This window comes from Watersipora subatra, chromosome 3 (assembly GCF_963576615.1).
Source record: "Watersipora subatra chromosome 3, tzWatSuba1.1, whole genome shotgun sequence".
Lineage (NCBI taxonomy): Eukaryota > Metazoa > Bryozoa > Gymnolaemata > Cheilostomatida > Watersiporidae > Watersipora > Watersipora subatra.
In genome coordinates, this window is record NC_088710.1 from 31,155,916 (window position 1) to 31,300,094 (window position 144,179).

A 144,179-nucleotide genomic window follows, 5' to 3' on the forward strand; every position below is an offset into this window, starting at 1 on the left:
CGCTGTATAACTATAGCTATAAACTATAACTATATCCACATATTTTGCAAAACATATATACATGTATATAGACTTATTGAAAAGTTGTACATTTTTAAAATACCTTTTACTATTGTTAAGGTTTTTGACTGTTCTTATAGTTTTACCTGTTGTTCCTATGATACCAACTCATACTAAATCTGTAGTTGAGATGTCTACTCTGCTGGTGTTTGCTGCTTCCAGAGTTAAACTATGGTATGAAGTCTACTACTATAATGTATACACTCTGTTTTGTTATTACTGAGACCTAATCAAAATATTTTTGTTTTTCACACATTTTTATCAGCACCATAATAGGTTTGCCCCTCCATGATCAGTTCACTGATAATACCTTTAATAACAGGAATAAACAAACCTTATATGAACATAGATCACGCAAATACTTAGTGAGGATTTTACCAAGAGAGCTGTACGATAACTAATCAATATAATAATATGTTATAGTATCAGTGTATGGTCTGCACTAGCTGGCTACGATCGACACAATAAAAGGGGGTAATTAATGGAGTCATTCATACATTTATTAAGATGTTTCTACAATAAAAATGTCATGAGTAATCATACTCCAAATACATTACACATTAAATTCTTAGCTCAAAAGCTGCAAAAACTACCAGAATTTTAAAGTTTACTTACACTGGAAACACATCTTTACTGTCACAGTTAATTTTGCGCATGAAGCTAGATGAACCGTTACTGTGTAGAATTAATATCACTTTGTTTGCAATGACCTGAAAACTCCGGTAGGTTGCTATCTCCTGAGTTTTGATAACATAGTAGCTGATCCTGAAGATAAACACGAATTGTTTTTAAGGTTTGGTTTGCTGTTTGATTTGGTTTATAGCTGTTTAATATATTCAAGTTTTTGTTAATAATTTGAACATGTTCTCAAAAAGCCCTTTAAACCCTTTTAGTTTACTATCAGAATCAATGGTTGTCTACAAACTCTTCCTGAAGATGGATGTAGGATGTACTGAGTACTCTGGAATATTTAAACAAACTTGATTTTTTCCCTTTTTTTATTTATTTTTGTATAATTAGTGTTGAGTCCATTTATGAGCTATTTATAGAAAACCTGTGCATTTTTCAAATACATTTCACTATTTTTATGGTATTTGACTGTTTTTCTAGTTTTACCTGTTATTCCTATGATACCAGCTGATACTGAATCTGTAGTTAGGAGGTCTACTGATGTTTGCTGTTTCCAGAGTTAAACTACCGTACGAGGTCAACTACCATAATGTATTCACTGTGTTTTGTTATCATTGAGAACTAAATTAAAATATTTTTGTTTTCTAACTCAGAGAACTTTTTTATCAGCGTCATAATAAGTTTGTCTACTATGTACTAGTCTCAGAGATTGATTTCCTCATTGCGTTTCTTATAGTTTCTAATGCAGCTAATATAATACAGTTAAAAAGTTTATTTTTTTAGCCAATAACATTGCTAATGTAACCATAAAATACTAACCTTAATAAGTACCAGCACTATTTTACTCTTCATAACTAGTAGAGACCATCACCTATAGTAGACTTTTTACCATACAAGTATTGGGGTCTTTTTCTACCTTGAATCTATGTACTTGTTTAAGTTTTCATTTTTGTATCTTAAAATTCTGTTTGTGCTTTCATTATGGAAGCTGCATTTTACTAAATTCTGTAGTATGACTCATTGAGTAAGTATTATTAAAAGATCAAGGTCCTTTCACAATATCTCTATATATTTTATGGTGTTGGTATTATGACTTGTAATAGAGAGTTTAGCAGAACCATTATTTATATATATAACCATAGTCATCATAAAACTGTCTCCTACATAACTAACTTTGCATGTAGATCGTGAATATGGAGTTGGGTTTTGTTACCATATTTTGGTGGCTTTGTTTGCTCAAACTATTCAATCTAATAAATATTTTACTGTTTTCTTTAAGGTAAAATAAGCCTACACATGACTAAAAGTTAATGCTAGCAAAAATATGCGCTGACATTTTAAAACCTTGCTTTTAATTGCAAAGTTTGCAACTGGACAGTTTTGTGAGCCTAAACTCAAGTCCTATTAGCATTTGAAACATACCATTGGTGCAATTGTGTTACAAAATGACTAAAAAAGTTCTAAAAAAATTTCTAATATTTCCGTTTTTTTTTTAAATATCTCAAATTTGACGTCATCACAGATGTCTCACAGGAAATATATATGCACACTGCAGCACACCAGCCAGGCATGTCACTAATGACATTTCACTATCACCTGTGTCTCAACCTGAATCTGCCCTGATTTCTGTCAGCTTCATAGATTTGTAAATATAATAGACTTGGTAATTAATCATGACCAATCCTGTATACATATCTCAGCTATCAGTTGCATCGTGTATACATAGTATACACAGTGTATACATAGTACACATAGTGTGTAACTATAGCTATGTATACATAGTATACATAGTTCATGTATACGATGTATACATGTGTCTACATAGTATACATAGTGTATGTATACTAGGTGTACATATAGTACATATACTATGTATACTATGTATATATAGTGTGTACTATGTATACACTAGGATATCTATAGGATCAGGTAGTGGATGCAAAAATATTTAATTTTGATGCTGCTCTGACAAATCGATCTATAAGGAGTTGCATGTTCTCAGCTGAGTGGGTAACCAGAGCACATCCATTGACAAAATCTCCTTGACAAGGAACTTGGTTGCGCATGGTTTGAGTTTGAACTGAGAGAATCCAAAGAGACGGGCACTGTGTCTTGTTTAGATGTGGGCTCCTTGGCTGTGTTCTTTAAGAGCAACTTCAAGCATATCAGTCTAAACTATGCTATGAGTAAAGTAACTGACTAACTGCAGACTACAAGACTCAATTAGTTCAACCATACTATATATACTAGTACCCTGAGTGTACCATGAGAGATCATAGGGTATGTCGACAAAGCGCAGAGAATAAGTATGTACATAACTATTCTAAAATCTATGAAGATGAATGATTGGGGCAGGTGGTAGTGTGCTGGACAGCAAAGCTGAGAATATTGGGCTCCAATCTTGTAAGATGCAATCTTTTTCCAACAACCTGATGTTGTATCTTCAGAGAGATGGACAAAAATGGCTCTTTTTATAGTAAAGAATGGATGTGATTTTTGACAACCATCGAAAGGTGGAGACCAGGTTTACTATGATCTTTTACGCGTGCTGGTTAAATGCTGAAAATCAAATATTACATTTTGAGATTCATTAAATTTGCACCCTTTTATTGTACTCATTTCCGTTCCAACATTTTAAAACTGGGATAACATCGGACGTGGCATGATCTATAGTTAAATATTAAATGCTCTATGATTGGTCACTTGAATTTTTATTTTTTCTCAAATAATATGATAGATACAATTGCCATATAAACCATAGTAATATATTATTGCATTTTGTTTGCTTTATAGTAAATTATTTAATTTGTTTATTTGAATTTTGTTTTGCTACACAGAACAACATGTGTCTCTATTTAGAATTTTTAATGTATAGAGAAAGATTTTGAGCTAAACTAACTTTATTATATAGTTAAGAATCACATAAAATAGTGAAACAAGCACATCAACACTGAAAATTACATGTTACCATAACGATGTGACAACAAATAAGCAGAGGTTTTTAAACCAACAAACCAACTGAGATAAAAGTACAAACAAAAACATAATCAACAATAGAACCATGAGAGGAAACTCAGTATTGCCTAAAGTGTAGAGCTCATTGTCATTAGAGCTAGCAAAGATCTTCTCTTGAGATTGCCACAGTGAAAGAGTCGTCTTCTCGGTAGAACTAACCTTTTCGAATTTTGTTAGCTTAATGTCTCTCTTCTCTTCTTTTGAAGAGATTTTTTGGAGTTTTTCATTACATTTACTTAGTCCATCAAGATTATTGACATTCTGGAAAATAGTTGCTTTGTGTGCCACAGGAGTTGTTCTCTCAATATACCTTGTTAGAAAGGTGGGTTCCTGAAAACACAAAAACACTGAGACAATAAATTTTATTGGCACAATTCAGTGGGTCAAACCGCAAAAAGTATATTAACAATGTTTAATTTAAAAAACTAGATTGAAACAAAATTTTTGTATTGTTTTATAAAACAAAAATGATTTGTTCAGTTTATTTATTGATAGTACAATTTATATTATACCGTGTTAATTTTTTCTCATATTATAATATAATATATTACCTTATAATATATTCTCATATTTACTGAGCCAATATATTAACAAAATTAATATTTATCAGAGAGCAAATAATTACCTTTGTCACAAGATACCGCTCATAGTCCCTCGCTCTTCTGCTTTTGATTTTGAAAATATCGAAAGTTTTTCTAGGCCAAACCTTTGGTGTTATTTGTTCCTCATCATCAGTTTTATCTTCTTTTGACTCCGTGTTACGGAAGTTGGCAGAAAATTCCTAGCAATAAACCATCACATGTTTCTTCAATACTTATAAAAATACTTGCAACAAAAAGAACCAACTGCTGAGTATAGATAAGCCGCCTACAGGATATAACATCATAAATACAGTTTATTGTTCCCTGTATTAGTTACACTGTAAAGTGACTATAGCCTGTGAACCAAATGACTCTCTCAACTACATTCTCATTCGACTCATTGTGGCAACATGCAACTTGCAAAATAACAATCTGTTCTGCCACATACCTGGCTGCTTGTGGGAATTGTCTTCACCCCACTGAGTCCACTGTTAGATGAGGTAGCATCTTGAACATACGGCAGGCTAAAATTGAAGGTACCCAAAATTATTCATAAAAAAGAGTAAAGAAATGCTCATAACATCCGTTTGTTAGCCCGAGTACAGCATCATCCACACCGAGTGACACACATAATCATACTTTGATCTCTAGAGTATTTCTTATTCCTTCCTTTTCTATTGCATATTTCTTTACAGATTTTACAACTGAGCGTTTATTGTCTTTGATAACTGGAGTTGTTTCTCCTTTGTAACCAACTAATAGTTTTCCTTAAACATCACAATCCTAGCTCTTACCCGTTGTTTGTGTCCTTTGATATCTCTTTAGTACCAGGATCAGCACAAAGTGAGACATCTGGTGGAGAGATCGATGGTGCAGACATGGACACATCTTGAATCTTCTGTTCCAGATTCTGAAGTTTTGTGATACCTGTTAAAATATGATGTAAACCCTGTAAGCTAAGAAGTCATCTGACACTCTTGTACTTCAATATAACATAGTAACTATAGGCTGTTTGTAATTATAGTCAAAAGTTTGACATGGTAACCATACAAGCTGTCTTTACACTCTCTGTTGTAGAGAGAACTTGTACATTCAACACAGGAAAATAAATCCTTCAGTACTTGACATCCATAGAAGCTATCATACAACGTATTCATGAATTGTTCAACTACCAAAGCTATATGTGAACTTACCATATTGATAACATGAATACGGAGTAATATAATGTATACTTACAAAGTGGGACAATCTTTCTACTGTGGCGATTTCCCATTTTAACAACCTCTGTTACAATTTGATACGCGAGACGTGAGAGAATAGTGATACACTGTTTGACAAAGTCAGAGCTAACAATACAGGGCTAAACTAAACATTGCGTATAACAATGGTATTATTACGCAAAGTAACTGTCTGGGCCTTATAGCTTGTGTATGAAATATAGGAAGGTGCAATTGATGAGTATTCGAGTTGGAATGTCATATTTTGATTATTTATTAAAAGATTTATTCAAATTCTTAATTTAATTATAACAAATTGAAATAATTAGTTTTTGTTGGTTTTGAAATAGTGTTTAAGTATTTAGTTAAAGCGTAAACAAAATAAATAAAATGCTTATTTTCATCTCTGAATAAACTGCAAGTATTAATTATAACCTTTCAAAGTCATAATAGATAATACAGCTTTTTGTTACAAAACAATTAAATTATACAAATTATAATACAAATAAAATTATACAATACATCATATTTAATTTTTTTAATAGATTATTATAAATTTATGTTATAAGTAAAATAATCCCAGAATAGAAATAGACTGCTGCCATAATATAAACACTGCTCAGAATATAAAGAATATAAACTGCTGACTTTCCAAAAAGCATGCAGCACTTGGTAACGTTTTCCTTTACAAAATTCATCAATGTCACCTAAAAATCAATGTGAATCAGACATCATCTCATATGAAAGTCAGTTGACATGAGAAGACAATTCTACAAATGTATCGCTTTATAAAGCTTTATTAATAGGAGATAACCACAACTTATACCAATTATACCTCATGTATTCTGAATATACTGTTTATACTAAGTGATGCTCTCACCCAGAGAATTGTACTATAACAAGGAATGATAGACTGGCAGCATGCTGACTAGTCTATATTATAATATATATATATATATATATATATATATATATATATATATATATATATATATATATATATATATATATATATATATATATATATATATATATATATAACTAGCTGTACTACCCGGTGTTGCCCGAGTAATAAAAAGTCTTTGGACAGAAAATTTATTTTTATATAACATACCGTATACAACATTAACCATTCTAACTTTTAAACTTCATATCATGAGAAAATATTTTTAAGCAGTTCAAATGAATGAAGAGAAAAAAAACCACTGTAAAAGTTTTCAAGCTTTTTCAAAGAACTACAACTTTTAAATTTCATATCATGAAAGAAGTTTTATGTTGAAATAAATTAGGAAAAAAAATAAAACTGTAAATGTGTTTAAATGAAAATGTGAAATCATTAGCAAGTAATGGCTAAATATAATATGTTTAGCTATGATCAAAATGAAAAATTATTTAATAAATAAGGTAATAAAAAAGTTTATTTTATTTTTATATACTTATAATTTAGTGTATTTAAGTATAATTTATTTGTATTTAACATATAACAACATTTGCCACTTTAACTTTTAAACTACATATCAAGAGAAAAGTGTTTTGTGTAATTGAAATACATTAAGAGAGAAAATAAAACAACTGTAAAGATTTTGAAACAACTGTAAATTTAAAATTTCATAACTTGAAAGAAGTGTTTCGTTGAAATAAAATAGAAGAAAAAATATAAATGTAAATGTGTTTAAACGTAAATGTGAAGTTATTAGCAAGTAATGGCAAAATATAGTCTATTTTGCTACGATTACAATCCTAAATTATCTGATGTACAATTATATGATTTCAGTTCGTTTCAGCGTTGGCATGCAAAGATTGACATGTAGGCTGATATCGTAGGCTATAGGTACTAATCATCATCATTAATTAAAAATAGTGCCAAAATATTATGTTAACCTTAGTAACTATAGGTACCTACAATTACTTTAATGCATTTTGTGGTTATGATCTGCGTGCCCAAGATAATATAACATTAAAATGTACTACATGGAGAGTTTTTACCTTCGAGACAAACATATAACATAAACGATGAATCTAACTTGAATGAATTTAGGTTACTAAACATACTTGAAGGAAGTTTTAGTATGTATTTTAGTAAACCTTCAACTTCTAACATTAGTTATATCATTGCGAGATGTTTTTATTTTAATGGATACCGGATATACCGCAAAACGGATACAGATAACTTGCAATGGCAAGTTCACAACGTACATGTATATCTTTTAATAGCGTATGTAATCAGTTCACAATTCGCCAAATTTTAAGTTCGAAATCAACTATTGTCGATATCATGGGGCCGAATAAATTAGCCCTAAAGAAAAAAGATGAATAAGAATCCCGTTGCATATACTTAGGTCCCAAAATATTTCTGAACAGAAGTGTTGTAACTCGTGGACCCAAGGCTAAAATAATTAGCATGCGCATGATGTATCCGTTATACGAAACTATGGCGTGCATTGCTAGCACGCCATAGTTAGCACGTACTAGCATTGCTAGCACGTACTAGCACTTATCTGTTATATTAAAACGTCTCTGACCACTGTGGCGTTCTAGCTCAGCGGTAGAGTGTCAAGATTAGAAAGTTGTCATGAAATCGTCATGGATTTAGATATACATTACATGTACAAGAATGCAATAATTAAATATCAAGATTTTAAAATCTATAACCGGAATGCATGCAAGCAACAGACATACTTTGAGAAATATATATAGATAAAGATAACTTATAATATTGTACTAGCAGGCTAAATAGCTTGCCATGAGCTACAGTGGCTCATGGCACGCTATTCAGACTGCTAGTACAAGATAACTGTATGAAACTCGATAATTCATAGAAGTACCAAAACTTATTTTCTGCTCAACTCTCACAGCTTGACTGCAATGGCAACAAATTATTTTTAAATATGGCAGTGCTACTCTCTACCAATAACATTGTACAATGGATAGATAAAACACTCCTCTAGTGGTAATGAGTAGACAACTCATTCAGGACTGCCATCTTGCTTTTGATAACAAAGGAGCTGATTTTGGGAGTATCTATATGTATAATATGTATATGTATATGTATATGTATATGTATATGTATATGCATATGCATATGCATATGTATATGTATATGTATATGTATAGGTATATGTATATGTATATGTAGATGTATATGTATATGTATATGTAGATGTATATGTATATGTATATGTAGATGTAGATGTATATGTAGATGTATATGTATATGTATATGTATATGCATATGCATATGTATATGTATAGGTATATGTATATGTAGATGTATATGTATATGTATATGTATATGTATATGTAGATGTATATGTATATGTATAGGTATATGTATATGTATATGTATATGTAGATGTATATGTATATGTATATGTATATGTATATGTATATGTATATGTAGATGTAGATGTATATGTAGATGTATATGTATATGTATATGTATATATGCGTCTTTCAAGTTCTTCCAATATTTTGCCATAATTTAGTTTATTAATTTTTTTGTAATAATAATTATATAATTATAATGTCTAAAATATTCGAGTTATTTATAAAACTTCAAAAAAATGTAGAGCTTGCAGAGTAAGCAAAATTCTTTAATTTTGTTTCAGAGCTAATTGTTCAAAGAAAACATGGCTTACTGTATGCATTCAAGATGAGTAGGGCATTATGGGTATATTTACATGGCTATGACGAGATTTCTCTTTTCCCTTGCTCTGTAGATTTTTTACGCTTGATGTGAATTTATTTATCAGCGGTATATATAAGAATATGTTATTCTTAATTATCGTTCTTTTGTACATTAGTGTTTACTAGCACAATAATAGTTTTATTTTTTGTATCTTCAATAGCTTTTATCTTACTTGTATTTGATTGGTCAAATTCCTTCCAGTAGTGTACAACTGTAAAAGCATAAATAAGGATTATGTAGAAGGAAACAAACAGTTTAAACTTTAATTACGGGTGTTAAAAATAGTTGTTCAGTGTATTCTGGTCAATATTCTGTCAGTCTAGAGCATAAGTTGAGTATCAAAATAAATAAGAAATCACTTGAAGCAAAGATGAAAACACGGCAAACCATAAGTTTATGTCACATTCCTGTTTTTGTAATAACAGGCTTCATGTGTAACATATATCACAAGTGTAGCACCTGTCATGCGTGTCGAATGGGCTATAGCTATAGCACCGGGCCACACAATGGCAATGTTATACGTGTCACAAATGTCGGGCAGGTCACCTACATAACTCCAGGTATGCCAGCCTCCAAGGCATTCTAAGTTAATATCATCACCTTTTAGCAGATGCGTATGCCTAGACATGTCTTAAATGGAAAAACTACACTATTTATAGAAACCAATCCCGCATTTATGACCTATATTAATTACATGAATGGCTCATGAATTATAACTGCTGCTCTATGCATGATTTTTCTGTATTGTGGTTTACTTCAAAGTCGGTTAGTCAGTCAGTCTTAATTACTTTATGTGACAAGAGTGCTTGGAAAATTGAACCGTGCCTGTTCAGTATATGGTATAAACACTGCATTCGCAGTTGTCTTCTCATGAGCCTGTTCCTTTCTTTATCTCTAGATGTTTATCAATGCAAGGCTTTTGCTGAATCAATATTTTGTCATATAGTTATGCAAGAATATAGATAATGCTACAATCCTTATAAATCATGGTGTTACACGATGCAGTACTAGTCTATGACAGAGATCAGAAGTAGCAGAAGGTTGGGTAAGGTGAGAGAAGGCTATAAGATATTTGCACTGTCGTAGTAATCAAAGTTGAAATACCCTAAAGTATTCCACAACCATGACAAAAAATAGTTTTAGTAACAAAACGGTAAAAGTAACTTATGTTTTATATAACAGTTTGTTTCAACAGTTCTGACACACACTCATCACAGACTGCAACAAAAATTTTATTCTTGTTTAATTTAATTTAATTTTTATTAGAGATGAAAAAAATTAAACTCAAATCTTTGTAACAAATAAAAGCATTTCTTAGGAAAAAAGCAAATTTCGCTTTTGATAAATTAAAAAGGGAGACACTCTTATAGATGAGCTACTAGCATTGGCAGGATTTGGTTGGCTGCTGTCATTTTTCCATAAGCATACATGACCTTTGACCCGCGTGCTGTCATTAGTGTCAGCGCTTTTATTATAGCCCGTATCAGTCTGTAAATATTTGGTACTACAAGCAACTATGTAGATTTTTATTCTCAGGCAAATCCTAAAAAGAGACTTACATTAGTTATACTCCAGAAAGTATACTGTGTGATACACATAGTTATACAAGTATACTGCGTGATACACATAGTTATACAAGTATACTGCGTGATACACATAGTTATACAAGTATACTGCGTGATACACATAGTTATACAAGTATACTGCGTGATACACTTAGTTATACAAGTATACTGTGTGATACACTTAGTTATACAAGTATACTGTGTGATACACTTAGTTATACAAGTATACGGCGTGATACACATAGTTATACAAGTATACTGCGTGATACACATAGTTATATAAGTATACGGCGTGATACACATAGTTATACAAGTATACTGTGTGATACACATAGTTATACAAGTATACTGTGTGATACACATAGTTATACAAGTATACTGCGTGATACACATAGTTATATAAGTATACGACGTGATACACATAGTTATACAAGTGTACTGCGTGATACACATAGTTATACAAGTATACTGCGTGATACACATAGTTATACAAGTATACGGCGTGATACACATAGTTATACAAGTATACTGCGTGATACACATAGTTATACAAGTATACTGCGTGATACACATAGTTATATAAGTATACGGCGTGATACACATAGTTATACAAGTATACTGTGTGATACACATAGTTATACAAGTATACTGCGTGATACACATAGTTATACAAGTATACTGCGTGATACACATAGTTGTACAAGTATACTGCGTGATACACATAGTTATACAAGTATACTGCGTGATACACATAGTTATACAAGTATACTGCGTGGTACACATAGTTATACAAGTGTACTGCGTGATACACATAGTTATACAAGTATACTGCGTGATACACGTACGTAGTTATACAAAACACCTGTGAAGTTTTCCAAAAAGAAATTTGAATGTTTAATTTTTTAGCTTGTAAGGAGTGGCAGCCCTCGTCTGCAGTCAACTTCTGCGACTCTACTTTCCGCGTCTCTACTTAGAAGTGGTCCCTTTTTATGCTGCCATACACCTCTTATAATTTATTGCTGCCTATCGTCTGCTGCGAGTTTACCTCAAGCCTTTGTATGTTATGATGCACCGCAAATTGGCAGGAATACTCCTTGCTAACTCTCAGGCTTAGTGTCAAATCTAACTAGCAGTAATATTTGAGATTAAGATAAAACACTGATATCTGTCTGCAACCTTCTGATCTCTTTAATAGAAGCTCTAGAGCTTAGCTTACATGTATAACAATGTTGGAACAATTTCACTTTCTAGTAGATGAAATAGTTTTATTCGGCAACAAACCCGTATATATATAAAACATGTACATGTATATACATGTATATAAAATATATAGAATATATCTATATTTTATATATATACCCTATATTTTATACATATATTATATATATATATATATATATATATATATTCTGTATATATTCTGTATATATATAAAAGTTTGTTCACTAGTTATGGAAAATAGTCGCACTTATCTCTGCAGCTGGCAGTTTCATGAGTTCTTCTGTCAATCTTCAGCTAAATCTTCAGAAACTGCCAGCTACAGAGATAAGTACGACTATTTTTTATAACTGGTACTATTTGCTCCAAGTTTTTGTCGAGCGCTTTTATTTCAGTATTACTTGACTGTATTAATTTATAATATGGTAGAACCTATTGTTGCAGTTACAAATTTGTTTATCTTTTCATACATATATATAAATATATATGATATGTATATGTATATATAGATATATATATGTATATATATATATACATACATACATACATGTATATATACATACATGTATATATATATATATATATATATATATATATATATATATATATATATATATATATATATATATATATATATAAATCTAATATGGCTTTCAGAAAATAGAGTGGAAACCAATGTTTATTGGTACAAATGGCAGCCAACCGAAAGGTCACACTTTAGACACACGCTTGTGAACATTGTAACTCTGGCAGAGGGAAACAAGATTTCCCTTCCGCTAGTTTGTGTTTTATCTTGAAAGAAAGCCACTAGGTCATCACCCACATTAAAGAATGCTGATTTGGTAGACTGATCTCAAGCCTACCCCGATTGGGTAGACTGATATCAAGTACGTCATACATTGAATCATATTTAAACTTCCGTTATCAGTTCACACACCTCAATGAACAACGTAGACACGATAGAGTAGTGCTGGAATAAAACAGCTGTACAGGTGAACTCTGACCTCAAAGGAAGTGTCTACTCACTTAATAACAAGTGGATTGTTTTTACTAGGCAAGCTGTGCCTGAGTCTGAGTCATTTCTCTGTAGTATTCAACTAACTGTGCGTGGGCTGCGCGTTCAACTGGTTTTTACCTGCATATTAACTCTATCTTCAGGTATGGAAAGACATTAGTCAGTATCTCTTTATACTAGCTTATTATGTATGCATAACTTTCTATTGGCATTAATAAATTATACACAAAATGATGTTTTTTGTTGCATGCCATAAACAAAAATTAAAATTCAGAAATCAGGAATTATGATTGAGTTGAACAAAAGTATTTTAAAAATTAGTAATCTAATAGTATTGCGGAGGAGTTGGGATAATGAATTGGAGGTTGTAGTAGCAGAAAGTTTATAAACTTTAAACATGATGGTGGTTACAGTATGTTGGTGTCATAGAATAGAAAACAATGTTTGTCATATGTGTGGAAAGATGAATCCAAATATTCTGGGCATAGTTTAGTAACTGTATTAACTTTTTGATAGAGAGAAAGTTTTCTCATGCAAGTAGGGGATTCTAAAACCCGTTCAATAACTGTAAAACCAGCATCGTGGTATGTAAAGCAACTTGGTTGTTTTATTTTCTCCTTTATAAAAGTTATAATCAGTTTGCATACATTAAACGGCTTTCCTAAATTTCTTGCAGCTGTAAAATTATACAAGCAATATTAGATATTTAAATGATAGTAGTCTGTCCACCCAAAGTATAGCAAGATCAGCAGATCAGAAAAGAAAGGTTTGAGGTGAATATCTGTAATGGAAATATTGCAACCAAGATAAACTACCCTTACTAGATTTTTTAGATATTGTTCATCTTCTTATCATTTTTTTCTCCTCATACATGAGTAAAAATTTGTTATTTTCTGTAATAAGAGTGTAAACATGTTACTTTCATGTGTGGGTAAAGGCCGCAGCAACAGATAGTATACTGAACTTTTCAAAGGTTGAAGGAAGCATTGGTCTTAAATACTATTTTAATGACAAAAATTGCGGCTTTACATATGATATAAATAAATGTCCCATACATGATTATATGGGACATGTATGACCATGTAGAGGGCCACTGTTTTTTAGGGCCACTTATAATATCTGTTTCAGTAGAGACCTACATAATATCTGTTTCTCTAGGAACACAAGGTATCTGTTTCTTTAGAGACACATTCGATATTTGTCTCAAGAAACACATATGATATATGTTTCTTTAAGGAGCTTTTACCTTCTCCCTTGCAAAGCTAAACCGCAATATTGATTTATGATATTTGGGTTTGCAGACAAAAGATTGTAAGGGAGCCAATGAGGAGCGAGAGGCAGCAGTAGGAAACATAACCAACAGTACTTACTAATACCATATTGATTTACTGTATCTAAAATGAGATGTGGTACAACCTTACAAGACGGCCTGGATAACAGCAACTGTGGCGTATCATAACACATTGTCACTGATGGGAAATGAGATAATTTTGTCTAAACAAGGCACCGATAAGGAAAAACCTAGGCAGCACGCTATGGCACCACAGACATCGAATAAGAGGGGCAGGTTACATGTGCAAAGAAGCAAAAGATATGCAGTTATAGGCCTAACCACTGGCATTCTTTGTGGTTTCCTACTTTGTCTATGGAGCAGACCAATTGTCCAGTGCACCATCCACAGTTGTTGTTTAGACAAACACAGGTCAGCAGAACTTCACGAAGAACCAAAGGAAATGAAGGAGTCAGTAGAAGCAACTGATAAACATAAGAAGAGGGTGAGTTAATTAGAGGCTGCACTGGAACCAGCTGTGGTTCTTGTTCCCTCAATAGATGTGTGGTGCCTCCGACTTGCTGCGACTTGCTGCGCTATGCTGCCAGCAAAGTGTGCTGTACTGGCAGTTAGATGTTTTATTCTGTCAAATAGGTGTTCTGTACTCTTAACTTGATGAGCTATGCTGCCAGCTAGGTATGCTATGCTGCCAGTTAGGTGTGCTGTACTGGCAGTTAGATGTGCTATTCTGTCAGATATGTGTGTTGAACTGGCAGTTCGATGTGCTATTCTGTCAGATAGGTGTGCTGTACTGGCAGTTAGATGTGCTATTCTGCCAGATAGGTGTGCTGTACTGGCAGTTAGATGTGCTATTCTGCCAGATTGGTGTGCTGTACTGGCAGTTAGATGTGCTATTCTGCCAGATAGGTGTGCTGTACTGGCAGTTAGATGTGCTATTCTGCCAGATAGGTGTGCTGTACTGGCAGTTAGATGTGCTATTCTGTCAGATAGGTGTGTTGAACTGGCAGTTCGATGTGCTATTCTGCCAGATAGGTGTGTTGAGCTGACAGTTAGATGTGCTATTCTGCCAGATAGGTGTGCTGTACTGGCAGTTTGATGTGCTATTCTGCCAGATAGGTGTGCTGTACTGGCAGTTAGATGTGCTATGCTGCCAGATAGGTGTGCTGTACTGGCAGTTAGATGTGCTATTCTGCCAGATAGGTGTGCTGTACTGGCAGTTAGATGTGCTATTCTGCCAGATAGGTGTGCTGTACTGGCAGTTAGATGTGCTATTCTGTCAGATAGGTGTGCTGTACTGGCAGTTAGATGTGCTATTCTGCCAGATTGGTGTGCTGTACTGGCAGTTAGATGTGCTATTCTGTCAGATAGGTGTGCTGTACTGGCAGTTAGATGTGCTATTCTGCCAGATAGGTGTGCTGTACTGGCAGTTAGATGTGCTATTCTGCCAGATAGGTGTGCTGTACTGGCAGTTAGATGTGCTATTCTGCCAGATAGGTGTGCTGTACTGGCAGTTAGATGTGCTATTCTGTCAGATAGGTGTGTTGAACTGGCAGTTCGATGTGCTATTCTGCCAGATAGGTGTGCTGTACTGGCAGTTAGATGTGCTATTCTGTCAGATAGGTGTGCTGTACTGGCAGTTAGATGTGCTATTCTGCCAGATTGGTGTGCTGTACTGGCAGTTTGATGTGCTATTCTGCCAGATAGGTGTGCTGTACTGGCAGTTCGATGTGCTATTCTGCCAGATTGGTGTGCTGTACTGGCAGTTAGATGTGCTATTCTGCCAGATAGGTGTGCTGTACTGGCAGTTAGATGTGCTATTCTGCCAGATAGGTGTGCTGTACTGGCAGTTAGATGTGCTATTCTGCCAGATAGGTGTGCTGTACTGGCAGTTAGATGTGCTATTCTGCCAGATAGGTGTGCTGTACTGGCAGTTAGATGTGCTATTCTGCCAGATAGGTGTGCTGTACTGGCAGTTAGATGTGCTATTCTGCCAGATAGGTGTGCTGTACTGGCAGTTAGATGTGCTATTCTGCCAGATAGGTGTGCTGTACTGGCAGTTAGATGTGCTATTCTGCCAGATAGGTTTACTGTACTGGCAGTTAGATGTGCTATTCTGCCAGATAGGTGTGCTGTACTGGCAGTTAGATGTGCTATTCTGTCAGATAGATGTGCTATGCTGCCAGCTAAGTGTGCTTCCGGCATCAAGTTGATGCTGTTCTCCCAATAGTGAATCAATGCTCTACAAATAGCTGAATTAACATTGATTTTAATACCAGCAAAATGTGGGCCTATTTTTAATGCTGTACAGTGATAAGGTAGCCTGAAAATAGTGTAGAGCTTTATTTATAAAAATATGAAGGTTTATGAAGATTATATGCTAATCACTGTCACTTGGAATGGTTGAGCCTTTGCAAATTCCTACATTACTAGAAACTCACAAATCTAAAAAATAATTTATTTGTAGAAGGAGGGTTTCTGATGATCTTCTACGAATGCTGTTTTAATGAAGAGCTATATCAATTTATTACTACTAAATTATTAGACATTAATAACCTCTAACAAGTGTTTATCGAATTAAAAGTCACTCGTCAGAAACCACTGAAATCAGCTAAAAAATATATAAAACATGATCCACAGTTTAATACTAGAGACTAATAATGTTTTCTTTAAATTTTATAACATTATTACCTGTGATTTTTTCTGTAATATGGTAACCTGTCTACAACCATAATTGCAAGAATTCACAAGTTATATTTATGTCTTCAGAACTTGTTGACCCAATGAATGTAATATAACACTCTCATTAATGTTTCTTCTCTTGCCACCAAAGAGTTGTCTGTCACAAAATATAGCCAAAGCTATCAGAGAATTCATTGTTTCAATATTTCAATATTCAGTTCATGCCCTTTCACTTAATAACAGGCCAAATATTAACTGGTCTACAGTGAAGGGGTCAAGTAGAAAAAGTCAAATTGTCAAGGGCTAGCTGACCAGGAAGCTAGTTGATTAGAAACCAACTACTTGTAAACAAACCAGAGCATAAGTGGTTGAGGGCTTACTAACCAGAGGTTACTGGATGCTGTCGGCTCCTCCAAGACTAACTGGTTAAAACAACAAGTGCCCCTATAGCACAAATATATTTAAATGAGTTTTTTTACGATGTTGATCTTCTGACAAACAGGGCTACAAAAAACCCTTTGTATTATTAAATTGATAACTTATTGGTAGCATCCAGATTTGTGATTTTTGTAGTTAATATTGGTTCAGTTTATAGCAATTTGATAATTTAGGTATAGTTGAATTAAATTTTACTTTAGAGCCAAAACTCTCTACTAACAATTACTTTAAAACTTTTTAATTCAAGGGCTGTCAAAAGTGTCCCCCCCCCCAAGGTAAATTGACAACATTATGAAATTGAAATAGCCTTAAAACTATGTAATTAGACCTAGGACCTAGCATAAACTCACTAAGTGTTGGGACAAACAATTGTATCTTATCAAGGGCCTTTATCTGTCAGCATGAGAATGTGTTCCTGAGAGTTTCATTGAAAGAACAGCTATTCCTAAGAAGGATTAAGAAATGTACTCAGTTTTAATTATACAGTTTATATATATAATTTTAATTATTATATTTATTTAAAGAACACCGCATGATTAACTGATCAACTGTGAACAAATTGTAGGCCATTACTTGCCATTACATTAATAAGCTTTTATATTATAGTAAAAGATTAATGGTACTTGTTTATATCTTATGGAAGACAACTCTACTTGACATCTTCTATTCAGCTGCGCACTTGCACAAGTTCTTAGATCGCAGAATAAAATAGTCTCCAAATGATGGAGTACGATAGTATAAATCAGATCTGACATCTCTACTGACTTAGTACCGATCTTGTCATTTTCTAAAAAAGGGGCTTTCCATCATAAAAACTGGCAGATGCCGGCCGATAATGGCAGATACACGTGTATGGCTGACTTGGCCAATATGGCTGATACGGCAGATATTAGAGATTCTAAAATAAAAGTCATAGCACTTGCTGAACATAAAATAACAAATAAAAAGCCTAATCAATACAGTCAAAGATCTGGCTAACTAAAAACTTGGGCAGTGGTTATAAATATGTGCCAAACCAAAAACGAGTGTTATATACATAAACTAGTGTACTACTACTAGTGTGTTTCCCAGGGTAATAAAAAGGTCTTTGGACAGAAAATTGATTTGTATTTAACATATAACAACGTTTGCCATTCTAACTTTCAAACTACATATCATGAGGAAAGTGTTAGTTGAAATAATTTAAGAGAAAATAAAAACAACTGTCAAGGTTTTTAAACTTTGTCAAACAACTGTAACTTTCAAACTTCATATCATGAGGAAAAATGTTTTGTACCGGTCAAATAAATTTTAAAAAATAAAACAGCTATAAAAGTGTTTAGATATAAATGTGAAATAATTAGCAAGTAATAGCTAAATTAAGTCGGTTTTGCTATGATTACATTAAAAGATGATTCGGTAATGATACAATTAATACAAACTGAAAAAAAATCTTGAATATGTTGAATTAATAATAACAATGATTACATAAAAGTGTGTATAAAAAGGTTACTGTTCCAGCAGAAGCTATTCATCAAAACTTTGACTACAACTATACTGGTACCTTTCGATATCGGTACAAATGTAAAAATGGAATAGGGGACTGTCTTCGTCTGACCGATTGGTGAAAGAATGTATAGTCCATTCCTACTCGAAATAATACAATTGTCCGCGTGAAAAGTATTGACCTTTACGGAAAAGCAGAAACACAAAAAAGCATTGTGTTTCATAGAGTGAATAGAATTCGTAGTTTCAATTAATGCATCAATTAACGTGTGCATACGCTATACGGTATATAATAATGTTTCTAATAAATATTCCTTGCATAGCTCAGTGGTAGAGCGAATGGATAAAAACACTTGTGCAATTTCCGGGAGTTCAAATTCATCAAAACTTGGAATTTTAATTTTAAGATATTAATAGCTATAGTTGGACATACGGAAGGACAGACGACAGACGACAGAAGATGACAGATGGCAGACAACAGCCAACAGATGACAGACAACAGACGACAAACTTTGAAAAATATATAAATTTTGAGAGATATAAATTATATAGAAATATAAAACAGATAGTTGGGCACTATAGTATTATATTATAGTATTATTATATTATTATATTATATTATAGTATTATTGGAGAAAACTATGAGTGACAGAGTAATTTGGGAGCTGATAGAATTACAAAATTAAATCGTATACGCAGGCTTTATAGCATTTGATTAGTTAATGAATCACATATTTATCCAATTAGAAAACTTATTAGATTAGAGGCACTTGTTTGAGTGAGAGCCTAGTCAAGTGCTCGAACAACAAGCACTTGAACTTTCTAGTTCTTTTACTAAACCGCTCTGGTTTGGTTCGCCTTCAACTCTCCACTCTCACCATGAGATAATAAAGGGCTTTGCAAACAACGAATTGCTTGTGTAGCTGCTTCTATGTCTATGAAATGCATTATTCTTTTCATAACAATTATCAGATGCTGTTGTTTTACAAAAACAACAATGATAAACCATATGAGGAATTTTTAGCAGGTAATAATAGATATTAATGATATTAACAACATTAATAAAAATAGTAATGTTTATTCTAATAAGAGTAGTGTTCTTCCGTCTTTCCGTTCGTTCAAAGCCGCGGTTAGAGGATCGAAAAAGATTGTGCTCACACAGGATTCGAACTCATGACGTTTTGCTTACAGCACGCCAGTAGTTCATGTTCTGTTACATCAAAATAGTTGTGCACATATTTATTATCTGTGCTTTATCACCATTTCATTATTGTTGCTGCCCTAAAGCATCAATTGCAGCTCTTCTCAATTTCCTCTTCCTTGTTTTACATGTAAAAGCATTGTTTTTATATGCTGAGACTTGTCTATAAAACTCTACATGCCAAGGAGATATTGCAATATTTTACGATACGTAGGATGACATTGTAGAGTGTAAGACAAAATAGTAAGGATAGAATAACTGAGTCTATTATAGTTATAGAGCTCATAGCTGTTCGGTACTTAAATAAATTTCATCTCAATATTCTGTACTTACTGTACAGGCAGTTCAACAACCTAAATTCATTGAGAAATACTTTATTCGTTTGCTCTACAAAATCTTTCCATTGCGAGTTTTCAGTTTTTGCTTTTGAGATGAGTTGCATCAAGTGGAAGGTTCCAAAAATATCCATTGCATAGCCTGAAGTCACTAACTATTACTAGTGTCAGGTCACTCATATATAAAAGATAGTTTCTCCACATATAGCCTGTGATCCAGCACACAGTACGTACAGAGTCTAGCAAAGATGTAGCTAGATTAAAATGTACAGTGATTACACTAAAATTTAAAGATTCTATATAGATAGGTTCATGATTGCAGGTGCTGGTAGGTGTGATGACAGCCTCTCAGTTCCTAGACAACAGAGCCCTCGCTGCCTGGCGAACTTGGGCTCAAACTCTGAATGGAGATATTATTTTCTTCTCTAGTGAGAATTCCAGTTCTAGGTAAGAACTTTCTTGGTAGGGCTCTGTTTGTCTCAACAAACTCCAAATAGATCATTTGCTGTCAGTGTGCTCGCTCATCCGCATGAGAAGAGATGAAGGTCAGGTGCACTTTCTGTCAGCACCAGTGGCTTCTATTAAAAGTTGAACCCAATTATGATATTCACACGCTAAGCGCTTTAAACCTCTATAACATTTTTAATTGAAATAATTGTATCAAATTCAAATTCAAATAAACTAAATTTTACTCTGTTTCCATCGTGCTCTGGTATTGAAAAAATATCGGTCAGATTCACCAATGAATCTGCAGCCATTGGGGCTGCATGGGACTGTGGTCTTGGGCTTCGAGGTTGCTTCATATCTTTGCCTGATGTTTTGTCATGATTGGCTTGTTGATGGCCAATGAGCATGTTTTAAAAGAAAATTTGAAACTTTTAAAAAAATCTGCTGGACTTTTAATAAAAACAGCCTTTTTAACACATTATAACGCTACGCAAAATGGAAACTGTCTACTACTTACTGTTTACTGCTTAATAAAAACAAAAAAAATAAAAAATATGTATATATATAGCTCTAATTATACAAGCCATAATAAAATTTATTTGTATAAAAAGCAAAAAGAATACCCGTGTTTGAGTGTGCTTTGAAAAGTATTTACTTTAAAGGTAGAGCGAGTGCTAGCATTTTGTAATATTTCTTCTGTAACCTTCATCTCAGCTAGGCTGCTTCTATGAATCTCAGCTAGGCTGCTTCTATGAAACAGTGTTATCTGTAGATCAGAGATTTTCCCAAGTATGCAAGGCAAATATTAAAGCAAATCCAGGTTTTTTTTAAACTAAGTTATGCTGATATTATATCCATATGGATTAATTAACCTGACTAAGATCATTATTCACTTATGAGTTCAGTAAAGGAACAACATTATCTGGATATCTTTTATTTGCATAGCTCTTATCTGGATATGTGTTTTTTTGATATGTTTAATATTTAATTGTTATATATTAATAAAAAATAGGCTTAGGGTTGATTAATGATAGAAAGTTTTTACAACTCCTAAAGACCCAGCCTAAGAATACCTGATCAACGATTAAACTTCTTTAGTAGCACAGATAATTCTGCCTTTAATATTGTCTAACTACTAAGATTTTTATTAAAATTTTAAATAATATTGAATGTTACCATCATTTACTTGATGGTATCAAGATATTGATATAAGGATAATGATATCAGGATAGCAATAATTATCAGGATAATCATATTTGACTAACATTTATTCATGACAAAACTATGATAGAGTCAACACTTTCAAGTCGGTGTCAAGTCTTTGTTCCACTTTAATGGGATGATAAAAAACTCAGTTATTCAGATAATCACTGCATTGTTATGCATTTGCGACTGTTCCTTCATAGCTAAGAAACAAGGATTGTAAACCTTAAAAAAGCTTGTTCAATGTTGATCTTTCAAAGCACAGGGCTTACAAGAAACCTTTTATATATGAAATTGATAACTGGTTAGTAGCATCCATGTTAGTTTTTGTAGTTGCTGCTTCAGTTAATAAAAATTTTATATATCAGTTTTATTTGAGCAAAATTTTATATTAAAGCCAAAATTTTAAACAAATAATTACTTCTAAATTTTCAAATATAAACACCTTCAAAAGTATCAATTGTTTATTCTGTAGTTTATTTAGACCTATCATGAACTTACTTTGGTTTTGAACCCGACAATCAATCATATCTTATGAACTATGGTTACTTACTATCAGATGTGAGCATGGAACTGTGTCTTTTGCGAACTTTCATGAACAAAGCAGCTATGGTATAGCTATGAAAGATATCTTTGTGGTATGAAATGAATCGCAAAATATGAGCTCCAGATTAAAATGACCCATCAAAAAGTTAATACGGCTGTTAAGATTTTAAACAGATGGCTGGGGAAGTGGTTAACACAATAATAAAAAATCTGAAATGTTCGTTAACACTCTGGCAACAGAATAGTTCTTGTCAAGATGGTTTGGTCACTGTAGGAGACAGGCAGTGGTCAGTACTGACAATTTATGACCAGGGGTAAACAGTGGTACATACAGCTGTCTGTGATTCTTATAGCATTTATATGCTAGCCAGTGAATCTTATGTTTGTAAACTTACTTGTGTAAACGTTTTTAGCTCAAGCCTTCCATTGGTAGCGCTGCCAGGAGTGACAGATGCGTACCCTCCTCAGAAAAAGTCCTTTATGATGCTTAAATATCTTCATGACTTTGGTGAGTTACATGTTACTACTAGGTTCTAGAACATCATAGAACAATACACAAACACAGACAGAATGTTACAGAGAGTTTACTGGTCTTACTCAGACTCCTACATATGAAGTAATTTTACCTGGTAAAGCCGTGAAAGTTGAATCAAATCTATATATATATAAATCTCAGTGTCTACTTGCTGTCTGTCGTACGTGTGTCCAGTTACAGCGATAAAGTTATGGGAATGAAAAACATCTTCACACTGGAATTAAACTCACAAACCCTGTTACTGTGCAGACAAGTATGCTATCTAATGCGCTACACAGCCTCTTCTCCATACTAAGAAATAATTGTGCACATACTTATAACATCTGCCATTTTTTAAATGGCAGATGTTATAAGTACATTGCTTGTATGCGTCACAAATAACAGTGTGCACTTAACTGTGTACTAGAAGAAAAGATATGTCTACTAAAAGGAAAATACTTGCCCAGACTTCTCCAAAATGCTATAAAATTATGCCGAACATTCGGCAAGTGGTCCCATAGGAGTAGGCTGTGATCTCTTTAATTTCTTTCATAGATCAGAAACATATAATCAATTACCGTAACCGCTGCTCAGTAATCTACAGCGCCTAACCTGATTAGGTGGGTTGGGTTTCAATAACCTGGTCACCGGTGGTGAAAGGATGTCATTCAACCTTGAATCATTCATTCTCTGCAACTGGGCTTGTTACTAATCCATCAAGGCATCCTTGCAACTATGCTCAGATGTGTTTAGCCAAAATGGCAGTCACGTTTGTATGGCGCCTTACAGTGCCTCGCGTTGCATGTTCGCAACTCGAGTTGTACAGCTCGAGTTGCAAACTCGGCACACTATAATTCGCCATTAGCTCTAGTTTTACAGTACATACAGTTTAATTTCTATTAGCTAACGGGTGCCTCTTGATGTACCATTGTTAATATAACCAGATCTACGGTTATGCTACCGTAATACCGATATATTGCACCTTAATTTTACAAAGTCGCGTTGCGTGTTCACAACTCGAGTTGTGCAACTCGAGTTGTACAACTCGAGTTGTGAACACGCAACGCGAGGCACTGTAAGGTGCCATACATTTGTGCATCAAGTCATGTTTGTGCTCTTACAAACCCTTTGCTTGCAACAAGCAAGACAAACAATACTTGGCCTTGAGGTCTACCAATACTATGATACAGTAGTATAATTGTGCTATGATACTTGTAATATGATACAATACAATAATCAATAGCCTACACAATACTGAAAGTAATTACATCTAACAGCAACACAAATATATTACATAATAGGGATGTATAAAAACCAAATAAATAAAGAAGTAATGAATTAAATTGGCTTCATCATTACTTCACCTTAGAGACACAAAAGTGTAGATCAGCAGACAGTGGCAAGGTTAAAGTGCTGATAATGAGTTTTCTATTATATTTTTTATTTTTATGGTTTATTTGTTCAGAGCATCTTAAAGTCTCAAAAAATTTGTCTATTGCATTACTATTAAATTCTATAAACGTTTGTTGTACAACCTGGCTTTGTGTAGAAATATAAAACATGAGTGTTCCCTCACTTATTTAGCATCTTAACAACCTTGACAATTCAATGACCTTGGTAGTTCAATGACTTTGGCTTACAAAACAGCTGCAGCCTTTTCTGGCACAATTATTATTATGCACAATCAAAAAATAAAACAATATTTCATAAAAAAAACATTCAAAATATTTCTCAAACAGGTTGTTGATGGTGTTCTTGAATATACAGCTCTGGCTGCTCTTAGTTTGAGACGTACTCTGACTACCCAACCTAGGTCTGTGATGACTTGGTCTAACACGAGTGTTTCTAAATTCAATTGTGTATGAAAATGTCAGATTGACAAGAAAAAGATTGACGGTAGGCCTATAATTCCATTAAACACCTGTCATTCATCCCAGTGGTTATAAATAGCCAATGATATTCTGTTCTCCAGTCTAGAGCTAGGATTGAGCAGACGTAACAACTAGTTTTCTAATATTTCAAGACACGTGTTTGTCGGGTCGGAACAACCGGCCTGCTACGTGGCCATTAGCCATAACAATGCCTTCATTCACAGGTTTATGATTGCACCCTGCGAATATATGTAGGTATTTACAGCTGACTAGGGCAGCCCTTTTCTCAACAATTGCTGACTTCCTAACAACCAGGCCTGTTGTAAAGTAATTACATGTAGACTGGAGTAACAGCCGCAAGACTAATGACAGAGTGTGAGTTGAGCAGTGCAGAGTGGTCAGCGCTGTCTGCAAATACAACAGACGTGTCTTACGAATGATGGAAACTATTTTATTGAACTTATCAGCGCATAGCTGTAACATAATTCCATATTTATGGCTATATGCCAAATAATTTTTCCGATTGTACCCATGAAATGTGTGTAAGAATGAGGAATGCCCCTTAGGCTGGATACACTATGAAAGTCCATCAACAGCTTTTTAACATTCTGTTTGGACAAATTGTATGATTGTTCAAAGCCCATTCGATAAACTTCCAAAGATAATGTTACCAAACTCGTTAACTCACTTTGTGTGTCCTCTATTCACACCTTGTCAAGAGATGCAGGAGAAAGCCACCCAAGCTTTGTCTGTAATGTAATTGCTTTGTCTAGAAAACAAGCCATGCTGACCACAAATCGGCTAATTGACTAATCACAAGTATCTGACACACAACTGCTTCAAATGCTCCAGTGAGCCAAAAAATTAACTAGATTAACTTTGGGGCAATTTTGCTACAATTTCAGCAAAATATTTTGATAGTTTAATAAAACTTTGAAGCCTAGGCCAGACATAACTCAGAAAATGTTTTTTCTCCAAATCATATGGCTGAGTGAACTTGGATTTGTATTTTTCTTTTTTTTTTTATACTTTCTGTTTACAAAGAATTCCACAATATTGATCTTCTGGTCTTTTTAGTAAAACTTTGAAGTTTGAAATGAATTAAATTATTAGTTTTAAAATATCGCCAAAATGCACCGAGTGCACTTTTAACCGACTGGGAAATAAAAATGGCTTCTGACAGAACATTAGATTCTAATGACATCCTGGTTGAAATTCTTAGTAAGGAAAATCCAAAATAAATAAAACTGGAAAGCCTCTTCTCCTCATCAGCAAAAACTTTACACTAAATCTTTTTGTTTTATATTCATAAAATATATACACACTATCAGACTCCGGTGTACATAACAAATATACACACTCTATCAAACTCAGTGTACATAATAAATATACACACTCTATCAGACTCCGGTGTACATAACAAATATACACACTCTATCAAACTCAGTGTACATAATAAATATACACACTCTATCAGACTCCGGTGTACATAACAAATATACACACTCTATCAGACTCAGTGTACATAACAAATATATACACTCTATCAGACTCAGTGTACATAACAAATATACACACTCTATCAGACTCAGTGTACATAACAAATATACACACTCTATCAGACTCAGTGTACATAACAAATATACACACTCTATCAGACTCAGTGTACATAACAAATATACACACTCTATCAGACTCCGGTGTACATAACAAATATACACACTCTATCAGACTCAGTGTACATAACAAATATATACACTCTATCAGACTCAGTGTACATAACAAATATACACACTCTATCAGACTCAGTGTACATAACAAATATACACACTCTATCAGACTCAGTGTACATAACAAATATACACACTCTATCAGACTCAGTGTACATAACAAATATACACACTCTATCAGACTCCGGTGTACATAACAAATATACACACTCTATCAGACTCAGTGTACATAACAAATATACACACTCTATCAGACTCAGTGTACATAACAAATATACACACTCTATCAGACTCAGTGTACATAACAAATATACACTCTATCAGACTCAGTGTACATAACAAATATATACACTCTATCAAACTCAGTGTACATAACAAATATACACACTCTATCAGACTCAGTGTACATAACAAATATACACACTCTATCAGACTCAGTGTACATAACAAATATACACACTCTATCAGACTCAGTGTACATAACAAATATACACACTCTATCAGACTCAGTGTACATAACAAATATATACACTTTATCAAACTCAGTGTACATAACAAATATACACACTCTATCAGACTCAGTGTACATAACAAATATACACACTCTATCAGACTCAGTGTACATAACAAATATATACACTCTATCAGACTCAGTGTACATAACAAATATACACACTCTATCAGACTCAGTGTACATAACAAATATACACACTCTATCAAACTCAGTGTACATAACAAATATACACACACTATCAAACTCAGTGTACATAACAAATATACACACACTATCAAACTCAGTGTACATAACAAATATACACACACTATCAAACTCAGTGTACATAACAAATATACACACTTTATCAGACTCAGTGTACATAACAAATATACACACACTATCAGACTCAGTGTACGTAACAAATATACACACTCTATCAGACTCAGTGTACATAACAAATATACACACACTATCAGACTCAGTGTACATAACAAATATACACACTCTATCAGACTCAGTGTACATAACAAATATACACACTCTATCAGACTCAGTGTACATAACAAATATACACACTTTATCAGACTCAGTGTACATAACAAATATACACACTCTATCAGACTCAGTGTACATAACAAATATACACTCTATCAGACTCAGTGTACATAACAAATATACACTCTATCAGACTCAGTGTACATAACAAATATACACACTCTATCAGACTCGGTATACATAACAAATATACATACTCTATCAGACTCAGTGTACATAACAAATATACACACTCTATCAGACTCAGTGTACATAACAAATATACACACTCTATCAGACTCGGTGTACATAACAAATATACACACGCTATCAGACTCGGTATACATAACAAATATACATACTCTATCAGACTAAGTGTACATAACAAATATACACACTCTATCAGACTCAGTGTACATAACAAATATACACACTCTATCAGACTCAGTGTACATAACAAATATACACACCCTATCAGACTCGGTGTACATAACAAATATACACACTCTATCAGACTCGGTGTACATAACAAAAATACACACTATCAGACTCAGTGTACATTAACCATGATTTCTTCAGCTACTTTTAAAAAATCACATCTATGAAAGTCTGATAAAAAACTATTTACTATATATAGGTTTCTTTTTCTTTATTACATTCTTCAAGCTTCATAATGATATTCCGTTGAAAAGGGATTGTGCTATTCTAAGTGCCTTTACAGTCAAGTAAAAGATGTTAATATGTTCAAGGGACTTGCTTGTGTATATAAGGTTAGGCTTGTGTATATAAGGTTAGGCTTCAAAGTGTTAAAAGATACAAAAAATCATCGAAATGTCACTGTAGAAGACCAAACATTACATAACAACAAGCATCGGCTGATTGATTTGTGACAGAACCTGAGATTTATGTTTCTTTAATAAATGTTTTTTTTTAGTTTTGCCAATGTTAACTGTTAACACATGGTAACTCTTGTTAAAACATGACTTGGCTTCATGGTGGTTTAATTAGCTTTTAAAATACACAATTCTTTAAATATCAGATATTATAACATTAATTTTTAAACTATATTTGCCACAGTTTGTCATTTTTGTTTATTTTCATTTAAATTAAGAGTTTTTGTGAGAATTAAAGTCTTCATTAAGTTGCGAGGTATGTAAAAACACGGCATAAGCAAGGTAAATATATAAATACAGTTTTACTATAGTTATATAATCGGAGATCACATTTATGCTAAAGTACTACGTGTTTTGGCACTTTTTTCATGGTCAGATAACTCCAAATTTTCATAGGAAAACAGATATACAGTCAAACATGGATAACTCGCCCACGGATAGCTCGAATACATGGTTAACTCGAACGGTTTCTTTGGTCCGTTCCCACATAATGATAAATTGCTATCGATAACTCGACCTCAACTCTGTTAACTCGAAAAACAGTCTTTTGCCCAACGGCTACCGAGACAGTTGTTATCGCTTTAGAAAATCACTTTATTCCAAGTCATAGAGGTAAACCTCAACTTTTCGTAAATCATAGGCGTCGTTATTACCACCGTCGGCAAAATATTTTTGTCAACTACTTTTCTAAAGGTTTGGTGAATTTTGATTTTTACCAAACATCCGCTTAGCCTTTCGGAAGCATGTAAAAGTGAGGTGGCCTTCGCATAAACTTCAAGAAAAATCGGCAAAATTGATCTCAGTTAAAACGCTCAAAAGAAAAAGATGTCTTTTCTTCTGAGCATTTCAACAACGATCAAATTTTGCCAATTTTAATCTAAAAAACGTCCTGGCAATAACATCACCTTAAACAACAAAACAATCTCAAGTGATAGAAAAATCTCTATACTTTTTGATAAAAAAGTTTAAACTTTACATTAGAAGCATTTAATTTGAAACAAGCCATCTATGCTTTTGATTTCTATTATAGTTTGTATATGTGCATGTATTTACTAATAAATAAATAAATACCTGGACTTGTGAGAGTGCTCTGATAACTTGATAACTCTAATAATTCGAACACTTTTGCTCGGTCCCGTGAAGTTCGAGTTATTCATGTTTGACTGTACGTTGAACTCCTTAATCTGATTGGTTTAAAGATGATCAAGTTGAGTTGATTTTAATCTTGAAACATCCTGGCAGTTAGATCACCTTAAACATAAAAACGTTTGCAAATGATAGAAAAATACCGATAATCTCGGATATGATCTACGAAAATTTTGTGCAGGCTCATCTGAATGCTATTTGTTCTCTATCACCATTGTTACTCGGCCCATCCACAGGCTAGCCAGATTAACTTATGCTATTGTGGAAAAATTAGGGGAGAACAATGCTTGTCTGGAATGTTCCAGAAATTATATTTTGGGGTACCTTTGAGCTGGTTTATTCTACTTGAGAAAAGAAAGAGGTGCATATCGCTGCTCTTTTATTTATAAATCTGTTTGTCGTTGACTAGTTGCCCCTTTCGTTAGTAACCACTATCGAAAGATTGAATTTCTAGTAATCGCATGAAATAGTCAAGATAACAATGCTAAATTATTATGAGAATAGAAAAGAGCTAATCCATATTGAATAACTTCACCTAAAGTTATAGTCACCATGTTTCCATGATTCAGTTAATACACAGGTTTGTCTCATCCGCAAGATGGAGACAGCGATAATCGGCAATTCAGACAAGTTTTATTACTCGCAAATTTTCATCGAGTGTTTCAAGTTTGTGTAAGATGGAAATGGCACTCGCGAATTATGCACAAATGCCGTCCAGGCTATTCCATTTTAAACATTTTCCACACTTCAGTCCACAATTTGATAAGACAGGAGTGCATCGCTCTGACCTACGTCACGGAGTTCTTTATCTTTTTAACAAAGCTACTGCGTGTTTCCTAACATTTAAACACATATTAAAACGCATATCACACGGTAACTCAATGTGCGCACAACTCCAAATCTGTATCATTCGCACCAAGGAACCATAGAAAGAGCAGCTATATGTCAATCCTAAAGATTCACTTAAAATTTATTAGTGGCTCACCACACTGAGTAAGATGTTTTTAACCAAAGGAGTGACCAAGCACCAACTAACCCTAAGCGTACTGTGTAACAGAGGTATATCTGTCACTAGGTTGTTACTAGTCTCTAATGATGGTGTAATACTCGGCCTTGTATTTTAGGAGGGAACAACTACGAGTTCTTCATGAGAGTTGACGATGATTTATACATACACGGGGAGAGGTTGGATTCATTCCTCTCTACACTAAACCCATCCGATACTCTCTACATCGGTAAGTATTCTAGACTCACCTTGGAGTGACAGACTTTTTACACTCACCTCAACAGGTAATTGGTTTATATGAAACGTCAGCCAGGATCAGTAAGAGATGTCAAAACTGAACAGTAGTTTATAATGTTGGAATGTTCTGTTGGGAGAACTAGTTGAAGTGGGAAAGCCAGACACAAACAGCTTTAGTTCTGTTCGATAGTCTCCAGTCATGAGCAAGCTCCACACTTACAGTCATTTTTCAATGGACAATTTAGCAAAGGTAGTTGCTGTTTTCATGTTTACTACCGACATATTCAAATTGTTTATTTGCAAGAACCAAAACGAAACAAAAAAACATTAAAAGGGCGGTTTCAAAATGGAAACCTCTATCGGTTAATGGTTACTTTGATTTGAAAATATCTCGTATTTATTAATGCAGTTATTTTTTCAGTAATGCTGAACATCTTCGAGTCTCAGGGAATCATTCAATGCTCTTTATTTCTTAGCAGCTTTCCTTTGTATGTTGCGTAGCGGCCCCATTTATTCCTTTTATTCTCAGACACTTTATTAGTCTAATGAAATTTTATTACTACTTGTAATTTTCAGTTTTTAATTCAAACTTCGTAAGCTTTCTATTAGCTAAAATTTAAATACCTGAGGCAAATACTACCTTAACAGTTTACATGGGTTGTCTTCTTCCGCATTGTACAAAAAGCCATATTTTGAGGATTCTATTATTTTAATGTGATTCTGATTATCATGGCTTCAGGCCATATGTCTATGACATTGGCTGTTAAGATCTGTGTCCATTGCGGTTATCAAACTACTATACACTATTTCTTTTATTAACCTGAAGGTCAAGCTGGGACAGGAAATGCTGAAGAGTTGGGGCGATTGGCATTGGGGCCAGATGAGAACTTCTGTATGGGAGGTCCAGGAGTGATTTTCAGTGGAGTTACATTGAAGAAGGTCATCCCACACATGGGCTACTGCCTTCAAAACCTCCTAACCTCCCACGAGGATGTTGAAGTGGGGAGATGTGTTCACATGTTTGCAGGTACTTCATGTACCTGGAGCTATGAGGTGAGTTTAACTGACATTGACTAAGTTTTCATACATCGATAGTGTAGCGGACACCTGGGTGTGCCAGGACCGAAACGCTTCGCTGGGCCGACAAGGAGATCGGGTTTCCATAGGGCACTATAATAGTGGAGCATTGGTTGTGCGCAGCCTTATGTCAAGGTTGTATTTTAGCCTATGCACACACAGAAGTGCGAGGCTGTTGGTCACTAGGGCTGTTTCCAGGACACAAAGATGCCATGGCGTTTCATATGCCATATGCGTTTATACCATGCATCATGATATAATGAGGGTGACACGGCTGTTTCCATGATGTTATTACAGCGCCATCTGGGGGTGTGTCATGAGGTTATCACTGTATGGAAGATTAGAAATTCACAAACCCTTCAAGCCATCCATCCCTTGTTCATCCTCTCTTACAAGTTGGAAATTGTCACCCCTCGACTTTTATTTCTCACATAAAATATCGTATTAATGCTGGCACTGAGTGTAGAGCATCTGTCGTACAAACTCCAAGAGCAATACCCTCTGGAAGTTCTGTTTAACTTAAGGCTTGTGCTTCCTGTGTCAAATCAAATCTATACCATTTTTACATGAAATGTTCTGGGTGCACCAATTGGCTAACAGATTTCTGGCTAAACCAATTATTTAAAACTTTGCATTTAATAAGAACCACTATTAAATTCAAATCAAGCTTTAAAAAGAATATAAATTATATATAGAAATTGTAAGGTACTTCAAAGTTATAATAAACAGTCAAACATAGATAACTCGTCCACGGATAGCTCGAACACATGGTTAATTCGAACGGTTTCTTTGGTCCATTCCCACGTAATGATAAATTGCTATAGATAACTCGAACTCAACACTGTTAACTCGAACTGTTTTTCCCAACGGCTACCGAAACGGTTGTTATCGTTTTAGAAAATCACTTTATTCCAAGCCATAGAGGTAAACCTCAAATTTTCGTAATTCATAAGCGTCGTTATTACCACCATCGGCAAAATATTTTTGTCAACGACTTTTCTAAAGGTTTGGTGAAATTTGATTTATACCAAACATCCGCTTAGCGATCGCTCTTCGGAAGCAAGGTAAAGTGAGGTAATCTTTGTATAAACTTCAAGAAAAATTGGCAAAATTGATCGTGGGTAAAACACTCAAAAGAAAAAGATGTCTTTTCTTTTGAGCATTTCAACAACGATCAAGTTTTGCCAATGTCAATCTAACAAATGTCCTGGCAATAACATCACCTCAAACAACAAACCAATCTCAAGTGTTAGAAAAATCTCTATACTTTTTGATAAAAACGTTTTAAACGTTACATTAGAAGCATTTAATTTGAAACAAGCTGTTTGTGCTTTTGATGTATATTATAGTTTGTATATGTACATGTATTTACTAATAAATAAGTAAATACATGTACATCGACTTCTGACAGTGCTCTGATTGATAACTTGAACGCTCTGATAATTCGAACACTTTCGCTCGGTCCCATGAAGTTCGAGTTATCCATGTTTGACTGTATATGTAATATACTTCAAAAATTTTTCCTCATCACAATGGTACAGAGCCATCATTTTGCTATTTCTATTGGGGAAGAAATTAATTATTTATTTATATGGTTTTCGTACGGCTGGTGATAAAACCACTTTGGTCAAAAAGAGAGAACAGAGGCATGATTCTTCTCTCATAAGCTGTCCACCCGAGTTACATAACTGCCTCAAGTGCAAAAGTTAAATCTTTGGTTTTCACATAATCCTAATAGATAAAATTGTTGCTGCATAAAAATTATATTATTACTGTTTCACACTTTTTTCAATTGTTTTGGTTAATGGATCCGCTATACATATATATTGGCAGAGCAGAATGTTCTGCTGTATACCATGTGTGTTATCCACATAAAATGATTATCAAATGTTTCACTTTGCTGACACCTGTCAAATTATGCTTCAGTGTCAAGTAAAAATGCGTAGTAGAGGTTTCACTGGGAGTCATCAACAGGAGCAAAGCATGATAGTCTGAGGATACTCATTCATATTATGTCCTTATAACCAGTGAGGTTATCCCTTGCTACTAGCAGGATATAATCAAGGCATACTTGCCAATCTAGAGGAGTTCAGTGAGTGTAAACATACAGTAGAAGAGCTGAGAGTTTCATCTGATCTTTTGTCAAAATCAAGGGGTTAAAACTAACCAGTTCTTAGTGTTTAGGCTTCTTAGAGTTGCCTTCTCCTACTTGGTTGAATAATGCAACTAACTAGCTAAAAAGAGTAGTCGCAATAGAGTGCAATTTCTGCTTTAAAAGAATCGCATTATTTACCATTTCTGGCTGTTAGTCGTTAGCAATATTGACAGTTGGGTCCTGCACAAGCAGTTTTTGTTGAACAACTTTATTTAAATGAACTAGATGGATAAAGACAAAAAAGCTTAAGTTATCCCTTCACGATAAAAGGCTATAACTCCAGTCCTCACTAAGGGAGTATGGCGAAATGCATAGTTGTTCATCCTTAATGATGTAACAGATATATGCAAGCTTGTTCAAAGTTTTCGAGCATAGAACAGCGAGAGGCATCAGTTATACCTGACTACCAGTTCAATGCCCTATGATGTGTAACATCGAACTTATACTAACCCCATATACCAGTTAGTGAGCTGTCCGTGGTACCAATCAATATCATACTTGTGATTTCTATCAAATGATTTCTGTTAAAACTTGATTTTGTGACAAATAATTTGCTTGTCCAATGGTGAAGTAATCAAACCAGTCTGTTTTACCTCTCTGAAGCTCTTTTTAGACGGCCATCGTGCTTAAGGACGCTGCTAAATAACCTAAACAGCTTTTGCTGTACAGTCCTCGTCTTGACATTTGTTTGCTACATATAAATACATTTATAACGGCAGCAATAGACCTTGATGCTTTGTGAACAGTGAAAAATTGATAACTATAAAAGAAATGGCAGCCTCCTGATGAAACAAACATTGTGAGACCTTTTAGAATATAGCATGTCTTTTACTCTGTGTATAGTTTGCATAATGTGTAAGTCGCTTGTACGTTGCCTCTAAGACTAGACAAGCAATCCATTCAGTGATTGCATTTGTTCTTTTAATGAAAATTTAATATTTTTAGTGATAGTGTCTGTTCTATTATAGTAGCATCAGGAGAAATAGTCTAGTCTAGACATGCTATCTGTTGCAGATGCAGAAGTTGTTCTTCCATAGCTACACATACAGAGTAGACAGTCATGTCTTTCCACACATAATGAATGGACCGGAGTTGGACAACTCCATCACGTTGCATCCTGTGAAAGACCCGGCTATCATGTATCAGGTGAGTGCAGTGAGATACCTGATATCTACTGATGTTTTATGACAATGTTGCTTAAAGAGATCTCTTGAATGTTTTCATGCTTAAATACTCAAGCATAATCAGCTAAGTTTCTGTAACAGAAAACACTTGACCTGAATTCTTACTAGCTGCACAGTGGACCATATCAGTAGTAATAATACCTGACCTGAATACTTACTAGCTGTACAGTAGACCATATCAGTAGTAATATTACCTGACCTGAATGCTTACTAGCTGTACAGTAAACTATATCAGTAGTAATAATACCTGACCTGAATACTTACTAGCTGCACAGTAAACTATATCAGTACTAATAATACCTGACCTAAATACTTACTTGCTGTACAGTAGATTATATCAGTACTAATAATACCTGATCTAAATACTTACTAGCTGTACAGTAGATTATATCAGAAGTAATAATACCTGACCTGAATACTTACTAGCTGCACAGTAGACTATATCAGTAGTGGCCAGTAGTAATATTACCTGACCTGAATGCTTACAAGCTGTACAGTAAACTATATCAGTAGTAATAATACCTGACCTGAATACTTACTAGCTGCACAGTAGACTATATCAGTAGTAATATTACCTGACCTGAATGCTTACAAGCTGTACAGTAAACTATATCAGTAGTAATAATACCTGACCTAAATACTTACTAGCTGTACAGTAGATTATATCAGTAGTAATAATACCTGACCTGAATAATTATGAGCTGCACAGTAAACCATATATCAGTAGTAATAATAACTGAACACTTGTTAGCTGCACAACGAGATGGCTAAAAGAAGTAAAGCAAAGCTTGGAATAACGAAGAGGGTGCTAGAAAAGGAGATTGCAGGCATAAATCTATCCAAAGGTAATATAAGCAAATAACTTGACGAACCATTTAGTGACATGAAATGTGTTAAATCTTTATCTTATAACCAATTGCTACATATGTATCCAAAATCTTCTGTAACAGTCCACCTTCTCTTTTCATATATTTGTAGAATTAAATATTTAGTATGTATAATGTGGTAAAAGCTACACCTTTTCTTACAGAAATTTGCTCTTACAGTAAAAAGTTTATATCTTCCTACAAATAGAGCTACTGTCAATATTAATAACAATGATAATAATATATTACTAATCATTATATATCATATTTTTGCTGTGTGTCTCGAAAAGCTTTGTGCAACACACATTTGAAATATTTAGCATCATAACATGTGTTGTACCATCCATACTTTGTTGACTTCTCTATAAGAGTCAGAAGTTGTGGAGATAAGTAGGTGATTAGGTAAGTAGGTGGAAGATTGCATAGCAAGGCAAGGTAGAAAGATCAGCAGAAAAGGTAACATATCAAATGTATGCGCAAGAGTTCAGTTCTTATCGGAGGGACCTGTAGGACAAGTAATTTTACCTTGTTGAGGTCTCCCTAAAAATTGATGAGTAAAGTAGCAGGTAGAAAAAGCGATTTTGATAATTGTATGTAGTAGAAAGCATGCAGACGGAGTATGTTGGAGAGATAATACAGGAAGAGGGTGTATGTTGGAGAGATAATACAAGCAGAGGAAGTATGTAGGGGAGATAATACAGCTGGAGGAGTATGTAGGAGAGGTAATACAAGAAGAGGAAGTATGTAGGAGAGGTAATACTGGAAGGAGAAGTATGTACACACTTCCTCTTCCTATATTACCTCTCTTACATACTTCCTCTTCCTGTATTACCTCTCCTACATACTTCCTCTTCTGGTATTACCTCTCCTACATACAGTACTTCCTTTTTCTGTATTACCTCTTCTACATACTTACTCTTCCTGTATTATCTCTCCTCCATACTTCCTTTTCCTGTATTACCTCTCCTACATACTTCCTCTTCCTGTATTACCTCTCCTACATACTTCCTTTCTCTGTATTACCTCTCCTACATACTTCCTCTTTCTGTATTATTACCTATCCTACATACTTCCTCTTCCTACAGTGTATATTACCTCTCCTACACACTTCCTTTTCCTGTACTACCTCTCCTACATACTTCCTCTTCCTGTATTACATTTCCTACATGTACTTCCTTTCTCTGTATTACCTCTTCTACATATTTCCTTTTCCTGTATTACCTCTTCTACATACTTACTCTTCCTATATTACCTCTCCTACATACTTCCTCTTCCTGTATTACCTCTCCTACATACTTCCTTTTCCAGTATTACCTCTCCAACAGGAAGAGGAGATAATACAGGAAGAGGAACTATGTAGGAGAGCTAATACAAGAAAAGGAAGTATGTAGAAGAAGTAATACATGAAAAGAAAGTATGTATGGTAGCTAAAACAAGAAGAAAAAACATGTGCAGTAAGAGCTGTACTTTCACATATTTTAAAACGCTTTGCTTTGACGTGTTTTACAATGATGTACTTTTAACAGGGAAGCCAGAGGAGGCAAAAGAAAAGAAGGGTGTAAAACGCGTTAGCAAGGATGAGACACCATGGACCTTCCTCACAGCTCGTACTCAGTATGCACACAACATGTTCAGTCTCAAGAGAAATCATGAGGGAGCCTGGAAAGAGTTACTGAACATGTCTTTAAACTATGTGCTAGCACACTATAACAGAGACTCTTTAGCAAAAGGTTGGCTGCTGGGTCACCCGGAGGTCGTTTACGGCTTTCGAAGATTTCATCCTATCGATGGAATTCAACTAAAATTGAAACTAAAACTTAGCCATCAAAAAATTAAAGGGAAACTGTTAAAAACTCAAGTTAGCAAATTTATTCATCTGCAAATCCCGTTGGGGGCCTCCGAGATTCGAGAAAGAACAATTGACAAAGATATGATACATTTTATACTACCTTTGTTTGGAAAATTCTTTGAGTTCATTCGCTTTTTAAAACAATTTGAAAAAATATGCATTTCAAATAGGCAGTGTGATTTAACAATAGTGTTATTTCAGAGCTCCGAATACAACAGAACAATTCATACGATTAAACGATATCAGCATCACAATCTTATTACAGTTGTCGATGGCCAAAGTAACTTTTCACGAGCCATGGCTCTACACCAGGGAGTGCTAACAAAGAAAGACACTGATTTACTGCTGTTTATTGATGTCGATATTTATTTTGATCAAACTGCCCTAGATCGTGTTCGGCAGCACACAGTAATCGGAGCTCAACTCTATTTCCCGATAGTATTTAACCAATATGACAGTCAAATGGTATGCCACGCTGACGCTTGCTCCGTGGAAAACCAAACTCCGGAAGCCGGCTCCTACAGGTTTTTCGGATTTGGTATCGTTTCCTTATATAAAATTGATTATATTACATGCGGCGGTTTTGATCTCGGCATTCATGGCTGGGGTAAGGAAGACGTTGATTTGTACACAAAAGTGTTGAAAAGCACTTTGAAAGCATTTCGAGCAGCTGATCCAGGGCTAACTCATATATACCATGCCAAGGTATGCGACGCCACTCTGGGAGAAGACCAAACAAACATGTGTTTGAACAGCAAAGCAACATCCTTCGCTTCTCAAGCAACTCTGGCCCAGCTGTATTTCAACGACACTTTACGCAAGCATCTTTAGGGTGTCTAAATAGATCTCTCTGTCGCCAGTAGTTATAGTGGCATGAGAAAGCTGCATGTACATAAGCCTGTATAATAGTACTGATCCTTCCAATCCAATGCTCAATTAGATTTTATTCAGTGGTTGGTGTTTATAACTTGTTTAGTTGAAAATGTAAAATTATCAGTCTTGAACAAATTTCTAGCCTGACACAATTTTAATACAGCTACTAAGGGATATGCCATAATGAGTTTCAATTAGTTTATTTGACACATCACTTAACTTCATCTATATTAGCTTTTTATAAAGTTTGGTAGTTGTACTATATTTAGAGTGATTGGACAATTTATGCCAATAAACATGAGTGAAACTCTGTAGTGGCTTACTCTGCCTTTGTTTATAGTGAATCTTCTCTGATGTGCTAAAGGGTAAACCCAATCAAGCGAAAGTTTAAGTAAGCAGTCTATAGAAATAAAGATTAGGTCAGTTGTCAAAAAAACAGGTCACCAGGCCAAGACCAGAGACATGTGACCAGATGAAGACAGCAGAGAACCAGATCATCATGCTAAGACCAGAGAGAACTAGGTCATATTAAGACCAGAGAGAACTAGGTCATATTAAGACCATAGAGAACTAGGTCATATTAAGACCATAGAGAACTAGGTCATATTAAGATTAAAGAGAACTTATTCACCAGGCTAAAACCAGAAAGAGCCAGAGCACCATGCTAAGACTAGAGAGAACCCAGCCAGTAGGTTTTGCACAAAAAGATTGAGGTCAGCTGGCTCATAACAGAGAGCAGAGTAACCAGATAAATGTAAAGATCTAGGTTTGAGGGTATGTGCAGAGAGATCTAGCAGGTCAGAAAGTTAAAAGCACATAGTGCTCATTTAGCTAGACAAAGCCTTAAATCCGCCAGCTGAGCATAAAAAAAACCATGTGAATAGGTTAGGCTCCGAAAAAACTAAAAACGCAGGCTAAGCGCAAAAGAAATTGGGCTGGAAGCTTGGTACAAGAGGATTAACGTCAGCAAATGAATCACAGAAAAAACTAGGGCAGCACGTAAGCGCGGGTAAGATTTTAAAGGTACTATAAAAGACCTACAAAAGATTATTTGTAAGGATTTTAATGCCGAGTAAAAGTGTAGATAACTCCATATAGTAAAAAACATGTAGGTGCATGAGGACAAGGATTCAACTGTTAGTCCATAAGAATATTGTTGCCCCTAACCATCAGGTGAAAAGTGTCAAGCTGCAGCAATCAGTATACCAGCATCCTATTGCTAATTCCAACTTGCGCATGATAAAAATCTAACATCGCGTCAAAGACTCTGCAGCAATGCAAACAATATAATACAGAATTAACATTATCAGCATACACAAATATATCTATGATATACATATATTATGGACCTATGCCACATAACATAGTACTTGGTAAACATGGTACTTACCTATAAGAATAACTGTACAACTTCAGCGAGCATTCCAAACTTGCAATGGTAAATGTACACCTGAGGGTACATTGTACACTTGTAAAGCTAATCGTACAACAACCGCTGTAGTACTAACAGCCTTGGTATATAGAGCTGGGGCCTGCACGGGGCACTAAACACAGTCATGATGAGACAACTACTGATAAGGTCAAAAACACCTAAATCCTAAGACAAGCTGGCCTTCCATCTATAGCAGACATCCTAACACAAGAAGGCCTAAGATGGCTGGGACGTGTGCACAGGATGGGCAGTCAGCGATTACCAGACAACTATTGCTTTTATAACTCTATGAAGGAATGAAGAATCAAGGCAGACCTAAAAAATACAAAGATGTAGCTAGGCGTAACATGAAGTTGAGGGAACTAGACACAAACAAATGGCAAGAGAAGGCAAACAACAGTATTGCATGGAAGTCAGTAATGATGCCTAACCATAAGACAGTCATCGTCGAAAGGAGAGAGAGAGAAACATTGCACATTTTCAAGGGTAACTTGACTACTTCAGTATACGTTGTACGAATAATAGACAACCAAGGGCAGGTTTCAGGTAGTGTTGAGAACTAATTTGTAACTAGGTGGACGCCTTTTTTATTACCCGGCGTTGCACGAGTAATAAAAAAGGCTTTTGTACCGAACATTTACTTTTAATCAACATACTCAATGTCAACATTTACCATTCTAACTTTTAAATGAAGGTGTTTGTTTATTTTTGTGAACTGTGCTAATTATGTTAACTATTTATTATTATGTTTTTCTTTACATATAGGCATGCATTTTTCTTCGTTTAAGGCTTCATGGAGTTTTCTTCTAGTATGGCTTTACACATAAAGCTAGCTGCAGTGTTTAACGTGAAGCCATGAAAGATTGGCATGTATTCCAAGTATGTGCCGAATTTATTCTATGGTATAGCAAGTTGGACAGTATAGTGTATTGGACAAATGGATCTCTGCAAAACTGGAAGTTGTGAGTTCAAATCCAGTTGGCAATGAAATCTTTATTTTTAAAACTTAATCGCTATAGCTGGACAGATGGAAGTACAGACGGACAAACATTGAGATTTATATATATACTAACTGTGCTACCCGGTGTTGCCCAGGTAATAAATAAGTCTTCAATCAGAAAATTTATTTGTATTTAACATATAATTACATTTGCCATTTTAACTTTCAAACTAAATATCATGAGAAAAGAGTTTTGTGTAATTGAAATAAATTAAGAGAAAATAAAAACAGATGTAAAAGTTTTCAAACTTTGTCAAACAAATTTTAAACTTAATGAGAAAAATGTTTCATGCAGTTCAAATGAATTAAAAAAAATAAAACGACTATAAAAAGTTTTAGATGTAAATGTGAAATAATTAGCAAGTAATAGCTAAATTAAGTATGATTAAGTAATGATACAATTAATACGAACTGAGAACACAAAATAAAAATCCTGAATATGTAAAATTAACAATAACAATTCGTGCATAGAAGTGCTTATATAAAAAAGGTTACTGTTCCACCAGAAGCTATCCATCAAAATTTTGAATATGATGATACGGAAACATATAATTATCCGCGCGAGAAGAATTGGCCTTGACTCCAGATATAGTAATCGAACCTTACAAAAAATATTTCTTAACAGGGGCATCATAACGCGTGGCTGCATCGGTAATATAATCAGCGTGCGCTCTAGCTATATCTATAGCCGGAATGACAGATCCACACACATACTTTGAAAATATATATATATAGATAAATTATAGACTAAAAAGGTTTCTACGGTATGTGGAAAAGAGACAAACTTAGTTTCAATAACATGCTCCACTTGTCACAGCAGACACAAATCAACATTAAGGACTGATAGTTGGCAACTTAACAACATAGACATGATGTTATACACTAAGTGTACATTTAAGCTATAAATTAACGTGTTCAACATTTGAAGAATGATATGAGTTGTACAAGAAACATGTACATGTATATATTTGATTAAAAAAGTTATGAAAATGGTGACCAGAAACAAATAAACATGATCTAACATGAAAGATGACAAATACATGTACTATAAAGAACAAAAAATATACAATGAAGACATTAGTTGTGATAAAAATGAGATAGAGAGTAGAAATTAGAGCTGTTCCAATACCTGCAATGGTAAAACCACACATAATCCATAGAATATACACATGAACAGGAAATTAGAATATATTAAAGACTTGCAGCACCAGAATAAATAGCCTGAACATTGGCAGCAGGTAAACTAAACGAGGGATTAATACCGAGTGATAAAGGTGGTAGAGTTTTCTAACACAAAGTTACCTTAATTCAACCATTTATGACTAGAGACTCGCTGCACTGGATGTGTCCCATGCAAGTACAAGAATTTACAAAAATATACTCTAGCGTTATGTCCTATACCAAGCGGCATGTCTAGACCTTTGCATGGCCTGACCAGACGGAACAATCCAAGCAGGATTACAAATAAATGTCAGCATATCCATCTGCTGCGATCAATATCATGGGACAAGTGATCAATATCTTGCAATAGTGATCAATATCGTGGGATAACTGACCAATATCATGGAATAAGTAATCAATATTTTGAGATAAGTGATCAATATTTTGGTATTAGTGATCAACATTTTAAGATAAGTGATCAATATCTCAAGACAAGCTCTATTCAAAAGATCCAGAATGCTTTCTTGATTTCCTATGAAAACTTGCCCTTCGTGACTGTTGACTACCGTGTCTTGACCTGTATGTTGACGAGTCTGGCACAGAGCCTGTTGGACTGCCTAAACTTGATAACGACAAGGAAGCACTGATACCTAAAATTACAGATGTATGGAGAAGTATAATCAAAATTCAATGACGGTTCTTGAGTGTCCCTAAACAGAACTTCTAAACTGTTAAAGAACCTACCTAAATACTCAAAGATTGGAGACATTTATCAAAAATATTTTGGTTTGTAACTCAATATACATGACAACAACATGCTATACCAATGACATACATTGCATACATTGAAGATATTCATCATAGGAGCTGTTATTCTTTCTGAGAAATAATTGCAGAAGTATACAAGTGAACAATACAACAAAATTACAATTACATGTTGTAAGTTACCTATTGTTGTACCAAAACCAAATTAGGCTCCTAAACTAACAACATGCAGAAGACAAATTACACAGTTGTTAACAGATTCCTATTTTTAACGGGTTCCAACTGTTAACAGATTCCTGTCACTTATCACTATGTATTCACCATACCACTAACTTATTAAACAGATGAGCCTTCATGGATTTGTTCCTGTCACTTATCACTATGTATTCACCGTACCACTAACTTATTAAACAGATGAGCCTTCATGGATTTATTCCTGTCAATTATCACTATGTATTCACCGTACCACTAACTTATTAAACAGATGAGCCTTCATGGATTTATTCCTGTCACTTATCACTATGTATTCACCGTACCACTAACTTATTAAACAGATTAGCCTTCATGGATTTATTCCTGTCACTTATCACTATGTATTCACCGTACCACTAACTTATTACACAGATGAGCCTTCATGGATTTATTCCTGTCACTTATCACTATGTATTCACCATACCACTAACTTATTAAACAGATGAGCCTTCATGGATTTGTTCCTGTCACTTATCACTATGTATTCACCGTACCACTAACTTATTAAACAGATGAGCCTTCATGGATTTGTTCCTGTCACTTATCACTATGTATTCACCGTACCACTAACTTATTACACAGAGGAGCCTTCATGGATTTGTTCCTGTCACTTATCACTATGTATTCACCGTACCACTAACTTATTAAACAGATGAGCCTTCATGGATTTGTTCCTGTCACTTATCACTATGTATTCACCATACCACTAACTTATTAAACAGATGAGCCTTCATGGATTTATTCCTGTCATTTATCACTATGTATTCACCGTACCACTAACTTATTACACAGAGGAGCCTTCATGGATTTGTTCCTGTCATTTATCACTATGTATTCACCGTACCACTAACTTATTACACAGATGAGCCTTCATAGATTTGTTCCAGTCACTTATCACTATGTATTCACCGTACCACTAACTTATTAAACAGAGGAGCCTTCATGGATTTATTCCTGTCACTTATCACTATGTATTCACCGTACCACTAACTTATTAAACAGAGGAGCCTTCATGGATTTGTTCCTGTCACTTATCACTATGTATTCACCATACCACTAACTTATTAAACAGATGAGCCTTCATGGATTTGAATGCTTAGAGATGAACTTACACAATATTCTAGTAAATGTTATCAGAAAGCATCTGATAACATTTACTAAAATTTAAAAAACATTTACTAAAAAAATAAAAACATTTACTAGCAGTATATTTCTATCATTTAAGATTGATTTTAATGTTTGAGGTGATCTGACTGCTAGGATGCTTCAAGATCAAAATCAACAAAACTTAATTACCGTTAAAACGGATTAGAATTAGATTAAAAACAGATTAGAAACTAGATTAGAACTGACAAAACTTGATCGCGGTTAAAACGCTCAGAAGAAAAATTCGTGTGAAATGACATCACTAGTTGCTATAGTGATATCAGCTGTTGTGTTCAAGTTGTATCATTACGCGTCTCTATTTTGTCAGTCTCTTTGCAACTATAGACGTCAAACTTTACTTCCGCTTGATCTGAGCATTTTAACCACGATCAAGTTTTGCCAATTTTCATCTTGAAACATCCTGGCAGTCAGATCACCCCAAAGTTACCAAAAACTAATCATCAAAGTGTTAAAGTGGAGTGAATGTAAACGATATAGTAACAAGTAGCCAAGGCTTACCTAAAGAGCGAGGATAAGGGTTGTTCACGTCGAAATCTCTGTCATCGCCAGGCAAATAATTGTCGACCATATCCTCAAGACAAATAGCAAGATTCTCGGCCCCATTGAAGTTTGATTGCTGTAAGATAGAGAGATGGACAGTGAGAGCTGCCTACAGCGCATCAGATTCGTCTCAATGGTAGTCACACATCTAACCACACTTCTCACAAGCTTCAACATGCTCTTGCGATAAACTGCATTGCATAATATGAAGCCTGACAATGCATATGTTTGAAAATGCGCAGTAGACATGAAGTATCATTTCTTCTATAGACAAATTACAAGCACTGAATGACGGATTGGGTTCAACATTTACATGAGAAAAAAAAGGAAGAGGTTGGATTCACACGCTATTCACTATTCTTAGCAAACGTAAATCAGAACAAAAAAAGTCAGACCAGTAATGTCTGTGTTCTGATTCTACTGTTTAGCTCTTGTCAGCAAAAGCAGGCTGGTGCAAAGGCAGCGAGTGAGGTTTCTGTGAACTCCTATTGATATCTTATTCAATTGATGGCTCGGAACAGCAGAGTGTAAATTCTACTAAAGATGGTTAGATGGAAAACATAAATGTAGACGCTCCTCATAAGATGCACTATAACACGGTGTTGACAATATTATCACGAGTTTACTCGCATTGACAACGGTATTAGCAGGGACTTGCTCTAAAGCTATGAGAGATTGCGGAGGTTACATGTCTATGAGAGAAGCCCTTACTAGGCCACAACCACCGCGCACCACACAATTTATGCAAACAACATCTATTGCAGCCAGCGAGACAACATCTATGCCAGAGAACTGGTACCTGAATGGAAGACGGCCACACCCCCGTCTCCAGACCATTATATGATCGGAGATTAGTGGTAATGGCATGATCGTCTTTGATTCGTTTCTCAGGAGCTGCCTTAATCTAGCATAGAAATGAGCAAACATAAATCTTAGTGGTAAAAGGACAGCTTGATGAGTGGGCAGTACAAGAGACAGCGTCACGCTGCCTTCTCCAGAGAGATGCTTATTTAAATATTCTATAAGATCTGTGTAAGAGATGCAAATAGAGAGTGAGCAAGAGACAGAGGGCGAGCTGAGAGAGGAGATTCTGTGAAAGAAGCCATGCGTAATCAAAAGTAAGCCGTAACTGTGTGCAAACAAAGAGTAAATCAATGACTAGGCGGTCTATGGCAAGCTCATGTGAATCCTTGATGGAGTTAACTTACCCTGAATGGACCGGCAAACCGACTTATACCACCGAACCCGGCATCTGAAAGAGAGTAGGCATCAATGAAACAGATGTTCAGTTACTTTGGAAGTCCTACCCAGTTTTGTAGAAAGTAATGAGGAGATCTAAGAAATAAGCTCATGTTTATTAATAAATACAGCGCATGTTTATTAAATGCTGGTAAACGGAACATATTACAACTACCCACATTCAGTGTTTGTGGTGCAAATGGACATATATTACGCATGTCGACCTACAATAGGTCAGTGAGGAAGGCAGATAGGATACCTGATAAGCATATCCCTGAGCACCCGTCTGATGGTTCACATCTTGACAGCAATCCTACAGATCTTACACAATTTATTAGGCGTATTACATGCTGAACAGACATATAACTCACTTTGGAGGAGTAGATATTGTTTTTGCTGTTGCTCCATGTCAATTGTAAGCATATTCTGCATGATTGTCTGAACCGAGCTAAGCATCACCTGGTCATGGCTGAGAAGAAAAAATAGAAATGGTAAGATGTTTTTAGACATTAGCTGCATATATGCTACACAATTATCCTGTGGTGCAGGGAGCAGGAAACCAGTAATTGTTTCCTTGTGACAACAAAACTAGCGGTCTATTAGACAAAGAAGACAGAAAAAAAGTTATTATATGAGATAATCCCTAAAGATATAGCGGGTTACACTAGCAAGGGTGAGTAATAGGTGAGTCATAGGTGAGTAATATGTGGAACTGACCTGATTGACCATGAAAACGTTCTGGTAAGTTCACAGGTAAAAGACTTGTTTGAAGTGAGCAAAACTTAATAAGAACTCACCAAGTCTTCATTGGCAAAAGACTTAACACCAAGTCTTCATTGGCCAAAGACTAAACACCAAGTCTTCATTGGCAAAAGACTTAACACAAAATCTGCATCGGCAAAAGACAACGCCAAATCTGCATTGGCAAGAGACTTAATACCAAATCTGCATTGGCAAGAGACTTAACATCAAGTCTTCATTGGTAGTGAACTTGACTATATGACCAATGACACAGGTTCAAAGATGATGTGTATGACAACATGTGGACAACATAGAATGACAGTTCTCTCATTTGGTATCGTTGTTAATTAACACCAGAAGTAATGCTTAAAGCATACTTGTGGCATAATTACAACTAATGTAAATTACTTACAATTAATGTAAATTACTTACAACTAATGTAAATTACTTACAACTAATGTAAATTACTTACAACTAATGTAAATTACTTACAATTAATGTAAATTACTTACAAATAATGTAAATTACTTACAACTAATGCAAATTAAAGATGGCACATTTAGGCTTAGCAACACCACAGTAACGACCTTGACCTGTTGTAATGTAACAGGCAATGGCACCCTGCAAGAGCGCTTTAGGATTTTCACATGTAGGAGCACGCAGAATCCAACTGTGTGCCACTGCAGTTTTATAAGAACTGTGTTAAACGCCCTTAGCTCAAGATCTTTTTAAACAATTGAATATTTGTAGGCGAGGATAGCTGAAATCTTGCCTCATAACAAAGGCCTTTTACCTATGTTAGGAATCCTATGTTATCAGATTTGTTTCATGGTCATCAATAGAGGAATTACCATATAAATCCCATAACACACAGCTTATGGAAATATGGAGGATCAAACGAATGCTTATCATTCACTCCATTCCACGAAAGATGTTTTGTATTTTATCAACTATTTGATATATAAAATATTTCATATATTTATATATAAAACATCTGTTTAATATATTTCATTTTATATTATGCATTAATTTTGTGAATTTTATCAACATTTATGAATTTTAGCTCCTTCCAAAGTAAAGTTAAAGGATCCAAAAACACTAGCAAAACTAATGGCGACTCTGAGTACAGACGGTTCCCAACCTACGAACGAGTTACGTTCCGAACGATTGTTCGTAAGGTGAATTTGTTCGTAAGTTGCTTCAGTCCTATATTTTGTATTATAATTTATGTTTAAGGCCTATATAAGTATATTGAAGGTTTATATAAGTATGTTTAAGGCTTGTATAAGTAACCTGTATTGGTTTGTACTGAAAAAAATATTTAACAAAATGGAGATAATACTTTGGTGGGCGCCGGGCCATGACACTGCATTTCTTATTTATTGTATGTCTTGTCCTTTTTATTATATTGTTGTTTTAATCGTTATGCTATCACTTATGGTTGTTGTCTTATTTTTTGTATGTGTTGTCCGTTTATTACATCGTTGTTTCCCTCCTTATGCTATTGTTATATCTGATATACTGTCATAACACTATCACTTATCGTCACGTATATTGTTGTCATACCTACGCGCTAGCGGTCCTATTTATTCACCTTGCTAGCCGGTGTTCTTACCGTTTGCCGTTAGCCGGAACGGTTGATATTATTGTATATAAAGGAGTGCGCTCATTTAGTTGAGCAGAGCAGATAGCCGTACGCTCCTCGGCTAGTGAAGTTGCCTTCGCTAATTAAAAGCTGAATGAAACTACACGCACTCTCTTCTCTTTATTTATTAGTAGAGATCGTGCCAAGTAAAGGCCGGCAAATCCCTTTACAATACATATGTAAAGTTCAAACAAGGTTCAAACAAATAACTCTAAAGTTATTCGAGTTACGAACAACGGTACATACGTTCGTATGTACTGTTGTTCGTAACTCGAATGTTTGTAAGTAGGGAACCATCTGTATTGAGAAGTGACAAGACAAGAGGCTATCAATGTAGTGTGTGTAAAAGTAGTGGTTTCTAAATTACGAGTTCAAGGCCATTGCCACTGACCATGAATAATTTCTACTTGTAAGCTTGCCTGAGGAGGCCATACCTAGAGGTCATACCTAGAGGACATACCTAAAGGCCATGCCTAGAGCTCATACCTAGAAGACATACCTAGAGGCCTTACCTAGAGGCCATACCTAGAGGCCATACCTTGAGGTCATACCTAGAAGCCATACCTAAAGGTCTTATCTAGAGGACATACCTAAAGGCCATACTTAGAGGCCATACCTAAAGGTCACGCATAAAGGTCATACCTAGAGGCCATACCTAAAGGCTTTACCTAGAGGACATACCTAGAGGCCATACATAGAGGTCATACCTAGAGGCCACACTTAGAGGTCACACATAAAGGTCATACCTAAAGGCCATACCTAGAGACCATACCTAAAGGCCATACCTAGAGGCCATACCTAGAGGCCATACCTAAAAGTCATACATAAAAGCCATACCTCGAGGCTATACCTAGAGGCCTTACCTAGAGGCCTTACCTAGAGGCCATACCTAGAGGCCGTACCTAGAGGTCATGCCTAGAGGCCATACCTAAAGGTGTTACCTAGAGGACATACCTAAAGGCCATACTTAGAGGCCATACCTAGAGGTCCCGCATAAAGGTCATACCTAGAGGCCATATCTAGAGGCCATACCTAAAGGCTTTACCTAGAGGACATACCTAGAGGCCATACCTAGAGGTCATACCTAGAGGCCATACTTAGAGGTCACACATAAAGGCCATACCTAGAGGCCATACCTAGAGGCCATACCTAAAAGTCATACATAAAAGCCATAGCTCGAGGCCATACCTAGAGGCACTTTATAAAACCGCTAATAGTGTAACTGCTAATTAAGCAGAACACAGAACTAACCTGTATCTGAGATGCTCGATAACCTTCGGTTCCAGCAAGTTGTAAACAACAGGGAAAACTTTTGGAAACTTGATGGATGCCTCAGCGAGGTACTGATAGAGAACTCTCTTTTCAGAGTCATCTGTTGTAAATCCAACCAGAGTTGCCTAAAAAAACAGCAGAAAATGTATGTTAATGGTATACAGGAAATTAGTGACCACACAATTTCAATGCGTTCTTAGCATGCGCAAGTATGTAGATGAATAGGTCATGAATAAGTCGCAAGTGACTGTTTATGATTCGTTAAAAAATTAAGAGTTGTTTCCTTTTTCACTTCTATCAATATTACAACAACAAAGAAGATAAATTCTATATTTCACAACTGCATATCAAGTTATTACTGTTTTTGTCTTTATTTGCACGGCTCTTCAGTCATAACACTAAAAATCACTCTGTTCAAACAGATTGTAAATTCTCTGGCAGAAAACTTTTTGACGTTTTATTAATCAGCAAATACAGCTAGACATGCAGAAGGTAACTAACCATGACAGTAAGCACAAGCGATACAAGCTCATCATCAAGGCTTTCTGGATCAAGCAGGATGTTACTCTCAGCTGAAGCAGATGTCCTTGAACTTCTTTCTCCTCTCGGTGGTGGAGGCCGCGGAGGGGCTACTTCCACTGAAAGTGCAAATACACAGAGCCCATAAGGAAAACTATCATTGCGAATATTAACATTGACAGCTTGCCAGTGACCGCCTGATGCAAAAAAGAACAATTACGACTATCCTATGAATAGTGGGAACTAGCTAACAATTGAGGAGAGATGGGAAAAGTTCTATCATAACTTCACATTGAATAAACTTGGTGCAACTGAAGTAGGATAGAAACGCAACCAAGTCAATTTGAGTCAATCACATGAAGTCGACACAATTGCTAAAATTCTTTTGACAAGTTTTTGTCAGAATGCTCAGCTGTCTTTCATTCATTTTGGCCGGGTGAAATTGGTTGATTTTCATGGGGAAATATTGTCTTGTAATTCTTGTTAGGTCTCCCTAATACTTACGACTAATAAAATTTGCAATAAAACTGCAATAAAAGCTGCTTTACAAGAGCATTAATAATTGACCTATGAGTTCCATAGCTTTGATATTAGCACCATGACAACACTATGGAACAGAGTGTTATATTCGTCATCAGAGCAAGATATGCTAAATTTAATAAGTATAAAATACAAGCACAGTAAACAATAGCACTCGAGCGTTATATGTTTTATCCAATGGCGGTTGAGGTTGTAGATGCTTTTCAGACTAGGGCCAATCATAAATGTGATAAGAAGACTAGGTATTATACGAAGAAGACTCTATGTTCATGGTGTCAGCAGATTGCTTCACATAAACATAGTTTATTATGACTGTTAATAATAACACAAAATGATCTGTAATAAAACTGAGCCAACTTTTCATAAAGTTTTAAATGTTGCCGTAGCAACGGAACATTGCTTCTAAAGAATGCGTCAAGCAAAAGAGGCCTGAACTACCTAGTGTCATGAATTGAGTAGTACGTCAGCTCAATACTACCAGCAGTAGGATTTGTCATAAATTAAAAGTCTGCTACATAGTTAATGCTTGGTAACCATGAGCAGGTGGTTGGTAACCATGAGCAGGTGGTTGGTAACCATGAGCAGGTGGTTGGTAACCATGAGCAGGTGGTTGGTAACCATGAGCAGGTGGTTGGTAACCATGAGCAGGTGCTTGGTAACCATAAGCAGGTGCTTGGTAACCATGAGCAGGTGCTTGGTAACCATGAGCAGGTGCTTGGTAACCATGAGCAGGTGCTTGGTAACCATGAGCAGGTGCTTGGTAACCATGAGCAGATGCTTGGTAACCATGAGCAGGTGCTTGGTAACCATGAGCAGGTGTTTGGTAACCATGAGCAGGTGCTTGGTAACCAGTAAATACTAATAACATTGCTCTAGTGACAAGTACCCAGGGCAAAATAACCACATAATATGTAAAATAACATTTCTACAGTAACAAGTATCCCGGAAAAAACAACTACCTAGTATGTGAAATACACAAAATTAGAATGAATTCATCTGTACACAAATCACTTTGTGAAAGTGCAATCATAGCTAGTATTCTCACTTAAGATGACAATGCTATAGGCCTACACAGAGCCATATAGTTTCACAGAGTCCCGTGACCAAAAGCCGGGAACAAAAACGCTTGATTCCAAACAAACCCGATCGACATACTGATCTCTAATGGAATATTCTTACCTCGCTCTCAACATCTCACTCTTTTGCATTTACTTTATTTTATTACAAAAAATCCTTTGTCGTTTCTTGTAGGAAAATTTGTCTTCTTTCAAATGGTGTATAATACAATAATCAATTTTAAAGCGACTGCCAATGGGAGTAATTTTTGTTGGTTAGTGTTGCGGCATCTCCATTATAACTTATATAAAACAATAGTGGGCGCGGCTTGTTTGTTTGGAGCCATGCGAGCTCCAATATACGCATCCATTAGCAGCGAAACTCTGTGAAGTTAGACAGCTCTGTACTGTCAGAGTCAAATAGCTTTAAAAAGTCTTGGGACCAAAACCGAAAACAAAAATGTCCAATTCCAAACAAACCCGATCGACATACTGATCTCTAATGGAATATTCATACCTCGCTCTCAATACCGCTCTTTTTTGCATTCACTTTACGTTTTTACAAAAACGTTATTAGCAGCTTTTTGTAGGAAATTTTGTTTTCTTTCAAATGGTTCATAATACAACAAACAATTTTAAAGTGACTGCTAATGGGAGTAGTTTTTGTTGATCAATGTTGCGGCTTCTCTATTATAACTTATATAAAAATAGTCGTGGCCTGTTTGTTTGGAATCGAGCGAGCTCCCGTATACGCTTCTGTTGGTCGCGGGACTCTGTGAAACTATACGACGCTGGGCCTACATTGAAAAGTGAAAAACCCAATTCATGTGTACACAACTCCAACAATAAGACGCTGCATCTACAGTATAGTATATACTAGTGCTGGGCACGGGTAGTAATACTCGTTGAACTCGCGGGTTTATCTTCTCTCGAGTATCGGGTAATAGAGATTTAGGGTATTCCGGTCCTTCGGGTTCGGGTTTTGACTTTCAAGTTCGGGTTTTGGTACACGGATCCATCGGGTAGTGTTAACAAAAACCCGGTCTATTGCATCCTGCGCTCTTAGTCTGGGACCACAAGGCATCTCTGTGTCATTTTTGCTAAGGAAGCATGACAATGGAGTTTAACGAGTCTTTAATTTAATAGATAGAATACAATATATCATACCTTATTTACTATGCCTACTAGAAATATTGTAGTCAAGCAGTGATTACTTGTCATTAAAAGATGAGAAGAAATACTTACATCACATTTTATTTGCGCAATTAGCCAAATCGGCTTCGTAAACAAATCTATGCCATTTTTAATACGGCGCGTGTTCGCTATCACCGATAACACATAGGTCCTTAGTCTGTTTCCGCTATCGCATTGTTAGAAACAGCTATCAGCGTTGATAGTAGCTTTGATAGCAGCATTGATAGCAGCGCTGATAGTGAAAATTTAATAACTCTGTTTAAAATGATTACCACAGCTAGCTATGATGGATTACATAATTCATTATAACCAAGTTCTACTAAGCCAACAAGCCTTACTAACGGAAAAAGCCGATAATGTAAAGTTTTTTATGATATTTGGAGCACCGTCTACAAAAAGTCAGAGGTACATAGAACATGCTTAAGTATTAAGCTACCATAGACCCTATCTTCTGCCACCTGTTGACACGAAAATGCCCTGTTGCCCCAAACTATCTTGACTGTTTAACAATCCACCTGTTAACGCTGCGAGTACGAATGTTAGTCAATAAAAACTGTGAAAAATGATAAATAAATTGAAAAGAAATATAATTGCTTTGTAAATTTGAAGATAAATCTGTTTAGAAAATTTAAACATAAAATCCATATCAATAAACCCGATACCCGAAAAACCCGTAGGCAAAGAAATACCCGAGCCTAGCACTACTAGCTACCCGATACTCGAAAAACCCGAACAGAAGGGGACGGGTCTAAACCCGTTGACCAAGAAGTACTCGTGCCCAGCACTAGTATATACACCCTGAATGAAAATCAGATACTATTGGTAGTTGAGCAGAGACAACACTCTTTGACATCTTCTCCACAACCCCAACACCCAGCTCTTTACTTACAGACAGTAGGCCTACTCGAGGCAGGGGATACATTGTAAGAGGCAGATCTGCCTGTGACGACAGCGTGAGTGTTTCTATTGGCAGCTTCATCCAAAGATTTCCACTGCTTGGCCTGTCAGGAGGAGACAAGCCAATGAACCATAATACTGCACACGCAACAGCAACAATCAGTTTCTGCTGGTAAAAGATATAAGAATACTAACAGTTCCTGGTAAGGAGCGAAGTCCAGTAGAAGCGTCTCCAGACAAGCTCAGGTCATGCATGAAATGGCTTGGAGTAGAAAAAACCTCTGAGTAGGAAGGAGGTGAATCAACGGGACTGAGCTGACAACGTGACCTCACTTCCTCCGAGACAGACAGCAATGCTGTAAGCATAAAAAAATTATAAATGCTACTTGTTCTCAGTAGCAAGCATTCAGCAGTGTACTGCCAGTAGTGTGCTATCAGTAGCGTGCTGCCAGTAACGTGCTGCCAGTAGCGTGGCATCGGTAACGTGCGGCCAGTAGCGCGCCATCACCATTGCGTAAGTTCAGTTAATTAGATGCTTCGTGTAGCATTGATAAGCTGGTAGAAAGTGCACCTCACAATTCACAGCGGTATGAAAAGGTTATAAATTGCATGACAATAGATTAAGTCTCCACACTGACTATCTGAAGTAAATAGAAAGAACAAGAATCAAACATAGAATTACACACTGTCTAGGTATAATGTCATCGTCAATACCTAGTGCCTTGATAGTGATCCTGTGGTCTTACTCACAGAAGAGTCAAATATTAAATAGAATAAACAAAAATTAGTTAAAGGTAATTTTGATAAAAGCTTATGATATGAATTCAAATCCTGTACTAGTTTCATTTTAGCAAAACCTACGATAGTGTTTGACATATACCATAAGCGATAAGTAAGGCAAGAGTTGGTATGAGCTACGGCCAATAGCAACATAGAGTTGAGGCTATCTAGAAAAAAACTATCCAATCAATTGAAGCTAAACGCTCTACACGCCCTACAGACACTCTATTGGAAGATTGCTAGAGTAAGACTTATGGAAGCATAAATTCCTACAGTATAGTATGGCTACAGTCACTGTCTTACTATAAAAGTACAGTATAGTACAGTATAGTATGGCTACAGTCACTGTCTTACTATAACAGTATAGTATAGTACAGTATAATATGGATAAAGTCACTGTCTTACTATAAAAGTACAGTATAGTACAGTATGGATACAGTCACTGTCTTACTATAAAAGTACAGTATAGTACAGTATAGTATGGATACAGTCACTGTCTTACTATAACAGTACAGTATAGTACAGTATAGTATGGCTACAGTCACTGTCTTACTATAACAGTATAGTATAGTACAGTATAATATGGATAAAGTCACTGTCTTACTATAAAAGTACAGTATAGTACAGTATGGATACAGTCACTGTCTTACTATAACAGTACAGTATAGTACAGTATAGTATGGATACAGTCACTGTCTTACTATAACAGTACAGTATAGTACAGTATAGTACGGCTACAGTCACTGTCTTACTATAACAGTACAGTATAGTACAGTATAGTATGGCTACAGTCACTGTCTTACTATAACAGTACAGTATAGTACAGTATAGTATGGATAGTCACTGTCTTACTATAACAGTACAGTATAGTACAGTATAGTATGGCTACAGTCACTGTCTTACTATAACAGTACAGTATAGTACAGTATAGTATGGCTACAGTCACTGTCTTACTATAACAGTACAGTACAGTATAGTATGGATACAGTCACTGTCTTACTATAAAAGTACAGTATAGTACAGTATAGTATGGATACAGTCACTGTCTTACTATAAAAGTACAGTATAGTATAGTATGGATACAGTCACTGTCTTACTATAAAAGTACAGTATAGTACAGTATAGTATGGATACAGTCACTGTCTTACTATAACAGTACAGTATAGTACAGTATAGTATGGCTACAGTCACTGTCTTACTATAACAGTACAGTATAGTACAGTATAGTATGGCTACAGTCACTGTCTTACTATAACAGTACAGTACAGTATAGTATGGATACAGTCACTGTCTTACTATAAAAGTACAGTATAGTACAGTATAGTATGGATACAGTCACTGTCTTACTATAAAAGTACAGTATAGTATAGTATGGATACAGTCACTGTCTTACTATAAAAGTACAGTATAGTACAGTATAGTATGGATACAGTCACTGTCTTACTATAACAGTACAGTATAGTACAGTATAGTATGGATACAGTCACTGTCTTACTATAACAGTACAGTATAGTACAGTATAGTGTGGATACAGTCACTGTCTTACTATAAAAGTACAGTATAGTATAGTATGGATACAGTCACTGTCTTACTATAAAAGTACAGTATAGTACAGTATAGTATGGATACAGTCACTGTCTTACTATAACAGTACAGTATAGTACAGTATAGTATGGATACAGTCACTGTCTTACTATAACAGTACAGTATAGTACAGTATAGTGTGGATACAGTCACTGTCTTACTATAACAGTACAGTATAGTACAGTATAGTATGGATACAGTCACTGTCTTACTATAACAGTACAGTATAGTACAGTATGGCTACAGTCACTGTCTTACTATAAAAGTACAGTATAGTACAGTATGGCTACAGTTACAGTCATACTATAAAATAAAATAATCTAGACTTCTACACAAATGTGTTCTCTAAAACCAAATCTCCTGATGAAGATATTTCTATAATAAATAACAGGTTAAGCGTTGTTAAAAAATTGGTGTTCTATAAATAAACTCACAATAAATGTTGAAGAGACTAACTTTATTATTGTCAAGAATCCACAAAATAGAAATACTTTTCATAGAACGATTTCAATAAATAGTGTTAATATAAAAAATGCTGTCAATATCCAACTTCTTGGGAGTAATTATTGATTTTACATTAAATTTGTTCTCTCATATTGCAAAGTTACGGCCTGAGCTAGCATCTATCTCTGGACTGATTTTTTGACTCGTTTCACCTTTCCTTCTCAAAAAAGTGTTAATTCTTCATTATAAACAGTAAACTGGTTTCCATTTTAGTAGTTTGGAGAAACGAGCCAAAGTTTTATCTTAACCAAATTCTTGCTATACGAATGCGTATTTTAACAATTATATACATAAATCCTGTTACTTATCATGCAGCTCCATTATGCAAAAAGCTAAAGTTCTCGCTATACAAAAGCTTTAGTCACAGTGTCTGTATCTCTTAGCTCAGACAGCATATTCTTTAGACAACCCGCACCATACCACCTTACTCGACAGTCTGAACTCTTGTTACTTAAGACTGCCCTATGTCAACTTATGGCCAGAGACAGGTCTCATACCAGATGTCTGACACCTGGGTTAGTCTTCCTGCCAATTGCAGGAAGATAAGATGTAAAGATAAATTCACAGTGGCACAGAAACAGTACATTTGGGATAATCTGTAATTGCCCAACCTGAGGCTGGCTGGTTGCTGACTTTCCAATCCAGCCCCTTGATTAGCCCTGCTATTGTGCATTGGGCCTGCATCACTACTTTCATGGATAAATAATTGATATAATATTTACATATATATTGTTCTTTTCTTCATTATCGCTTATTTAAGATTGTTTATGATCGATGCGAATAAAACAAACAAACTAATGAACATACACAGTCTTTGTCGGTTTGAAAAAATGTGAAGGCAATTTTCAGTTGTACGTGGTATTCCTTGTACGGGTGTTGCTTTTCCGTGCCATGCATAGGCTAGTGATGATGTCAATTGATAAAAATATTTTAAAAGCCAGCATCAGACAGTGTGGGAGGCCTATAATTCAGCATGCAACACACTAAAAATAATAAAACACTAACAGGAGGGGCACGGAAAACAAAGTTGACAGGTAGAGCAATATGTTCTACCTGTCAACTGTCCAAAGCTAATCTTATAAAGCGTATTGCGTAAGTTGATTTGCCTAATTAATCAATAAAGGTTTTGCTGATGGTCATCAAGAATATGAGTAAAAATTGATTGTGGAATGATTAGTCTACAATCAACAACAATATTTTTATTGAAATGTTTTAATCAAATATGATAGATACGAACTTTACTTTAGAGCTCCTAGCCAAACGAATTAAAATAAAATGGTAATAACTGGACTTGCTGTGAGTAATTAGACCATTGGAGTTTACAGTTTCCCAATTCATAAAAGTCAGATGGCACACGTATCCTAGTCTGAGAGTACACGCTGTCATACAGTGAGCACCGGTTTATATAACTTATATAGAGACGAGTGAGCTGAACCTACTGTCATCTATCTGGCATAGAAATAACCACAAGCTAGACATTGAGCTACACAAACACTAGCTATACCAGGAGACATTAATAAGAGAGTTAAACATACGCAACCTAAATGCAGGGTCATCTATGGACTGACTAGACAATACAAGTAGCTCAATACAGTCATATATTATATATAGTATTATATAATATATTACTATATATTATATAATTTATATAGTAATATATTACACAGTAATATAGTAACCATTCACCTGTTAAGTATGGTATTGTTTCAGGTGTGACAGCAAACTTGTCAGGGAGATTCTTAGACACTATACACAGACATGTGTTGATAACTCTCATCGTCCTTGATACTGTTGTGCTTTCTGGGTGTCGGAAGCCCTATAATAAAATTGTTACCCTATCCGCACCTAATCAACTTTTGTAGTGTAAAGCAGGAAATGTAATAGGATCGCTATAATTGTTGTAGACAAACTCTATGTACTATTGCCTTAACATTAAATATTATTAGAAATTCCACTGTCATACAGCCCACGACCAAAGAGATGGCCAGAGATATTGGCAAAAAAATAAAGGGTACTGATGGTTGAGAAATGCAATACTAGCAATCAAATGGCTCTGCAGTGCAATAGGATAACTGCAATGGTAGCTGTAATGTACTGGGTGTGGGTGTTATTATATACAACAATAAGCAATAATGAATGGAAAAGATGTTTATATTTTCCCCCTGCAATAGGAGAAATGCAATATTGGCCAATATTAGAAGTAAAATGCACTGATATTCTTAGAATAATCAATTTTATTAATATAGTAATAATAGAAAAACAATACACAATTTTGATTACATTTCAAAACGTAATAGGTAGCAATATCGAGAAGTGGTATTTATATAGGTTTTTAAAAAATTTATTTAAAAAGTGTTTGGTCATGACAAACAACAACAATGAAAGGAAAATATTACTCGTTTATATCTCTCCCTTGCAATAGGAGAAATGCAATGTTGGCCAATATTATAAGTAAAATGCACTGATATTATTAAAATAACCAATATTGTTAATATAGTAATACAGCAATAATAGAAAACCTATGAGCGTTCATGCGTCTCAAAGATTTCTGCAAACTGCAGCAAAATAAAAGCTGTTATTAAAGTGTTATAAAGCTGTAGGCCTAATTTACTGTAATGTATGTAATTCAACAACAATAAAGAAATATGTTTATTATAACTCTGAAATGCAAAATTAGAAGTAAAATGGCAAGCTACTGTGTACTATACACAGTTTGAAAGTTGGTTGCGTTGAATGTAGAATGGTTTTGATAAGCGATCTTTAACAGAAAGCGAATAAGAGTATTCACGCGTATAAAACTGTAGCAAAATAAAAAATGTTCTCGTCATGAAGGGGCGTTGTAGTTCGGCCCTAGCTTGTACATAAGTTGTAAAGAATTTCGGTTAACGTTTCAAATAATGAAACCTTCGGTGATTGGACAAAAAACACAGGCTGATAAACTGTGTACCACAATTTCGTACCTGTAAATCGGTCTACGCCTCAAACGGTCTACGTTTATTACAGAAACCTTCGAATAAATTCGATTACAAGTGAAAAATGCCATAGACTGATGAAATGAGCACGGTTTTCTCGTGAAATGCGCACTGCTAAATAGTTCTACAATCGGTCGCACGGCTTTATTGGCGTTTCAATTTTCGGTCTTAACTTTTATTAAACCTAGCTTTTCAAGCTTTTTGTGGCAATTTTCGTTCAAATTAATCTGTCTATTTGTGTATAATCCGATCAGATGGGTAAGTTTTAAGATATTATCGTTGGTTTACAAAGACTTGGTAACATATTTAAATAGGTTTAAATGTGTTTTGTATCGTTATTATACTTTAACGACTTTAAATTCCGATGCTTAAATTTTTTGATGAAATTTCTTGACGAGGGTTCGTCTCATTGTTGATGAATAATTTTCGTAAATTGTGTGCGCATGCATTTATCATAAAACTCCCACACTTCCGCTCCGCTCGTGTGGTCGTGGGACAATTTACAGTGAAGATGAAATAATTTTTACCTTATGACATCACAAGTGTCACAAGGCATTGCAGTTTGAATAACTGTAAAATTACTTAACGTGGTTACACTAACGAAAGCATATAAATGAGTGTGTAGCATATAAAGCAGGTGAATGTCGTACAAACCACTCTATGGCTACTCTAGAGTTAGCTGAACAGCATCAGGATGCCAGAGCAGACTACCCTGCACTATACTCTGCACCAATCCTTGCAAGCTACCCTGCACCATTCCTTGCAGGCTACCTTGCATCATACCCTGCAGGCTGCCCTGCATTATACTCTGCACCAATCCTTGCAGGCTACCCTGCACCATTCCTTGCAGGCTACCCTGCACCATTCCTTGCAGGCTACCCTGCACCATTCCCTGCACAAACCTTTATGAGATGAGCAATGAGGGCAAAGTGGAAGTTGTAGTCGAAGTTTAATTCTAGTGTGTGGTCTATCATCCTGAAATGGAAGTTGAGCTGCTGTCTGGTGCTCATCATGCAGTCTCGCAGACTCTGTAAGACAACACGCTCACTAGGGCTATGTAGAGCAACATATTGTTTATGAGTTCTATTCTATTAGTTCTATTATTAATTCTATTCATAACAATTAAATTCATTTATAGTCAATCAGGAATCTAGAGCAGAGAACAGTGTAGCAGAGTGGCCAGAGACAAAGCTCCATTTTTATGACTACATGAAGATAATAAAATGATGGTGATAAGGGCAATAGATTGCTGCTGTTTACAGAATACAAGCGCCTATAATCGGAAATGATCACAGCAATGACTGGTTTTACAATGTTTTGTGACACACGTTAAAACACAGTGACAAGTTCTACTAAAAATTCAGCTGGGTATTATGACACATTGTGACAGGTGCTAGAACAAGTTGTACAAGTACCATGATATGTGGAAAAATATTGCATCACATGTCATGACAGGTATGATGGTATGTTGTGACAGGTATTGTGACGAAAGGCACAATGGGAAGTGCCACAAAGGACAGACTATACCTGTGTTTCGAATACACCATGACCATGTGTATCAGACTGTACCTGTGTTTCGAATACACCATGTGTATCAAGAGTGAGAAGATTCTGCTCGAGCATTGCGAGGGCCGCGCTGTACAATCTCTGATCTTCAAGCTGTAGTATAGCAATGGCTACCCAAAACAGGAACTTGTGTATTACAGAGTCCTACAACATAAGTGTCACAAAGATCTCACAAATATTGCATGACATTCATTCAGCCTTAAAAGAATAGAGTGCATAAAATGGTTTATATAATTTGATCGCAAGCAAGTTATGAACAACCAAAATCAAATGAAACAAACATAAAGAGTTTCTACAAGATGACATCGCAAGCATGTAAGTATATTAATCACTACCATGACACTGTTGGTGATATGGAGGTAGGTATTAGCCGTCTCAATACCTGTTTAAGGAGTGGTTGCACACGGGTCAGGCACATAACCACTCCTTCAATGAGAATGCCTTCTGACTCTAAAGCTTTCCTAAGAATTCTTAGGAGTTGTTTGACCTCAGCCTCACTGATCGTTTTACTGATACAACCATAGACAACGATAGCCCGTGGTTGCAAAGCTGGATTGTATTGGAAAGCAAACCTCTTAGCGAGGTCCATCCACTGCTGGAGCCAGTTACACTTTCCCTTAACGGTTGTAGAGGCAGCCTGCAACAAGCAAACTGTTCACTTTAGCGACTATGTGACTACACGCTAGTTAAGCTTGTCAGTCCATGAGTTGTCACTTTAACGACTATGTGACTACACGCCAGTTAAGCTTGTCAGTCCATGAGTTGTCACTTTAACGACTATGTGACTACATGCTAGTTAAGCTTGTCAGTCCATGAGTTGTCACTTTAACGACTATGTGACTACACGCCAGTTAAGCTTGTCAGTCCATGAGTAGCGCTTATAGATGCCCACAACCAACTATGGGATTGAACCTTTCACACAAATATGGATAAAACTTCTCATTACAGCAGAACCTCTACTGATGAAATATTTTGCATACGTTCTAAATGTTCAAGTTATGAAAAGTATTTTGGTAGAAATTTTGCTTCGACTTGCAGAAGAACTTTCTAGATATGAAAGGCCTTTCGTACCCGTTTGTTAGTTTCATGCCTCGACTTGTTTGCTTTTCATTGGGTAGAACTTAGAAGGCGCCTTACTCAGTTTCTTGTGCTAATGAAGGTCAGTAGATAGCAAGTGTTTTGTTTTTATTTGTTGTATAATTGGGAGCCACCTTAAGTTGCATATATGGTATAGGGCAACTTTTGTTTCTTGTAATTCAACTACTGCGTTTTTGGTTTAATAATTTTTTTGGTTTGTGCCAATGTAAATACATCTTTCTACTTACCTTTTTTAAAAACATTTATTCTGAGCAAAGCAAAACTAAGACAGCAATACAACAAAAAACTCTTTTGACAGCCACCCTCCAACTTCCATGTTTTTTTTTAGCCTGGTCTAGACAACCAACTCCAAAGGTAAACAAACATACCGTCCATTGTTTTTATTCATTATTTCTCTGTTTTTTCTGTTTTCGGTATGTACTTTTCTATTTATTATGGAAAAGTAAAATTCTAACATGTATTTGTTACAGGTTTCAGCCATTACGTGTACATACATTTAATTTAGACTAATGTTGTATTTGAATTTTGTGGAGGTTTGGAACAGATTAGGGCATTTATAAGGTGAACTCAGTTTCTACTTACAAAAGTTTTCACTTACGAAAAAGTTTCTGAAACAAATTACTTTTGTAAATAGGGATTTCGGTGTAGTCGTAATTCTATTACAAAAGGAAGTAAGATAAACAATCCTGCTACTGACCTCCATAATCTCTAATAAGGCGTCTGTGATGACTTCTAGAGAGGTCAATGGCACGCTCTCATCATCTGGAGAGATACTGGTGAACGATCTATCATTTGACCTGTAACTCGTTCTGAATGCGCTGACAGCAGCACTCTTAACTTTGCTTATTCCAAACAAGTTGTAGAACTTATTCAGTGAGAACTCAGTCAGGTTCAGTTTCAGCTGTCTGAATGTGTCATCTACAAGGTGGGATAAGAAAGTGCAATACTAATGAGATAGTGACAACTAGTGAGGTGATTAGTGCTAGCGGTAAACTGATCAGTACAAATGAGAGAGTGATTAATACTAGTAAGGTGACTAGTACTAACAGTAATATGATCAGCACAAGTGAAAGTTTGGGAATAGGAAAAATAGCTCTTCTATATAACAATACAGCCCTGCAATAATTTATAACACAGTAAGGTTACAGCTATGGCTTTTATCAAGTATTCCAGACTTGTAGAAATGTGCCTGAGTGCTTGCCATACCATTGAAGTTGAGCTGAGAACAAGTGCAGAGAGAATGGATAATGTTGATGACGAGGCCGTGGGTTGAAGCCTTCATAGAGACAGGACCGAGTCCAACAAGCAGAGTAACGATGTGGAAGAGAAACGGCAGATGGGCAGCCACTGTAACGCATCAATAGTAGTACTAGGAGTCACATAGTAGTAGCAGACACTATAGCAGCCATACAATGATAATAGATACAACAAGTAGTCATGTGTTAATACGGGACCACCCAGAAAGTTACCACCGGATGCAAGTAGATGCCTGCACTTGTCATCTAAACTGAAGCAATGACACTGACCGTGAAGTGAGTTGTTGAAAGAGAGCATGAGAAGGTATCTGGCCAATATGGCGATGTCATTCCACATGAGGTGAGATTCAAGTGTGAGAGTAGGAGACATGCATGTCTTCTCTATCATCTACAACATTCAATAAAATGACAGCCCTTGACGCTGAAAAAGAAGGAAAAAGTCTGAGCCAATAACTAAGAGTCAGTGCGATGCTTGACATTTACCAGTTTTAACCCCTTGACGGGAGAAGCTACATTTATGTCACCGATATCAGCATTTTTAAAGTAGCTTTTTACATACAATAAGGTACCAGATCAAGTTAAACACTTGACAATTGAAATAAAACAGACTTACAGAATCATTACTTATTTAGATCACATTGTTTTCAAAGTTTTGAGGAAAGAATAAAAAGTTTGGCATTAGAAAATGGACTTTAATATGCTGTTACACGTGTGTCTCCAGATGTTAGTACATTGTATGCTCCTCCTAAAAAGCATTCTAATCGACCATCTTAACATTTTTAATGTTTTGAAATCAGGTTGTAAACCACTTTATGAACAGGTCTAAGGACGATGGGTCAGATTTAGACCTTAGTAAATAGAACCTTAGTCAATAGACCTTAGACCTTATCGACTTAGAATCAGACTGTAGTTCTGATGATTCTGACAATCGACCTTCTCAGCGCACTCGTCAATAAAAGACGAAAAGACAAAAACGAAATAATTTATAGTAATTGATGTAATCGAGTCATTATTAATATCAACTCATCAAACATTTTCTACTGATAACTTTTTATATAGGGTTTATACAGATTAAACAAACCACTTTTGAGTTATGACCAAAATAGCGAACATAAAACATTGATAACTTTTTTGCAAAATTTGTTTGCCTATAGAGGGAAAAAGCTCTAAAAATAAAACAGCCCACCAAAAGGCTGAGGATTTGTTGGTGTACTGGTTATAATAAACATTCACTAGCTCTGCCTATGGCATATGCGCTATGGCATATGCGCTATGGCATATGCACTATGGCCGTGCCCTGTCAATATTTCCTGCCTGGAAGCAGGCTCCAGTCAGTTTCAGCCCTAACAGATCCAGCGATCAATAAAGCGACATCAAGGATGGCTGATGACTAGCTTCTTACATGAAGAATTCTGCTAACAACTTTCCGAGAGACGAGTTCCACATTGGCTGATGCAAGGGCGACACTTGTGTCAGCCATGATATCCGCAGGTTTTGAGCCAAAACCTCCAGTGACACTTCTTTTGATAAAACTGTCAAGAACCATATCTATCAAGTCCCCAACTTGTCCTAGAACAAACCAAAAAACATAACAATACTACACAGGCATTTTATATGTGCACTTCGGAGTAAAATATATAAACAGTAGCTTGTGCTGCAAGTTAGCCGCTATCACTACAAATAATTCTTTCATAGTAGTGTGCTATTAGTTATGAGTATGAATTAAGTCCAGATTTAGTTTCTAACACTTGCCCAACCAGGAACTGCTCATTCTGTACAACAAAACATTTAATTTGAGAGAAGCCGTGGCCTAGTGGTCTAGAACGCCAGACCTACAAACCCCATACTGGGATTCAATTCCAAAAAAGGCACCCCTGTTGCTGACAGGAATGGCATCCAACCTTAAATCGCTCCCTGTAACTGGGCATGTCTCCAGTTGATGAGGCGCCCTTGCCACTGGACATGTTCAGCCAAGATCAAAGAGCCATGGTTTGTACAAAATTACCCTTAAAAACAAGCGCAGCCTCTGCAGACATCATACTCGACCTTCGAGGAATTGCGTCATAGTCAAACATCTAATTGATAATTCGATACAAAAGATATTACTTGATCTCTGACAGAAAGGTTAGTGATTATCTGGGCCGATGTAACGAAGAAGTAAAGCAGTTACTTTACTTTTTAGTAAAAGTTGCACAGAAAGCTCCTAAACAAAGTCAGTAGTATTATTTAGTGTGAGTTTTTACTATTGTTAATGTAAATAAATTGTGTAAACTTTGTTCTATAAATCATGTTATATTCCGTAAGATGCCTCACCAATTGTGCCCCAAATCTTTGCCTGCACTGATGGATACATCTTAACTTCTTCAATCGTCAAAGTAATGAGCTTATCCAAAATCAACATCACCTTTTGTCTCTTGTGCTCGTCCTGGTGTTTGCAGAACCTATAAAATTTATTGGACATCAAAAACAGGCCACTAAACATGCCGACTAGACGCCGATGTAACAAAATGTTTCTAAAAACAGGTAGGACAAGATAGAACCAGCATTATTTTATGGCAACCAGACCGGTGCCATCAAATATCATCAAATAAATCTGCAGCTGGGGTTACCATTTTCTTAGCCATTTCAGACAGTAAAATAGCATTGGGAAATCTTGTGCTTTTAAGATAGGCTGGTGATGAATGGGTCAAAGTCATGTTACAGATTTTGAACTTATTAACTTCACCATTTACATTTATTTAGTATTAACTGTGTAATAAACAAACAATTATTTTCAGACCTTTGATAAATGGTATAAGTACATTATAAACTTGAGAATAGAAAGTGAAAACTGGCAATGTTTAGAAGGCAAGATACAAATTAAAAATTTATACATTTCAAAACTAAATTAGTTTTTTCTATTTGTATCATCGTGAATGTTGGTTCAAACGCATCTAGGAAAAAATGCACCAAAAATTTGAATTGCTTGCAAATTTACAAATTGTTGAGAAATGACTTAGTGAATGTAAGCAGTCATTAAGTCATGTATGTCAAGGTATGTTGCGACACCACAGAGTGATGTACTTGAGTTACTTAATGAAATTATGAAGGCAAGGTAATCAAACATTGACTTACTTAGTTAGGTTAGGAAGCCATGGAGTCATGTATTCAAGGCAGAGGTGTTTCATCTCTATACTGGAGTTTCTGCATCCTTGAATGCATTCCTCTAAAAACTCAAGGGTGAGGCGGGTAACATTGGCTGCCAATTTCTCGCTGATATGTTTAATAAATAGGGTGTTGTTGGAAGGGATACACAGCCCCGTCGTCAATAGTAGTTGGTCTTCTATTTGCAGGTCGAAGGTTTGAGTGAGCACACACAAAAGGTTGTATGCTGCTGATCGGAGACTGGGATCACTGCTGCCAAGGTTGAGCAGGGCCTGCAGTAGATAGAAGCTCAGATGCACCTCTAATATTTAACACATCTAGCCTTTGCTTGTATTATTATTTGTATAACATCTTATAACGTCATAGCGTTCTCATAGACATATATGCATAGAATATTATTACAACGGTTACATGTAGCCTTCTCATAGACATATATGCATAGAATATTATTGTAACAGTTAAATGTAGCGTTCTCATAGACATATATGCATAGAATATTATAACAATGGTTAAATGTAGCGTTTTCATAGACATATATGCATAGAATATTATCACAATGGTTACAGGAGCTGGTTAGGGGTAAGACAGATGAGTGCACTGACTCACTGTACATTCTATGTAGAAAGAAAAGTGGTCTGGAACACTCCTGGAGAGAGTATCTGGCTTGTGCTCAAACAAGGGACCACAAGTGGCCCACTTCATTCTAATGCTTTACAGATCATGAGGCAGTTAAGATAGTAATACAGTCATACTTCAACATATGAGCTTAATGCGTTCTGGGGTTGAGCTCATATGTCAATTTACTCGTATCTCAAAGCACTATTTCCTATATAAAATATCTAAATACAAATTAATACGTTACCATAATATGGAAAAAACACTTGAACAGGATATTGATATTACGGTGGAAAAACATGTTTTTAATTGTTGCAAGTCAGCGCATAAAGTAAAAAAGTAACAAATACCTATTCAGTTGTTATGATCTGCAATAAAACGTAACATCCCTATGTACACTACTTTATGGAGATTTTCCCTTCGAAACAGACCTTCGAAACTGTGGATGAAAATCTTTGAATTTAACTTAAATTAATTCAGCTTACTAAACAGACTTACTAAACACACACTTGGAGGTAAGTTTTAATCTTTCACTAGACTTACTTTAATTTTGCCGCCTTATTTTTTTTAGTATCTGTTTTCTTTGTTTTTCTGTATCTGTATTCTGTTTGTTGTTAGCTGCATTTTGACTTGCATTCACTATAACATTTAGCCAACTGTTTTCAAACTGATTCGAGGAGAATGACCGAGCGATGCTGTTCTCAAAAGTGGCCTCTCACATACTTGGCCATTTAGTAACCATCGAGAACTGGCTCGTATGCTCGTACCTCAAATATTACTCGTATCTCAAGGAAGAAACTTGCTCGAAATTCAGCTAGTATCTCGAGTTTACCGCATATTGGGACACTGGTATGTAGAGGTAATACTGTAGGTCTATATGTTTTCCCACCTGATCCTATGCTCGATTACACTAAACTGCGTAGTTTAGCTTGTTTTCCCCTACGTATGATTCAAAAACGATTACAAAATCTCTTTCACTTTGTGTGGTACATGTTTTTTGTATAATTGGGAAAATGGCTGCAGAGAGAGCATTAATTTCTAATGACATAGTGATTAAAATTCTTAGTAACGAAAACCAAAAAAAGACAATACTAGAAAGCCTCTTCTCCTCAGAAACGAGACCTGTACAATAAAACTACCATAAAACCTCTATTTGAACGCCATGGCGCTCTATTTTTCAACCCCTTTCCGTCAGTTCGTATCTTGAGTTTCTGGCATGTTGGGGCACTAGTATGTAGAGGTATGACTGCAGTAATGTTATATTAATAATATAAAACACAACCTCAGGCATATCAACTAACAACTACTTAAATTTACGATAAAAATAGTCCTTTGTCAATAACCCAGGTAGCTTAAAATTTATCAGCGGTTTGCACGTTGAAGAATTTTTTAAACTAGGAATAAAAATTAGGACCTAGCATATTACAGAGGCCATTGAAACCAATAAAGATTTTAAAAATGATTATATCAGAGGATAGACAAGTCATCGAAACACTCACCACATTTAGCAGAGTGCCAGGCACATCTTTTGGTTTGATTTTTGTGTGTGGTGTGTAAGATTCGGGCTGTGTGAGCTGGTAGCGGTGTTTGATATGGTTGAGTGCTGCCACAATGCTCTCACTGTCGGCGTGAATAAAGGAGAGGGGACCACTCTCACTGCTGATGCTGATTGTGAACTGATTGTCGTCCACAAGACTCACCTGCAACAGATCGACCATTCGTGAATAATGCTTACCATTGCAGCTGTTTGCATATAACCTACCAATGATGAACTTACACAAAAATTTTAGATTTATCGTAAAGCAGAGGTATTTTTTATCTTTTGCAATCGTCTTTGATGTTTGAGGTGATCTGACTGCCAGGATGTTTCAAGATTAAAATCAACAAAACTTCCCCACAATTAAAATGCTCAGAAGAAAAATTTATGGAAAATGACACCCCTAATTGATATCATTGCGATGGTTGATGCTGGCTATTGCGTTCAGGTTGCAGCATTACGTGTCTCTATTCCATCGGTCTCTTTGCCACTATAAATGTCATAATTGCACTTTCACTCGGTTAAAGCGTTTTAACAGCGATCAAGTTTTATTGATTTTAATCTTGAAACATCCTGGCAATCAGATCACCTCAAACATAAAATACAATTGCTACTGACAGAAAAATACCGATACATTCTGATGAATTCTGACTAAAGTTTTGTGTGAGTTCATCTTTGAATGGTAGTTTTTGATGTGGAAAGATGGGAGGGTTAGTAGTACCCAGACAAAGCTGGTAAATGAGCACTCAATCATACTTCTGAGCAAAAAATCCAAGTATTTAAAACATAAAATTGAAAGAAAGAACGTCAAGACAAATCAAATGACGAAAAAATTACAAATAATAATACGGAAAGTGGCAGAGAAAGCATACCTCTTTGATCTCCGCGACATAGTAAACATCATTGAGAAGAACTTGATGTCCGAGAACCTTGCTCTTTTCATTTGAAGAGATCTGTATTGCACTCTGGCCAATCTAAAACACAACAGAAATCTTTGCATACCTTCAGCTAGTATTAGTGGATTGATGAGTGGGAGTCTACTCGCTAGTAAAGACATTTTCTTGTGACTCAGCCTGATGACTAGATACAACTACGAGGCACTTAGTTTAACAAGAGAGAAACTCCTTAAAAAATGAAGCAAACTCTAGATGGGATTGAGCTTGCACAGTTTTAGTTTCAAATTAGACGCTATATTATTATTGTGCTGCCAAAGAACCAAAGGTAATACATAACATAACTAACACATACCTTGCCATATAATTGAGAAATGAGCCAACATTACGAGCAGCAAAGAAATGTTTATTATAAAATATGGCTACTAGAAGTACCTCTGTTAACTTGACCGGCATGATAAATGGTATATAAGCACAAAGATGATGTTGATTGCTTTATATTACAAATAATTGGTTATCCTACAACTTTTAAATAGGCACAAATTTCACAAACATAACCTTGTTCATGGTACATTATATATTTAAAGATATAACAAATATGAAAATGTAGATAGCAGCTAAATATGAGAGGCTATAAAATGGCAGCGCAATGAGAATGCTATAAGTGATGCTCGCAGCTGAAGCGGTGATACAGTGCAAAGGCAGAGGAGGGCTGCAGTAACCATCAAAATTAGGTAAGAGAATTCAATGCTTCGACAACAAGCATGCTTCTGCACATTTGCATTTGCAGATCAGCTAATGTTACCTTATGTTCATAGATGGCTACCGGAAATGGTGAAAAAAAAGAAAAGGAACAGAAAAAGGGAAAGAGAGAGTGAGAGGAAACAGAGACTGATAGAGAGAGAGAAGAAGCAGAGACTGACAACAATAAAGAAGGAATAGGGAAAAAGAGGTCAAAGAGGAAATCCTTAGAATACCTTGATGCTGCACTTGGTGTCTTTGATGGTGATGCTGAGTCCACTGCTGAAAACCTTCTGGTCTTCCTCAAGACTGAGTGTAGATCCTGGCAACTTCTGCTGCTCTGGTTCTATGTAAGCATTTAGCTGGCAGCGCTGATCAATAAATATGAGCTTTGGGTTGTTCTACAATGAAAGTCAAAGAGTCCGCAGGCAGATTAGCAAATATGGCTGTGGTTATGATAACAACTTTTAACAGCAATCATACATTCTGTAAAGTCAGACAACAGGTGGTTAGAAAACCTCAAATATTTTTTAGGTTCTTCAGCTTACACCGATTGTTTGATGACACCAGAAAGAATGTTGACCATGAGTTTGGGCAACCAGAAAGAAATCCTAAAACTGACACTAACCTTGAGTGTAAAGAACTGTCGATCATGAAACTTGGTGTAGACCTTGACCCAGCTGCTGCAGTTATAAATGTAAACTTGGCATAGGTTCTTGTAGGCTGTGTCAGGCATGACGTAGAACCAGTGGCTAAGAAAATGGGCCTACAACACATTTCTTGTTAAAAAACAAGCCGAGCGAAAAACTAAAAAATTGTAGTAAACAAATCAACATAGCGAGTCAATTAACACCAGCAGCTTGTAAAATAGTTTTCATTTAGTCATACGAGATGCTTGGGTTACCTCTACAATCCTATCACTACCATGTCTACTGTCTCTACCTCTACAATCCTATCACTAGTGTCTCTCGTGTCTACCGTCTTAAATTTAGAGTGTTATTAAGACGGTTTGAATCAAATGGGTTTTGACAGAAAAAAATTTACTGAGTGTAATGTACATCATTCCCATTAATTTCTAGTCTGTAGAATGTGAGAAAGCACTAAAATTATAAAGGAACAAGCCTTTGAAAGCAAAGGCAACACAGTTTAGGCAAGACAGAGATGCTAATATTTGTTGGTTCTACTTGTACAGTTTATTAACAATAATGCTACAGTGAGCCATCTGTACATCTGTACAAACTGAATGCAGCGTTGAGCAATGTAAACTGCATAAACAGTATTTGGTCACCTGAGCTTAAAAAAATAAGTAAAACTAGAAATTCCACTGTCATACAGCCCATGACTAAAGTGATAATGGTAAAAGAAAGGGTACTGATGGTTGAGAAATGCAATATTAGCAGTCAAATGGCGCTGCAGCGCAATAGGATAACTGCAATGGTAGCTGCAATGGTAGCTGTAATGTACTGGGTGTTATCATGTACAACTAACAGCAATAATGAAAGGAAAAGATTATATGTTTATATCTCTCCCTGCAATAGGAGAAATGCAATATTAGAAGTAAAATGGCAAGCTGCTGTGTAATATACATATAGATATATATATATATAATTATATATATAGCTGGGGGCTGTATATCATTGGTCATAGCAACCAATATCAAGAAGTTGTGACATTTATCTAGATTTCTGTATTTATATCTAAAGAATTATGCTGAATTTAAAAATCTAAACAGATTTTAGCTGGTTGTCATAGAAATAGATGTATATCTATAAGATGTAGGCCTATTACTTAATTTTGCAGATATTAAAAACGGCTTGACAGTACCGCAATATTGAGCACAGCCGTAGTACCATCAACAAAATCTTTAGAAAATAATAACAGTAACATATTGCACACCATCGATCACTAGATACTTCAATTTTGTAAATTCGAATGACTATTCTTATAACTAAATTTTATAATATCGAATAATTATTCTTACAATTACATATTGTAATAATTTTATAGGTAATATTGTAAGAATCGTTAGAAAAATATCATCGTCATTTCCTTTACTATCACTGCTTTGGACATCAATTGGAATACCAAAGTACTCATTATAATTGTCCGAAATGTCAGAGTCCCATAAAATCGGCAAAAAAGAAACGATAACTTTTCAGTACTTTTACGTTAACTACAGAAACCTTTGGCAATTAGACAATGCTATAGACTAGTGAAATGTGCACGTTTTTCTCATGAAATGCGCATGACTTAATAATTCTACTATTTGTCGCATGGCCTTATTGGCGTTTTGTTGGCTGGTCTTAATTTTGATTATAAAAAGCTTGTCAAGTTTTTATCGCGATTTTTGGACAAATTAATCTGTCTATTTATGTATAATCCGATTAGATGGGTTAGTTTTAGGATATTGCGGTAACCTTTCAAAGACTCGGTAACATATTTAAATAGGTTTATATGTGTTTTGTATCGTTATTATACTTAAACGACTCTACAGAAAAATGGTTAAGTTTGTTGAAGAAATTTCGGTACAAGGGTTTGCGACGGCCGTTAATGAATAATTTTCGGGAGTTGTGTGCACATATGCATTTATCATAAATCTCCCAAGCAATCGCTTCGCTCGTGTTTGGTCATGGGACCAGCATTCTAGCTTTAGCAGAATAAAACTCACGACAATACGTAAGCAAACAGGCAGTTTATAAGTTACATAACAGCAATAAAAGAGACTTCTTCGATTCTCTTTTAAGAATATGGTTGATCACACAAAAATGTTTTCACTAAGTTGAGTGAGTCACCTGAGAAGTGTCCTTACTTCCTGTCCAAGTGGTTCTTACCTTTTAACCAGGTACTCTTGTAGAATGTACACCAGTTTGCGAGTCTACAGACAGAGTCTGTGCCTAGATCTATCACAATACTCTCACTTCCAAATAACATAAAGCAAGATTTTAGTGAACTTACCTTAAACCTGTTCTCAGCGTTAGTGTGTGTAAAATCTATAACAAGCTCAAAGGGTTTGTGGAAGTAGGGCTTGAGGGTGAGAAGCACATGGTAGATGAGGAGATCACCATTTATCTCCATCAGCCTGTTAATAACAAGTGTGCCATTCGCTTACTACGTCTATAGTGAATTTATAGAAAAACACCACGACTAGTGTAAGAACTAGTGAACAGGTGTGAGACGGGTGTACAATGATACACTTCTTACTTGAATCTTCTGGCGATGTAGTAAAAAACAGGATGACCATTTCTGCTCATTCCATTCTGGTAGAATATCATGAGACTCTTCAGGCTTTTATATTCATCCTTTTCATGCATGTTCTGTTTAGACATCAGCTCCTCAAACTTAGTGCTTGACATGTCCATGTACATGGCTGACCACCTGCATCAGAGTGTCAAATGGCATCATGACAATCCGCATGAAGGTGTCAGAGAAAGGAGTTGAAATGTATGACAACTGATAACCTTTCAACCAAGAGCTAACATTTAGATAGATGCTATCATAAAATTGTCTTGACTGGCAACCTGGTTAGGCTGGCCTAGGTAAAACGGTTTAAGATCGATAGGACCAACTTTGGAGCAATTCGAGCAACACTAAAAATGAAAATAATTCTTATCACTCTCAAACTAGTATGAATGAAAATGCTTGTTAGGCATACAAAATACAGGCAATCACCAAAAATATAAACATAATATACATGTAGATATACAGTAATCTCTCTCTACTTATCCGTTCAGTTTTCATGGCTTCAGTACTTTGAGGGTAAAAAATACCCAGTAAAAATTAAAAAGAAAACAAATTTTAGTTTTTAAAACTAAAAACATAAATAAATCTTTCTCATATCTACAAGCATGTGACTTCCGTCTCACAATGAGACCAGATAATTACAAGTACAAATGTTCAAATAAATCTAGGTCCATACATAGGTCTAATGCATAAGTGTATTCTCTGGTTTACAATACTAGGACTGAAGTTGAAATATAATGTGTACGTCAATCAAGAAAACTTCAATTTATCTATTTACTAGTTGAATGGCAGGCGCTGCACGGTAGTAAAAAAGTTTTTGCAAAGAAAATTTATTTGTAATCAATATATATTTACTATTCTAACTTTTAACCAAAGGTGTTTATTCCTGTGCGTGTCTGGCTGATGCGTAATTCAAATATTTAAAGACAGATTGTTGAAGAACATTTCTTACTTCTTATGCTACACATCCGTTCAAGATTTAAAATAGCTTATAAACAGTGACAGGTAATGTAGTTGCTATTGGCTAAGTTTCTTTACCCTATGATTTGAGGAACTCAAATGAGAAAATTAATTTCAATTTTTTAAAAACGTAAAAACTGTAAGTAAAGGAGGCAAAGTTTTGTTCATATTCAATGATTGTTCGCAAGCTGTCCGATGAGGGATCAGTGTAATATGATGATGGAACTAAGCTCTCCGATGAGGGATCAGTGTAATATGATGACGCAACTAAGCTGTCCAATGAGAGATCAGTGTAATATGATGATAGAACTAAGCTGTCCGATGAGGGATCAGTGTAATATGATGATAGAACTAAGCTCTCCGATGAGAGATCAGTGTAATATGATGACGCAACTAAGCTGTCCAATGAGAGATCAGTGTAATATGCTGATAGAACTAAGCGCTCCGATGAGGGATCAGTGTAATATGATGACGCAACTAAGCTGTCCAATGAGGGATCAGTGTAATATGCTGATAGAACTAAGCTGTCCGATGAGGGATCAGTGTAACATGATGATAGAACTAAGCTCTCCGATGAGAGATCAGTGTAATATGATGACGCAACTAAGCTGTCCAATGAGAGATCAGTGTAATATGCTGATAGAACTAAGCGCTCCGATGAGGGATCAGTGTAATATGATGACGCAACTAAGCTGTCCAATGAGGGATCAGTGTAATATGCTGATAGAACTAAGCTGTCCGATGAGGGATCAGTGTAATATGATGATAGAACTAAGCTGTCCGATGAGGGATCAGTGTAATATGATGATAGAACTAAGCTGTCCGATGAGGGATCAGTGCAATATGATGATAGAACTAAGCTCTCCGATGAGGGATCAGTGTAATATGATGACGCAACTAAGCTGTCCAATGAGGGATCAGTGTAATATGCTGATAGAACTAAGCGCTCCGATGAGGGATCAGTGTAATATGATGACGCAACTAAGCTGTCCAATGAGGGATCAGTGTAATATGCTGATAGAACTAAGCTGTCCGATGAGGGATCAGTGTAATATGATGATAGAACTAAGCTGTCCGATGAGGGATCAGTGTAATATGATGATAGAACTAAGCTGTCCGATGAGGGATCAGTGCAATATGATGATAGAACTAAGCTGTTCGATGAGGGATCAGTGTAATATGATGATAGAATTAAGCTGTCCAATGAGGGATCAGTGTAATATGCTGATAGAACTAAGCTGTCCGATGAGGGATCAGTGTGAGATGATGATAGAACTAAGCTTTATGTAAGAAGGTAACAGAGTTAATAGCTAGTCAAAAACATGAATGAACAAGAAGATAGATTCGACTCACTCAGAGTCAGAAGGTCTGTGCTCAGGTGGTCCAAGGTAAGCTAAGAGAGTCGCCATCTTATCAAATGGCCTCCTTCCAGCAGCCTTCTGGTCCCTGTCAAATGTCAGTCTCAGCATGTATCTCAACCCCATTGACATCAGACATGCCTTACAGATACAACATACCCTACCCACAGTTATATAATACCTCTTGCAAAGGTACAGCATACCATAATACCATAATTAGAGTTTTAAATATAACTAAGAAAATTATAGCATTGTATAGACAATGCAACTCAAAAATGTATACTTCATCTATTATGGGGTAGCAGTGTATCATACATGTTTGACACTAGTCTATTTTGATCAAAAAAATATGTGCTTGCAACTTCGCAACTCAAAGGAACTACCTATCACCCACTCATATCATGTCTTCCAAAGACCAACAGCAATGCCCCCTTCAAAGGATGTCAAAAAAACTGACAAACTCAGATGGGGCAAACTGTTTTACGTAAAATCAGATTCTCCACTTGAGAACACCCAAGCTACAGTTCTTGCATGACATGGTGCTAGGGAAATATAATGTTTTTGCTAATATAAAACAGAAGCGTTTGCGCATTCAGCAATTATATACAAACTCTGCAACTCCAGATAAAAGAGTCTAGTCTGCAAGCAGTCAAAAAGTGCCCAGCTTACCTGCTACTTGCCAAAAATTCGCCTATCTTTTCTTCATAAATCCAGAGCAGTCGGTGCAGAGCAACAGACGTGCTGTCACTGAAGTAGCACTGAATTTGTCCTGTTGTTTCGGAGTCATCCACTTCTGTTGCAATCTCACGAAAGAACCTGACAAAGACAGGAGAGGCGTATCAGAGACAGCAACACAGTATAGGCCAGGTATCAACCAGGTAACAGCATTAGAATAAAAAACCTACAATACAAAGACAATATACATATAGATTACAGTAACCCTTCAATATACAATACAAATACAATATGCATGTAGATTATAGTAACCCTACAATATACATTACAAATACAATATACATGTAGATTATAGCAACCCTTCAATATACATTACAAATACAATATACATGTAGATTATAGTAACCCTTCAATATACATTACAAATACAATATACATGTAGATTATAGTAACCATACAATATACATTACAAATACAATATACATGTAGATTATAGTAACCCTTCAATATACAATACAAATACAATATGCATGTAGATTATAGTAACCATACAATATACATTACAAATACAATATACATGTAGATTATAGTAACCCTTCAATATACATTACAAATACAATATACATGTAGATTATAGTAACCCTACAACCTGTGTCCAGCATCCAAGTTGGTTCTGAAGAAGTCACTGAAGTATCTCATGTAAGTTTCCTTCTCAGTCTCTACTCGGTTTGCGATGTTTTGCATGATTTTACATACAAGAGTTATCCCCCTCTTCATATTCAGTGTTGGTTCCCGACTGCAGAGGCCACAATCATGCGCAGAGACTAAAGAAAGATGATTAGTGATAAAAGAGTGAACTGCAACTAAGAAGGTTACTCTCTAAATGTTTAGATAGCTTCCACCACCCACTGATACAACTACTATAAGGAGGTTAAAGAATAATATTGATAGCTATAGACCCAATTATCTAGAGATGTCCCATTTACCTAAAGCAGGATTGATGAATCTCAGAAAGACGACTGTACCAACAGCAAATATACTCTCATCTGGGAAGCGACTGTTGACCACTTGACTAAGGTAGAAGAGCATGTTCTTTAGCTGCGCGGGAAAGCTGAAACAAACCGGACAACTCCTGTCAACCCTGCACAGCATTATATATGAATATATAAGTGGTAGTTAGTAGGCCCAACAAGAACAGCAGACAAAAAGATATACTGCAGGTACAGTTATCAAGAAAGAAACATAACAGTAGCTAAGCACGGCTAATCAGGAAGGAAATACCTGTCAGCTGACTTGACTATGGCATCAAATATGCTCTGCGTAAGTATCAGTAGGTTCTTTCTGTTAGTAGAGAGGATACTCTGTAAATCACCAGAGTGTCCATCCAGACGTCTTGGGTCTACCTGCGTGTTGTTACATATTGTTACATTGCTCGTTCAATGTGAAAACTCGTTCAGAAAACCGTACAATGTCAATAGAAAATATAACGTACTTTAAAGGTTGACTTGCAACAGAATTCACATTACAGTTATTTGGTATCAAAAGATTCACCATGTCTTACTCGGTTGTGTTGTAGGTGCCAAATATGTGGAAATGCGATTACAAGCTCTTAAAAGCTCAAAAACGAAAAGCCGCCGTAGATTGGAATCTCTTTATTTCTCTGATGTAGTCATTACAGTTTGGTTATCGTCTTGTCACGTGATGTTCTCACGTGAATTGAAAGGCCAATAAAAAGCTCGATATGTAACTTATCGCAGCACTAGTTTATGACAAACACTTCGGGTTTTACCGAAGACTCCGTATCAAATATAGATGCTCGCTACTTTACAGTTTTGTTTCGGCATTATCTAATCGTCAAGTCGTAATCTGATCATGTGACCCAATACTTCGCAAATAATTTTTGCAGCACTTTTCGATTATCACAGGTGACCAACAGGCTTGTCATGATTATCCGACAATGATATGTATTCCTTCGAGCTAAGGTTAAAAAGTTTAACGAATTTTTACGGTAAGTTATAAGATATCACTGCTAAAAGTGACAGCATTACAATGACGATAAAACAGACGCGTAAGAACAATAGACATGGTTTTATTGAATGCGTGAAGTATATTTGTGAAAATATTTCGACGAATAAGGTTGCATGAAACTGTAAACAGAAACCATCCTGTTACAACTACGTCCTATTTGAGACGTTTTGAAAAGAGAATCCAAACAACAGCTATCTCGTGTGGCTGCGATTAACTGTTCATTTTTAGCTTCTAAGAGCTTGTAATCACATTCCCATATATTTTGCACCTACTACACAACAGAGTAAGACATGGTGAATCTTATGATACCAAATAACTGTAATGTGAATTTTGTTGCAAGTCAACCTTCAAGATAAACTAGAATCAGACACATCTGTGCACTTTTGATGATCAGCGACTATTTTTTTCTAAATTATATTATTTGTTATTAAACTATCTGGCCTAAATTTTTATTTCTTGCTTTTATGAACTTTTTTTTAACAATGCTGTATGTTTTAAAAAATATGACTGGATTTCTACCCAACTCTGTTCGCATTTTACACTAATATAGCCAAATATCTACACTAATATAGCTGAATATCTACACTAATATAGCTGAATATCTACACTAATATAGCTGAATATCTACACTAATATAGCTGAATATCTACACTAATATAGCTGAATATCTACACTAATATAGCTGAATATTTACACTAATATAGCTGAATATCTACATTAATATGACTGTATGTCTACACTAATATGACTGTATATATACACTAATATAGCTGAATATCTACACTAATATAGCTGTATATCTAACATATGAATGAACACTTGAAGGCAAGAGCTCAGCCAGGACTTACTAACCTCGTAGCAGATACCCTTAGCATCCTCCTCAAACATCCTCTCAAGATGAGGAGTGAAGAGGTCTCGGAGGTACTGCTGGCCATAGAGTTTGAAACAGAAAGACATGATCTTACTAGAGAGACCATTTCCTCTGAATAGAGTCTGCATACAGTCTCCTTCCACTTCTCGATTGAACATGTTGCCTAGCAACTGGTAGAGCAGGTGCTTGGCGTCAAACAGTGTGACCAGAACTCGTGCTAGTTCATCCTGTAACGGATGAGTGTATTTGTGTAGATTATTGAGTTTCTATGAAGTGACATTAAAAATGGAGATGATGGTGTCTATATTCGCACATCAAACAGAGGTTGAACTCACCAAGTGCTGGTTGTCTACTACGTTAGCAAGGGCCATTGCGATAGGCAGCTCGCCCTTGTCTCCTATCATGGTCACAAGTTCTACCAACCGATCATATCTGTCAGCTAAGGCTGTCTCAGCAAGCGTCTCAAACTCAGTACCCTGCTGCAGGATTTTAGTCAAGACTTCCATAAAAGCTGCCCGAGTCTGTGCATCCTTGTGATAGCCGAGACCTACATGAGGGTAGCATATCAACTCTATAGTAGAGGTCTGCAGTTATCATGTGAATACTGGTTAGACCGCACTCACTACCCGTATACAGTTGTTAAATAAGCAGATGCCTTTAGACGTGAGAGAAGCTCCGATAGCACAGTAAGTTGTAGCCATTGCATAGATCCCAAGAAAAACAGTGAATACAAGCGTGCACAAACAAACACTAACAAATAAATAGTACAAAACCACCAACAGCTGTATGAACAACCATTAAAAAGCATGCACAACTCCTATATCAGAGCTCACTGCTTGTAAAAGAAGACAACTCCACATGATCTAACTGACTACTACATCTATAATAACTTGCTGCCAGTTCCATCATCCAGTTACTGATCAACTCTGCCTCCTTCACGCTTGCTAATTAATCAAGGCAAGGTAGGTTCAGTGAATAGGGTTTGTAGTAGCATCAGGACCCAAATTTAAAATGGGGCAAGGGTTTGTCAGGCAACGACTTATTAAGGTCTTCAAATTACATTGATTTTTCAGCGGTTGTAACAATATATTTTGTTTTTATTTTTAGAGCCAGTTAAGCGCAGCAATCATATCAAACTGGAGCACGTGACTGTTTGACAGGATACATACTGATAGAATGCATAAGTCCGGTGTCAATATTCGCACTGAGCAGGTTGCTCATAGCCTGCACAGTAACATTCCTTAGGCTGGTCAGTTGGCCTTTCTCCTTGCCTCCCTCCAGCTCATCCGAGCACTCATTTAGCAGCTTCATGAACAACGTAAAGTACCTGTAAAAGCATGTCAGTTGTGGGTTAATTGTTGGGAGACAACTATAGCACATGTCTGAAGTGCAAGAATTTTATCAGTAAAATTTATGAAGGTAACATTTATAATAGCAGTATAATCTGTTTGCTGCACATTAAGTATGTAGCATGACTACTCACTAGCAACATCATTGCAAATTATCAAGGATTTGGTCGCCTTTATTTGAACGCCATGGTGCTCTATTTCTCAACACTTCCGCATTATAGTGGCGCTTTATTAAAGGTAATGTTTACATAAAGGGTGGCGTAGTATTTTTCAAAGACTTCAATCAGAATTTTCGGAAAATAAATCTAACCCTTTTACGGGCAAAATGAATGTTGCCTATATTTTGCACTCTCCTTCGGGCAGAGCGACATTAGCCTTTTTGGATGCAAGAAATGTTCTAACTTACCTCCAGCTTGTCGTAGATCTCTAAATAAATACGTATGGGGAAGCTGATACATGTTCCTACCATTTGATATCTATTGTTTGCAATTAACCTACAATGATCTTATAGCCTGCGCTGCAATTTATTGGAGCTCTCCAGTTTTTTATTTAATTCTAAATTTGAAGGCATATTTTCATTTTATAGCTACTGGTAATAGCAAGAGAAAACTCAACCATTTGGATAAAATATAACCACTTTCCAGGTTAACTACATCAGACCTTGATAGTATATATATCCATTAATTAATACACAACAAATATTAGACTCACTGCTATTGGTTAATGAGACATAATAAAAAATGTCATTGGTTTACAAACATAACTGAAAAAGACAAACTCTCCATACTTTTGAAAGAGGTTTGATTTGGCTTCCATTAGATCTCCTCTGTCACTCTCCTCAGGCTGTAGGGGGAGTGCTTTGAGAAGGGCGGCAACAGCTTCCATACTGGCAAGATCTAAGGCTCTAGAGGTTGAGACTGGCCTATCAGCAGTCTTGCTAAGGTGACTGCTGTTGTGAGCCATATTGTTGCCCATAATCCACTCTACAACAAGTCAGCGAATGCTTTGAAATATGCTGATAGCTCGTAATGGCTGCTGATAGCTCGTAATGGCAAGTTAAATTATATGGACCTATCAATGTGCTGTCTAACATGTAAATGTTTGGCTTCACCGGCCTACCAAGGTACTAAACCACATGTCACTGTTTGGCTCCACTGGCCTACCAAGGTACTAAACCACATGTCACTGTTTGGCTCCACCAGCCTACCAAGGTGCTAAAACAGATGTCACTGTTTGGCTCCACCAGCCTACCAAGGTACTAAACCACGTGTAAATGTTTGGCTCCACCGGCCTACCAAGGTACTAAACCACGTGTAAATGTTTGGCTCCACCGGCCTACCAAGGTACTAAACCACACGTAAATGTTTGGTTGCACTGGCCTACAGAGAGAGTACAGCACTTTTCAACCACAACTTGAGGCCATGCAGGGTTCCAATGAAGCTAGAACAGAATACATGCATGTGCTTAAAATCTACACAGTGTTTATTTAGCTAAACAAAACTTAAGTGTAGCATCACTAGGTGTGAGCTATCTACGTACATCTTAATTTGTCATTTTCAAAACATCACACTTAGCACACCTTAAGGAGGTATATTGTAACCAGATACGAAAGTCACACAGTATAGCCACTGACAACTGACATCGTACCCAGGTACAGGTATATCCAATAACAATATGTCCTTATTTAGTAGTCCACAGAGACACCTGATAGCGTCTAATACGTTTTATCAACTTTCAGACTCTACAAACACAATTAATGGTACTTTTCATCTAGGCCGCTGGTACATGTACATCACATTGTTATAACACACATGTAAGTGCTGCTAGAACATGCTTGTTCCTTACAACTCATGTACACCACCAGGAACAAATTAATCCACTTTAAGCATAGATATTTACATGTATATTAATACTCTAATATATATTAATATTTTATATATTAATTTATATATAATAATTTATAATATTATTATATTATTTTATATTATCAATATTGATATATTAATAGATATTTATAGTTAATATATTAATTCTTGGACTATATTAGATCGTGTCCTAATAAAAAATAAAGGCCAAAGTATAGCCCAGGTATTCAACTATCAAAATAAAAAATTTTGAAGTCTGCAGCTGCTAGCAGACTAGACAGAAATGCTACCCACATTGTATTTAATGGCACTTGTAGGTCAGTAATTACTACCTGTCAGATAATCAACCAATTTGTTTCTAAACTTCATTTCTTGTCTAAAGGTAAGATCATCTCTTCGAGACATCATCACCTGAACAAGATTGCACAATTTGGTCTTTTTCTTTATGTCATCCGGCTCGTCACTCAGGTACCGCACATACCTGTAACATGTACATACCTGTAATGTGTACATACCTGCCACATGTACATACATGTAACATGTACATACCGATAACATGTACATACCGGTAAAATGTACATCCCTGCAACACGTACATAACCATAAGTATTTGTAACAAGTGCGGGTATGTACCAGGTATGAGTCACGAACACACACACATAGCTGGTACATAGTCAAATAATTGACATAATAAGCATCTGAGTGACATAATTGGCAAGCCTTTTCTGGCTACAGATGATGGAAGGTTGAAGACTGAAGGCTAGAGTACCAAATTATTGACACTCACTACAGGTCCTTTTCACCTAACTACTACATAAATAGCGTGAGGCCAAAAACATCTAAATAGGAAAACTTGGTTGGGTTAATTAACTTGTATAAATCATACTTTAAAGATGTGGTTGCGTCAAAAAGGTCGATTTAATGAAATTAAGACCCATAAAAGGCTAAAACATCAGCTACAATTTGATGCTATTTTTGTCTTTGTAGACCAACCCTGTCTAGAGATATATGCATTTGAATGAGGCCCTCTTTTAAAAAGCTCACGTTCCAGCGGGTGCTTCTTTCGTGACGTCACAAGCAATATAACTGAAAAGAAACCACGAGTGATAAATATGAGGTCGCTTCCTTAGCCAATCATCAGCACGAAATTTTTATATAGGCCGTAATAAATGTTATCACTCGTAAAACGTGTTGTCTGTGATCTTAAATTTAGGGATTTTACTCTATTATTAAATAGCATGGACATCGATATTTACTAAATTAATTAACATCGTTACTTTAATGAATTACTCGATCGACACGTTTTATTGGCGAACAACATACATGTAATAATGTTATTGTAAAATTGCTGTAAAGTTACTGCGAAGGTGACTCCGAGTTTTCTTGGCATCAGGTAATTAAAGTTCTACGGAGGAAGCTCGGAGAATGGAGGTAAATTTATCTTTTACTTTGAGTCTCTATAGAGTTTCCTGTTGAGTTTACATTCAGATTATACTTCCCTGTCTGAGGCTAAAATGTAATTTCCTGCGCGTGTGAGATACGTATGTACAGTGAGTTCTTGACGGCTTCTTTTTAATCTTTAGCATCTAGCTATACAATGGCTTGGATTGATGAATATACTAAAGGTAATATTTCAGTACTCATTAATACATGTACTAATTAATAAAATTATAACTTTTTGCTATCACTAATCATCGTTTTATATTTTTTTATCGGTTCACCTGGCTACATTTGCTTCAAATTTTCTGCGGCAGCTTTATCTAGTAAATTAGATTTATGATTTAACATTAGATGTTCACTTTTCACTTGTAAAAAGTGAAGAAAATCGATTTATCGATGCAAATCTTCAATTTCCAGAACCAAAGCTTCGAATCGTTGGCTTGGTGTACTTGTGCCTTTGTTAAACATTTATTCGTTTTTAAAATTAGACTCGCAATCTATTTAACTCCCAATTTGAAAGCTTTCAATAGATACGCTTTAGAATGACATATCTATGAATGACATATATTTGTTGCATTTGTTTTACTGATTACAGAATGTTTATGTCGTCCCACCAGCCGAAGCAGTTTTGTCAGTGTGGAAACTGCCATAAAGGGGAAAGAGAGACTTGAATGTGTGCTGCATAAACCATGATGTTTTGTTTGAGTTTGTTGCAGTAGATGAATTTGTCTTATTGTATCAGCTAAAACTATGTGAGTGGCCACGACTTGATGAATATCTTTAATAAAAGCTTTATGCCGAGATGAAAATATTTTTGCTTGTAAAAATTATATAATAAAATAATATTGTTGAAGATAATGCAAACATGATTTGCAGAATATTGTAGTGAATTGGATATGGTATACGGATGTCCGCAGAACTGGAAAATGTGAGTTCAAATTCAGTTTGCAGCAGACTTCTCATCCTTAAAACTCTATCCCTATGTATATTCTTTTCAAAGACGCGGCTTGCTTACTTACAGTAGTAAGAAACTAGTAGTCGTCGGTTTAGGCAATGATATACAGCCCCGCCCAAGGATAGGCGACAGACATAAGGTGGGCGGGACTTATGGGAGGCTGTATATCTTTAGTATGGGTAGCGGCGGAACTGTACTGATACAAAGACCTTAATCTACATAGTTAGCTTGACAGAATTACCGTAGACCGGTAGAATTGGTAGTCGGTACCCAAATGTTTACACAACATTTGGAGAAAGTGAGTAGAACAAATTTTCAATTTTCGTTATTTGATGCCTTTGAAACATTCATAATAATGCATCTGTAGCTGGATTTAAAATTTTATTCTAGCCAACATGAGCAAATACAAAGTAAGATATATGCCAATAGAGCCGCGTAGGACTAGACTTTTATTGCAAATAGCCGATATGAATACGAGAGATAGAGACAGGTTGTATAACGCGTGACATCATTTTGGGCAAGTCTGGGCACGTTTTTGTGGCCTGAGCATTTTTACCGCGATCAGATTTTTTCGATTTTAATCTTCAAATATCTTGGCAATGAGATCGCGTAACACAACAAACAACATATAAGCTGATGGGAGCTGATAAGCTGAACAACATATAACATGGGAAAAGAGTGGGTCAGCTTAACTTAGTTACAATGGTTGGACTTATTCCTTTCTGAAGTATTTGGTATAAAGGGGTTAATCAATTTTCTATATTCCTCAAAACCAGTGTTTCATGACGACAAAGTAGATGGAAATGAGAAAAAATTATTCTGAGTGAACATATTGTGTTTTATGGAGGTCAACTATAAATTTATCTCCCCACTAGCAGTAAGCGTGACCAAGCGTGGTATATCTTTCATTTTCACTGAGATACTCGACAGGTGGGTGTTTAAGAGGCTGGAGTTTTGATAGATGACAATGATGAGGGATTTATTAATATAGATAGTGTTGTTCAAAGGAATTCTAAAAGAGCTACAAAGATCTAAACAGGTCATTGCGCTTACTAAAATAGGAAAGCATTGCTGACTACATACAGTCAACTAACATAAGATCATACTTGAACATGTGAAACAACAGGACACCTAAGAAAATTACCAAGCGTGAATAGTATGGAATGTCATTGTAACGAATAAACTTTCTGCAATGCAATGAGGCGAGTTATTTACTTATTTAGTTATTTATTTCCCTTGTTGAAGTGATGTGAGAAAATGATTAACAAGGTTTACACCTGAGCTAAAAGACATCAAACTATAGATTAAGACATACAACTCACCTGACAATAGCTAGCATGAGCGGCTCTATGGTAGCTTGACCCAAATGCTCTCCTCCTTGCTCGCTCTTATACTGCTCCATGATCATCTTCATTATAAATATGATGTTCTCTATATACTGCGTGTTGATCTCAGTCACTCGCACCTATACGCATTAGAGAGTACCTGCATTGCCTGCCATTAGAGAGTACCTGCATTGCCTGCCATTAAAAAGTACCTAAACCGCCTGTCATTAGACATTAGAGAGTACCAGCATTCCCTGTCATTAGAGCATACCTGCTGTATCAGCCACCTCAGCATACCACACACAGATTTATACTTTGAAGCAGCAAGTAGGTGTGGTGTAATGCAAGCAGTAGTAGTTATCCCTTCCTGATTCAGTATGAGAGAGATCAATGGTGGTGTCATGGAAAAGAAACAGTTGCTGCCAGTTGTCAAAGCTTCTATAAACTACTATAAAGAACTAATGAACACGAACCGCTAGCTTCTCATTCTATCTATTACCTGCCCATTGACCTCTTCAAAGAATTTGTCCACATCAAGCTTGATCTGTTCGAAGAGAATTGGGTAAATGGCGGGACTGAGTTCATTGGCGACAAGCTCTTTGACATGCTTCTGGATTTGTGGACCAAACTTTTCATTACTGCAGACGAGAAGCTTCAGCAGGTGTCCGATGAAACTGCAGCATTACATACTTCTAGTTATTATTACGTCGGTTATAAATGTAGCAGCATAGTTGGAGTTCCTAGCTTTTTGCTTTGAATAAATCTGATCAGAACTATTAGCAAAGATATCTTAAATGTTTACTTGCAACGAAATTCACATTATAGTTATTTGGTATCAAAAGGTTCACCATGCCTTACTCTACTGTGTTGTAGGAGCAAAATATGTGGAAATGTGATTACATCCTTTTAAAAGCTCAAACACCAACAGATAATCGCAGCCATCACGAAAACGTCGTAGTTTGGAATCTCTTTATTTCGGTGACGTACTCAAACATTGTGGTTAATGTTTTGACGAGCGATGTTATCACGTAAACTGAAATGCCAATAAATGGCACTAGTGCATGACAAACCCTTCGGGTTCTACCAAAAAGCCCTTATCAAGTATAGACACTCGCTACTTGACAGTTTTGTTTTGGCTTGGTCTAATCATCTAGTCGTAATCTGATCATGTGACCCATACTTCCTGCCATACAGGGCAAACAACTTCTGCAGCATTTTTCGACTATCAAAGGTGACCAACAGGCTCGTCATGTTTATCAGAGGATGATATGCACTCCTTCGAGCTAAGGTTAAAAAATTAAGCGAATTTTTACGGTAGGTTTGCGATATCAGTGCTCAAAGTAACAGCATTAGGATGATGATGAAATAGACGCGTAATGAAAATAGACATGGTTTTATTGAATGCGTGAAGTATATTTGTGAAAATATTTCGACGAATGAGGTTGCATGAAAGTGTAAACGGAAACCGTTGTGTTCAACTACATCCCATTTGAGCTGCTTTGGAAAGGGATTCTAATCTATGGCGTTTACGTGATGGCTGCGATTAACTGTTCGTTTTTTAGCTTTTAAGAGCTTGTAATCACATTTCCACATATTTTGCACCTACAACAGAGTAAGACATGGCGAATCTTTTGATACCAAATAACTGTAATGTGAATTTTGTTGCAAGTTAACCTTTAAGGTAAGTTATTTTAAAACTGATATTTTGTATTACTATTAATGGCTGCTTGTGTCATGGCAAGGGTGTCCATGCCCTAATCCTGTACTCAACTGCTGACACTACAACCAGAGCGGCATCCAGTTTTCATCACTTACTGCAGCGCTATCAGCACAACAATGCATACGCAGATCTATAAATCTATATTTGTCAGAACCAATAATTTATTGTAAAATGGTTTACTGTTCAATGCTTGAGCAGCTGCAAGCAGATGATTTTATTATTCAAATTATTAGAATTGCTTAATTTTTGTTGTTTGTAGTGCTACAAGGAATCCAAGTCCACTTCAGCAGTCAATTTTTTTAAGGTCTTACTTACTGTAAGTAAATTACGAGACAAATAGATTCTCCCTGATGTTTGTATAATTGCTAGGGAATAATTCAAGATCTCTAGCGTTAGCAATGCCTAAGCTGGATGGTCAATATGAATACAATACAAATACGAGGTGAAACTTACTCTTTGTTACACTAGATATAGTTTAAGTTAATTTATTTGATATATTTTTATTACTTTACGGTTATCTACAAACCCTACAGGTTTGTTTACTTATACTAAAAAACTGCAATGCTCCAAGAATTTAAAAAATCATATATAGGAGACTACTTCAGTGGTCACCCAAAATATTAGCTCAAACATTAGATTACAAGTGAAAGAATTTGTATGTAGTGGTGAACATAAAATTGACAGCATGTTTGACTGACTCACAGTAATGTTTGACTATATAACTAAGAATATACCTATGAATACTTTGGCTATATAACTGAGAATATACCTATGAATACTCTTGACTATATAACTGAGAATATAATGTACCTATGAATACAAACTAATAAATTGTTTCAAAATAATTTAATTGTACTATTTAACCAGCATCATGTTCATCTAAAGGTTTCAAAATGATGCAATAAAAGTTTGAAGTAATGACGTGTGAAGTGACTCCGGAGCTGCAAGGTAAGCAGTCTGTAGTTGTCAGTTCAGTTTGTTCAACTGAGAAGATAACTCCATGAAAGTTGTGACACTTGAGTATCGCATAAGAGAACTATCATTATATGCTTCATTATTCAACAAATTAAATAGAGATACTTGTAGTTATGTACGTACTAGCTGTATTACCCGGCATTGGCCGGGTAATAAAAAGGTCTTTGGATAGAAAGACCGTTTTTACCATTCTAACTATTAAACTTCATATCATGAAAAAATATTTTTATGCAGTTCAAATTAGTTAAGAAAAAAAGAAAACAAATGTTAAGGTTTTCAAGCTTTTTCAAACAACTGTAACATTGAAACTTCTTTATTACAAATTACAAAACTTTTCCTGTTCCACTATTATGATTATCATAGCTAGAAACACATTGCACCTAATTGGATTAGGTTGCTTTCAGTTTAGATCTAGGCATAAATCTAACCACAAGATAGTTCTCTAACTGACAACTGCAAATTTGAGATACTCACTCAGTGACTGGACAGTAGACAGTGTCTGCTGATCTGTCAGACTTGGTGAGACACACAGAGCCGAGGGCACAGAGGAAGCCAGTCATGTTCACCCACTCGTGCAGCTGGTCCTATATAACAACTGAAAGGGTTAGTGATGCCAGCACCATACTTGCTAGCACAATTCTCTCAAAGTGATACACTGACTCTTTCTAGATGAACTTGCATAAAGTTTCAGTAGATTTCATCGCCAAGTATTGATATTTTTCTATCATTTGTGATTGTTTCTGATGTTTGAGGTGATCTGACTGTCAGGATGTTTCAAGGTTAAAATTGACAAAAAACTTGATCGCAGATAAAACGCTACAGAAAAACACATGCAAAATGTGTTTGTGTAGCTAGTTGCTATTGTTGCTATGGTTGATATCGGCTATTGTGGTGAAATTGCAGTGTTACGTGTCTCTATTAGTGCTGCACGATAAAACGATATAATTCGATATGACAATATATTTCAGTGGATGATTTTATATTTGGTCAGTTTTCAAGTCGATATGAATATCGAAGCCGATATTTTATCGAAATATCGGCTGACTTTATTTTGCAAAAATGGAGTTGTCTATTCTCTTTATTGTAATGAGGTAACAACTCCTGTGTTTTTCAACCGATATTAATCATATCCTTTCATATCGTTCATGTTAAAGCCTAACACTATATATCGAAAGAAGACAACTCCAATGTTCGATATTTTTCGATATTCGATATATTTTGAGACCAAATAATCGAATGTACATGCAAAGATATCGTGCAGCACTAGTCTTTATTCTACCATTTTCTTTGCAACTATAGACATCATAATTGCACTTTCACTTGATTTGAGTGTTTTAACCGCGATCAAATTTCGTCAATTTCAATTTTGAAACATCCTGACAGTCAAATCGCCTCAAACATAAAAAACAATCGCAAATGATAGAAAAGCATCGATACTTTCTGATGAGATCTACTACAATTTTGTGCAAGTTTATCTTAAACGCTATGCTCTGCGCATGAATAAAAGGCATAGAGATTCCCGAAGAGCTAAAATATAATCTTTTGGGCACTTTACCTCCAATTCATGGTCTGATGTCTGGTTAGAGGTCCTCTTCTTCACTGTCATTCCTCCATCTACCTTGTGAGGGTAGTTCTGTAAAAAGTCTGTGTTTTTCTTCCAGATCTTGGTAAAGGTAGTCGTCCAAGCTTGCTCATTTCCAGGAGTCGGCTTCTCAATCTTTCGCAGCATTGGCATGATACGTTTCTGGAGAGCCGCACGGCCTGCATGAAATGTTGTGTTAGAAAGATCTCGTCACACATATGACAATGAGAGGAAATAGCAGAGAATAACTGATATTAATCTTAACTCATCTCGAACTATAGTCAGCTAACCCTAAGCTATAGTCAGCTAACCCTAAGCTATAGTCAGCTAACCCTAAGCTATAGTCAGCTAACCCTAAGCTATAGTCAGCTAACCCTAAGCTATAGTCAGATTGCGCTTAACTCTAGCCGAGCCATCTCAAGTCAAAGTCAACCCAACTCAATTACAGTCAACCCAGCAGAATTACATATTTCATGACAAACTAGACAATAAAAAACATTTTATTTCAAGAATTCCTAAATGTTGAGTGAAAATTGATTCGCACTCACATTCCTAGTCAGTAAACATGACGAACCAACCGACATACAATACGACAAGACAAGAGAGAGGACAATAATATGTCAAGGTGACATATTGGATGCAGAAAAATTGTGAGTAAAGTACAACTAGCAATGCGTGCGCTCAGGTCACAAAGCGTGGTGTCACAACTCTCACTAGGATGATATTATAGAGTGGTAGAAGTCAGCCGAGCGATAGCCGAGATCAGCCTAAAAGACATGTCTTCCAGACACGCGGCCAGTCGGGTGATACGCTTAAGGACGGAGCCTACCAGAGAAAGTTAGTACATAAATACAAAGTAGTAATAGACACAGTAGTGGCTTTTGTGACATGTTCACTCATGTATTCTTCTGTACAAATACATTTATTGTATAAATATATTACTCAAAGCTCTGATCACTTCGTATTGCAGCACTGCACAGAGTCGGTGACAATAGTAAAGTGTCTGGTTTCACACCAAGCCGAGTCACTAGACAGGCCATAATCTAGACTTCCTTTACAATAGTTAGAGTTCAGACTGAAACATTGGCAAAAAAGAAAAGTTATTATAAAACCAAGATATTACTGAGTAAATTATAAACTTTTTGCTGGTTATACAACTATATAAAAATGCATGTAACTAACTTGACCTCTAGACTCAAGACCGAAGGCCGCAAGCCTGCATCTTACTATTAGAGGTCAGTTATTGACTCTACCTCCCAACCTCGTGTGCTCATTTTAGCAGTATTTTGCAGTTTGTTAGATAAGTAAGTTCAGTTCACAGAAAACCAAAAGCAAAATGAGAATCAATAATAGCTAAACCTGTAGTGAGGTCCTTGTGGGCACTAGCGATCTCCTGGTAGATGGCATAGTTGGGGAGATGAAGATTGATGACTTGCTCATCTCCGCCATACAAGATGTCAGCCTCCTCGCACAGGAACTCAAAGCAAGACATAGCGGTGAGAACAGACTCTATGTCAATGCTCCATAGGTACATGAACAGCACCACCTGTGCAGATAGGATGACACCATAATGTTATAAGCTCCAACTAGAGTAAGCGTAAACTGACTAGTTCAAGGTTTTCATAGCTTTTTCATAGAGGTGCAACAGTAGAAAAGTTTATGAATTTGTGAGAATGGTTATGGGAAAGACAACTACAATACATTTTAATCATGTGTAACTTCCTCACATTAAAATGTGTGACAATTTAAGAAGCTCATGTCTAAGCAGTTGTGCAGGTAAATGACAAATTTGATCTGTTGTTACTATGGTTAAGCAGCGGACTACTGGTTGGAATAAAATACTTTACGCTATTTGCAACATATATAAACTATTACTGTATCACTCATATATCTGGACTTTCAGAGTTTTTCTAAAAAACCTAATTTTGTCTCAAACACCTAATTCTGTAATCAGCGCCATTGTTATCATGCCTGACAAGAACATACCTACCGTTAAAGGTTGACTTGCAACAAAATTCACATTACAGCTATTTGATATCAAAAGATTCACAATTTCTTACTCTGTTGTGTTGTAGGTGCAAAATATGTGAAAAGGTGATTACAAGCTCTTAAAAGCTCAAAAACGAAAAGCCGATGTACATTGGAATCTCTTTATTTCGATGATGTAGTCATGAAATTTGGCTATTGTCTTGTCACGTGATGTTCTCACGTGAAATGAAAGGCCAATAAAAAGCTCAATATAAAACTTATCGTAGCACTAGTTTATGACAAACACTTCGGGTTTTACCGAAGACCCCGTATCAAATATAGACATAGTTTTATTGAACGCGTGAGGTATATTTGTGAAAATATTTCGACGAATAAGGTTGCAAGAAAATGTAAACAGAAACCATCTCTCACAACTACATCACATTTGAGCCGTTTTGGAAAGGGAATCCAAACTATGGCGGTCTCGTGTGGCTGCGATTTTCTGTTCGCTTTTGAGCTTTTAAGAGCTTGTAATCACATTTCCACATATTTGGCACTTATAACACAACAGAGTAAGACATGGTGAATCTTTTGATACCAAATAACTGTAATGTGAATTTTGTTGCAAGTCAACCTTTAACAGTTTAATTAAACAGTTGCGTACTGCACCTTTATCACTTCCATCCCTAAAGCACTCAACAAGTTTGCTAGGAGGAAACGAGAGAGCAGCCATGAAAACAGACCTCAAGCTTGATGTGAGCTTGTTTGCAGACTTTATTACTGCTGCCAACGATAGCCATGTCTCTATGTCTGCTGAGAAACTGGTTCCTGCGAACGAGGATCTCACGCAGCCATTTCAGGATCTCGGTATAGTTGGGAAGCTGGTGTAGAATGAGCTTCTGTGAAATGTTGTAAAGGACTCGCGAGCTGCAAAAGAACATATATAAATCACTTGATGCATCACAACCTTGTGGTATGAGAAAAGGAGGAAATATAAGTGTTGTTAACGCTGACTGACCGATAGTATCCCGGCAGCGGATTTTATACCGAACCTGATTGTAAATAGAATGGCAGCAATTTAATCTATTGTGCTTTGTTAAACATGCCTTTATTCATGTTAAGCACATGTTACTCTCACATTATATGCCACATCCACATCATATCATGCCACATTCACATTATATCATGCTACATCCACATTATATCATGCCACATAATATCATGCCACATCCACATTATATCATGCTACATCCACATTTTATCATGCCACATCAACATTATATCATGCCAAATTCACATTATATCATGCTACATCCACATCATATCATGCTACATCCACATTATATCATGCCACATCCGCATCATATCATGCCACATTCACATTATATCATGCTACATCCACATTATATCATGCTACATCCACATTATATCATGCCACATCCACATAATATCATGCCACATCCACATTATATCATGCTACATCCACATTATATCATGCTACATCCACATTATATCATGCCACATCCGCATCATATCATGCTACATCCACATTATATCATGCCACATCCACATTATATCATGCCACATCCACATCATATCATGCTACATCCACATTATATCATGCCACATCCACATCATATCATGCCACATTCACATTATATCATGCTACATCTACACCAAATCATGCCTCATCCACATTGTATTCATCTTTTAACACCACTGAACAGGTTTAAGAATATTATTTGTTGCATTTCATGCAACCTTTAATACATAATAAGCGCGGCACCACAACATATCAGATTGCCACCAGTGCACCATTAATACACCCTTACCACACCATTAACACACCCCTACCACCCTATTAATACTCCGTCAGCACACGATAAGCACACAATGAGCACACTATCAGCACACCAAATAAAGGGAGCCTTACTTGATATCCCAGAACGCTTTAATAGTCGCGTCTTTTGAATCATCCTTGTTCCATATTTCTATGACAGGTGGATGGTGGAGACGAAGGAGGGCCTCCATAGCCTCACTCGACAAGTCAAGCATGGTTGTGACAAGCGTAACCAAGTGGTTAATGAGATCAGAAGAGGCCTTGTGTCGCTCCTCACTGGTGCTGTTGGGAGAACTCTGTCAGAAAGATTAAATAGAGAAACTATGTACAGTAATACTTCAACTTACGAGTGCTCCAACGTACGAGAAACTTGAGATACGAGCCAGCTTTTAAGCAAGTTTCAGCACTAACATACGAGCCATGTTTGAGATACGAGCACGTGAGTCAGTTGCCAAGTATGCCGGAGGTGTTTTATGAGAACAGCATCACTCTGTATTTTTCAACTACTCAGGTTATACTTTTGTACCGTGTTTTTTGTGCGATTTTCAGTGCAGAATTATGTGAATTAAAAGTACTCTGCGTTGACCGAAAGTTTGCTAGTAAAATGAAAGATAATGCAAAGAAAAAGCGAATGATAACAGTTGATATTAAACGGAAAATTATTGAAAAATATGCAAAATGTGTATGCGTGATTGAACTAGCTTATCAATATGACAGAGATACATCCACAATTATCAAACAGAAGGACTATATTCAGGGCGTTTAGTTCGCAAAAGGACTGGCCATAGTTTCTAAACGGTGCAGCGATCTTCACGACCGCTGATGGAGAGACTGCTCAGGCATTGGATAAACAATTGGCCGGTGACAGCGTAACTAAAACGATGCTATATGTAAAGGCTATCTAGCAAAACTATAAAAATAGACATTCGGACGAATTGGCTAGTGGTCATGCATTAACCTTTTGTGACGACACCGGCGTTCTCCTAATTGCAACATGTTGAAAGGGCGACAAAGGCAAACGTCTTTAGATAGGATTATCTTAAAACGACCGGCTAGTCGTGAAAGCAAAAGAAAGAAAAATTTGCTAACCAGCGAGAAACTTCAAACTACGAACGCCGAAGAAATTTTAAATACGTTAAGTTAAAAATGAAAGTTTGCTTTTAGGTTTGCTTCTACGTTTGTTTTTTAAGACATTGATAAAATCCAAATTTATCAAAGTCAACTGTTGTAATGAAGGATAACTTATATCTCCCTCTCTAGCAAATGCTAGCGTTAGCTGCTATTGTATGTATTTAATTTTACATTTTAATTAATCACATTTCCTTGCATTATTTTTTAATTGTTGCTTTTTGAAAGCATTTGGTAAATTAGGACAATAACCAACATGTTTTTTCTGTTAAAATATTTTGTTTTGAGTGTTTTATTTACATTTTTAGAGTATGGAAACCAATCAATATATATTTAATGGTTCTATATATAAATAAATTGCACCAACATGCGAGTAAATTAACATACGAGCTCAGTCTCGGAACGCATTAAGCTCGTAAGTCGAAGTATGACTGTAGTTACAGGCCTGTAGAATCTTCAGATAATCTTGATGCCATAAAACAGTGAGTAGCTCTATGACTTATAAACTATGCACCTTTGACACATCTGAGTAGTTCTATGACTTACAAACTATGCAGCCTTGACATACAATGTTTAGCTCTATGGCTAGAAGTGTAAGCACTATTGATATACTATCTCTAGAGAAATAAGATATTCCTAGAGAGGAACAATAGCCAGCATACACTTAGCATGAGACGAGGGTCAGCATTGATGAGTTTGACCATTTCACAGAGCAGCTGTTTTGGACTGATCATATCCTCCGCTTTCTCTTTGAGTTTCAGTCCAACTTTTTGCATGAGAGCAGCCTGCGTTATATACAAGTACAGCAGCAAATATTTAAAGATTAGATCTTCATGACATCATATATACACACCATTACAAAAAACTCTCTCTTTGACTTGATACATAAAAATACTATAGTCATCTTAGACCTACTTCAACACATGATACAAAATGTCGGCAAATACTTCAGTGCTGTAACTGTGAAGTGAAATACCTCTAAAGTTACAGGATATATTATAGGGTTTACATCTGTAACGAGACACTTCAGAGCAGACAAATACCTGAGGAGGTGGGACACGATTAGGGATCATCAGCATTACTGACTGCATGGTGTCACTAAACATCTTCCTTAGCTCTTCTCCTTTGCTGTAGACAACTCCTATTTTGGGCCACCATGTAATCTTTTTCTGTTTAATGATGATGAGAAGTCCACGAACTAGCATAAAGTGGTACTGAGTCGGAGCCGATGGGTTTAAACAGATCTGAAAACAACAGTTTATCAATGAATGGACGCATTCTAATGATATTTCACTCAGCGTTTCCTAGATCTTATCTTACAATCCATGGTTATCACAAAATGAATAAGAATCACATCATGATGCATATTTCTACATACAAATCAATGAAAAACCCATAGCTATTCGATGCTATGTGTATGACACGTGTCAAAAGTGAGTCATGTCTAATCACTGACATGCGTATGACACTTGTCAGAAGTAAGTCATGGGCATTCAATGCTATGCGTATGACACTTTTGGAAGTGAGTCATGGTGTTCAATGTTATGCGTACGACACCTGTCAAGGTGAGTCATGGCTACTCAACGCTAATGGTAAGACACCTCTCAGAAGCTAGTCATGGTTATTCACATCTGTATACTATGTGTACAATACCTGTCAAAAGTGAGTCATGACTATTCAATGGTATGACTATGACACCTGCCAGAAGTGAGTCCTGATTATTCAATGCTATGTGTATGACATACATTATAAGTTAGCCAAGGCTATTCAATGCTATGTATACCAAATATTTTGTAAGGAATTTGTGACAATTAAATACTCGTTGTATGTATGGGAAATTGTCATGAGAAAAACCAGCGCATTCCAGTAAATAATGGCCTCTTTATCAAATTAGAGCATCTATACATTTAATGTAGGAAGAAGTAACAATCTAAACTTTTTCCCCATAATTCAAAGCAGACAACACCCAAATCAAAACAACATGTAAATAAATTCCGGCACCAAAGTAAATATTAGTAGAAAAGTAAGCTACAATACCATAAAGAAAGCAATCCCAACATCACGGAAAGAGAAGACAACAGCAAGTGAGAGAGCGGAAGTAAAGAATCACGTCTAGAAGAAGAAGAGGATTACATCTTACACTTAAGACTACCTGCAGGACATCATTACAGTGAGGTGTCGTGCGGTAGAAGGAGACAAAGCAGTCTATCATCAGCTCTATGTCTTCCTTGGGTGTGCTCGTCTTGAACGGCTTATTCGGGTTAAACAAAACGGCCTGTCAAATCAGTAAATAAGAACTACAGCATATGCTGACATCAGTAATTCCGATCAAACTTGTATGTAAAGATTTTTTAGTTTAATATTAGGCAACATCGTGATACATACTTGGGTAATTCAATAAGTAAAGACACTTTTCAATCTAAAAGTTTTCATTTTTATCATGTCACTTTATACAGTATTTTAATATTTTAAAATAGGCGCTCTACATCCCAATACACTTGTTTCAACACTTTACTAGCTTTTATTATGCCACTAGAATAGAAGGTTTCTGGAGTGCAGAGCCAGTCTCAGTGTTTTCTACAGTTGAAAAGTAAAGTTCACGTGAAAGATCCTTCATGGACCAACAGATGACAGTCACTGGTAATTAAACCTGGTCTGTAAAGTTAGTATCTGAAAGTCTCCTAGTTAAAACTGGTCATCTTTTCATTAGCAGTTGTATTAAGTCAATAGTGTCTTTACTAATTGAAACCAACAGATATACTATAGCTGGCCTGAAAGTATCATGTATAGAGTTCGACTGCATATGCATTAAACTAATATGTTATTCTATGTGCAAATGTAGAACCATAAGCAAACACAAATGTATTTTTGAGAGGAGCAAGGGCTCAAATTTCTCAATAGTTCTGCTCAAATCTCAGCAACTCTGAGATGAGAAATTTTAATTTTCGCACCATTTCAATTGAAGCTTGTGAGCAGATACTTTGTAAATTTTACTAATTCTAAGGTTAGCTAGGTGTTTACTTTAAGATACAGAAAAGGTTTGGCCTACCTTGAGGTCAAGTACAACACTCTTGACTAATGTGAGCAAAACACTGCTGTTCTCTGTAGACTTGACAAAAGTGAATGCTTTGCACATTCGCACACAAGCGGTCACAGCGCCTTCTATAAGCGCAAGCTTGTTATTCTGAGGATTGACCGCTTTTCTCAACTCATCAACAAATTGTTTTTTCTTTAGATGCTGGGTGCTGTTAAATATAACAGACATCTGTTTAGTGCTGCTATTTGCTTACTAAATAAACATCTAGTTCTCAGTGAAATTATTACACTGATTATCTTCACGTAAGCTTTTGGGCTTAGATCAGTCACCAAGAATAATAACTCTGTGTGATAAATAGACATTTAATAGGTCAATAAAGGATGATAATTCTGTGTGGTATATAGACATTTAATAGGTCAATGAAGGATGATAACTCTGTGTGGTAAATAGACATTTAATAGGTCACTGAGGGATGACAACTCTGTGGTAAATAGACATTTAATAGGTCAATGAAGGATGATAACTCCGTGTGGCAAATAGACATTTAATAGGTTAATGAAGTATGATAACTCCATGTGGTAAACAGACATTTAATAAGTCAATGAAGAGGAAGCAAGGTCTGGGCAATCAGATGAAAAACATATGTTATATTTTTCCAATAACTATAGAAAACTTCATATTAGTAACTCTGTTAACTATTAGTTCAATTAATACTAGCAAGTGATAGTACATTTACCCCTACACTCTATATAATACTAACACTAATTATAATATAATTTATATAAAAATAAAGTTTCAATTTCACCATTTTTATTATTCCCCGTGCATTATCTTATTGAAAAATAACTGAAACAAACTCATACAGTCAACTCAACCTCAAGTAAAACGACAATCCATGAAATTTATCATAATCCAAATCTCAGATAATAACACAATTCATGGTTACTGTATCACGCAGTCTTAAACCAAATATAAGACTGTACACATGCCAATAGGTCTTCAGCAAAAATACAAATCATGGCTTATACAGTCCAAAACAGTTTCACATACAACTATATAAGTAATTTTACATTACTGAATCACATGGGCTGAGGTAGAAGTACAAGTGATGACTGCATAGTCTAGCAATGAGGTCTACAGTCTAGCAATGAGGTCTATAAGAAGAAAGCAGATATACAATGAGCATGTGTAAAAGTTACACTTGAGCTACAGTAAACCAACAAAAGCAAAAGATTCACTCCAAACAAAGAGGTGACAATGTGAGGAGAACTAGTGAGGCAGTAACTATGTCAGAATTGCGCTAATGGGTCACAGTAAACCAGCGAGGAGGGCATGTGGGCAAGGAGGGCATGAGGGCGAAGAGGGCTGGCTAAGTTGCTCACCTTATCAACAGATAAGTATATCTATCTGCAGAAGAGTGTCTCCTGCACAGGGAGCTAATGATAAGTAATTGGTTATTTAACACAAACGAATAAGAAAGAAATACAAGAAGGCTGTCTGCCCAAATGTCTGCTGTCTGCCCTGTGTCAAAATACAGGAGCCAGACACAGTCTACTGATCTTCACTAATAGCTGACTCAATCCACACACTAACTTAGATCTCTCGTGTCAACATAGGTTTTTTTATTACAAAAGGTATACACAAAGTATGAATAATATTATTTGTTGATATCTGAGAAAGAGAAAACATAAAAAATTTAATACTAATAAATAGTTGTTATTCTGTCCCCCTATTCAGTGATTGATTATACTGATTTTAATCATAAAAAATTGGAATCTTGAAACGTATTGTTTACATTCTAGAAAAAAGTTGTTCGCAGAGGTTATGAGCTACGCTGCTCAGGTATGGATAAAAGTAATCTGCCAGTATCAGACTTAATTAGACATTTAAACGTGAGTAATAAAAATATACAACCTATATTATTGGTCAGTTTGGTAGATGGAGATACTAGATATATGTACATGTATTACTATCATCAACAGTAAACTACGGTAGTAGATATAGGTACATATATATACATGTATGTATATATATAAGTATATATATATCTAGCTCATATATTATGATATCAGTATGTTTAGTTTGAACTTTTCTAGCAGGTGATATAAAAGTTGTATATCTCCACAGATTGTTATGTAGGTTTCTACGCTGAAAGTGTATTTACACCAATACAAAGGCCTGACAGGAGTCAAAACTGTGGGTTATAACGAACCTTTAGTTCAAAGTCTACATTTAATTAATAGTTTTCCAACCAAAAGTGAGCTTCCATAAAAAGAACTGTTTTTAGTACAAAACTAAAATAACATGTTTTCCTTAAGTAAAAGTAGAAGCCGAGAGTAATAACTTCGAATTAAATGTTTAACAATTGGAGTAATATATCTTTGGGTATATTCTTAGCCATATAGCCACAGCTGTGTAATATACCTGCAACTGTGTAATATACCTGCAACTGTGTAATATACCTGCAACTGTGTTATATACCTGCAACTGTGTAATATACCTGCAACTGTGTAATATACCTGCAACTGTGTAATATACCTGCAACTGTGTAATATACCTGCAACTGTGTAATATACCCGCAACTGTGTAATATACCCGCAACTGTGTAATATACCCGCAACTGTGTAATATACCTGCAACTGTGTAATATACCCGCAACTGTGTAATATACCTGCAACTGTGTAATATACCCACAACTGTGTCATATACCCGCAACTGTGTAATATACCCACAACTGTGTCATATACCTGCAACTGTGTAATATACCTGCAACTGTGTTATATACCTGCAACTGTGTAATATACCTGCAACTGTGTAATATACCTGCAACTGTGTTATATACCTGCAACTGTGTAATATACCTGCAACTGTGTAATATACCTGCAACTGTGTTATATACCCGCAACTGTGTAATATACCTGCAACTGTGTAATATACCTGCAACTGTGTAATATACCCGCAACTGTGTAATATACCTGCAACTGTGTAATATACCCACAACTGTGTCATATACCCGCAACTGTGTAATATACCCACAACTGTGTCATATACCCACAACTGCGTCCCAAACCCACACCTGGGTCACATACCCACCATTGTGACATGTACCCACAATCTGTCATACACCCACAACAAGGAAGGTAGGTACCTGCAAGGAGCACCCGTATCACTGCTCGTGATCTCCTCAAGGAACTTGGGCGTTATGACAAGGAGCATTATGAGCAAAGGCCAGACAGCAGACTTCTTTCTCTGACTGCCATCAGCGAATGAGCTGAACATCTCGAATAGTCGATCACACAGATCTGCATGAAGCACAAGTACATACAGTGTACAACAGTGCGTCACGTCTCACGTGATGCATGAACAATACATGGTATTTACTAAACCTGTATAGAATAGCAGCAAATATCAGCATCATGCACTCAACACAGCAGAAATGGCAGCAGCCATCAGTGGGAGATTTGTAAATATAGTTTAGATTCTACGAAGGTCATGCTGCGATACGACTGCGATGGCAATCACATGTGAATCATCTAGTAGAGTCGTACCTCAATATATGAAAAACCCGACATATGAAAAAACCGAGATACATACATATTTATGCCTTGAGCTGTGAGAAAACTTTGGGATACGAGCATACGAGCTGGTCCTCGATAACCACTGAATGACCAAGTACACGAGAGAGCCAGTTTTCAAGAACAGCATCGCTCGTTCGTTCTCGGCGAACCAGTTTTAAAAAAGTTTGAAAAAGGTTGGCTAAATATTATAGTGAAAGCGAGGCGAAAAGCGCGAAGCCAAAAAAAGATAATCAAAAAATTAAAGCGAGGACAAAATTAGAGTTAATTGTAGTAAAAGATTAAGACAAAGCTTGAAGCCCGTGTTTAGTAAGCTAAATTCATTTGAGTTCAATTAAAAGTTTGAGTTCTGTAACAAAATTCTAGTGTGCCGAAAGCGTTGCTGTCAAGTCTCTCACATCGCCGTTAGCCACTAAGTCTGTTTCGAAAGTAGCAACTCCATACAGTACTCTGCAACGTAATGTTACATTTTATTGCGGATCATAACCACTAAACAGGTCTTCGTTACTTTTGCGCGTAGGTGGTGAATTACAATAATTAAAACTCTTTTTTCTTTTGTAACATCAAGTTTTTAGGTGGTTTTGTTTCATAATATGAGAATGGATTAGTTTGTATTTAGTTAATTTATATAGGAAGTAGTGCTTCGAAATACGAAAACCTTGACATATGAGCTCAGTCTCAGAACGCATTATACTCATATGTTGAGGCGCGACTGTATCTGACTTGTATATGGTAGGCCAGTTGAATAAACAACAGTGTTCACAAATTACAAGCATGTTCACGGAAATGCGTCGCAAGGGCGTCATCAACGCATAAACAGTCAGAAACAGTTTGTAAGTCAGAGTAATAAATGTGTAATAGGTTTATTTAACTATTTTTAAACTCAGGGTGCTAACACAAACTATTATTACATGTTTTTATTAGGTATTACATACATAATATTATACATTATATTATCATGTATGATGATTATTTGTTGTTGGACTGGATTTTTCCAGCTTATGTTGCATAAATACTCCAGCTAGCAACAGGCACGAGCTGGATACACGTTATTGATGAGAAGAACTCAAATAAAACTTCTTTGTGAGCCAATTTACATGATTCACTCCCCAATGGTGTAGTTACTAAACACTGTACTAGCTCCCCAATGATGCAGTGACTAAACACTGTACTAGCTCCCTAATGGTGCAGTGACTAAACACTGTACTAGCTCCCCAATGGTGCAGTGACTAAACACTGTACTAGCTCCCTAATGGTGCAGTGACTAAACACTGTACTAGCTTCCTAATGGTGCAGTGACTAAACACTGTACTAGCTCCCTAATGGTGCAGTAACTAAACACTGTACTAGCTCCCTAATGGTGCAGGGACTAAACACTGTACTAGCTCCCTCATGGTGCAGTGACTAAACACTGTACTAGCTCCCTAATGGTGCAGTGACTAAACACTGTACTAGCTCCCTAATGGTGCAGGGACTAAACACTATACTAGCTCCCTCATGGTGCAGTGACTAAACACTGTACTAGCTCCTAAATGAAATTCAAATAAGTGAATGATCTCAAAGCACGGCTCTCCCTACTCACCTGCCAATGCATCATTTGGCTTGAAAACAAGGCCTGCAAATTCGTCGTGATGTTTCTCCATCCAAGTCCATATGACCTTCTCTAAATTGATGGCGAGTGAGAGGTACAGAACCTTCTTCATATTCCTCTGCTGAGTGATGACTGGTGAACAGACATAGATAATAGCAGTAAGCTATGTTACGACTAGTGAACAGATACAGTTGATAGCTTACAGCTATCGACTAAATCTGTTTACCAATAACTATCTGTATCAATAGCTATCTGTAACCAATCTGTATCGATAACTATCGACAACAATAGTTATTGTAAAGTCATTCAATTAAAAAAGTTAAGTTTGTTTCCTATTTGAATAGCCCAAGGAGTGGGTTTGGGAAGATCCTGGAACAGATTAGGATATTTAAATGTATTTCACGGTTCATATAATATATAACATAAAAGGCAGGCCTACAAGGTAAAAGTTTTCAGATCCGAATATTTACATTTTAAGAGTGTATACTGTAACTTGGTCTATAACTGAGTACAATCGCGTGTAAATACATGTGGTGTGGCAACAGCATTCGCGTGTAAATACATGTGGTGTGGCAACAGTTTAAATAGTCTTTCTGATTCATGACAAAATTTAACACTAATAACCTTCAAGGCTATTGACAGCTATCCTTATTGGGGTGGTGAATTAATATTTTCAGATATTACTATGGTGTCTGTCAACCCAGCCAATAGGAGTAGAGTTTGTGTAAAATGCAAGTAATGGAACTAACAAGCCAATGAGGTCTAACGGTATTGGTCACCGTGTTTTAACTGAAGACTGACAGGAGAGGCAGCATTTGAGTAGTCAAACCAAACAAATTGAAAAGCAGCACTGCCATGTGAAATGAGCTCGAACAACACTAGCATAGCTAGTGCAGCTGTTTTGCAATATCTAAATCCTAGCAATGCATTTAGATGACCACAGAACTTGTCAGTGAATGTAAGCACCTGCTGTGGACATAGAAAAAATCTTACTACAGTTTGCATGAGCTAATAATCAATATATTGATGCTTCCTATTAGGGAGCATCAGATTACGGTTTCACATACTGTGAGTCAACCATATCGCTTACCCGTCATGACAGCGATGAGCCTGGAGAGGTCAATGTCTAAATGCTGCAGGAGATTAATATCAGAAGTGTCAGGGTTGTCCTCATTCCCATTTTGTATTGTTTGTATTCTGAAAAACCATAACTACATACTGTAGTTATGCATGACTGATTGAGGAACCTAACCATGTAACATAATTCTATTAGCCAGTACTAGCTGAAGTAGTCTGTGTGTTGTTGGGCTGTCTTTTATCTTTTTCTTTCAATTTGCAGAGATTTGTTATCTATGTGAGTCATACCTTACTCACCACCTGCCAACTAGGCTCAGCACCTCCATCAGCCAAGCTATTGCGCACATGGAGCCTTATCAATGATTTTTATGGTGCATTGTTTCCCAATTGCTTTACTTCAAGAAAAAATGAAATTCAATTCAATAGCATTCAAAAGAGCAGCCGTGACCTAGTAATCTAGAGCGGCTGACCTACAAACAACAGCTTGGGCTTCAATTATCAAAATAACTGTTGGTGACAGGAATGACATTCAACCTTGAATTGCTTTCTGCAACTGGCATGTCCTCCAGTCATCGAGGGTACCTTGTCACTGAACTCAAACATGTCCAGCCACTATTACAGAGCCATTGTTTGTGAGACAATGTTCTTAAAACACATACACCCACCCACTGCTTGCACAGATCAGACTCAATCTTTGAGGGATTGCCCACACAGCGGTCAAGTACACTGGTAGGTAAACAAATGAAAATCCGTACTGACTAAAAGCAAAATCAAAATGAAAACTTTAAAAGATCAGCTGAGTCCAAAGATTGAAACAAATTAAATACAGTCAAACATGGATAACTCGAACTTCACGGGACCGAGCGAGAGTGTTCGAATTTTCAGAGCGTTCAAGTTATCAGAGCACTGTCACAAGTCCATGTATTTACTTATTTATTAGTAGATACATGTACATATACAAACTATAATATAAATCAAAAGCACAAATGGTTTGTTTCAAATTAAATGCTTTTAATGTAAAGTTTAAAACGTTTTTATCAAAAAGTATAGAGAATTTTCTATCACTTGAGATTGGTTTGTTGTTTGAGGTGATGTTATTGCCAGGACGTTTTTTAGATTGACATTGGCAAAACTTGATCGTTGTTGAAATGCTCAAAAGAAAAGACATCTTTTTCTTTTGAGCGTTTTACCCACGATCAATTTTGCCGATTTTTCTTGAAGTTTATGCAAAGATTACCTCACTTTACCTTGCTTCCGAAGGGCGATCGCTAAGCGGATGTTTGGTATAAATCAAATTTCACCAAACCTTTAGAAAAGTCGTTGACAAAAATATTTTGCCGATGGTGGTAATAACGACGCTTATGAATTACGAAAAGTTGAGGTTTACCTCTATGGCTTGAAATAAAGTGATTTTCTAAAGCGATAACAACCGTTTCGGTAGTCGTTGGGCAAAAAACAGTTTGAGTTAACAGTGTTGACTTCGAGTTATCTATAGCAATTTATCATTACGGGAGAATGGACCAAAGAAACCGTTCGAGCTAACCATGTGTTCGAGCTATCCGTGGGCGAGTTATCCATGTTTGACTGTATGTTATTTTGCTGCGACTACTAACAGTGTTAACACTGACTAGACTTACCGACGAGAGACCCTGGAAAATATAGCGTTAAAATGGGAATGACTTAACGCGTAGAGAACCCTTTCAGCCTGCCCCTTCACTTCCTTACATAACTGTACAGAGGCGTCCCAGGGTGCATTCAACAGCTACAAGAGAATCATGTTCAGCCATCAGTCAGAAATAAAAAGCTCCGCGAAAAGTGATGATACGACAAGACAGATTAGGAATGTACCTGTAACACTTGAGGCAGCAAAGTGTTGACCACATGAGCATCATTCTCTTGTCTCAGCATCGCCGGCTACAAGCGTAATGACCGGTAAATGTGTATTAATAGGGGATTTTGGATAAAGGTAGTGGCTACCCACTACTCATTATACTCAAGAAAATCGGTGTGTCGTGCAAGGAGGCAGAGCAAATTACATTAATGCAAATTTCATGAATGTTCCCCAAATAAACCAATCTACAAAGACAATCTTCGCTTTGACACACGCTAATATGAACCTTTCATGCCATGTACTGCATTGCATGATTAGATATATTGCAATTGGGTGTTATAGTTCTTTGTATAGCCTTTTTAATGCTTCTGTGAGCTTAAAGTGTCAATCAGGGATGGCAAGGGAGGATAAGTGTCAATCAGGGATGGCAAGGGAGGATAAGTGTCAATCAGGGATGGCAAGGGAGGATAAGTGTCAATCAGGGATGGCAAGGGAGGATAAGTGTCAATCAGGGATGGCAAGGGAGGATAAGTGTCAATCAGGGATGGCAAGGGAGGATAAGTGTCAATCAGGGATGGCAAGGGAGGATAAGTGTCAATCAGGGATGGCAAGGGAGGATAAGTGTCAATCAGGGATGGCAAGGGAGGATAAGACTGAGCTAAGTTTTACTTTAAAAGTGCATCAGACCAAACATAGCAATTTTAACTCTGTCCCCCTAACCTGCTAACATTAACCTACTCCATTTAACTCTGTCCACCTAACTTGCTAACATTAACCTACTCCATTTAACTCTGTCCACCTAACCTGCTAACATTAACCTACTCCATTTAACTCTGTCCACCTAACCTGCTAACATTAACCTACTCCATTTAACTCTGTCCACCTAACCTGCTAACATTAACCTACTCCATTTAACTCTGTCCACCTAACCTGCTAACATTAACCTACTCCATTTAACTCTGTCCACCTAACCTGCTAACATTAGCCTACTCCATTTAACTCTGTCCACCTAACCTGCTAACATTAACCTACTCCATTTAACTTTGTCCACCTAACCCGCTAACATTCTAAAAATGAAGACTTGCATCATGTTTTACCAATAGGAATAGCACTAGTGCCCCTGAACTACTACTACAGTTGTATTATTTGGACCTCATGTAATAAATTTAACAGCTAATGGTTATTAAGGTTTGTAATAATTACAGATTTTTACACAAAATTTCACATTTTTCGAACATACATTTAGTGTCTGTTACCACAGTCGATAGGCGGAGTGTTTGTATGAAATACAAACAATAGAACTAACTAGCCAACAAGGCTTATCTGTAACAGTACAGTCAAACCATACGCAGTTTTATCAATTCCAATATTTGCATGGTATGTTAAAGTTATTATATGCAGGACCATATCACAACTTACAATTCTGCTATATGCATATAATCTTATAATAATACATGTATGTTTTTTCAGCCTTTCCAGAGCATGAACGGCAACAACAAATACTTGAAGTAATTACACATGAAAGTGTGAAATACTAGTATCGCATATAGACAAAGACATATTCACTCTCTTCAGAAAAAATATACATTACAATTGAGACTGAGGACAAAAGATACAAGCAGAGGGAACAAGACATACCGCCCCGAAGAGACAGAGTTCAAGTGTCTCCATGATGGTGATGAGAGACACTCTGTAATTGTTCTCTCCTGATGGTAGCTTCTCAGCTGTTTCTTTCTGCGGTAAAAATACACCAATTGAAACTATCAGCAGCATTGCATTATGTGGTCTGATAAGAAGCACTAAAAGATGCAACTGCCAAATTAGCAAAAAAAGCTCCAAAAAAGTTAGTAAGGAGGAGGCAATAATTTTACAGAGGTGCTGGAATGTTCTTCTCATAAACGTAAAAGTTTCCACCACGATAAGTAAAATGTTTGCTATTCCTGTGATAATTACTAATGGCATCCTTACTGTCTGTTCTACGCTCTTCCAGACGTCTGTTAAAGCAGTAATAATGTCTGTGAACCTGTATTTGCTGATGGCCACCAGACATTTCTTGTTCTGCTCAAGTATCTGGAGAGATTCAACTGTCTGAAGCCCGGTGTTGATTGGCAGCTGAAGAAAACATGATTGCAAAGTCTTGTTAAGAGACAAGTTAAAGAGACAAACAAGTAGAAAATCTTTGAGAGCCATAAATATATACTAAAACACTAATTATCGTTTTGGTGCAGTAGGAGTTACACACAGCAACAAAAAAACCTTTTAGAGAACTACTATGATTACGGAGTGATAAGAATGTTGAACAGTTACCTGATCAGCAAACCTTTTCACAAGGGCTCCAACGAATGGCATCCTATCTTCAAATAGTGATGTCAACCTTCTAACAGCCACCCTCCAATACAAGGTTTATACTCTAAAAGCAATAATGCAATAAATAGATTTAGCTATCTATAGGAAAGAAAGCGATGGTGTATTGGGAGAAGCAAGTTTCTTCTTTCAACTTTGCCTGTTAGAGGGTTCCCACCGTAAATAATCTTTCTCCTGGTATTGTGACTATTTGCTCATGATAGTTGACCATCTATTATGACCATCTTTTCATGAGAGTTGGCACAGAAGTGCTTATTATTGGAGTTACAGGAGTCCATTATTGGAGTTGCTCACAATGTGAGCAACTCCAATAATGGGCTTCGAGAGACATGTACCAGCAAGTCATAAGCCTACTGATCATAAGCCAGCACCCTGACCACTGAACCATAGATGTTCCCTGGCAGAAGCCAGCTAGTTCACTCCATATGTGAGGGAAATGAAGCATCATAGTTCTAAACGGGTTGTTAGTGCTTTGCTTATTTGATGAGTTCAGTTACATGATAACTTTATTTTAAAACTGGATACTAAACTTCTCAAAATGTGGTGATAGATTTTCTTGTTCAGTTGTAAAGCAACACATTTTCAAGGGACTTTTAAGAGACTTATTGGAAAGTATCTTGTTAACTTTGATTAACCAAATGTAAACAAAAATTAGTGCTTACTGTTTTCCTAGAAAAGCAGAGGTGTAGGTAATGGAGCCATAGCATTGATGTTTGTGTTTTATGATTTGTTCTTGATAATATCAAAGAAAAAATACAAAACTGTTTTTCGAAATATTACTGCAGATCACAAGCAGCATAAAATAAAATTTAAAGACAGTAGACATATATTTGCAAAATGTTCGGACAAATAAAACTGATGATTTGTACATCCAATTTCACAATAATACCAAAAACTGTTAAATATTGATACCAAATACGCTACCAATTTAAAAGCCCAAACAATGCCATCAATGTTATCTCATCAGGCATACCGGAATATGAGAGAAGGCGAAGAGAAAGGCATGAAATTGTGCCTTGATGTTAAATGTATATCCTTATGCAAATCTACTGTACATAAAGGTCAAGAAATGCAAAAATAAGGTCATTCGGTGAGGAACCAAATTACAAATAAAAATAATTAGTGGCATCAATCAACCGTTCGTTGTGCCTTGATCCAAATGCACTGCAGTACAAAATGAATATATGTGGATATATCTGAGAATATGTACTAATAATTGTATGGCATAAGTCGGAAAAATTTCTGTTTAAAATGTTTCAATGTTTAACGTGCTGCTATGAACCATGTGCAAACGTGTAACACAATGGGACGAGACCACGTTTAAGTCTGGTCTAATTTTATAAAACGCTAAATTCAACACACAATAACTTCATCATTTTATAAGCCGATTCCGCAGTTGTATTATTACATTACCCATGCACACTGGAAATTCAGCTGGTGTACTCATAAGACTGAAAATTTAGGCAAATGTTTTTGAAATGACAAAATTGGCCTGTACATCTTTATATACCCAGACATAACCACAAACTAACCATTTGGCTTTGGTAGCAACTTTTAAAAATCTATTCACAAAGCGACCAGGTGTATTTAAACACTTTTGCTCACATCGTAAAGGCGCTAAATTATATGATTAAATGGAATCCTAAAAAAGAGCAGATGGTGGATTCCTGTATGAAAAATGTTGTGAGATGAATTGAAATAACTCTTGCCGCCCATTCCCAAATACCATTATTTATAGACGGCTATAAACAAAGAACTTCAATATCCTTTTCTGCTGTGTCTATTTCTGTCTAAATCAGTGAGACCACTTGGGTTAGTTTAAGATGAGCCAGAAATACAAAACAGGATGATTTTCAAAAAACCAAGGAATGTCAGTTGTTAGTAAGGTGTACTCAACACATTGAAGCTATAAGCAAACAACAGAGTTCACTGAACATTCTCAAAGATGCTGATAAAGTTAATAAGGGCCCGCGCTACATGCATCAATGATTCACCTAAGCAGTGTAAAAAAGACTGGTGTAGCCACGCAGTACCCGTGGAGGTTTGTTCAAAGTTGGAGACGATATCTTTAAACCAGAAAACCAACATTATACAATAGAAGATTATTCTAAATTTATCAATTTAAAGGGCTTAAGATGACAAGAAACTGATAATACATCACTTTTTTGAATAAAAAATGTGCAGGTCTACAGTATCAGTGACAGCGTACAGTAAGAATGGTTTGAAATACATTTCTAATGAGTTTGCCAAACTTGCAGTGCTGGAGACTCCATCACCCTAACAGCAGTCTTATATCCACTTAGTTGGAGAGTTATAAGCCACTATCAAAACCCCTCAGTGATCGATGAAAAGATGTGTAGATTCCAACCTAAGTGTACATAATGAAATATCAAAGCTCCAGAAGTGAAGTGGTATCTACAAGACCAACTAACAGACGGATTGGAAAAACTGTAGAACCTACAATTCCCTTGAAAATCTGCAAATCAACTGGAGGCAGTGAACTCGTCCAAGAAAAAGAAACAAAAGTTTAAAAATGCAAGCTCAACAAAGGTTTGAGGTTTTTCTAGGAAGGAAAAACGTCGGAAAGACCAAGAAATAATTCCAAAGCAATGTCGAACAATATTGTATAATGCGCAGTGGCTTGATGCTAATAAGTATTTGAGTGTAACGGTTTAAGCTTTCAATCCTTAGTTTCACTATTGTATATCTATGTTCACTGCAATACCCTACGTCCACAAAATCCCCAATTTTTGATTTTATTTTTTCGCTAGTTAAAATAGTGCAGATAATTATTTATGTCGTATTGTTGCTACTAGAATCAACAGAAAAACATTACTTGTGGCAATCCACTTGCAGATACATAACAGATGCAAGCATCATCATAGCAGTAATACTAATAAAAGCAGAAATGATAGCAAAAATAACTTTTCATTTTTTACGTATTCCCTACCACCATACAGATATACTATCCGCCGCTTGGATGAGTCTAACTCTATGACGGAAGACATTGGAAATCTTAACCAAGACCCTTTTTCTTATAGCCCTTTGAATACAATTACAGGCTGGTAATGATCAACAAGACGAGCAGGCTATTTTTATAGATGTCCTAGATATATAAAAGAAAGTGTCTCTAACCACTCTTCCTTGTTATGGTTACAAAAACCTACCAACTACCATACTGCGTCGTGAGCCACCACAGCGTCTATTTCATTAAGACATTTGCCTTATTTAGTGTAAGTTTCTTGGCATTGTTTTAGCTCATGTACTTCCGTCACTTTTGGGTTACTAAGGATAGTAACTGGCCACTTACATGTATATAATCTACCTTATACTTTAGGAGAGGCATCCAGATTACAACTATTGTTATGGATGATAATCGCAACGTTAAAAACTCAACAATAATATTTGATATGCCTATACAGTGCACCCCCCGAGTTACGATTTCCTTGTTTTACGGGTTTTTCTGCCTTCCGATGTGAAACAGGATGCTTTTCTGTCCCTTCCATACGGCCTTTTTCTTGCCATATTCCATCAACAAGAGTGTCTCTCGAAATTCTAATTTATCAGTCGGTGTGACTATGACGAAATGATCAGTCAGAATAACGAAGATGCTAATACGGTGTTCACCGAAATCCCTCTCACAATGCCTGACAGAGACACGATGCTTGTTCTCTCTCAGTTAAGCATTATTCCTTGTAAGTTACAGTGAAAACGAAACCGGAAACAGGTAACAAAGATTATGATGACAAGATTAAAGTTTAGTTAAGTAAGATACATACTAAAACTTAGCTTCAAGTGTGTTCAGTAAGCTAGATTCATTTAAGTTAAACTCAAAGTTTATGTGATACACCAGTCACGAATGTAAGAGCTCCATACGGTGCGTACTGTACAATGTAATGTTGAATTTTATTGCAGATCATAACCACTACATATACCTATGTTACTGTGGGTAACTATAGTTACTAAGGTTAATATACTATTTTGTTATTAATTGTTAACATGTGCAGTACATATATGAAATTTTGATTTGTTTTACCAGAGGGTGTTTGCATTGGATAATTACTATAGGTTTCTATATCCTTCTATACAGCATTTTCACTTTACGATGCCAACACCTGAGCGAATTGATGTCGTATGGCAGGGGGATGCACTGAAGTCTTATTTTTAACCATACTCTTCGACAATTATCTAATTGAGTCTTGCAAAATCCAATTGATCATTCAGAAAATTGAATCAGTTTCATTAGGACACAACAGGTAGTCTATAATTGCTTGAGATATGACTTTGCCCTACTTGAATTGAGTGACCCTCAATTCAGTAACTGTTGTGTTTCCATCAAGATTATATACATATCTGGCATTTTATCGTTTTGAGACTACTCAGGCATTGGGCATGTGCAGTTGGCTTCTGAAGGAATAAAGCATCTGCCTAGAAGCTTGTGATTGAATGATAATCATTTACATTAATATATACAATTGACTTTGTGACATACAAAATTTTAAAGCGGTTGGAAGGTTCTTGCTCATGTAACTTTACAATTGTGGCTGCTGATAACTTTTCTACACCAACATATGAGGTGGATTCAAAAGTCGATTTGTACATGAAGAAGTTAGAATGTTACTTCAATGTAGCAGGCTACATCCATGGTAAGAAAGTGCCAATCCTTCTTATGAGACTTAGTGCCACACAGCATCAGACCCTTTAGGACTTAGTTTTTCCTAATGTATTTCAAGACATGGATTTCTCAGATTTATGCAAAAAAATTTTTAATCATCAAGGCAGCCCTAGAAACCAGTAGTTGGAGTGTATTCAGTTTCACACACTGAATAGGAATGATGGCTAATCAATTTCTAACTTTGAGATGCACATTTAAAAAGCTGCCTCTTACTGTAACTTTGGTACTATGCTGAATGATATTCTATTGAGCCAATTCATTTTTGGGATCAAGCACACTGGCTTGTCACGAAAGCTGGTTGAAAGCATGAATGTCGAAGCACTTGTTGATGCTAAGCAAATGGGGAGAATTATTAAAACCAAGTTGCACGTAGATCTCAATGTTGATTCTGTAGCTCAGCCCGTTAACACTAAACCTGGAAAAATTGTGAAATTCTAGAGAGGAGTTTGTGCTTTGTGCAGATATCCAGACATGCTAGAGTTGGACAATGGTACTTTGTTCGTTTTTGGTGAACACAAGAGTTATTTTCATGAATGTGCATTGAAGTGGTTATCCGACCCTCTGTGGCCTCGGACCAATGGTGAAGTCAAAAGAGCCAATTGTACTATTTTAAAAACTCTAGAAACAGCTAATTTTGAAGGTGTTCATTTAAAAGATGCTCTGCAGGACTTTGTCACGGCATACAAATTCACACTACATACAGCTATAGGGCTTATGCCTTTCGCTTTGCTGTTAGATGGTAAAATAAAAACCAAACTGCTCATGATGTCTCGTACCATAACCAGAGCTTTAGAGGAAGCCAGAGATGTACATGCCCTCTATAAGCAAAGAATGAAAGATTATGTTAATAAGGGTGTGATGGAAACTTCTGGGATTATTGGTGATACAGCGACTCTGAGATGAGGACAAGAGACTAGCTTGACACTAATTATGATCCCAAGCAACATCACACCCTCGATAGGCCAGATTCTGATATGGTTTGTTTGAGTCTCTCTGGTCGTACTGCTAGCCTTGAACGGTCCATCCAAGTACAAATATTTTGTACTGGATTGGTTTAAAAAAGTAAACATAAAAGACTGCAGGCATTCTGTCGGCACTAAAAACAAGTTATTAAATGATAATCGTTTGCATTTATGTATATAACTAACTTTGCGACATACAAAACAGAATAGTAGCAATTTGGACTTGAAAGTACTCTAGAAAAGTCACATGGCACTATCACGTAAGCTAGCCCTTCAAATAAAATAAAGGAGAAGCTCACAAATATTTCGATTCAGTGTACGGCAAATACATTGTAAAATGGTCAATATTTAATTGCAAACCTATGAAATATTCTAACACGGTGGTACTACGGTGAACGTATATATAAATCAAATGTAACTATCATATCGATAATTAATAATATAAGAACAAGTACTTCATACGTACGATGTTGTAATCTTTATTGTTTTGCTGATATTCTAACAAGCTAAGCACCAAAGCTATGAATAATCGATAACGGAAACGCTGGCATGGTGTATTACCAGTTTTGCTCGCTTCATTTATTTTTCTATTAACAAAAATTTGTTTACGCTAATCGTGTAGTAAATTTTGTGAATGAACTAATGTTGAGCTGAACGGAAATTTACAGCTTCCGTTGCCGACATTCCTTCACAGTATTACACGTTTGTATTATTTTGGACCTGGATCTCTGTAGTTACAAAACGGCATGATTTGTGGCTTTGTTAGCGAGTCCTTTATTTAATCAGCATACATTTTTTATTGTTTTTAGAACAACTGCAGTCTAAAATTGCCGACGTTCACATCTATCATAGCTAAGCTTGTTCTAGTCATCTTCTATGAGCGACTATTTACTGTAAAAGTAATGCATGATATGTGCAAAATTGTGTTTTTGTCAGCTCAATAAATGGCTACCATAAAGTTAACTAACCTTTTGTTCTGCAGTTTATCATTGTGATAGGATTGTTTAGCAATCATATCTTGACTACTTAAGATATGTTTACCTTGTAATTGTCATCTCTGGTGCTGTAACAATTGTTTTTATTAACATTTTTTATTACAGAATCTACCTGTAAAGGTGAACGCAAGCAATGTCATAGAAGACTCATATGTAATTTTTTTTAAACACTTACACAACACAAGGCGAAAAAGGGCTTGTTTGTGCCAGCTATAAAAACCACTGCATTATTCAACTCTTTCTTGCCAAGAACAACCAGAGACATTCGCGACAAACCAAGTTGAGTTCTAGATGTGTGAGGTACTTGCAGGTGTATTTTATTTGTTTTCTACACTGTCTTACTTTTAATCTAATCTGCAAATTATTACTAATACAAATACTTATTAATGCTAAATTACCATGATAGACAAAAATATATACATGTATAATTATGCAGCACGTGTTAAAATAATATTTCAACAACAACAAAAATATATATAACCACTAACAAAATCGAAATTAAAAAGCCGTGCAAAGTTTTTTGCAAAGATTTTCCCACGCTGTTGCCTCATTTTAAAGATTTCAGTGGAAAAATTTCTAGTCTGAACATATTTTTAGCGTTTATCACCAATTTTCGCATAAAAATATAAAGGCAACGTAGGTAAACAATTAATGTTCAACCATGAGGGCGAATTAGTATATATGAATCCAGAGTCCAAATTGAATGGATTGTGCCGATTGCCCAGGGTCGTAACCATTACAAAAAACGCATAAAAGCAAATTGATAACTAGTCACTGATGACTAGATTTAAAATGCATGGCAATTATAGAAAGTTTATGCCTAGATATATATGTAGTTGCATTAGCAGTGCGGTAGTAAGCACAGCACAGTCATGCAGTATAATTGTATTGCGTACTTTTACTACTGCACAGTATACATGTTGTACAACTATTTTCCAATGTGCTGTAAGCAGTATTGTTGCAGTGGTGGTATTAGCCTACCTACTGCACAGTGTGCAGTGCTGGATGCAGTAGGAATTTTGTTAATGCGGGTTTTGCAATGTTAGCTGTTTTTGCCTTACACTGTTCATACATGCACAGTATATTTTTATGAAAGCTTCTCACAGAATCAAATATTGTGCAAGTTGATTTTGAGGCAACCTCAACACAATTGCAGGTTGTAAATGTTGTTCAAGCTCAAGTACAAGTCGCAAACCAAATTGATCATAACCAGCATGTTGTATTTGGTTGAAATGAGAATCTATTATGGTTTGCTCATGATTCGGAACTTATTTGGAGGCTTTGATTTCATGTATGCTTAGAATTAGCTCTCACAAAAGTGCAGCATACTTAAACCTATCTCAGTAGCCAGAGTATCTAAGGCAGACCAACAGAGTTGCAGTGGGTTTTTCCAATACCAAACATTAGGAACACTCAAACTTTTTAGACCAGACATGAGAGATTAGATTAGTCAATGGAAATTATTGGAGACAATCAAAGTTGAAACTGGCTACCTAATCCAGTTGGATTTTTCAACTTTTAAACACCACTGGTTGTAGTAAGAACTTCGGACATTGTACAGTAACAGTGAACATACAGTACACATGCTTGGAAGGAAAACCAGCTGTGCCATGTGATCCACAATATCAGTTTTATACTAATGCGTAATGGCAGTACAAGGGCAGTTTCAAGTTTTGAAGAATGATCATTTGTAGTATGTATAAACTGCTGGGTTTTGCATCATGGAAGTAGATTCGCTGTAGATTGCAAATTTTGGGTAATTTGCAGTAAAATGGCAGTTGCAGTGAATGTCTACTGCATATTAGAAGTTCAAATGCCCTTCAAAATCGCCGTGTACTGCAATGCAATGACACAGTGAAGTACGAATGCATCACCACCCTCCACTTACCTGTTTTGGTAGTAAACCTGAAGATCTCTCTGGTGTCTAGCACTTTTGGTTTAAGATTTCCAATAACTAATCATTGATTATTAACTAGGTTGCAACAACCAAAACTGCTGAAAATATTTTTTTTTAATTTGCGACTAACAAAGTTGCTAGAAAACTGCTCTGTTGGAATTATTTGCAATTTATTAGAGTAGATTAAAAACTGAATTGAAAACTGGATATGACGTCTTCAAGTAAATTGTAACAAGAAAAATTATTAAAAGTGTCCAATAAAGGGAATTTCGGCATTTGAAAATTAGGTTTTGCTTTATTGCAGTATGCAGGAATCCTTGAACTACTACTCTCAAAAAAACTAGGAATTGCGACTAAATATTGAGCTAGATTTGGTTAATTCCATGAGTCATGATGGATCACTACAGGATGTGAAATTACTGTTAGTTGACTGATTGAGGTTGCGTAATTTTATTAGCCTGTCACCTCCTAATTAATACAATTAAGATACTTTTGTCTGTGGAATAATAATCAAAATGTGGCACAATGTTTATAGAACCATCAGAAGAAGTCAACATTTTCCTCTCCATATTTTTACAAATCGTTCTTATTTGTTCAGAGTTGTTACATAATCGTTCTTATTTGTGGAGCTTGTAATCACATTTTTACATATTTTGCACCTACAACACAACAGAGTAAGACATGGTGAATCTTTTCATATCAAATAACTGTAATGTGAATTTTGTTGCAAGTCAACCTTTAAGGTGCAAACACACTAGGCAGTTTTATCGCTTGCGTCTTTAGGAGCTTAGAGATATTGCTGGCGTGTGCCTAAACACACTTGAGCGATTCATCAGCAAATGATGACATGGGCACGCTCACAAACTGCCAATATATTTCCGTATCATTAGTTTCTTCGGAGTTTAAATTATTAAGTTTTTAAATTAAATAAATTTAAGTCAGTATAGAGCCTTCTGGGCAATGGCGTAAACAATTTCCCTTTTGTTATTAGGCCTATCTCATTTTCACGGATTGTTCTTTACAAGAAGGCGTAAGTAAAAAACGATTCTTGTATTTTTACAGTAATATTTTTATATGTAGTTTACTTTATAGTATTTTTTATATTTAGTATAAGAAATATTTACTATTCTCAAATAGTCAACCTGTGCAACAATTGACTCCCAAATATTGGTTTTCAATTGGGTTTCTTTGTAATTTTTATGTGTTGTGTCATACAAGACTGGGTGTGCTCTTATTAAATCTATGAACAATTCAGTGTTCATTTTGATGATGTTTCAGTCATAACAAAAGAGCAAAATGGTGTTGCTGTACTTTGGTGAACATCGATACGGAAAAATTACCGGCCATAGAATAACATTCTTGGAAAAACCAACCAATCAAAATGCATCTCACGCGCGATAAAGTTGTGATAGAGAATGTCTAGCATTGTCGCTCTGCATGAGCTCGCTGAGCTAGTTCTAGCGCAAATTAGCACCAAGATTAAATATCGCCTTGTGTGACTACACCTTTAATGACTGCTTGACCCATGACAAGTAAGGTTTATGATAGGCCACTTATTGTATTCAAGTATAAATGAAAAGCTACTCCCTGTTACTTTAAAATCTACGCTCACTTCTTGGTCAGCTTCTCAGCAGTTGATATTCTGAAACATTAACTGGCTCGAATAGTAAGTTTAAAGAGCATTCAATCGATCACGTGGTGTATTATAGATAAGCATGTAAGTAAGTGCGTATCTCGCTAACAGGGTTTTATGTATAAAAGACGAGCATCATTTGCTGATAATTTGTTGCTACTAAGTTTAGGAATAAAAGTTTTTTTGCAGTTTGGTGGTAAATATAAACTACCAATACATTTAACTTTTTTTTTCACTAAACATTAACTGTGGCTTAAAAGTTTCTAATAGTCATCGGTACAGCTTGTAAGAATATAGTGATGGACAGTTTTAAAAATTTAGCTTTCAAGAATTTAACTAAATGAATAAACAAATGATGTTAGTCATTACATTTTATACCAAATCAGAGCTGTAACCAGAATACTGACGGCAAACACATCTGCAATACTAAAAAGGTCTGACTACTGAAATGCATTTTGTCTTTTGGCCTCTCATCACTGAATGCTTATATACATATTGGCTGAATGCCGGCACGCATGCGCTCCATCCTTGTACATTTATATCACTGTGCAATAGGATAAGGTAAAATTATTCTACGTAACTTCATACTTCACTGTTCTAGAACCATAGTAGAAGTCGCTGTTTGTTTCTAACAGTGAATAATATGGTAATCTAGTTACTTCTCATATACATCTTTATATTTCCCAAGACAGACAGGTCTCCTTGACCCAATTCAATAACATTTTATAAATCAGGTGTAGAAAAGCATAAGCGATGCACGAATCATGTTATGATTTGGTTTGTGTTTGTAGGTAATAATGGAGTCATCCATCGCGCATGAGATATTCTCTCATGCTTGTGAACTCATCATCTCTGTTGGTGATGTGAGTTAAACTTCATTAAAGCTTTATTCTGATCCCTTTTGTTTAGGGAGCTTGATTGATTACATGGCTTTAATTAATTGTATGGTTGGTTCAGTTGGTCAGATGACCAACTCAAGTTTGCAGGGTCTCCTGTGACTTGAAGCGGTCTGTTATAATACCATAGGGGGATTTGGTGCTTTTTGGCTCTGGTTGGAGTATTCACTACGTCATCTTGCAGTCATCTGTTTGTTAGTATGTACGAGGTGCTGCCAAGAGCAAGATCTGCACTGAGAGTAAGGAGTGCTTTGCTGACCTTGTTACAGAACATGACCAGAATGCTGAGAAGATGCTTGTAACTAATCTCACTAGCAAATACCCTGATCATCGGTAAGTAACCTCGCTATCTGTGGCTGCATTTCTCACTATCTGACAGCATCTGTAGCTGCATTTCTCACTATCTGTAGCTGTATTTCTCACTATCTGTAGCTGTATCTCTCACTATCTGTAGCTGTATTTCTCACTATCTGTAGCTGCCTCAAGAAAAACAGACTTGCTGGTTTAGTGAGAATCTTGCATTTGAAGTCTGGACATAAAAATGAAACATAAGAAAAGTAGTGAACAGGAAGTAGTGTAACAGACACAAAAATCAGACATTGCTGTGGTAAGCTTTAAATTTAAAAGTCTAACAAAAAATTGTTATGTCTGGTAAAAAAAGAATAAATTCAATATGTCGGTGAAATTGTGTAATGGAGTGTTATAATTGCCTCCATATGGTTTATGGGTTAGAAAACACCAGCTGGCAAAATTTGATCAAATTACATTAAAATATAAGTTCCTGAAGAGATTCATTCTAAATAAAGCCAATTCACATGTTCTTTTTAATCGGTGAACTAAGTTGCTTTCAGTGTTCTTTCCAATGCACTAGTCGACATCAGTTGGTGTGAACCGTCAGAATATAACAGTCTTACTTTTATATTCTGTATATAACAGAATATTGGATTTACATGTATATAAATCAAATACTAGTCCCGTGGCGACGGTCATAAATGGAAATAAATAAATCACGCTATCGTTGACCGCGAATTACCATCGCCAAAATGGTTCACTTCTGAAAGGCGGTCGGCGATGCTCGGCGAAAGATTGGAAAAGTTTGACAGCTGCGAACTTTTTCAATGCGTATGCGTTGCTTGGTCGATGCCATCGATTTGCAGTTCACCTAATTGACGATGACCGACGAAAGGAAACGCTGACATGCAGTGATATAGGGTGAACCAGCCTTTATAATTGAAGCTGTCATAAAATCGGTGCAGTGCCTTCCCAGCATTGTATTTACTTCACCAACAAGAATTTATAGCCAACTTCTGGGTTGACTGCCTTATATTTATAGTACGATAATTTTACACTCATTTTTTCTACAGGCTGTTTGCTTGAACCGCGTGCTGGACTGGCTACCAGCCTGGCTAGACCAGAACTCCTATGTCTTCATCTTACTCTGGCGCCTGAGCAAATGTATTGTCTTTCTCACTTTGCATATCCTGTTGGTGTACAAAATTTTCATGATACTACATCGCAGGTTTATAGCTGAGGAGATGAACAGTGATGGGGTGTCTTGTCAATTCCTTGATGATCCAACTTGGATTATAGACCCTATAGATGGTACAACCAACTTTGTACATGGGTGAGCGATTGAAACTCTCTGACGGGCATGGCCTGCTTCTTGTAGTGGTGGACATTGAGCACGTATTTGTGAATTTGAAAAACTTTTATCTACAAAATAATTGTGTCAAACGGCAATAATACATTAATAACCTCATTTTGTAATATATGTATTTTTGAGAATTTTTTCTTTACTTATTCTAACCTGGCCTTAGATGAATTAAATGCTGCCTCTAACATTGTTGGTGTTATTGTGTACACCTCGGAGTTTCGGAATATTACCCCTTCATTCTACTCATGTTCATAAACAGATGTTCATAAACAGATGTTCATAAACAGATACTTCTCACATATATCATTCAATATTGTCAAAAGTACTTGGTGGAACTCCTACCGTTTTCTTATATATTATTAATTGGATATCTGGTTCTGACTCACCGGAAGGTCTTTCGTACAGCAATAAGATTTATAAGGTTTCAATATTTTCTGATGCAATTATTAGCAGTATCTTGAACTATCTTCTTATTCTAGTCCTTATGGTAGTCCTCATGGTAATTGGGCTCTACTTCTGCAGGTTTATTTACTCTTCTGCACTTCAATAGTGGTGGGGATAATTTCAAGTTCGGAGTATGATATGGCTGTTTACAGTTGTTCATGTGCTACAGGTTTCCAAGCTACTCGATATCTGTTGGTTTCTATGTAAAGAAAGAGCCAGTATTTGGTATAGTCTATGATATTGATAATGACAAGATGTACTCAGCCATAAAAGGGGAAGGTGCTTTCTGTAATGGAAGAGTTATAAAGTGCTCAACAACAGCCGGTAGGTTTCAGCATCATATAATATTATATAGTTTCATATAGCCTTGCTGTATATCATATAGTGTCATGATTTTACATCATATAGTGTCGTATTACATTATATCATATAGTGTCATATAACATTATATCACAGTGTCATATAACATTATATCACATAGTGTCATATAACATTATATCACATAGTGTCATATAACATTATATCACATAGTGTCATATAACACTATATCACATAATGTCATGTAACATTATATCACATCGCATTATATAACATATCACATAGTATCATATAACATTATATCACATAGTATCATATAACATTATATCACATAGTATCATATAACATTATATCACATAGTATCATATAACATTATATCACATAGTGTCATATAACATATATCATATAGTGTCATATAACATTATATCACATAGTATCATATAACATTATATCACATAGTATCATATAACATTATATCACATAGTGTCATATAACATATATCATATAGTGTCATATAACATTACAGGATAACCTTGAGATACAAGCTTAAGGTGTTCTGGGACCGAGCTCGTATGTCAATTGACTCAAATTTCAAATCAATTGTTTTTATATCAAATAACTAAATACAAATCAATTTGCTCTCATTCTAGAAAAACACCTAAAAACAGGATATTACAATGGAAAGACACGTTTTTAATTGTCTTAATTCACCAGCTATCCTCATAAAGTAACGAAGACCTGTTTAGTGGTTATGATCTGCAATAAAATGCAACACTATTATGTACAGTACTTTATGGAGTTCTTCGAGACAGAAGGTAGTTGCTTACAGTGGTGTGCAAGAGACTTCACGGTAACACATTCAGTACGATACACTTTTGTTTACACTAAGTAACATAACATGTGTTTAACTTACATGAATTTAGCTTAACTTACATGAACTTACTCTGCAAACGTTTAAAAGTAAGTTTTTAATTGTACATTCAACTTAATTCTAATTTTGTTCGCATTTTCATTTTCTGTATTATTTCCTTTCTCATTATATTATATTGTACTTTCATTATATTGTACTATCATTCGGTCAGCCAGTTGCGTTTTGATTGTTGCATTCGATGGAACGAACATTTTCTGGCTGTTCAACATCTTCCGCAGTGTCTTCTGCCCTCAACTCTTCTTCTGCACGGCTGAGCTAGTTGATATAATTTTTAGCGCAGCAAAACTTTTTACACGAAATCATTTTGAATAAAACTTCTTACACGAATAAAGAGTAACTTTGTGTAATCAAAATAGCCTCAAAATTTTAGCCTCAAAATACATAGCACATTTTCATCAATTATAATACATGCTGCAACAAATCTTAACATTTTAAAACAAAAATATTAGCATCGATTGCTCAGACAGTTGCTTTCTGAATGTTGCTTGTGTTTGGAACCATTTCATAGTCTTCTGGCTGATCAACACCTTCCACGATGTCTTCTGACTTCTACTCGTCTTATGCACAGCTGAACCAGTTGATATTAGTGTCCAAACAATTGTTTCGCAGAAGAAAACTTTTACGTGTTGCGTTTCACACAAATAGTGATAAACTTTTAGCTGGATGGGTGCTAAACACAGCTGTTAGCCTAAAACTAGTTTTTCATATACCATCGTAAATTTAAACCGTTTTTTTCACATACATGGAAGTATTAAGACTGCACTGAATAAGGAACTACTGCTAACTACTAACCTGATACAGTCATTCATTATTTCTATGGGGTTGCTTTTAAAGTTTTAATGAAAAAGCTGAAAAGCTTTGAAGTTGGAAAACGGACTGCGATACGAACAGAAAAAAACAAAAGACTTAATTGGTTTTGATGTATTGATTTAGTACAATTTTGTGGGTACCTTTCAATGATTGCTCGCTGTCATCCATCGCTAGCATCTATCTTTGTCACAAAGTCGTATCATAGGTCGTACAGTACGGTGACATAGCATAGGCTGCTGTAGAGGGCTCTGCAACTTCGTGCCTGTCAATCATTAAATGTTATCATGCGCTTGTTACAGATCTAAAAAACGCCTTGATAGGCTCTGAATTTGGATCACAGAGAGATGAGGTCTTCCTTCAGTTTAAAATTGACTCCATGTCACGAGTGGTTAGAAAATGCCATGGGTGTGTATATAGAACTTGTACTCTGGGTGTATATAGAACTTGTACTATGGGTGTATATAGAACTTTTACTATGGGTGTATATAGAACTTGTACTCTGGGTGTATATAGAACTTGTACTATGGGTGTATGTAGAACTTGTACTATGGGTGTATATAGAACTTGTACTATGGGTGTATATAGAACTTGTACTATGGGTGTATATAGAACTTGTACAATAGGTGTGTATATATATAACTTGTACTATGGGTGTGTGTATAGAACTTGTACAATGGGTATTTATCGAACTTGTACTATGGGTGTATATATAGAGCTTGAACAATGGGTGTATATAGAACTTGTACTATGGGTGTGTATATAGAACTTGTACAATGAGCATATATAGAACTTGTACTATGAGTGTATATAGAATTTGTACAATGGTTGTGCGTATAGATATTGTACCATGGGTATTGCAGATGTAACCTTTACTAGATATATAAGACTTCACTCATCTGTACAAAGTGTTGGTTCTGTTTTTCCCAAGCTTTCCTCCACAATCATATTATTACTACAGTCATACCTCGGCATACGAGTGCCCCAACATTTTATGGAAGTTTCCCCCTTGAGATACGAGTACACGAGCCGATTTTTAGTGGATGCTAAATGGCCAAGTATATGATAGGTCATTTTTGATAACACCGTTGCCCGATTTTTCCTGTTAAAGCAGTTTAAAAAATATTTTTAAAAGGTTGACAAAAATTTATAGTTAAAGCGAGACAAAAATTGTCAAGCTAGAAAAGGTAATATAAAAATTAAAACGAAGACAAAATTATTATTAAGTTTAGTAAAAAATTAAAACTTAGCTTTATGTGTGTGTTTAGTAAGTTAACTTTATGTTAGTTAAATTCATAGTTTGTGTTACATAGCGTCACAAAAGTTTAGTGTTCCTGATGTACGACTGTGAGGTCTCTTTTACACCGTCATTAGCCACTTTGTCTGTCTCGAAAGTAAGAACTCCATACAGTACTGTACATATTGATATTACATTTTATTGCAGATAATAACCACTAAATAGGTATCTGTTACTTGGTGAGCGTAGGTGGTGAATTACAACAATTAAAACACTTTTTTTTCGCAATATCCTGTTTAGGTGATTTGTTCATAGTGTGGGAACGGATCAATTTATATTTAGTTATCTTATATAGGAAATCGTGTTTTGAGATACAAGAACATTTACATACTAGCTTAGTCACAAAACACATTAAGCTTGTATGTCAAGGTATGACTCTATTTATAATCTGTCTATGGAATCGTTACCTGGTAGGCTGGAGTTTCTTGCCGCTCAAATCCTTGAAGCTGACCTGAGTTTTAGCAGGCTTTCTGGAAATATGCTGATATATTTAATCGCGACTGCGCTGTCGTTAGTTATAGCAACTATGTTTGCCTTGTTTAGCATAAGAAGCACTGGATCAGCAGCTCTGCAAATTTGTGGCGTTGCTGCCGGCTACCTTGATGCATACTACGAGGCTGGACCACACATCTGGGACTTTGCTGCTGCTCAGCTAATAGCTCTCGAAGCTGGTGCTGTCGTGTCTTCATTAAATGGTAACTTTATGGAAATGTGTGCTTCAGGAATTTATTGGCTTCTTTTTCTGTTGTGTATTTTGGTTTCCTGTTTAAGAAGCACTTCCATAGTTGTACAGTAAGTACCTGAAATTATGTTTGCAGCTTTGTAGTCCAGAGAATATTTGCCTTTGCTTATATGCTGCGCTGTGACTAGTATATCAATGCATAAATTGCTTGTATGGTATCATTAAAAGAGAGCTTAAACATATGTATATATAGCAGACGCTACTTTTATGTACATCTCATTTTACGTAAATATCACTGAACGTAAAGAATTTATGTAAAATGTTTGCTTTGTATTACGTAAGAAATTCCATATAACATAAAGCGCCCAGTGGGTGCAAGTTCTCAAATTCAATTTGAATATCGAGAGTAAAAGTTTCGTTTTCTCACTTGACGCATTTCGGAGAGAAACCGTGTATATTTTTTTTGTCAATTCATTTTTGACATACAATATTTCTTCCTTTGCAGCTGGAGAAAGAAGTGTAAAAATAAATTTAAATTGAAAGTGTGCACTCTCCTCAACTTAACGTAAAATTACTGTAATCAAGGAAACGAAACCAGTGAAAGTGATAACAAAAAGGAGAGAAGTTGCTAAAAGCGTTTAATACTACAGTTACTGTGCAGCCAATAAATTGAAAAGTTAAGTTTAGTTTTTTTTTCATTTTGAAGTGCCAAAGTGGTGAGTTTGGAAGGATGATGAAATGGATTAAATTGTTTGCATGAAGTCTACGCTTCGTATAAAGTAAAATCCTTATAACATAAACGTTCCTGGAACGGATTATTACGTTGTAAGAGTGTCTACTGTATAAGGTATGTGTTTAGATGATGTTATTTTCATCAAAGGGTTTTAGTATTAAAATCATGAGCTCCTATTTCACCTGAACACCTCTGTGTTGTCTTTCCTGATGACTGTGTTGCTCCAATAGTTTTCACACGCTAATTTATTTACAGGCGGACCTTTTGATATAAGAAGCAGAAAGATTTTAGTAGCCTGCAACTCAACCATTGCTGGTCAGCTCTCTCCTTTAATCGGTGACTTTGAACTGACTTATGATTAATTTCCTGTCTGCCATAACTCTATGGCTCCAACAACAACAAGATTTAATTCTTCTTTATTTATTCATTAGTTCATTTCATTTTTATTGCTTATACTGACCTTGGTGACCGAGTCCGTACTGTACTTTGGTAAAAGTATTACTAGGCCTAGGCTTTCTGCTCCAACAACCCTATTGGCTTTTTGACTTATGTAGTCTTTCAATGCTTATGCCCTTTTGGAATCGTTGATTTGTCTAGTATTTCTATAAGTATGACTACAATATTTTCTATTTTATTAGTTTTGTTGAATTTTAAAATTCAGGAAAATATACTTGTCACTATTATAGAAAATTTTTATCTTTTATTGTATCGTGAAAAGATATTTGTTAGTTACATAGTAACAGTAGGATACATCTATGGATAACAACAGTAAGATACATTTATGGATAACAACAGTAGGATATATCTTTGGATAACAACAGTAGGATACATCTATTGATAACAACCATATGATACATCTATGGGTAACAACAGTATAATACATCTATGGATAACAACAGTAGGATACATCTTTGGATAACAACAGTAGGATACACCTATGGATAGTTGTCTTAAGTTGTAATAATTTGTGTATAAAAATAGTTCAACTGTATGTATATTCATGCTACAGCATAACGTAGTGAAGAGCCTGTTTTAGCACTCGACATTGCCAACTCAAATGAGCCATCTCATAGCTTACCTGTTCTGTTCACACCAGACATTCTCATGACTACATGTATGTAGAGATCCATCTTTATCAATGATTAATTTATTAACAAGCGTCGTAGACTGCTGCATTTGCGTTCAGATAAAATTTTAAATTAGTCTTTCGTACTAGAGAATGTTCTGGAAGAATTAATTTGTTTAAAAGGCATGGTAAAAGTAACCACCAAAAGTCGCAAAGAGAGTTTTCTAGAAACAATTCTATATATATATATATATATATATATATATCTCTTGATACTTAATGAGATATAGGATGTATAGAATGTTCAAATTATGTGTTGATACTTATTAGTACTAAGAATTTTAGCAAGACAGCAGCAATTATAAAGTACTGTTGAATTTAAAATGCTTCCAGTTACAGCATGGCTGTCAAATTTCCAAGTCTGCTATAATTTACAGAATGTTGTAAAAAGGACCATAATAAATTTATATCAAAATATTTAGCCAATCTCATGAGCAAGTACTAAAGGTAGTAATAACGGTTTTACATCGTAATGGCATATTAAAGGGCAACAGGAACACAAGTTTCAATCATGTCAGCAATAAGACATGCTAAGCAATAAGGTAACAGGTTTTTTTTTGTATTTTTCAAATTTCTCTATGTGAGCAGGTGAGCTTTTCATTTGCTTACAACTGGCAGCGAGCTGTCGTCATCATCTGCATCGTCGTGACTTGATCACTCGCACTGCCTCTCCAGCTCAGGGAGCCTTCGCTGTCATATTACGCCGCTCCTTTCTATTCCTGCTAATTTCCCCTACAAGGATAAAAATGACGTAGTAGGATAGAGAGACAGCACAGTTGATCCAATCACGACACTGCGGATGATGCCGGCAGTTCACTGTCATCTGCAAACCAATGAAGAGCTCATCTGCTAACATGGAAAGATTAGAAAGTGAACTGTGGATTAGGTTGACCCTAGCCTGGGCATGGCTCTCAAGGGGTGGGGGAGAAAGAAAGCCATGAGAGCTTTCTTTCTCCCCACCCCACAAGAGAGCCATACCCAGGCTAGGTTGACCCTATTTTATGTTATCTTAATTGTTAGTGTCATACTAGTAGGAGTCAGAATTGAATTTTAACCTTGACCTGAATGGCAGGACAGCTAATATTTATTAGGAACTAATACTTTGGCAGTCTGATGCGCTGCGAGAGATCATCGGGTGTGCCAATAAAGAGAATTGTGCCTACATATGTATTAATGAACTATTGTATTGTGCTATCTGCACAATATTACAAGAATCTGGAAGATGAATGATCAGCACAGGTGATACTGCACTGAGGCCAACCCGACTGTCATGTGTTTGAACTCTGAACTGTGTAAGCTTTATCCAACCTTAAACCATGGTTTCAAATGGATAACATGCATGGCTCCTACTATAGTAAAGATTAGACAAGACACAACCAATTATCAAATCAATGAATAAGCAATATTAACAGATCATTCAGTCTTTGTGTAATTATCTTGTTTATATGACAAGTCACTAAATGGTGTATTGATCAAAACTTCTTTTAAGCAAGGTAACCTTGTTTTATAACAACTTTTTTTAATTTATCAGATTGAACCCATTCATTTCCTTGACTTAAAATGAGATAAGACAATTCTGAACTATGCAAACCCAACCGTGTAGGAACTGCTAGTTTTTCAAAAGTTCATATAATGATAATATAATTAAAAGCAAAGATCTGCTACAGAAGGATTCAGGTTGGCTAATATGGAGATGTGACTTGCATAAATTGCAGGCGGTTTCAACTCCCATATGAATATTCTAAGATACCAAAATCGGTGTGTGTTATGACACAACCGCTCATGCTTTGCTTTAATGGTAATGATTACCTTGGCAGTCCAGTGTGCCGTAAAAAGTTGTCAGGTGTGTTGAAACACAGAGAGTAACTATTTGTACGATTATTCAACAATTTTGTTGAGGACGGTTGAATGGAGAGCATGTTAGTGTGTCCGTCTGCTAAAGTAAGTGTCGTAAGTTTGATTCAGGTATGAAGCAGTATTTTCTGTTCCCAGTCTCTAACCAATGGCTTCCTACAGACCAACATGGCTCTTATTATAGTAAAGATTGTCTCTATACTTCAAGGGTCATATAATTATCTAAATATTGGCAAAAAATAAATCTAAATATTCAATCTAAATATTGGCAATTTTATAACTTTTTTGTGCATTGTACACCTGAAATTTCAGTTTAGATCAAATCTTTATCATGTAGTATGTGCAAACTTGTTGTAATCGTTTATAAGAGTATGTACTGTGATTGTGGGGTATGTTGCGAGCCAAATAATGTTATTAGATCAATGCACAAGACAACAGTACATTACTAGCTAATTACCTGTGTTAGTGACTGTTTAGAATAAGTCACGCAATGCACACTCAAGCTAACAATTGACAGACTGTAAGCTCTTCATTGAACCGATGATAAAATGTAGGTCAACGCTGCAAGCCATTCACGAGTTGTCTTTTACTGCACAGCTATTTTCTTCAACAAGAGACAACTCCGGATGTGCTCTGAACGCGCAGTACAGTATCAACTAAGAGTTTTATAGCATGCCTAGTTTTTACTTTTTTTAACAATTAACTGTAAAAAATAAATACAATAAATTTATGTCAATTATTAAATCGCAATTTTGCAACTATCGCGGCTTTTGTGTGAAACTACGCTGCATGCGCATGTCGCTATAGGAGACGCATGCTTCCGGTTCAAATAACATTTAGTAGTTCGAGGTTTTTTCTTGTTAGTATTTACAACTTTTCAATTACGACACACAAGATGAGTTTAATGAGATCTAATGCTGGCTCTCCAGCTGGATCTAATATGACCGGGAAAGATTCGCGTAAGCTTAAAATTATGACTTCTGATACCATATTAGGCTGATGTGACAGAATTTAACAGACTCTTTATTTACATTTATCGAGTAATAATATCTTAAATGTTCGTTTGTCATTGTTTAACATGCAGTCATTTGTTAACGTTAAAGTTATTTAATAGTTGTAATTTATTTTTTGCTATGTATGAGCATTATGCCGGTTTGGTAAACTATGCAAACATGTATTTGCTTTTTAGAACTCTCTCATAGGTCTGGTGCTATATCATTTCCCAACTCAGCAGGTCCGACAGCTAAAAATAGAATGATCACAGACTCGGGTGAGTAGGGTCATTGCAGGTATTTAAAAGTTATTGCAGCTATGACACTATCAACGTAGACTAGCTAAGCATATTGTTTTACGCTACACTTCTTGGTTTGGTAGATGTTACATGTAGTCATCATTTAACTGTTTGTAAAAAGGACACAAAAGTGGAATTAAAAACGAAATGCACAAGGTTTATGCTGACTAAACACGCTTGCAATCAAATTGTTTTATAGTTTTTTCTTACCTTCCCATGCTTTTTACTATTTCATAACATCTTAAGTTTCATTATTCTTATAGGTTAAAATTTAATAATGGTTAAGTTTCAACTATCTCATCGTAAAGGTTTTTTAGTGTCTAAACTCATAATGATACCACCTGTTTTATTAATTTTTGGTAGGCTATTTTTTACAAAGAAGCTGTCAGATATTATGTGAATATTTGAGGGATTTCTGTGATTAGTCAGTAATACCAAAGCTGGCTAGCATGGTAAGCAAGGAGACTGGCTAACAGGACTCGCTGTATATAAGACAATGAATCGGTGTTTGAGAAGCCTAGAGAGGGAGAGCAGAATGTGTGATCTGCATGAGTGAGTTTCACTTTTTGCTGGTGAAAAACCTTCAGCAGGTCTGGGCAGACAAGACTATCATGTAGCAGCAGAGGCTGCTGAGCAGTTATTTATTTGTGCACAGGTGTTGGCAGTAGGGACAGCCGTATTTGCGTGAGGTTGGTTTTAGCTATTGTGCTATGGGCATGTAATGCTGTGGTGGTGAAGGCTGGTTGCAAAGGGAAGGTTGGTGTGCCGTTGTTACAGCTTGGTGCAGAGTAACAACTGTTTGTTTTTTGCTCACAGAAAAACGTCACATTGAGTCTTGTCATTGCCAAATGTGAGAGAAATATTTTATTTTCACATTGCTTATGCAAGACAAAAAAATGAGAGAAACATTGTTTTTACCAATAAATTATTGATATGGTAGAAACTATAGAAAGTAATATATTAAGTACATAAAATTACATAAGTTCCTTTACTAGTAATATGCATATTGCCCCTATCTACATTTTAATTGTCATTTTTGTTATATATGCATCAAGTTGTGACAGACAATCGGATATGAATCAGCATTGAAGGATACATTATAAACATACATCTAAGTTTACATCTGTTCATCAATATACATAGGCACCTTTGTGTGCCCTCTTCACATCCATTGACATATTTCAAATATATCATCATATGAAGTGCGGTGTGGGCGAAAGCTGTTTCTTGAAACTTGTGTTTTTTATTAGCACCAACAGCTAAAGAGCCTTTATATTCATGTTGTATCCTCGTTGTCTGTCACCAAAGTTTGCCAGGGTGTGTAGTTTGTTAACCTCTTTTGTAGATGACGGAAATGACCCTAATGTTAACCCATTTAAAATGCCTCTTGACAATGACATCTTCCAACGACGTGATCAGGAAAGACTTAGAAAAAAACAGGTAAATTTTAGTAAGTGCTTTTTTGCAAATTTTTTGCAAAAAAATTTGTTTATTGGTAGTAATACTAGAAGCTGTGCTATTTGTTTGCATAAATCATTTGAAATTTGGGAAACTCTTAAATTGGTATGAGTTGTTTTAGCGCTTGCAAACTGCTGTATTTTTGATTATAACAAACAAGTGACTAAATACTCAAAGTGAAGAGCAAAAGAGCATTTTGCTTCCTTCTTTTAAGATGAAATTCTTATACTCATTGTTTTATTTAAAATATTCAAAGCAGTTTTACGGTTTTAAAGAATTTTGACTAAAGTATTTCTACACATTCAAGTAATACTTTTCACAATAGTGTTTTACGATCTGATCTTACATTCTTTGAATTTTTGTTTAATGACCTACAGTGTCACATGACCTACTCAAATCATGTGACCTTTGTCAGCCGCCACATTTTATTGACCTAATTATTGTGATGATCTTTATCTGAATAACAACATGGTATTGCAGCTTCATAGAATAATCTAAAAATATGTTATGACCCGATACAAGTAATTATTTGAATGACTTAATTTTTCATTATTGCAAAAACTTCAGCTAGTTCTTTGTAGTGCGATTGTTTACTCTGCCTGATTTATTTTTTAAACATAATTCTGGCATTAAACCAAATGTGCATAAATTGACCGTGTTTAATACGAAATACAGATATGATCATTTGTGTATGATATTCACAGCTGAGAGAAAAACAAAAGTCTATGAAGGTACATGAGAAGATGACTTACGCTGCCAAGGTCAACCATAAAACTCGAGCGATGATTCGGCCTGCTGACTCGGATGATGAACAGCAGGCCATTGTTGAGGCACCAGCTGGCGAAAAAGCTGCTGTCGCAGTTAAAGAAGATCCACAATTTGTCATCGCTGTCACTAGAGGTATTTATTATCAGTGTCACCAGAGATATTTATTATCTGTGTCACTAGAAGTATTTATTTTCAATGTCAATACTACTGAAACTTTTAGATGGCCATGTTGAAAAGGAGTCTTTGGCTGAATACATCAACAAAAAGCGGGAAATGTTTCTTGTTCAGGTCAGTTTATGTAACTATATGAACATGTACTAGTAAGAGTACTATTACATGTACTAGTACATGTACTAGTACATGTACTAGTACATGTACTAGTACATGTACTAGTACATGTACTAGTACATGTACTAGTACATGCACTAATACCAGTTCTAGTTACAAGTTATTCTATCTACATGTACATTTTATGTAACCCATGGCGGTGAACTAGAAGCGATGTCCCTCCTAGGTTATCCCTTATATATCATCACATCAAGTGTGCACTTAGGATATGCAACAATTGTTTTTACTTGAGATCTTTAAACTTTGCTGGGAGTTTGTCTGGCATCATTTTACCTACATTTAGGTACGTAATACTTTACTGAGCAATTCTTTCTCCTGATTATCATAAATCACTAAGTATATCTTTGTGTTTACAATAGTATTCTCTTGGTGTGAAACGAGATGAGATGAGAAAACTAGAAGAAATTGCTCAAGCGGAAGAAAAGAAGCTTGAGCTAGCTGAGCAGTACCTCGAAGAAGATGCTGCCATGTTTGATGAGTTCCTCAGAGAGAATGACAAAAACTCGGTAGACGCTATACAAGTGTAAGCATGGCTTTATTACTCCTTCGACAAATTGTAATAGCTGTAACCTTTTTGCGGTATCAAAAAACCCAACTGGTATCTATCTCATGTTTCTTGTATGACCGCGATACATCATGGCATCTCCTCATATGATCTCAGCAGAGCTCTGTTGTTGCTATGATGTTTTTTGTTCTTCGGATGTTCTAGAATATAGTAGAATGTGTTGGATGGTTATTTGTGAGTCTGTGTAAACATCATGTTCTGTCAATCTTTACTATAAAAAGCGCTTCCTCCGTTCACCCATCTGAAGCCAGGCTTTAATGTTGAAAAAAGTGTTGCTTTGTATGGGATTCAAACTCCAACATTCAGTTTACTGGTCAGGCACACTACCATCAGCGACACTCAACCACCTTGCTGCAGTTTACATTAGTTGCGCGCATGCTTATTACTCATGACACACAGGACTGTCAGGGTACTAGTTATTGATAATAAACCAACTACTGCGATGAATATCTGCTATTCAATACATCAAATTCTATAATTGTGTGAGTTCGCTATCTCGACTGTCTTTTAGTATGGGTGAGTCATGACTATTGTTAGTTATAGTTGAGTTGAAGAACTTTTTACTCGCATGACATGACTCCACTTCTCTCCTACGACTCTGTGTCTTTGAGTATTATTTATAACAATCTTCTCTCTCTAACCATGAAATTCATTTTGAAGTGCTGAAGCTGAGACAAAAGCGAAACTGGACAAAGTGGCTGAGATCAAGAAGATAACTACACAAATGATGGGCATAAAGAGTGAGATATCTAAATACGAGGAGTTACTAAAGGAATATCAGCTTTACAAGAAGTTCCTGGATGACGTCTCACCCGAGGTAGGAGTAAGTGCAAGGGCTAGTGGTGATTAGAGCTTCACTGAGCTGCCGATCTAATTGTTTGGTGGCAATTTTTAAAGTAAACGATTTGAAATTCGCCACCATTTAAAAAGATTTCACCAATCGTATATATGATACAATTGTGTAATGGCGATTTCTCTCCCACCTGACAATTTTCAGTGTGTGCAATACTGGAACTAAAACGTACTGGCCTTTTAGTCTTATAATAAGCTCATTCCATGGCCTTCAATGCCCACATACCTTCGTGAAATAAATGTTTAAAATTATCATGAACACAACAATTTCCTTTTAAGTTAAAATATACAACAAAATATTAACAAATGTTTACAGGTTTTATTACATAATAATATTGCGATTCGTCTATCTGGAATATCGAACCTTCTTATGATTTTTAAAAATCATGAAGCTCTAGTGGTGATAGCGAGAACCACGCTATCGCAAGCTCAACAGATATTTTTGATGTCATTTACAATTTCAGCTCAACATATTGTCAGTTACAAATGCCATTGTGCATTCTTGTCGTTATTTTGGTTTTCAGGAAGTACGGCAAGAAAGAGCGAAAAAGAAGGCAGAAAAAATAGCCGAACGGCGGAAGAAAAGATTAGAAGAAGCCAGTAAGAATCACTTAGTTTCTGTTTTTTCATCAGTCTAACTCGTGATGTATACAATCGTATGCCTAGATAATTTAGTGGACATATTATAGTTGTTAGCGATGTAGGAGGGAGGGTTGGTGAAATTGGTAGATGCTAATAAGGTTACACTATAAGTATTTTACAGGTTCAGCGCGTGATCAAGCAGCTCTCACGTCCGCTTCTTCTCGGGCGAAAAGTCGAACTAGAAATAAAAAAGGGTGAGTTTTATGGTATACCTTGTTTGTATTTTCCTTCCTTGTGTTTCTGTTAACCTTGACCTCGCTTAGCTGTGTGGGAGAGCAACCCCTCAAAGATAGAGTATGGTGTCTGCTTAGCTCACTGCCAGCAGAGGAATACTACTACTTACTACTAGCACATGAATCCACAATACTTCATCCACTTGATGCACTCATGCATCGTTTGTACAATCACTCATACATCGGTTGTACAATTACTCATACATTGGTTGTACAATCGCTAATACATTGGTTGTACAATCGCTAATACATTTGTTGTACAATCACTCATACATCGGTTGTACAATCGCCCATACATCGGTTGTACAATCGCCCATACATCGTTTGTACAATCGCTCATGCATCGGTTTTACAATCACTCATACATTGGTTGTACAATTACTCATACATTGGTTGTACAATCACTCATACATCGGTTGTACAATTACTCATACATCGGTTGTACAATCACTCATACAGCGGTTGCACCATCATTCATACATTGGTTGTACGATCGCTCATACATCGGTTGTACAATCGCTCATACATCGGTTGTACAATTACTCATACATTGGTTGTACAATCGCTAATACATTGGTTGTACAATCGCTAATACATTTGTTGTACAATCACTCATACATCGGTTGTACAATCACCCATACATCGGTTGTACAATCGCCCATACATCGTTTGTACAATCGCTCATGCATCGGTTTTACAATCACTCATACATTGGTTGTACAATTACTCATACATTGGTTGTACAATCACTCATACATCGGTTGTACAATTACTCATACATCGGTTGTACAATCACTCATACAGCGGTTGCACCATCACTCATACATTGGTTGTACGATCGCTCATACATCGGTTGTACAATCGCTCATACATTGGTTGTACAATCGCTAATACATCGGTTGTACAATCGCTAATACATTTGTTGTACAATCACTCATACATTGGTTGTACAATCGGTCATACATCGGTTGTACAATCGCCCATACATCGTTTGTACAATCGCTCATGCATCGGTTTTACAATCACTCATACATTGGTTGTACAATTACTCATACATTGGTTGTATAATCACTCATACATCGATTGCACAATCGCTCATACATTGGTTGTACAATTACTCATACATCGGTTGTACATTCACTCGTATATTGGTTGTACACACAACCATATATAGTATACGTTGAACAATTACTTAGAACTGCTTCTGTTGATTTGAATATGGTTTTCTTTGTGATTTTATCGCCATAACTCTAGTTAGAAACATTTAAAGCCTTCAATTGTCTATAATTACATGCTCTAACTATGAAGATGTCTCTAACCTCACATGTCTATTTGATGAACCTCATTATTTTCTCACTCTTCAGTCCTAGTCTCTACCCAGCAGCCTCTTCGCTTTCACCGACAACAAGCAGACGACCGTCTGTCTCGAAGGACTATCCCGCTGACATGATTTCTCATAGCCTTGGCATTCGACGTGCCGCTTCCATCTCACGGCGAAGATCATCTCTGTACGCTTTACTTCAGTTCTTGCTCTCTATTTCTGTTCATTATCACATCTCCCTCAAGCTCCATCTCAACCACTACTTGGGTAGTCCTCTCTCAATCTCTCTCTCCAGTTCTGTTCTCTATCTGCTGTCTGTCTTGGTTGTTCTCTCACTGAGCCAGCTTCTTGTCTCTGTTTCCACTTTTATCTTTTGTATTTGCTTTATCTCCTTTATGTTTGTCCTTTCAGCATTACTAACTAATTATTTTGGCTCGCTTTTCATGCTTGTTGTGTTAAGGTTTTTGTTAGTTCTCTTGCCCTTGCTTCCTATGAACCTACTTCACTTTTAACACTTTGTTTCATGTCTTAAAATACTACAGCTGAAGTTTCAACAAAAAATTAAGCTTGCTAAAGACAAGGATTTTAATCCAGTTTCTTCCAAAGCATTCTCAACACACATTGTCTGGATTTATGGCTTGTCTCAGCATCGTACAGCAGTATTTCACTGCTCTTTTTTCACCAGGGCCAAGGAAGATGGTCAGGGTAAAGAGGCTGCTCAAACCCCAACCACCGAGCCTGAAAACCTGTCGGACGTGGAGGATGCTGTAGAAGAGCCAGACCTTTGGTTCACAGATCCCCAGCAGCTTCTTGATATTTTTGGAGAGCTTGAAGAACAAAATCTTTCTCTCATCCAGAACTCACAGGAGACAGAAGAGGCTTTGGAAGAAATGAGACAAACAATCAAAGTGACACAAATTAAAATGTAAGCCACTGATTGTGTTAAGAAATCTTTTGATTTTCGAATCTTAAAGTAAAAATTATAGTGAGCTATAGCATGCTCCGATGAAGTCTCGATGTTTTGTATTCTGAGAAGGTTCAGTCCCTAAATCTTGCAGTAACCAATTCAAATTTCTTTCAACCCACAGAGTTTCATATCAAGTTAAGCCATTCAAGTGCTGTTCGGATATGAAAATCTGTCGTTTCAAGTCAATTCAAAATCAAAACACTATAATATTAATTAAATATTACCTTGTGATATACAAGGTAATATTTTGTTGATATTATTCTCATATAATTAATAGTTATATAATTGTTATGTAATGAATATACTCCTTTGATGTTTCAAACGATTTGCCTACTATTATCATTGGCATTATCATCTTGAGCAGGTAAGTCAGCATAAGGTAAGTCAGCATAAGGTTTGTCAGCATAAGGTAAGTCAGCATAAGGTTTCTAATCTTTGACCACATTATTGTAGTTACATAGACTTTTTCAATGTTCTGACAAACATTGGAAAAAGTCACAATGTGTTACAAAATGATGCAAAATAAAAAAGTTTTCCTTAGTGGCAAAATTTAACTAATAATTTAGATGCTATTCACTTGTTTGGGCAGTTCGAGTTTACTGGTAATTTTCAGTGAGACACATGTAGTCATCAAGCTAAATTATTTAAATTAGACTGTTTTATTTTTAAAGTTGCGCCTATATTAAAAGATTTTCTTAATTGTTTTAAAATCATGAACCAAGTTTGTAATTAAATTTGGTGTCAAACAATAACTGAAGGACTAGAAAAAAGTTTATAAATGATATTAGTTTAGTAGGATTTGTTCTGATATACCACTTTCATGCTGTTGAGATATCATAAGATTTTTTAAACATGCTTTGTACACAAGAATATTATGGTCGTTATCCAGTTAAATATAACTACCCTGTAGTCATAATATAGTTATTAGGAATACAGCTAAGAATACATACCCTATCTGTGATAAAGGATTGAGCATGTCACTAAGGGGGGAACATAGGCTAGTTCAGCTAGATGGGTACAGCGTGATATCTATTGGGTGACTTCAGGGAGAAGGAGACTGCCATACTGAAGGAGCAAATAGACAAGTTGAACACTGCCATTTACAAGGAAGAGGCTAAGGCTAATGAATTGGAAATGAAAGCAAAGTAAGTCCAATTCTTTTAGTATAATCTTGTTTTCATAATTTTTATGACTCTAGATTTTTTGCTTATGCGTATTATATTTTAAGCTATGCTAAAACTGTGCAGCCCGTTGATTGATGAAAGTGTTCTTCATTCTGAGCTGTCTGAATGCTGGGTAGTGCTTAATAATTAGTAACTTATGTTTATTTGTACTGAACTTTCAAATATTTTTACAGTCTAGTGTTCATTCATCAGTTATTTGTCTAGGTTAAATAATTGAGAGTTGAGTTTATAAGTTATTGCTTACAGTTATGAGTTGAATGTTTGTTGACTAGTGCTTACTGGCCAATGCTTAGTGCTTACTGGCCAATGCTTAGTGCTTACTGCCTAATGCTTAGTGCTTACTGCCTAATGTTTAGTGCTTACTGGCCAAGGCTTAGTGCCCAATGCTTAGTACTTACTGGACAATGCATAGTGCCCAATGCTTAGTGCTTACTGGCCAGTGCTTAGTGCCTAATGCTTAGTGCTTACTGGCCAAGGCTTAGTGCCCAATGCTTAGTGCTTACTGGACAATGCATAGTGCCCAATGCTTAGTGCTTACTGGCCAATTCTTAGTGCTTATTGGCCAATTCTTAGTGCTTACTGCCCAATGCCTAGTGCTTACTGCTCAATGCTTAGTGCTTATTGGCCAATTCTTAGTGCTTACTGCCCAATGCCCAGCGCTTACTGCCTACTATTTACTGCTAAGTGTCTGTAGGTTGCAGCTTATTGATTAGCATCCACTATGTAGCTTTGGCTGATTAGTTTACTGCTACTAGTAATAATACTGTATTGTGTACTAAGCAAGCATGGTTTACTATACAGTATTACCACGTGTCCTACACTGCATGACTCCGCTAGTCCGACACTGCATGACTCCGCATGACCCATTATTTTAATTTGCCTGTTGCTTGTATATGTATATAATTCTGTTGTACTAATACAAATTCTAGTGTCACCTACGAGTTATATTGCTTATACATGTAATTATAGATCACACTCTGTCAGTGTGTAACAGTAAAAAGGCGCTGGGGTCAGTTCAAAAAATTGAAATTGAAAAATGTGTCTGTAAGATGTATATACTTTAAAGTTTCGCTCTGAATGTGTACAAAATCCTATGAAATGTGTAGTTTTAGTAAAATATTTGCACCATTAAATGCTCCCGGCATGTGCGTCAACATTACACTGCAAGATCTAAACGTACTAATCTCTACATCCGGGTCCAAAATTGACAGCTCACTGCTGATCTGTTGCAAGACTTTGCTTTGACTTAAACACAACATATCCCATCTAACACCCATTGAATATCGCATATAACGTCATTTGCAAATGTACCAGGTTTTGTTTTTTGCTAATGCTTGCAATTCGGTCATTCCCAAGTCATTTACATAATTTAACTCTAACCAGCTCGTTAAAGGTTTGCTGTTGTCTAACTCTTTACCAGTCTCTTTGCCAGACGGATTGTGGGCAAACAATCAAACAGGTACACTTTTTGTGCATTTGTGTACAAACCAGTAGTCCAGGACTTCTCCAATCCATCAATCGATATAATCCGTCCATTTCTGCTAATCTTCTATTTTTAGACTACTTTAACACTCGTGTTTGCTCTCCCATAGACACGCCTGTCTCACTTTTGCTCTCCCATAGACACGCCTGTCTCACTTTTTACCGATAGCTAGTTATAAAATGACCAGCCGTGGTTGCACTCTTTATAATTGTATACAGTTTGCACTTTATTTTGGTTGTGGTGGGTCTACCTGTTTGAGACCTGGTGATTGGTGGGTCTAACTGTTTTAGACATAGTGATTGGTGGGTCTAACTGTTTGAGACTTATGTGATTGGTGAGTCTAACTTTTTGAGACTTAGCGATTGGGCAATGAAGAGAGATTGATCAAATTAAACTAGTTATCTCATAGGTTTCTCTCGCTTGTTTTTTATGTATGTGAAAATATGTTAACGAGATTGGAGGCATGAAGAAGATATTCAAAAAATGGTTGTATCACATAGCTCCAACTCTCATCTTTTCTGCTATTTGTCATTCAATTTTTCAAAGTGTCGCATGAGATATCCGTGTAAAAGTGGACTATTATTGGAAAAATCAACTCTTTTGGTGCTAGGATTGGTTTGTGGTAAATTCATCTGGAGTTCCTGTTTGCTATAGAGATAGTCTGTATTTAATATTTAGTGTGTGGGGTCCTAGCACCTGATTGTCATTGTCAGTAGCACTTTTCATGCTTACATCATGCCTTCACACTTTTTAGGGTTGTCTGGATCACACACATTCGACAGGTTGCGCCTTTTGTGTGCTGTTGTTGTCATTGGAATAGTTTTTTGCTATATTTCAGCTACCGTGTCAGTGTCAGCAGTGTTGAGGATTTTATCTGACACGGGATACTGTAGAGATTGTCAAAAACAATATAACTATACTATCACTAATGTTTTCAAAGCTATGAAACTATAAAAATATTTCTTGCGTATAAAGCTTACCTCAAGGCAACATCATTAAGTGACGATGCATGTCATATTGTTAATGATACTCTTCCGCATAGACCCTGATGACATTTTCATAAAATTGTTTTTTTTCAAAGGTAGCACGGTTCTCCGAATTCATTTAGAGCAAATAGTATATAGTAGATCATCATTTCTAAAAGTACCACAAAACTTTGGCCTGTTTGTCTTATCAGGAGAGGTCATTATAGTAGCAATAATTTATGCTAAGACAATACGAGTCTCATTTATGAGTCAAAGATGCTGTCATCTTTGACTCATAATTGAATCATGGCAACAAAATGCGAGCTTCTTACAAATTATATATATTATTTTATAGCCATTTTAAAGAACTTATTTACAACGGCAATTTTGTTAACTTTTGCCTTTGAAGGAAAGATTTGAGTATTATTTTGAGATTTCTGTTGAAGGACGGTTGTATACCCACCCTGTCTTCATCCTTCCTTGTTTTAAGTCTTAGTTTTTCTGTGCATTATGGAAAACATCTCAGAGATAGCGTTGTCTGCCAAAGCCAAATAAAAACTATATATACATGTAAGTAACAATTATCTATAAATGTTCTAGAATGTTCTCATTTGGAGAATTTAAACAGGAAGACCAAGACCAAATGCTTGCAGCTCTCAACAGAAAGGTGGCTGAAGTATATGGAGCGTGCATTGGCCAGAATGAAGCCAACATTAGGTATGTACTAACTTGTTTGTTTTGATTCCGTTCTTTGTGTCCGGAGTGTTGACAGAGTTTATCATTTCGCTCAAAACATTATATGCTGGTCTAACTTTTTAAAGTCGTTCGCCTAAATTCATTAGCATTTTATGCTTTAAGCTGGTAGTTTCAAGTTGGATAGGCTTCTTCAAGCTCAATAAATTCTCGTATGAGTGAGACAATCTTTAGTGCAACAACAATTGGTCTATCCGCCAGAAGCCACAATTGAAGGTTTGAAATAATATTATGTTGTACAGGATTAAAACACACGACATACAATCTGGTATACCAACACTCAAACACCTGCACAAATCAGCCACCTTTCAAAGTTTTGGAATAATTGTGCGTATAGTTAATACATCTCTCACGGTTTACTAGACTGCCAGGGTACTAGCAGTGATAAAGCTGCTCAGCCGTGTTTATAAATTGAGAGTTGCGTTAGATGCGGACAGACAACTTCTATTTACTAGATATGGTTCTACTCTCACTGGGCGGCTACACAGCAGTCAAAGCAAGGCTTGCCATATAGGTAGATAATTTTTTTAAGCTGAC

At 36.0% G+C, this 144,179-nt stretch overlaps 6 protein-coding genes across 6 annotated transcripts in view; 3 read left to right on the plus strand and 3 right to left on the minus strand.

Moving 5' to 3' along the window:
* The first annotated feature begins 13,000 nt into the window (after window positions 1-13,000).
* LOC137390004 (chondroitin sulfate synthase 1-like) lies at window positions 13,001-39,309 on the plus strand. The gene is made up of 9 exons (XM_068076222.1): window positions 13,001-13,132; window positions 14,291-14,764; window positions 20,741-20,865; window positions 23,028-23,122; window positions 30,923-31,033; window positions 31,868-32,094; window positions 35,288-35,419; window positions 36,209-36,302; window positions 37,850-39,309. The coding sequence occupies exons 2-9, from the start codon at window positions 14,462-14,464 to the stop codon at window positions 39,001-39,003; spliced, it is 2,241 nt and encodes a 746-aa protein (XP_067932323.1). The 5' UTR covers window positions 13,001-13,132; window positions 14,291-14,461; the 3' UTR covers window positions 39,004-39,309.
* A 3,103-nt stretch (window positions 39,310-42,412) lies between these two features.
* Window positions 42,413-94,327, minus strand: LOC137390021 (neurofibromin-like). Its single transcript, XM_068076247.1, has 41 exons — window positions 94,209-94,327; window positions 92,857-93,043; window positions 91,471-91,676; window positions 90,390-90,499; window positions 87,720-87,894; window positions 87,218-87,360; window positions 83,833-83,981; window positions 82,423-82,618; window positions 81,456-81,613; window positions 80,622-80,833; window positions 80,268-80,513; window positions 78,669-78,790; window positions 78,374-78,498; window positions 78,037-78,211; window positions 77,382-77,528; window positions 76,708-76,800; window positions 74,356-74,529; window positions 74,110-74,233; window positions 71,783-71,920; window positions 71,391-71,555; window positions 70,393-70,494; window positions 69,483-69,683; window positions 67,339-67,640; window positions 66,538-66,665; window positions 65,627-65,793; window positions 64,495-64,612; window positions 64,175-64,315; window positions 63,666-63,886; window positions 62,253-62,507; window positions 61,874-62,014; window positions 61,207-61,332; window positions 59,019-59,148; window positions 54,660-54,820; window positions 54,457-54,568; window positions 50,761-50,897; window positions 50,239-50,384; window positions 46,973-47,070; window positions 46,571-46,614; window positions 45,321-45,438; window positions 43,185-43,288; window positions 42,413-42,606 (listed from the first exon to the last, which is right to left on the minus strand). Exons 1-41 carry the CDS (start codon window positions 94,263-94,265, stop codon window positions 42,589-42,591), a joined length of 6,072 nt encoding a protein of 2,023 aa, XP_067932348.1. The 5' UTR covers window positions 94,266-94,327; the 3' UTR covers window positions 42,413-42,588.
* A 1,067-nt stretch (window positions 94,328-95,394) lies between these two features.
* On the minus strand, window positions 95,395-97,209 carry LOC137390022 (neurofibromin-like). The gene is made up of 2 exons (XM_068076248.1): window positions 97,096-97,209; window positions 95,395-95,601 (listed from the first exon to the last, which is right to left on the minus strand). Exons 1-2 carry the CDS (start codon window positions 97,207-97,209, stop codon window positions 95,395-95,397), a joined length of 321 nt encoding a protein of 106 aa, XP_067932349.1.
* Window positions 97,210-97,381: 172 nt separating this feature from the next.
* LOC137390501 (neurofibromin-like) lies at window positions 97,382-107,621 on the minus strand. Its single transcript, XM_068076830.1, has 9 exons — window positions 107,562-107,621; window positions 107,351-107,475; window positions 105,727-105,833; window positions 104,628-104,768; window positions 102,619-102,772; window positions 99,483-99,678; window positions 98,574-98,708; window positions 97,477-97,677; window positions 97,382-97,393 (listed from the first exon to the last, which is right to left on the minus strand). Exons 1-9 carry the CDS (start codon window positions 107,619-107,621, stop codon window positions 97,382-97,384), a joined length of 1,131 nt encoding a protein of 376 aa, XP_067932931.1.
* Window positions 107,622-116,629: 9,008 nt separating this feature from the next.
* On the plus strand, window positions 116,630-128,522 carry LOC137389735 (inositol monophosphatase 1-like). Its single transcript, XM_068075818.1, has 8 exons — window positions 116,630-116,840; window positions 120,862-120,933; window positions 121,166-121,299; window positions 122,486-122,590; window positions 123,234-123,388; window positions 125,423-125,528; window positions 126,961-127,112; window positions 128,088-128,522. Exons 1-8 carry the CDS (start codon window positions 116,832-116,834, stop codon window positions 128,192-128,194), a joined length of 840 nt encoding a protein of 279 aa, XP_067931919.1. The 5' UTR covers window positions 116,630-116,831; the 3' UTR covers window positions 128,195-128,522.
* A 3,119-nt stretch (window positions 128,523-131,641) lies between these two features.
* LOC137391084 (cilia- and flagella-associated protein 100-like) overlaps window positions 131,642-144,179 on the plus strand; it is a 16,421-nt gene continuing 3,883 nt past the window's right edge. The window contains exons 1-12 of the mRNA XM_068077435.1: window positions 131,642-131,771; window positions 132,002-132,082; window positions 133,449-133,543; window positions 134,266-134,461; window positions 134,550-134,617; window positions 135,037-135,200; window positions 135,903-136,059; window positions 136,619-136,694; window positions 136,858-136,930; window positions 138,976-139,215; window positions 140,304-140,402; window positions 143,490-143,606. Coding sequence (XP_067933536.1) covers window positions 131,708-131,771; window positions 132,002-132,082; window positions 133,449-133,543; window positions 134,266-134,461; window positions 134,550-134,617; window positions 135,037-135,200; window positions 135,903-136,059; window positions 136,619-136,694; window positions 136,858-136,930; window positions 138,976-139,215; window positions 140,304-140,402; window positions 143,490-143,606 — 1,430 coding nt within the window. The 5' untranslated portion in view covers window positions 131,642-131,707. The remainder of the gene's footprint in view (window positions 131,772-132,001; window positions 132,083-133,448; window positions 133,544-134,265; window positions 134,462-134,549; window positions 134,618-135,036; window positions 135,201-135,902; window positions 136,060-136,618; window positions 136,695-136,857; window positions 136,931-138,975; window positions 139,216-140,303; window positions 140,403-143,489; window positions 143,607-144,179) is intronic.

Coding starts and splice junctions, on each gene's coding strand:
- LOC137390004 (XM_068076222.1), top strand. CDS start 14,462: ATGGGAAATGAGATAATTTTGTCTAAACAAGGCACCGATAAGGAAAAA. Junction 20,866..23,027: donor AGTGAGAATTCCAGTTCTAG/GTAAGAACTTTC, acceptor AAACGTTTTTAG/CTCAAGCCTTCCATTGGTAG. Junction 36,303..37,849: donor AGGCATAAATCTATCCAAAG/GTAATATAAGCA, acceptor TACTTTTAACAG/GGAAGCCAGAGGAGGCAAAA.
- LOC137390501 (XM_068076830.1), bottom strand. CDS start 107,621: ATGCTGAGACAAGAGAATGATGCTCATGTGGTCAACACTTTGCTGCCT. Junction 105,834..107,350: donor TTTTCCAGGGTCTCTCGTCG/GTAAGTCTAGTC, acceptor ATGGTTTTTCAG/AATACAAACAATACAAAATG. Junction 97,678..98,573: donor TCCTGCAGGTAGTCTTAAGT/GTAAGATGTAAT, acceptor TGTTGTTTTCAG/ATCTGTTTAAACCCATCGGC.
- LOC137390022 (XM_068076248.1), bottom strand. CDS start 97,209: ATGCAAAAAGTTGGACTGAAACTCAAAGAGAAAGCGGAGGATATGATC. Junction 95,602..97,095: donor ACCCTCGTCTCATGCTAAGT/GTATGCTGGCTA, acceptor TCTTTCTGACAG/AGTTCTCCCAACAGCACCAG.
- LOC137390021 (XM_068076247.1), bottom strand. CDS start 94,265: ATGGCTATCGTTGGCAGCAGTAATAAAGTCTGCAAACAAGCTCACATC. Junction 65,794..66,537: donor AAAGATTTGGGGCACAATTG/GTGAGGCATCTT, acceptor GGTTTGTTCTAG/GACAAGTTGGGGACTTGATA. Junction 64,613..65,626: donor TTGTTAGCAGAATTCTTCAT/GTAAGAAGCTAG, acceptor TGAATGTTGTAG/ATGATAGAGAAGACATGCAT.
- LOC137389735 (XM_068075818.1), top strand. Junction 120,934..121,165: donor TCATCATCTCTGTTGGTGAT/GTGAGTTAAACT, acceptor TCTGTTTGTTAG/TATGTACGAGGTGCTGCCAA. Junction 122,591..123,233: donor ACAACCAACTTTGTACATGG/GTGAGCGATTGA, acceptor CATGTGCTACAG/GTTTCCAAGCTACTCGATAT.